The 144,179-nt window shown below is 40.1% G+C and overlaps 1 protein-coding gene across 4 annotated transcripts; it reads left to right on the forward strand.

Moving 5' to 3' along the window:
• Positions 1 to 11,338: 11,338 nt before the first annotated feature.
• LOC115260964 (pupal cuticle protein 27) lies at positions 11,339 to 70,881 on the forward strand. 4 transcript variants are annotated; one of them, XM_062845604.1, is made up of 4 exons: positions 11,339 to 11,611; positions 33,792 to 33,986; positions 69,936 to 70,191; positions 70,267 to 70,881. In XM_062845604.1, the coding sequence occupies exons 2-4, from the start codon at positions 33,975 to 33,977 to the stop codon at positions 70,647 to 70,649; spliced, it is 651 nt and encodes a 216-aa protein (XP_062701588.1). In that variant the 5' UTR covers positions 11,339 to 11,611; positions 33,792 to 33,974; the 3' UTR covers positions 70,650 to 70,881. The 4 variants fall into 4 exon arrangements, with proteins under 4 accessions (XP_062701588.1, XP_062701589.1, XP_062701590.1 ...); XM_062845605.1 differs by lacking the exon at positions 11,339 to 11,611 and adding an exon at positions 11,622 to 11,772; XM_062845606.1 differs by lacking the exon at positions 11,339 to 11,611 and adding an exon at positions 33,250 to 33,436.
• The last annotated feature ends 73,298 nt before the right edge of the window (positions 70,882 to 144,179 follow it).

Consider the following 144,179-nt stretch of genomic DNA (forward strand, 5'->3'; position numbering starts at 1 on the left):
TAGACACAGAGCAAAATATTACACGAGTAAATAAAAATCCTTAATCTTTCATAAATTGGCCATCGCTACCAGCACCACGTTGATTTGTGTAGATCAGGCGAGTTTTTGTTAACGTATTGTACAAAATACAAGCCCCGTAACGTGGGTAGATCACCTTAGAATGGTGCGTTGTGGCGTAAGATCTACCACCACATCAAATTTCGATCTTGTTAATGTTTTCAAGCCTAAAGTGGCCGATCAGTGGTGAGCAGACATTCCAGGATCGAGATTTGATGTGCATTTTTTAACGTTTTGTTGCTAATCTACATTTTATTTCAGGAGTAATCAGGTAAATGTTTTGTATAAATGCTAATTAATCATGATTATGATTGTTTTTCAAACAAATGTATAACAAAACATACACAACACACAGAGCCGTAGCATGGGGTTGGCCAGGTTGGCCCCCGCCAAGGGCGCCAGCCTCTAAGGGGTGCCGAAAAGGTCTAAGGCTGGAAGGAACAGTATGATGCTTTTGTTTTCTTGTATGTTACCAAGACTTCAAAATTTCTAAGATTGATCGAGTGTTTTTACATTACGTTACTTATTCTCAAAAATTCGTTCTCTAGATTATTTATCATGATGTTACCTGTGAATTTAGCTGTTTTTTTTATTTTGAGAAGCTATTTTGGTTTTTTTAACGAGCAAAGCAAAATCAATAAGTTTTTGAAATTCTAGTGAGTTTTTCTCTGAAAATTACTGGAAACTTATTTTTTGATATGTTTAAGAGTGTTTACCACAAGTATTTTAAATGAAAAATATTCGGACGATGCTTTTTCTGACTGTTATTGTTATCACCAATAGATGTTTCTTTGGGCTTAATTTTTTGTAAATCTAACAGAAATCATTCAAGTAGTATTCACCCACAAGACAATCTTTATTTATTTATTTATTTATTTATTACTTACTAAAAATTCTCAGAGAATCCCCTCAAATGTCTTGAGGAAGGTTTTCAGGAAGTTATCTAGGAATTTATTCAGAAATTAGTCAAAGAATTCCTCTCAATATTTCTACATGGATATTCAATAATTTCCTTCAATAGATTCCTGCAAAAAATGTCTATAAGGACTACAAAGTAACCCTTCAATAGATTTCTTTAGTAATTCCTCCATAGATTCCAATGAAAAATCCTCTGGGAATGAATTCTTTCAGAAATTCTTCTAGGGATTTTTGATAGAAAATCTTCTATGAAACTGTACCATTCTCACTAGGGATTGATCCATAAATTTCTGCTAGAATTTCACTAGGAAACTTTTCATGAATGTCTTCATCAATTCCTCCATAAAATAATAAATTTGGAAGTATTTCAGAAATTTCTACAGGTTTTCTGTTAGAAAATCTGTCATTAACTTAATCCAAAATTTATCCAATGCTTGTTTTCAAAAGCCATTCATAGATTCTCTAGATTTTCTAGAAATTCATTAAAAAACTTTTTCAGAGATTCCTTCGAAAATTCTGCCAAGTTTTTTTTTTAACTCTTCCAATGGTCCTCTACAAACTATTACGGGCATTTCATCAGGCATTGCGTCACGAATTGATCCATGAATTCCTGCAAAAAATACTCCATGATTTTCATTTAGAATGCTTACCTAAATTTCTTGAAGATAAATGCAGGGATTCCTCCACAATCTCTTCTTTAATTTCGTTCAATGAATGCAGCAAAAATTCTTCCAGAGATTTCAACAAAAACTCATATAGAGATTCCTTCAGGAATTTCTCCTGGTATTCCTCCATTTCCATGGTATGTCTAATGATTTCTGAAAATTTTCTTACAGATCTTCTAAGAAATATTTTTATTGAACTTAAGAAGAAACGTTTGGTGAAGTTATTAGAAAATTCTGGTAAAACCAATTGAAGCTATAGTCGAAAATAAGTAAAAACGTTTGAGGATTTCTGAAAGCTCAATTCAGTATTTTTGAAAACAAAATTCAAAAATTCAGAAAAAAAAACTAAGATTTCCTTAAAAAATGTATGCATCATTCATGTTACGAATTAGAAAAGTCACTTCTTACTATTGTGCTGGTCAAAGTATGATTCTTGAAATGCAAAATGTGTTCGTACTTATACTCTTTGAAAACTTCGAAAACGTACTTATAACTTTGAATAAACAAATTTAGCAAAATAATAATGTCTAATTGTCGTGGGGCGCCAATCTGGATGCTTGCCAATGGCGCCGTGGGACCACGCTACGGCTCTGACAACACACACTGACATACATTACATAAGTTACGAGCAACCCGTTTCCACTGACCACAATTAAACCGTTACCACCGATCATGCCGATATTCGTCAATAAGCCACTTTCGCTATCCAAGCCTGAGACGCAATCATCATGAGTCAACATAAACATTCATTCGCCGGAGCACCAATGCAGCCGAATCGCACCAAACATAAACATCCACCCTCACGCGCATCATACGACGTAGAATCATCGTCATAGCTGTGGCGCAACATATTTTTCAAGTTCAAGTTCAGTTAGGTTAGATCAGGAATAATCATGATCGATCGGGAAGTGTTAGTTTATAAAAACTGATTCGCACAATACAGAAGAGAGAGTCTTCAGCTGAAACTGAAGTGGCGCAGTCGTAGTTTTTTAAAAACGCCGAAACCCCCTCGGGTATCATAATTGTCGCAGTGTCGGTAGGATACCGCTTGCAGTGATCAGTGATTAGTGAGTTTTTTCGGGACAATTCCCATCAGCGAGTGCATATCGTCGATTAGAAGAAAACTTCATTTCACCTGGACACGGCGGGAACCGAAGACCACGGCAAAACACCGGACACACAACGGACGCATACCGAAGTGCAACGGGAACCCACAGCCAGGACGGAAACGCGACGGACGAACACCGAAGTGAGGACCGAAAAGGATTGTGGTAAGTTAAGTGTAATTTTAAGAGAAAAAGAAGAATTATTATTGAAAAGTTATTATCAAAAATTATTATCAAAGAAAAATTACCAAAGAATCATTATCAAAGAATTTTAAAAGTGAAATAAATAATAAAAGTGAAACCAAATAAAAAGTGAATCAAAAATTTTTAAAAGTGCAAAAGTTAATAACCAAAATTAATCTTTTAATCCATAAGTGTATTTTTAAGTGTGTTTAGATATTTTTAGTGAGTGACAACGATGGCCAGGTACGATGAAAACCGTGATTTATTGGCCGCAGAAAATGAGGCGCTACAAGCACAACTGGAACAAGCCGCTGCAGACATGGTTGAACAAAATCGTCAGGTAATTGAACTACAACATCAATTAGCCGCTGGACAAGATGTGCAGAATCAACTTGATAATGCTTTATTGCAAATTAATCAGAAAGATCAACAAATTGCAAATTTGAGAGCCGCTACTTTGAATAATTTCAGTGATGTGGAATCTATTTTGAAAAGCTTGCAGACTCCACAAATTTTGAGGGATTTTCCATGTTTCACTGGGGATCCTGTTAAATTGCATTCATTTATAAAATCTATTGACAAGTTAATGCCAACATTGGAGCGTGCAAAAGGAACACCTGCATTTGATGTTTGGATGCATGCTATTCGATCTAAAATTACGCATGATGCGGATGCCGCGCTTGAATTATATGGTACTGAAACTAACTGGGATGATATTAAAAACACCCTGATTACTCATTTCAGTGATAAAAGGGATGAAATTTCTCTTACTAGAGACTTGTTTAAATTGAAGCAAGGGGATTCAGTTCAAGATTTTTATAGAGACGTATCACATTCTATTTCATTACTAATCAATTTGTTACAGGTAAACGAAAAGGTAAGTGTTATCATAGCTGCGAAGAAACAGTTTTACCAAGATCTAGGTTTAAAAGTTTTCTTGTCGGGACTTAAAGAGCCTCTTGGACCAATTATTAGAGCTCAAGCACCCAAAACACTTAAGGAAGCTCTCAGACTTTGTCTTGAAGAGGATAATTACAATTATGTGAAAAATCCATTCCAATCAATATCAAAAACTTCGAATCCAATTTCTTTACCACCAAAACCGATGCAAAAATCTTTCCAATTTCCACCACCAAGACCATTCAATTTTCAGAAACCTCCACAATATCAAAGACCTTTCCAATTTCAATCAACACCTCGACCTCAATTTAATAATGGACCACGTCCATTCCAATTTAATACGCCTCAAAGACCTTTTCAATTTAGACCATTCCAACAAAATCAATTCCAAAAACCATTCCAATACCAAAGAAATCCGTTTATGCCAAACACATTCCAAAGAAATTTCCCAAAACCACAACCAAAGCCGATACCAATGGAAGTAGACCCTTCTCTCAGCAAACAGGTAAATTACATGAATCGTCCACATTATCAGGTAGAAGAGTTTGATGAATGTTTTGATTATCCCGATTACAGTGAACCGTATTATTATCCTGAATACTCAGAATATTCACCATATCCACAATACTCGGAATATCCAGAATACTTAGATTATTCTGAATATTTTGATGAAGACCCAAATCAATCTCAGGTTCAAAACAATAATATAAATTTACCAAAAGTTACTCTACCAGCAATCAAAGAATGTGAACAAAATAATGTTCAAGTTGATGACATAAATTTTCGCGAGCGAACGGAAGACGGGCACCCAACATGAATAATTTTATTCCCTATATTGAAGTTGACACTACTAAAGGTCCACTAAAATTTTTAATAGACACAGGAGCCAATAAAAATTACATTAGCCCCAAACATGTAAATCAAGCTAAATTTACAGATCCATTAACAGTTCATAATATAAATGGAGTTCACACAATTAATCAGTCTGTACATTTCAACCCATTTTACAAAATTCCAAATACCCAAGAGTTGCAATTTTATGTTTTTGATTTTCATCCATTTTTTGACGGACTAATCGGTTATGAAGCTTTGCAAGACTTGAAAGCAAATATCATAACAAGTACAAATGAACTACAACTTCCTTCTGGAAATATTAAAATGCTACGTAAATATCCATGTTCTACACAGGTACAACTCAATGCAAATGAGACAAAATTTATCCATTTCCCTGTTAATTTTGAAAAAGGTGATTTCTTTGTTTCTCATGATACTCAAATTCATGATTCTATTTTTGTACACGCAGGATTATACAAAGCAGAAAACAATCATGCTTTTCTAGCAATTACAAATCATCGGAATAACCCAATTCAAATTGAAATTTTTAAACCATTCGTTTCTGAGTTGAATAATTTCGAATCACAATCTTACCCACATCCAGTTAGACCAATCAATCGACAGTTATTTAATCAGTTAAGATTGGATCACCTAAACTCTGAAGAGAAGCCAAAACTTTTAAAATTAATTGCAGACAACCAAGATGTATTTTACTTACCCGGAGAAAGTTTAACATTTACAAATGCTATCAAACACAGCATTAAAACAAAGGATGAAATGCCAATTTATTGCAAATCGTATCGGTACCCCTTCTGTCATAAAGATGAGGTACAGAAGCAAATTAATGAAATGTTAGAACAAGGAATTATTAGACATTCTATAAGTCCTTGGACATCACCAGTTTGGATCGTTGCTAAGAAAATGGACGCATCTGGACTTAAAAAATGGAGACTAGTAATTGATTATCGTAAATTGAACGATAAGACTATTGATGATAGATATCCTATCCCAAATATTACCGATATTTTGGATAAGCTTGGAAGATGTAATTATTTTACCACATTAGACTTGGCGTCTGGATTTCATCAAATTGAAGTTGAAGAATCAGACATTCCTAAAACAGCTTTTAACGTTGAAAATGGACATTACGAATTTTTGAGAATGCCTTTTGGACTCAAAAATGCACCGTCTACATTTCAAAGAGTAATGGATAATATTTTACGTGAACATATTGGCGTAAGATGTTTTATTTATATGGATGACATTATTGTGTTTTCCACAAGCCTACAAGAACACCTTGATAACTTACGGAAAATATTTAATACATTGTCTAAATACAACATGAAGGTACAATTAGACAAATGTGAGTTTTTACGTAAAGAAGTTGCTTTCTTAGGACACATTGTATCTACAGATGGTGTAAAACCTAACCCTGAAAAGATTTCAATCATTAAGAATTGGCCTTTACCTAAAAATGAACGGGAACTTAGAGGTTTCCTAGGAATTTTAGGGTACTATAGAAAATTTATAAAAGATTTTGCAAAAATTGCAAAACCTTTGACAAATTCACTTCGAAAAGGTGAAACTATAATTCATTCAGAAGATTTCGTGAAAGCATTTCAAAAGTGTAAATCAATTTTGACAAGCAGTGATATTTTGCAATATCCAGATTTTGATAAATCATTCATTCTCACTACTGATGCATCAAATTTTGCCATAGGCGCAGTACTCTCACAAGGACCATTGGGAAAAGATAAGCCAATAGCCTTTGCGTCACGTACTTTAAATAAAACCGAAGAAAATTATTCTACAATAGAAAAGGAACTCTTAGCTATTGTATGGGCTTGCAAACATTTTCGTCCATATTTGTACGGAAGAAAATTCATTTTATACACAGATCACAAACCTTTAACATACAGTTTAAATTTGAAAGAACCAAACCAAAGATTAATTCACTGGCGCTTAACTTTGTCAGAATTTGACTATGAAATTCGGTATAAACCAGGCAAACAAAATGTTGTAGCCGACAGTTTATCAAGAATATTCCAAGAAGTGAACATTAATGAAGATGAAACATCGTCTAGTAATGACACTATGCATTCAGCAGACACAGATGATTCAGAACTTATACCATGCACTGAAATTCCGATTAATTATTTCAGTAATCAAATTATTTTGAAAATTGGAAATGAAGAAAGCAATATTTATGAAGAAGTTTTTCCACGAGTTTATAGACGAACTATCACCAAATTTATTTTCGGAGTACCTTTCATAATTAAAATATTCAAGGAATACATGGATACAAGACGTACTAACTGTATTCTTTGTCCTGAAAATGTTATCAATATCATTCAATTTGTTTACAAAAACTATTTTAGCAGATGTCGCACTTTCAAAGTAAAGATATCTCAAACGATGCGTATCGACGTTCGAACCGAAGTTGAACAAGATACTCTTATTGAAAACACTCACGAGACTTCACATCGTGGCATTTTAGAAAATCTCTGTGAAATACGGAATAGATTTTTCTTCCCCAAAATGAAAAATAAAATACGAAAATACATTATCCTTTGTGAAATTTGCAATAAGATGAAATACGAACGAAAACCATATAAAATCAAACTAGGTGAAACCCCAATACCAAAACAACCTCTTGACATTATTCACATAGACATTTTCATATCACAACCAAACTTATTTCTCTCAATTGTAGACAAATTGTCTAGATTCGGATTTTTAATTCCCATCAAATCAAGAACTACAATAGACATTCGAAAAGGCTTGATAAAATTCATTTCACAATTTGGATCACCAAAGTTAATTGTCTCAGACAATGAACCAGCGTTTAAATCAATTGAAATCCGTGATTTGTTAAATAACCTCAACATACAACAATATTTTACACCAACTAATTACAGTGAAGTGAACGGAATTGTTGAGCGGTTCCATTCTACCTTAAGTGAAATTTACCGATGCAACAAACATAAATACGAAAACCTCTCCAGTAAAGAAATGTTTCTAATTGCATGTAGTTTATACAATAACGCAATTCACACCTCAACAAAATTAAAACCACGTGAAGTATTTTACGGAATAAAAGATGGTGAAGAAAGACCACTCGATCGCGCACAACTCATAGAATACCGAGATAAAATTTATGATGAAACCATTACTAAAATAACTTCTACTCAACAGGAACAACATAAAAACCGGAACGCTTCTAGAGAAGATCCACCAGCTTTAGAACCAGATCAACAAGCATTTAATAGACGACAAGGAATTAAAGCTAAAACCAAAGAATGGTTTGAAAAAGTCAAAGTAACCTCGGATAGAAATCAAACTTACAAGGACGATAAAAACAGAAAACTCCATAAAACTAAAATGCGTCGTATCAGAAAGTAAATTTCAAATTATTTTTTCTTTCTCGTTTTAGATTTCATCATGGAAACAACACTTCTCTTGTTTTTAATATCTATTAATTGTATGTTACAACCCATTCATTGTACTATTCAAATCATGGACCTTAATCAAAACCCTGGATTATTGGCTTTAACAGCAGGAGAAAGCTTTATGAAAGTCGGTGAACATAGAATTTACCATACTATTGATTTTGATTTATACGAACCCACTTTCACAAAGTTGAAATTAATAACCAAGGAATTAAGAAATTATGGAAATTTTACAGAATTGAACGATGTTTTATCTACAAAGCTCTTCAATCTCAAAAACCTCTATTTTGGACTACAAATGAAAACTAGACAAAAACGAGGATTGATGGATTTTGTAGGTACAGGAATCAAATTTTTAACTGGAAATATGGACCATCAAGACTATATCGACATTTCACGAGATTTAGATGATCTTACTACTAAAAGTAATCAGCTTATTACAGAGAATAACGAACAAAGAAAAATTAATTTTGATATGCAAGATAGAGTCAATAGATTGATTAAGCAAATAAATAATCAACAATCACTTATAATGAACGCTATTAATAATAACGAGTCAGGAAGCTTACAGAAACAAATCAAAATATTGGAAAATATTATAAAAGTTAACATTCAATTGGATCATCTTATCTCTCATTTTAAAGATATCTCTGAATCTATTCATTTAGCAAAGGTAAACATTATTTCGAAACATATCTTGCATCCCGATGAATTATCATTCTCGATCGATAGATTAGAAGAAAAAGGAATTGTAATTCATAATTTTGAACAGGTATATGATTTCTTAGAAATATCAGCTTTTTACAATATGACAAAACTTGTTTTTGTAGTTAAAATTCCATCTTTAAAGAATCACACTTACAGTCGTTTGATTTTAGAAGCTTTGCCAATCGAAAATAAGATTTTAAATTTGCCCGCCAGCACAGCTATGATCAGCAACAACGAGACATATTTTATTACGAAGGAATGCCGAAACATAGAAGAATATCGCATATGCAATCAGAAGGATTTATTGGATTTTAGCAATGACACCTGTTTTACACACTTACTTCGAGGTATGACCGGTAAATGCACTTTTAAAATGTACAATCAACAAAAAGAATTTAAGAAAATCACTAATAATCATATTATTGTCAAATCGAAATCTCCCGTGAATATTAAGTCAAATTGCGAAATAACAAACAGAAACCTAACTGGCTCGTATTTAATAGAATTTCGCAATTGCAGTATTATTTTAGACAGTACAAAATTTGAAAATACCGAAATATTCAAAACAGAGATGCCGTTGATAGTACCATTAGATGGTTTACATATCGAAAAGCAGATTATAGAAAGTTCAATTGAAGATCTGCAAATACAAAACCGAAACCATTTGGAAACCCTATCGACAAGTCATAAAATTCACCATTATTCCTCAATAAGTTTGTCGGTATTCAGCATTCTGGGAATTATAACCCTTATCATTTTGTACAAGGTCAAAACCAAAAACGTCAACATCAATTTCCGCAGAAAACCATTTTTAGAAGAAGTATCAAACAACCAAGCCAAAGATGAGTCATCAGAATTGCGAGAGATTTCATCATCCCCAAGAAAACAATCAACACTTTTGTCGACCCGGGACGTCTCGACTTCACGGAGGGGAGTAGTTACGAGCAACCCGTTTCCACTGACCACAATTAAACCGTTACCACCGATCATGCCGATATTCGTCAATAAGCCACTTTCGCTATCCAAGCCTGAGACGCAATCATCATGAGTCAACATAAACATTCATTCGCCGGAGCACCAATGCAGCCGAATCGCACCAAACATAAACATCCACCCTCACGCGCATCATACGACGTAGAATCATCGTCATAGCTGTGGCGCAACATATTTTTCAAGTTCAAGTTCAGTTAGGTTAGATCAGGAATAATCATGATCGATCGGGAAGTGTTAGTTTATAAAAACTGATTCGCACAATACAGAAGAGAGAGTCTTCAGCTGAAACTGAAGTGGCGCAGTCGTAGTTTTTTAAAAACGCCGAAACCCCCTCGGGTATCATAATTCATATACATATCTCATCATATATTGGGAAAGGGAGGGACCATCAGGGCACCCGATTGAAACGATTTGGACAGGAACTTGGAACTGCCTCCTCCTTGTTGTTAACATTTCGTGGATAGAGGGCGGGCTCTTCGACCCCATCTATTGGGAGTATTCTGTCAATCGAGGGCTCGATTTTGCAGTTGTTCGTGAGAACTTTCTTCTGGAAGGAGATTCTTTTTCCCTGTGGCGCAAGTGTCTCTGCTTGCGGGTCCGCACAACCCTTTTTGGCCCTTCATACAGGAGAATGACTGACCACTAACAACAGCACAATCTTGATCAAATCGCTTTTAAGATTATTCCAGTGCTGCCTTGCTACAGTAGATGGTAGAACAATATCATCACAATATCATCACGTATTGTACAAAATACAACAGGGTTAAGGGTTAAATAAAGCTTTTAGAATATAATGTTATTATATTCAATTTCATCGTGTTGCGTTTAGTTATAAAAGCTAGTAGGCACATTTTTACTAAAGGTGCTTGCTGCCCCCCCTGACCGAAAAGCTGGCTACGCCCTTGGCTTTACACTACCACAAGTTTGCATGATTGAAAAGCGTAAGATAGAATCTCTTTCACGCTCCGCCCGCGGTAGATCAGCAATCCCTACGTTGTAGATCAAATAGTTATGCTCTCTGTGTCGTTAGATTTACATCTGTTGAAGTACAGACTTCTTTGCCAATCCAATGGAAATGGTTCTACAAACTGGTCAACTGGTGTAAGCCAACTCGAAGATTCAGAAGTCAAACCATTATGTTCTGTACCATAACACTCGCAAACAAACTTTGTCAAGCGATTATGAAAGTCAAACTGCAGTGATTTTCCCAACCTTTCCCGTTGCTGACAGGCAGTTGGCACTGCTGTTGACCACTGTGGTCATGACATCGCGTTGTACTTTGCGGTTGCGAAAACTGATCCAAATACCGCGCCGCACCCCCGCTAGAGCAGGCTCCATTTCTACCCATTAGAGGAAAACTTGAACACGAATGCTGCGGCTGCTGTCCGGTCCTTTCTACAAGTGGCCGCAAACTATTTTCCTCCTACTTGTCCGCCACCTCAAGAGACGGAGGGTTTTCCGTCCACATTCGGGGCTAAAACTGTGCAAATAGCTATATAAGCTGACGATGGTGCAAAAATTTGAGCTCATTTCACCCAACAAACCAACCGTCAGTAAAGTGAAAAAGTGCTCCAAATCGCACGCCACAGCGAGTCAGCCAAGCCAAGCCAAACAGTTGCACCGCAGTGCAGCAAGATTATACGGAAAAAGTCAAACCGAATAGCCAATGGTGCTTTGCCGGTTCGACCGTTCGATCCCGTCGTCGTCGCAATCGTTCTTCTGCGGTGAGAGCTGGTGCTTTGAGTGCTCCGCGGTGGCGTGCGCGGGTGGACGGCGCGTAACGATTGGATTATTCTAGGTATACCTAGCCCGTGCACATGTGCGCTGCTGCACGACCTACGCGAAAAAAGTGAACTGAATTTGGAATTAGTTTGGTGCGGTGTGGCTCGTCTAAATAGTTGCCGTAGTTTTATCGAAAAGTTAATCGGTTCGGTTTCGGATTGGTTTGACTGGTGCAACGTACGTGGTGCACACTTGACTGGTTCATCTAATTTAAATACATTATAATTGCTAGGCTATTACTCTACGACCGAACAAAGTGCTAGAGTTGGTGAAAGAATGTGAAGGAAACAAAAAACTGGATTGGTTTCAGTTGCAACATATGCACCACTACTCAATGGGGGGAACAATCAGTGCAGAAAAGCTCGAATGTCGTGCGCATTGCGATCATGGACGAGGTGACGATGTTCTTTCGCGAACGATTCCCAGCAGTAGTGGAGTGTGGTGAACCATCGAGGAAGAAGATGTAGCTGAAATTAATGAAGCTTGTTTAGATGTGGAGGATAAATGAGGAGTGATTGACATCTCTAAAGACTATGCGAAGGATACGGTTGAAGTCATACAGTCAGATGTGAAGGAGCGGGAGCCGGAGGAGGACATGGACCCGAGCCCTCACAAAATTCCGCTTCACTACTAAAAAATATGAAACAAGTAAAATGTTGTCTTCTGACAAAATGTTTGTTATGTGTTATGGTCCCTATTGGAAGGACAACAGCTATCTGTTCAGCTTTTAACTTCTAGCTAGAGCAACATACTTACCGAAGATTCGTAATAAATTATAAATATTCATTTTCCTACCCGAGTAGTAGAAAATAGCTGAAGAATACCAAACTCATGTATGGAAAACCGAATACCTACATACAACCTGGATAAGGTATTAAGAAGCCCTGAATAAGAGGTAAAATACCTAAAATAATAACTGGTGTACAGGGGGTGGCCAAAATGTTTGGGATAGGCAACTTTTTTTCTCCCACAAAAAAAATCATCATGCTGTAACTTTTCATAGAGTGCATCAAAAAATTTCAAATTTTGACTGTTTATCCACCTGTTGTATGTGCATCATTGGTACAAATTTGGGCTTGATTGAATAATTTTCCGCGAAGTTAGAGCCCTTCGGGTAAGACACTAATTTTTAGACAACTCATTTTTGAGCTGTCATATCTCGGAAACCAGTGAACCGAATTGAATCAAATTTTCAACGTTTATCAACAATATATTGATATTTAATACAACGTTATAAAATGTAATATTTTCTCACGGTGAATTAAGTTATTCCAGGTTGAAATTTTTACCCATATAGAGGAAAATAAGTCAAATTTACAATACCACACAAAAATTACTAAATGTGATCTTCCTTTAATCTAAATAGGCTCTTATATATCTGATTAAAGATAACTTGAGAACAGAAGTGGAAAACCTTAGGACATCAACATTAAAATTTATTGACATTGACGTAAAAAAATTACATTTTTTTCGTGAAAAATCCAAAAAGTGTCAATCCATGATAACTTTTTTCAACGTCCAAAAAGTATCTATGTTTTAATAGTTTACGAAGCATTTGTATATTGTTAGTGTACGTTCAAAATTTCATTCGATTCGGTTCACAGGTTTCCGAGATATGACAGCTAAAAAATGAGTTGTCTAAAGAATAGTGTTCTACCCGAACGGTTCTAACTTTGCGAAAGGTTAATCAATCGAGCCCAAATTTGTACTAATGATGCACGTATAATAGGTTGACAAACCAAGGTTGCAACCATTCATTTGCAAAAATTTACATTCATTTGCTATTATCTCAGTTCAGAAGCATGCTATCGAAAAACAATGTATGGATGAATTTAACCTTGTAGTTTTATCTGAAAGTTTGCCGAATAACATTGGGGTCGCAAACGTATACCAAAGTCGTGAGCGAGCTGTGAAGGCAACTCTCCAAGCGGTGAATATAAATTTCATTCACGCTGTGGAAAGTTGCCTTCACAGCTCGCTCACGACTTTGGAATGCGTGTGCGACCCCAATGTTATTCGGCAAACTTTCAGATAAAACTACAAGGTTAAATTCATTCATACATTGTTTTTCGATAGCATGCTTCTGAACTGAGATAATAGCAAATGAATGTAAATTTTTGCAAATGAATGGTTGCAACCTTGTGACAAACTGTCAAAATTTGAGATTTTTTGATGCACTCTATGAAAAGTTATAGCATGTTGAACTTTTTGGTGAGAGAAAAAAAAGTTGCCTATCCCAAACATTTTGGCCATCCCCTGTATATTTTGACCATAACTAGTGAATAATGTCATCAGGTATGGCAATACCTAAATAATAATCGGCGATTTTTCCATAACTGAGTAATACCTGAAGCAGTCCTCAACACCAAACCAATAACTCGTTGAGGTATTTTAGCAATACGTACAAAATACCAAAGTAAGTTATTTTCAATACCACAATACCTTGTCTTGGAATGATACCTGGCTTTGGCTGTAGTTATGTGTCAGTTTTTTGTTCCTGCTCGAGTATACCAGCAATGATCTTCTTCTTATCCTTGGCATAATGTCCCAACTGGCATAAAGCCTGCTTCTCAGCTGTTCTATGCGCACTTTCTTAGTTGTTAATTGAGAGCTTCCAGCTCGTGGCAGATACGAACATACTCTTTACCCAAGGAATTCAAGGAAATTTCGTTTAAGAAAAGTTCCTCGACCGACCGAGTATCGTACCCATCACCTTCAGAATGTTCATGCTGAATACCCGTGCGCTTATCGCATCGGCTATATACCAGCAGTGATGCCGGCACCTAAAATCAAAGATATGGTTAGTCGAATAATGGCGTTTTAAATAAGACGTAATGACATTGTATGCTTCACTGACCATTCGAATGTGTTGACATTTCATGTATTCGACATATTTAGCCCAATTCGGATCAACTTGAGTGACTACTAACAGCGTTGCTTTTATCAATATAGTAAGCCTTTTGGGACAGCCGTTCTTGACCATGATTCTTCATAGCAGTGTGCTATGAAGATGGTTTTGCAATCCATAACACTAGTTTACAGCATTTTTGAACTCGGTAAGCTGATGATCATTTTTGGTGTAGAATCATGCCCTGAGTTCGAAAACGCGAAGGAAAAAAATTACAGTAGAGCGGAAATTTTTTCGACTTTCCATACAAGGTTGGTGATTTGAAATCGATTTTTGTTCTATTTTTAAGCAAAGTCGCTCACTTCAAACATCTCATTCTCCGTAATCAATGCTCCGATTGAGCTGAAATTTTTACTGTAACTCGCCTACATATGATATGTCAAGTAAACGTCGAGAAAGAATTTTTAGGTTGTTTTTTTCTTATTGAAAAAAATACATTTCTTCAAAAAATATTGAGAATTTTGCTAAAATTTAAGAAGATCGTCCCTAAAACTCGCCAATATCTTGAATTTCATCAATCTGACGCAAAACCTGTATTCAGATGATCGAATGGTATTGTATTCAGCTTTCAATTTATGGTAAAAGATTTAAAATTGGTTGATCAAAACGCAATATATTTGAATTTTAGTAAATTACATATTTTGAAAAGTTACAAAACTCGATATTGAGCTAAAACTCAAAAACTGTTCTACTTTAAATTTTTTGAAGGTCAGTTTCGAAATCAGCACTAAATTGTGCTTCAAAAATTTTGGTCGTTGACAGAAGTTCACGACTTTCGTTTTATTTTGTAAACTTGTGTAATCAATCAATCCATAAATTACATTCACGCTGTGGAAACTTGCCTTCACAGCTCGCTCACGACTTTGGTATGCGTGTGCGACCCCAGTGTTATTCGGCAAACTTTCAGATAAAACTACAAGGTTAAATTCATCCATACATTGTTTTTCGATAGCAGGCTTCTGAACTGAGATAACAGGAAATGAATGTAAATCTTTGTAAATGAATGACACAGTTAAAAATTTCATGTAATTTTACATTTGTTTCGATGCACATATTTGGAGCATCGAAATAAACGCAAAATTAGGTGATGTTTTAAAAATACACGACCTGTAAATGGAGTCGTGTAAAATTAAATTCGTTTAAATTTAAACGATGTGTTCATAAATCACGTAGCTGTATTTTTACAGCTTTGGAATGCATCTCACCAGTACCCATGATTTCCTAATGATGCCTTTTTGTCTAGAATTCGGTCCCTTCACAAATGGATCAAACATCAGATGTTTTGTTTTGTTCTGTTTTACCATAAGCTGCACGTTGTTCTCGATGCGAAGCGCATCGCAAAACGGAGCACCGGAAGATTACGCTGGGACTGCTGTTAGAGGTGCCACACTCTTAGAAAAAATCATGTAAATTTAAGTTCTCTTGGATGCACATAAAAGGAGCGGCCCATTTGACACAAATTTACATCTTCTATCACAAATAAAGTCGAGCTAGCAATTGCTAGAGCCGAATCGACAGATGAAACATATGAAAGTAAAATAATGATCGGGATTCGAACACTGGTCCGCTGATTGAGAAGCACGGTCTATACCACTCGGACATATATCCAAGTTGTAGGGCAAGTGATTAATGTAAAACAGTTTCTACCTACCTGGTTAGATAGGTTTGTTGACATCTTGTGCAATCAACTCGAGCTTACATGATGGATGGAAAATTCAATCAAATTTGCCATTCAGTCATGAAATGTTTACGTACGTTGATGGTTTACGTCACGTGTAAATTCCTAATTTTTTAAGAGTGCATTGCCGATTATGTTCGCTATGTTTGCCTATACCGTGATCCACACTCCACGCACTCGTTTGGCTTATGGTTTTCTTGTATCCACGTACTTAACGTTGAACTTTTCGTCATTGAAATCATCGTCATCATCAAACATTTGAAAGCAGTTTTTTCGTTCAAAACAAAAGTTCTTGCTATGAAAATATATTCACTGTACTCCACATAAGGAATATAATGCAGTGAATATATTTTCATGTTCCTTGTTTTGATTTGCAGCGAGAAAACTGCTTTTTATTTTCCGAAAAATGATGACGAATGCTTGAGCCTTAATCACTCAAAAACACGACACAAAACGTATAAACAGCGCATCCTCCGGTGCTTTCCGTAAGAACAACTCTTGCAATCGCCAGCAAAACAAAACTAAACCCAGGGACGCCATTTGTATTTTGAGTTTTAAACGAGTGATCGTGTAAATTTACACGATAGTTGATATTTCTAGCTTTGTCAACAGGAAATCGTATGCTTTTCAATTTATTTATAAACGCAAACATGAAAATGCAATGCAGTGCAATATTAACCCTCTTCGTGCATTAGGGTCATAATGACCCCTAAACGTGCACTAGGTCAGCGAGGTGCGCGCAAGCCAATGCACGAAGAAGGTTAAGATAACAAAAATGTAAAACTGAGTGTTTTTTAATGCTCAAAATATGTGCATCTATTTCAACTCAATTTTCAATCATTTATTTGTTTAAACTCGTGTATATTCACAGTGTGGAGCCTCGTAGCCGTGCGGTTAGGGTCACCAAGCTTCTAATCGCACCATGCTATGGGGTGAGGGTTCGATTCCCGCTCCGGGCGATGAAACTTTTCGTGAGAATAGTTTCTTCTCCGTATCCACTGGTGCATGCTCCGTGTGTCCCTTGTCTAGTGTTTAAGTTTCATTCAGTCTGTGCAGCCTCTGGCTGAAGACGGTGTCCGCGTCTTTTGTAACTACGATGTACATGTCGTTTAAATTTAATTATTTTTTCCTGTGTTCGCATCCCCACCGATCCTAAAGACCTGGCTAGGTGTCCAACAAAAAAGTCGTTCAATGAATAGTCTGTCAAGTCCAAGGCAGCTGTTTTGGCGCATTAAACGTCTCTATCGACAACCACCTCGGAATGTGTACGGTCGACTAAGCTATGCTAGGTTCGCAATCCGTTTCTTTCACGCGGCGTTTTTTTTTCTGGTGCTTCCACATTAGTTTGTAACGTTTCACGTTCAGCCTGGTCCCATGCTGCAACATGAACGCCCTTACTTACCTTACCAATCAGGCTAAGGCCGGGGTGGCCTCTGCTGTACATAGTAGCCGTCTCCATTCTACTCGGTCCATGGCTGTTTGTCTCCTGTTCCGCACTCTGCGTAGGGTCCGCAGATCTTCCTCCACTTGGTCGACCCACCTAGCTCGCTGCGCTCCATGTCTTCTTGTACCGGTCGGATGACTCTCGAGAACCATTTTAGTCGGGTTGCTATCCGACATTCTGATGACGTGACCCGCCCACCGTAGCCTCCCGATTTTCGCGGTATAAACGATGGTTGGTTCTCTCGGCAGCTGAAGCAGCTTGGGGTTCATTCGCCTTCTCCAAACTCCAAGCCCCGTCTTTCGTTCGAAAACTCCAAGGGCGCGTTGGTCCTCTGCAAGTAGGGTCCATGTTTCGTGCCCATAGAGGACGGCCGGTCTAATCAGCGTTTTGTAGATAGTTAACTTCGTGTTACGGCGAACATTATTCGATTGAAAAGTTTTGCGGAGTCCAAAGTAAGCACGATTTCCTGCCACAATGCGCCTCTGAATTTCTCTGCTGGTGTCGTTGTCGGCGGTCACCAGTGAGCCCAAGTACACGAATTCTTCAACCGCCTCGATTTCATCACCGTCGATATAAATTCGGGGTTGCGGGCGCGGTGATTCCTCCCTGGAGCCCTTTGCTATCATGTACTTTGTCTTCGACACATTAATGACTAATCAGATTCACCTAGCTACACTCTTTAGTCGGATGTACGTTTCAGCCATCGTCTCAAATTTACGAGCAATAATATCAATATCATCAGCGAAACCAAGCAGCTGAACGGACTTCGTGAAAATCGTACCACTCGTGTTAATCCCCGCTCTCCTTATTACACCTTCTAACGCAATGTTGAACAGCAAGCACGAAAGACCATCACCTTATCGTAACCCTCTGCAAGATTCGAAGGGACTCGAGAGTGTCCCTGATACTCGAACTAGGCACATCACTCGATCCAGCGTCGCCTTGATCAATCGTATCAGTTTATCCGGGAATCCGTATTCGTGCATAATCTGCCATAGCTGTTCTCGATCGATTGTATCATACGCCGATTTGAAATCGATGAACAAGTGATGTGTGGGCACGTTGTATTAAAAAAAAAAACGGCAATTCTGCAACACCTGGCGGATGGCGTAGCGCGTTCACCCATGAATCCAGCCTGGTATTGCCCCGCGAACTCTCTTACAATCGGTGATAGACGGCGGCATAAAATTTGGGAGAGTACCTTGTAGGCAGCGCTCAGTAGTGTGATCGCGCGATAGTTCCCGCAATCCAACTTGTCGCCCTTTTTGTAGATGGGACACACGATACCTTCCATCCATTCCTCCGGTAATACTTCCTCCTCCCAAATCTAGGTAATGACCCAATAATGTAGTGCTCTCACCAGTGCTTCTTCACCGTATTTTAGAAGCTCGCTTGGTAGTTGATCTGCCCCAGCGGTTTTGTTGTTTTTCAACCGGCCAACCTCCTCCTCAATCTCTTGGACGTCAGGGGCCGGAAGTCTTTCGTCCTGTGCACATACTCCCAAATCTGTTATCACGCCACCTTCGGTACCCACAACGTCGCCATTGAGGTGCTCATCGTAATGCTGCCGCCACCTGTCGACCACCCCCGATCGTGAGAATATTCCCGTGATTATCTCGGCACATGTCGGCTTGTGGCACAAAGCCTCTGCGCGAGCGGTTCAGCTTCTCGTAGAACTTTCGTGTGTCCTTAGCGCGGTACAGCTCTTCCATCGCTTCGCGATCTCGTTCTTCCTGCTGGCGCTTCTTCATCCGGGAGACTGAGTTCTGCCTGTTCCGCGCCTGTCTGTAACGTGCCTCATTCGCTCTCGTACGGTATTACAGCATTCTTGCCCATGCTGCATTCTTCTCGTTTTTCAACTGTTTACATTCGCCGTCGTACCAGTCGTTTCTGTGATTCGGAGTCGCGAAGCCTAGTGCTGTAGCCGAGGTACTACCTATGGCAGATTGGATGTCCCTCCAGCCATCTTCAAGTGTAGCTGCGCCAAGCTGCTCTTCCGTTGGTAGGGCCACTGCTAACTGCTGCGCGTAGTCTTGAGCCACTTCTACGTTACGCAGCTGCTCGATGTTGAGTCGCGGCGTTCGACTTCGACGCGTGGTGATAACTGTCGAAAGTTTTGAGCGCATGCATACAGCTACTAAGTAGTGATCCGAATCTATATTTGCACTGCGGTATGTGCGGACATTGGTTATATCCGAGAAGAATTTACCGTCGATTAGAACGTGGTCGATTTGGTTTTCTGTTTGATGGTCGGGTGATCTCCAGGTGGCTTTGTGGATATCTTTGCGGGGGAAGAAGGGGCTTCGGACTACCATACCACGGGTGGCTGCAAAGTTTACGCATCGCTGGCCGTTATCATTCGATACGGCGTGCAGGCTGTTTCGCCCGATTACCGGTCGGTACATTTCCTTCCTTTCTACCTGCGCGTTCATGTCGCCGTCAACGATTTTCACGTCACGCGGCGAGCAACCATGGTATCCGTATGTTTGCTCTAACTGCACGTAGAACGCTTCTTTCTCGTCATCGGGTCTCCCTTCGTGTGGGCAGTGGACGTTGATGATGCTGTAGTCAGGGCGCAAAATTTTCGAGCAGACGAGGTTATGTTCACCGTACGGCAATTTTCATTCACTTGCCTGCATATTCATACTCAGCTGCTCCATACTCATTTGTCAACTGAATGAAAGTTAATGAATATTTGTAAACATCTTACAAAGTGTTGAATTACTGATAAAATATTAACGTTTCGATTACATTTAACGGTGCTTTACACAGATCTTTTCCTATTTGATTCTTGTGGAGTGTTTTTGGAAGGAATCGTAGTCAAAAACGTAGGTAATTATGAAGATGTTTCTCGATCGGCTTCATATTCAACGACTACGAATTGACTGACTGTGTGAGGAGGGAAATGAGAGAGCGAAAATGATTTTGTTTGGTTTGAATGTTCAGTGCAGAATCATTCAAATTCGTGCTGTTTTCAGTCAATGACTATGAACATTTTGCACCCTGGCTGTAGTTGAAGAAACGGCCATTAACTCTTAACATGCACATCCTTGCGTTGATCTGCTGCCACCCGATCACACGTTGTCGCATCTTGCCAACACTATAAATCCTGTTCCCAGTTCATTGGTTGTGCCACACTGCCACAGCTTTTGTAGAAGGTAGCCGCTCGATGCCCGCTTTTCCACACTTTCTGTCCAGTCCAACAAAGTTCCTGCAACGCCACGATGTCGAAGTTGCGGGGATGTAGTTCGTCGTAAATTATCCTGTCACATCCTGCGAAACCTAGTGACTTCCATGTTCCAAGTTTCCAATCGTAGTCCTTATTTCGTCGCGTGGGTCTTTGCCGATTGTATCGAGTCGTATTTTCTTCTATGTTATTCGCAATGGGGATTTTTACGGGTGGCTTATTGGGCCTACGCCAACAATCCTGTCTCGCCGGAGGGCCATCGTGCCAGTTCTGTTTAACGTCCCAACCAACACTGGGACTACCACGCTGATGGGGTTACCACCTTGGATCTAGCTGGGCGTGGTGCAGCGTTTCTTAATCAGCCGCTGGATGCCAGAACAGACGCTGTTTGAGCCACACCTCCTTGGTGAACAGACGCTCGGGTCGTACCTCCTCAATCTAGCCGAAGTCAGAAGGATAAGAGTGCCCAGGCTGCATTACCAGCTAAGCACACAACTCTTAGCTGGCGGTCTTTGTCATCGTTTGACCCGTGGAAGCATGAGGTAGGAACTTGTGAGGACCAGAGCTATGTTGGATGCTCTCCTTATCGACTCACCGTTTTGCAGCCCACACACACATGAACGCCCAAGCTTCGTTATTTTCCTCTAAAATCGCTCCGGTCCATGTACCCGACAGCGCTCTCGTCTTCAACTGTACTCCAGCAGTTTTCTAGAGGGACCTCATTGGGTTGCTTCAGTCACGCTAGGTTTTACCGTCGCGGCCGCCGGTACCGTATATTATTGATGACTGAGAGTTTTGGGCGCAGCTTAACCATTACCAGCTCGTGGTTAGAGTCGGTATAAATGCCAAGATAGGTGCTGACAGCGATAATGTCGAATGAAATGCCATTCATCATAAGAACGTGATCGATTTACGATTAAGTTTTCTGCGGTGATCCCAATGAGTAACGCTAACGTGTTGAACATAACAAGAACCAATATTAGACAAGGCCACAACAGATTTTCGTAACCAATACATTTCTGTCGTTCTGAAGTCTGTCTGGGCTCTGTCACAAATCAATGTCTCAAAAAACTAAACATTCATCAAGTTATCTGTTTGTGATGTTGATGTGCGTGAAAGCACGTGGGCTTTGTGGCCGAGCGGTTAGCGGCGTCAGTCGTTTAGGCGTCTCGTAAGCCTCGGAGTGTTGGTTCCATTCCCGCTCCAGTCGGGGAAAACTTTTCGTCAAACGGAAAATTCTCCACTGGGCCCACTGGGTGTTTATATGTGTTGTCCGTTGTCAAATGTAAGTAATGTTCAGTCTGTAGAGGCCGCAAGGTCGAAGACGGTGTAATTGTCTTTTTTTAAAGGCCCTAAATGGACTGAAACGTGTTTGTCTACTAGAAGCTAATTTACATTATACATTAGTACAGGAACATAAGTCATGTGCCTTTTTCGATGTACCATTGTATTTTATAACTGTTTTGTTGTGGCTTGTTAGTCTTAGCAAAATCAAAACGCTGTTACGTTGTTTTATTTTGATTTTGTCAAGACTGAGAAACCACAACAAAACAAAACCTAATAATATATTAGTCTTGTATTTATATAACAATGATTACTTCAGTGCCCGTGGTTACTTGGACACATTCAAAACTGTACCGTTTTCACATCACTGAAAGAAAAACATCTTGACGGTGTGGTAAAATTAAAACAATGGCGCACTGATTGATACTAACCTTCCTTTGGTGAGGTAAAGCGTAAAAGCACTTGCTGCTGGTAGCACGCGTCTCTTTAGCATATGTGGCCGTGAATCGTGATAAGTACCAAAGCCATACTAGTTAAGGTCAGAGGTGGTTGATCTACGGAACCTACGGAACAAATTCAGATGACGTAAAAAGTTTAAGATCATTACGACGCTTTAGAGTTCCTAGTATGGAATTACAATGTAGTACCCGAGTGATCAATTTCACCCGCTGATCAATTTGACCCCGGTTTACGGTACTCACTAAACAGAAAAAATTGCTGCGTAAGCCATGATTTTCAGCTTATTTGAAATGTATCATGATTTTGCGAATGAAATAATCATGGATGCCTTGGTGATCGTGACGTTTAATCAGTTTAATCAGTTTAAGCTGTTAAGTGTATCCCCCTATTGTAATTATTATTAGTTTATTAAACACTTTACCACTCGGTGACGTAAATAATTAACGTCATACTTTCGAGTGGAAGGTGTTGGTTCAGCAAAGTGTGACAATCCTTGCCAAAAATCGTAGGTTTTATACAAAAAGTATGACATAGGGGGAAATGGGGTTAGAAATGGACAATTTCACGTGATGTTATTTATGGACGCTCCCCCAGAGTGGCATTAGTATCGAAACAAGTATTTAGAATATTACTTATAATTTTGAAGGACTTCCTCAAAGATATTCTGGTTGATTTGAACGCTTGAGCTACGGATAAACTTTTTTTTGGAGAAAAGATTTGGTATGTGCAGTTCCAGAATAATCTGAAAGTGTTTCTAGTGCAGTTCGTGGTCAAATTTCAAGAATATGTTTCTCCAGGACAAATAGTAACACTGTTAGGAGAAGTAGAAAGTTACTACATACAAGTATTCATCGGAAAGTGCTTCCAGATGTTTCTTGTAAAAGTCCGCCAGAAGTAAGTTGGAAAATTTATTCAGAGTTTACTCGAGAAATTTCTCCAAGAGTATCTCGGAAAGCTTCTTCAGGAATTCATTAGGAAATTTCTGGAGAAATTCATCCAGGAGTTCATTTGAAAATTCCTTTTGTGTTCTCGGAGTTTCTTGGCAGATTTTCTAAAGTCTCTCTCTCTTCTTGGCGTAACGTCCTCAATGGGACAAAGCCTGCTTCTCAGCTTAGTGTTCTATGAGCACTTCCACAGTTATTAACTGAGAGCTTCCTCTGCCAATGACCATTTTGCATGTGTATATCGTGTGGCAGGCACGAAGATACTCTATGCCCAAGGAAGTCAAGGAAATTTCCTTTACGAAAAGATCCTGGACCGACCGGGATTCGAACCCGTCACCCTCAGCATGGTCATGCTGAATACCCGTGCGTTTACCGCCTCGGCTATATGGGCCCTAAGTATGCTTTGGAAAAATTCTCAATGAGTTGCTCAGGAAGCACTGTAATAGTTCCTCAGGTATTTCCATCAGAAATTCTCCGAGAAACCTCTTGGAAATTTTTCTCGAAGAATTTCTGAGTCTCCAGGAGTACCTCGGAAAATTCTCCCAGAAGATTCTCAATAGGTCCTATGGAAAGTCCCCAAGAGTTGTTTAGGAAGCTCCCTTAGAAATTCTTCAAGGAATTCACTCACAAGTTTCTCGAAATGTTCCTCCAGGAATTAGAAATCCCCTCGGGGGTTTCTCAGAAATTTTTTCTACGATTCCTTCGGCAAACACTTCAAATAATTCTACGGAAAGTTATTCCAAAAGTTCATCGAGAAATCCCTTCAAGATTTCCTCACGAAATTCTTCTTTAATATTTTTGAGCATTTTTTCCAGTTTAGTTCATCAGGAAATTTCTCTTAAACTCATTCAGGAGTTTTCAGAAAATTACTCCGACTGTTCCGGAGTTTTTCAGGAAATTCCTCTAAGGGTTACTCGGAAGATTATTTAAGAAGTTTCTTGGGAAATTTCTCCGGGAGTTTGTTGGATTTTTTTTTCAGACGGTTCATCGTGAAACACCTTTGGTAAAGATCAGGAGTTCTTTGGAAAATTCCGATAGAATATCCGTGAGTTCAGCGTAAACTTTCGCTGGAATCGGTTGAAGATAATCACCGTGGACCTTTTCTATTATTTGGTTTGATTGGCTTTTATCGATAAAAGCCAATCAAACCAAATAATAGTTTCGCTGGAATGTTCAGGAGAATTTCCTTCAACAGTTCCGTAGAAAAATCCCCAGGGGTCATTTTTTTAGGAGCACCACAAAAAATCTCCGAAGTATTTCTGGTGCTGTCCATAAACTACGTAGACTCATTTTTGGTCACCTCAGACCTCCCTCCTTTCTCCCTCCTCCTCTCCTCTTCTTGGCGTAACGTCCTCACTGGGACAAAGCCTGCTTCTCAGCTTAGTGTTCTATGAGCACTTTCACAGTTATTAACTGAGAGCTTCCTCTGCCAATGACCATTTTGCATGTGTATAATCGTGTGGCAGGCACGAAGATACTCTATGCCCAAGGAAGTCAAGGAAATTTCCTTTACGAAAAGATCCTGGACCGACCGGGAATCGAACCCGTCACCCTCAGCATGGTCATGCTGAATACCCGTGCGTTTACCGCCTCGGCTATATGGGCCTCCTTTCTCCCTCTCCCTCGTAGATTTTTGCCCATATGAAACTTCCGAAATTCGCATGGAGCATAAACTTTGGTCAGACAAACCCACCTCCACGCCCTAAGTAATTGATGGACAGGCCCTCATGGAGATGCCTTCAAGAGTTGCTTGGAAAACTCAATAAGAAGCTTCTTATCCGATTTTTTTTCAAGAAGTTTTTCTTGAAATTCATCCAGAAGCTCATCAGGATTTTTTTTAGCTTCTCATAAAATTTATCTTGGATATTGACAAGTATCTTGAGAAATTAATAAATTTCTTCTAGAATCTCCAAAAAGTGCATCGAAAAAAAAATCCTCAGGTGGGGCATGGGAAATAACTTTAACAAAGTCTTGCAAAATTCCCCCAAAAAATGCTCAGAAAGTTCCTCACGTAGTTCGTTAGCAAGTTTTCCAATGAGTAGAGTATCCGCACACATTTCTTGATCATCCCGTAAAATTTCTCCAGCAGCTTCTCTGGAAATTAATAAAAAAGTTACATATCCCAAACATTTTGACCACCCCCTGAACTCGCAAAATTCTTCCAAGAGTACATCGGAATATTCAGGGGTTCCTCAGGAAGTTCATTAATGCTTTGTTTTGTGAAAGTGCACTAGGGTTTCTTCGGGCAGTTCTTTAAGAAATGACTCACGTTCCTGCAAAAGTTCTTTAGAATATTCCTACAGAAATTCCACGAGAAATTTCTTCAGAAGTTCTTTGGGGATTTCCTTCTCAATTTTGACGTTCCCCGGTAGAGTCCTCAAGGTTTTCTTGGGAAAATTTTGTTAGAAGTTCCTCGGCAAGTTATTCCAGAAGCTGATCGGAATATTCTTCCAAGATTTCCTCGGAGATTTCCTCCAGTAGATCATCGAGATTTTTTTTCAGAAGTTCTCCTGAAAAATTCAAGGATTTCTATAGAAAATTTCTCAAGGAACTACAATTTCTTATGGCATTTTTCAAAGATTTTTCCACAAGCTTCTTCAGGCTTCTTCTTCTTCTACTTTTTGGTCCCCAATGGGACTTGGCCTGCCTCGCTTCAACTTAGTGTTCTTTGAGCACTTCCACAGTTATTAATTGAAGGGCTTTTTTTTGCCTGCCATTGCATGAATTTGTATATTGTGAGGCAAGTACAATGATACAATATGCCCAGGGAGTCGAGAAAATTTTCCCGACCGGAACGGGAATCGGAATCTGGAGCTCCTCAGGCAGTTCTCCCGAAAGTACCTTAGTAAATTCCTCAACAATTCTTCCAGGAGTTCCTCGGGAAAAAAAGCTACAGAAGATCCTCGGAATATTTTTCCAGAAGTTTCTTCGAAGAAGAGAAGGATTTCTTCGGAAAATTTCTCCAGGAATTTAAAATCATGCCTTGAAATCAATTTTCAAATAATTGGTCTGCAAGCTGTACTCGATAATCTGCCGCTGGGTGAACGATGAACATCTGATGCGTCGTTGATCGGTCCTCACGGAAAAAACATGAAATTTCAACACGGATTCTCAAATTCTAAATGTAAACCTCAACCAAACCGCGGTCTCTGGTAAACAAATTCTCATTGTGTAACGGTCTTGCTCTCTGGTATCGTATTTCAGGATGAACCTGTGACACCAAAATAATTCCTATAGATAGGGAATATTTTTGATACCGTTATTGGGTGTGAAAATGGGCCAAAATAGATACTCGAAGATTGGCGTAGGAATAACTTTTTATTCGGTATGTATATACTCTTCTATGTGGTAACGATAGAAACATTATATGAATGACCCTATCTCACCCCTTAGAGGGTAACTTAGACGAACGGGCGTATTCATATTTTAGTATACTGCATAAGAAATGTTTAACCAAACCCTCCGTTATAAACTCTTATGTAAATGGTTTTTGGCCTCTATATTGCCAAAATAAATCACTCAAGATAGAGGGTAGTTCAAATATTGTGTAACACATTATTTCACAATTTTAGACCCTCCCGCGCTAACATTAAAGCGGATTTTTGTTTTAAATGTTTTCTATGAGCCCTGGACCTCTCCTTCTTCCTTTAGTATTTTTATGCAATTCAGTATCGTAATTTCAATTTTATAAAACTCGGCAAGCCTCGTTGGATAAATGTACGACTCGTGCTGAAAAAATCAACTTTTTGCAACCCGTTACATAAATAACTATTATGCAATTCAGTATCGTAATTTCAATTTTATAAAACTCATTTTGGTATCATAATGTTCAACTTTTCCGAACTGGTTCATTATGCAACCGAAATGAGTTGCATAATGAAAAATAGTTGCATAATGTTCATAATGCAACTCATTTGAGTTGCATTATGAATATTATGCAACCCAAATGGGTTGTATAATGAAAAAATCATTGCATAAAATTTTGTATGTTACTCGTTGCAAAACCCGATTTTTCAGCACTTTTCGTATTTATCCAACTCGGCAAGCCTCGTTGGATAAATGTACGACTCGTGCTGAAAAAATCAACTTTTTGCAACCCGTTACATAAATAACTATTATGTATTTTATAAATAATCCCTATTAGCGTTAGGCAATTTTGACTTGATGTTCGCAACATCGATGTTTTTGTTCCGATTAACCGATTTTTTGAATCGATGTTGAAGGCCCACGTAATAGACCGAATAGATTTTTTACATTCGGTTTTTCTTTCGATTCAAACATATTAAATTTTTTTTCTCAGAATGCACTTTAGAATTTTAGGTACCATTAAAACATAAACATAAAATCAAGGTTAAATGTACATAAAATGGAAGTACATTAAACCGAGGGTCTATATAATCTAGGGTCCACTAAAAAAAGGTATACCTGTGCATATCTCAGGGCAATCCCTCCCAGAAGTCTAAGTGAATATTTCTCAGGATTATGGAGGAATCCTTCTTATGGTCCAGAGAGTCCCTTTTTGGGGATTTCAGCACATCCTTTTAAGGATTCTAGGTCAGTCAATCTCTGGATTCCGAATATTTTTTTTTTGAGAATCCTTCTCAATTTCTCTCAACGATGTGGAAGATCCCTTTTTATAATCCCTCTCAGGTTTCTTGGGTAATCTCTTTCAGGATTCTAATGGGATGTCTTTCAAGAAGAGAGAATTTCTCTCAGGATTCTAGGAGAATCTCTCTCAGGATTCTGGAAGAATCTGCCAGGGAGTTCTGGGGATATCCATCTAAGCATTCTGGGAGAATCCCAAGGAAAAACTTCTGTCAGGATTTTGAGGCAGTCCATCACAGGATTTACAGGAGAACCCATCTCGGGAATCTGAGGAAATCTCTTAGAATTCCTATTGGAAGAGTTTTTCTCTCTTTTCCAGCATCTTAGTGTGATAATTTTCAACATTTTGAGGGAATCTCTCTCAGAATTTTAGAGGAATCCTCAGAATTATGGAACAGTCCTCTTAGCAATTCTGAATGATTTTTTCTAAGCAGCATTATATGGAAATACCTATCAGAATTCTAGAGAATCTCTGGTTTCTAAGGAAATTCATTTCAGGATTTTGGGGTATTCTTTACCTAGGGTTAAGTCCTTTTCAGGATTGTAAGAAATTTCTGGATGATCTGGGTTCTGGAAGACCCTCACTTAGGATCCCACTCATAATTCTAAGGAAATCTTTCTTAGCATTCTCAAGAACTCCTCTCAGACTTCTTGGAGAATCATACTCAGAATTCTCAGAATTGTGGCGAAATCCGGTCAGAATTGTGGGGGAATTCTGGATTCTGTGGGAATCTCACACAGGATTCTAGTGGTATCTCAGGATTCAGCGTAAGATGCTTTAAAAATTCTAGGGGAATATCAATAAGTATTCTGCGGGTACTCTTCTCAAGATTCTCTAAAAGTTTGCGGGGTAATCCCCGTCAGGACGGTGGGGCGATTTCTCTCAAGATTCCGGGAAATTTGTCTGATGATTCTGAAAAAAAAAATCCTTGGGATTCTAAGGCAATATTTTTCAAGATGTTGGGGCATTTTTTTTCACGAGATTCTAGGCAGAATTCTCTAGAGAAATTTGGATTTTGGAGTATCCCTCTCATAGATTTTGTGATTATTTTTAGGGTTCGGTAGAAATCCTACACAGCATTCTACGAGAATCCCAGTAGAGTTCAATTTTTTTTATATTCTGGAGCAGTTGCATCCCTTTCAGGATTAGTAAACAGGGAAAATCCCTGACAAGATTATGGGAAGATTCTCTTGACATTCTGGTGTAATAATTTAACGTATTCTAGAGTTCGGGGACAATCCCTTTCAGGAGCTTAGGAGAGCCCTTTCAAAGATTCTGGGGGAACGTCTTTCAGGAATCTGCTGTAATTTTTCTGTTTTATGTGGGAATGCCTCACACAATTCCAGAGAATCCTTCTCAGAATGCTGGGTATTGCAGAAGTTTTCGTAATCCCTTCCAGGGAGAATCCTTACCAGGTTTTCTAAAAAATCCCTCTTGTGTTTCTAGATATATTTTTTTCAAGAATTTGGAAGAACTCCTCTTATGATCTCTCTCAGGTTTCTGGGGGAATAACTCGTAGAATTCTGGGGAGATTCTGGAAGACTTATTCTCAGCATTCCAAAGGATTCCACCCAGGATTTCAGGAAATTTCAAGGAGAATTCTTAAATGGATCCTGGAGGAATTCTTCTTAGGATTCTACCCAGCGAACACGAAGTTGTATATGATGTAGAATAGGATGCTAAAGTGGAGGCCATATGCGTACATGCTTCCATTTAACCGCGTGTAAAGTGTACGTATATCGCCTCCACTTCTGTATCCTATTCAACGGCATATACGATCGTGTGTTTGCTGGGTAGGGAATCATATCTCCCAGAATTCTGTGAGAATATATTTCATGTTTCTTTGGCAATCCCGCCCAGTATTTTGAGAGAACTTTTCTCAGGATTCTGAAGTAATCCTTCTTAGGGTTCTAAGCTACTCTTTTCAGGATTATGGGTCATTTCTTTTAATTTTCTTTAGAATTTCAAAAATAAATATTTTTTTGGAGAATCTCTCTCAGTATATTTTAGATGAATTTATCTCATGAATGTGGAAGAACCGCTCTTAGAATTCCTCTCAGGATTCTGGGAGAATTCATCTTAGGATTCTCGGAAAATCCTTTTTAGGATTCTGGGATTATTCCTCTTTGGGATTACTCCTCATCTTGCGAAACCTTCTCTTAGGATTCTAAAATAATCTATCACAGGATTCTGGGATAATTCCTCTCGAGACTCTGAGAAAATCCGTCTTATAGACATGGAGTAATCTCTCTCAGGTGTCTAGGAAAATCCTCAAAAGAATTCAGAGAGAATTCCTACCAAGATACCAGCAGAGTCTTGCTTTCTTTTCTAGACAATGTCGGTCAGGATTCTGGTGTATTCATTTTCAGCATTCTGAAGAAATCTCTCTCAAAATTCTTGAGGAAATTCTTTCAGAATTCTGGAGGAGTCTCTTTTATGATTTTGAGGGAATTTCTCTCAGTAGTCTGCGGGAATTTATCTCAGTACTATGTGGGAATACTTTTCAGAGTTCTGGGGAATCTCAGAATCTCAGGATTTTTCTTTCGATTCAAAAATATTAAATATATATTTTTTTCAGAATGCAATGACTTAACTTCCTCTCTCTCTCTTCTTGGCGTAACGTCCTCACTGGGACAAAGCCTGCTTCTCAGCTTAGTGTTCAATGAGCACTTCCACAGTTTTTAACTGAGAGCTTCCTCTGCCAATGACCATTTTGCATGTGTATATCGTGTGGCAGGCACGAAGATACTCTATGCCCAAGGAAGTCAAGGAAATTTCCTTTACGAAAAGATCCTGGACCGACCGGGAATCGAACCCGTCACCCTCAGCATGGTCATGCTGAATACCCGTGCGTTTACCGCCTCGGCTATATGGGCCCTGACTTAACGTTATATCTATTTTTGCATCAGAGTCGTGGAATGTTCGATGTGAAATCTCAAATTTTGATATTGAATTTATTTAGACAAATAAAACGTATCATGAACTTGAACTACATGCAGCTAACGAATCATTCTATAGTTTTGTAATATTTTATAATATAGAAATGATGTGAAAACATCGATTCAAAGCATTTGAATAAATCGGTGAATCGATTCTGCTAATCCGATTCAAATCGATTCACAAAAATTAATGTCTCAGCCAGATTTGCCCAATGCTAATCCCTATATGGCACTCTTAATTCATAAAATTGAAGTTAAATAATCAATAAGAAATCTAGTATGCTGCAATTCGGCTTTCGTTCGCTTTCCGACATTGTGCTATGTAAGCGGTTTTATAGCCCCGGTATTTCCAGGATCCTACTACCGTCTTGTAGTTTCACGATATTTCCTTAAAATTTCAAAAATAAGTGGAGAAAAAGAACGCTTTTCAGTCATTTTCGTGGGCTTACAATATTGCAATGCACTAAACTTTAGCTGATGATTAGAGGAGCTGTCCACACGCATGGGTTTATTGTTATAAACAATTTTAGGCACTAAACGTATGAACACACTCGCTTGACTATTCTCGGACATATTTTTGAAAATAAAAAGACCACTTTTATGAAGATTTGGTAAACATGGTATCACTCTAAAGTCAAATGGGGATTGGATAACAAGTTGAATTTTTAGTTTTGGTTCTGTGCACTCGATTTCTTGCTTGACCCAATCTCACTCTTATTCTTAATATTTAGACAAAGGGCCGAAAATATTGGATTTTTAAATAAAAAGTGAACTGACAGCCAGCTTTTTTCGTTGCATCAACCAGGTAATATCTGTACCTGACCACTCACAGGAAAGTTTATGGTAAGGCACTAGTGTAAAATATTACGAAGGAGATATTTTTTCAGAGTTATTTACAAGTAGTTTCATCATATAAGTTAAGCCACAAATTAAAAAAAAACGATTATTGTTAAAAATCTTATTCTGTACCAACACGTGTAAAAATACCTCCTCTTTGAAATAATATAAAGTTTTCAATATAGATTAACGACGGTATGCGAAAGTTGTCTGAAGCCCAAAAACGGTGATCTGAAAATTCCAATTCATGGCATTTCAGCCTCTAAAACAGTATATAGTTTTAGAGGCTTAAATCTCATCAAACAGCTGCCATCTTTAACTTTGGTTCACCATCTTGGATTTTGTTCCGCCATATTGGATTTTAAGATCACCGTTTTGGGCTTCAGAATAGTAGTTTACGCAATAAGGTGCAGAATGAAGATTTTTACAGCATGAGTCGTACATTTATCCAACAAGGCTTGCCGAGTTAGATAATTACGACGAGTGCTGTAAAAATCGAGTTCTGCGATCGAAGAAAAACGGTTTCTTGGACGATTTAGGCAAGGAATTTCCCATGCATCAAGATAGACAGAGAAATTCCTTCTGAACTGCAAACAGCGCTTAAACTTTCATTCCGCGATTTTCCTATACTGTACCGGGAGTCGTACCCGGACACCTTCAGTATGGTATCTCAGACTGGCTGCGCATGTGAAATACAAATGTTCTGATTTGGATTCGTTGATGTCGCTGATTGACAAGCATAACATTCATCATAAGCATCCGATTTGAATCCAGACTCAGGACCGGTAACTCCGGTTCCAAAAATGTCGAGTGTCGCTTCAAACATCCTTTTAAGGAATTCGTTGGTATATACGCCGGCAGTTGAGCGAAATGATCATGTATGTACCGTAACACGCCATTAGAAGAAACTACTGGCCTCCGTTACGAGTAGGGAAGTAAGTCGTTCGAACAGAAACACGCAATTCTGTCGAGTTTTACTTTTACGTGCATGTAAAACCAGCTGATATGTATGGTTCTAATTGCAAGACTTGTTTATATCTTGTAGCAGGTTCAAATTGTGGAACCGCTGTGCATGGATCAATGATTTCATAAATTTCCTGCAGTTTGATGTAAGATTTAGAATGATCGATTCAATCCTATTTATGGAATGGAAATGTCCACTTTAATTTCGGTTAAATTTTAGCCAACGGCATAAGTCCATAACCTTTAAGGACAATGAATAGTAAAGTAATAAAATAATTTGTGAACCAGTTTTATGAACCGTCGTCGTCGTTGCTTGTAGATGCCATAGAACTTCTCTTATAACATTGATCATGGTTTCCTTGTGCAGCATAGCGATCCACTCAGTGAGTGGTAGTGACTTGCTGCGTTTATGGTGGACCACACCAATCCACTTAGGAACCAACTCGTCCCAACACCTGTTGATCGCTTTTTGGCGCGCATTTTAATTTCCAGCGATCTGTGCCAGCCCAGACTGCAGCGCGATCGCACTGAGAGGCACACTTCGTCGCCCGCGCTCCATCGCAGCCGACAAGAATTGGAGAGACCATATCGAGTGAGAGAGTAACTAAACCATAGAGTTAGTCGGTGTCCCTGTGTATTAGTTCCCTGTATAAAAGCAACTGTCCGTTCTCTGCGTGCGAGCTGTTAGTAAACAAACCTTTATCGTTGTCGACCGCGCACCATTCACCACTGTTGGGGTTCTTCGGATTCGAGTCAGTTCACTGGCGGGCGAACTCGAGCCGGATCCACTTGTTGCCTATAGGTAGAGCGAAGGAACACACATCTCGTCCAAAGTTTTTCCTTTTTCGAACGCGCGCGCGACGACATTCGACAGACGAACCGCAAGTTCTGCGTTGGCAAGTGTGTGATCTAACCAGTGATATTCTGTTTAACGTTCCATCCATCAGGAAGAAAAACTCATCGGAGAAAAGTGCCCTCAATAGCTTCGTCATTGCCGTTTCGCGGAACAGGCGCAGGAAGGAAAACTCGAATCTCATCAAGCACTCATCATTAGTCATCTCGGCGGAAGCCCGCTGCTAATCGTTTGTTGATTATTTTCCTTTGATTTAATTAAATCAGCAGATCGAAAAATGAACACTTTGGTAAGTACCATTCGTGGTGGAGAAATGTTATACTAAGTGGTGAGTGGATGGAATGTTACGACGATTTGTGGTGCCTGTGAAGAAAATCCTCGAGAAAAAGAACGCTCGGTGTCCCGTAGGGTGGCTCAAACTTATATAGAATGAGTGAACAGTGTGGAAGCTTAAATGAATTAGATGTCATGTTGTAGTGATACACAAGTGAATATTTGAACATTCTAGCTCATTTGGTGCAAGAAAATATCTGCCATAAGGATCTCAAAAAATTTGTGAGAAAAATCGAAGCAAACCTCTTAATAGTTTCATTTCTATGGACTTAACAAGCTTTTTTTTAAAGTTATGAAAATGTATGTGTGATCACGAAGTGACCAGTGAGTGAGGATCTTTTTGGATTCATGATTGTCATAATAATTATCTATGACAAAACACTGTCCATAAGTGATAACATCATGATGGCTTCAAGGGTAATTTCTAAAAATCTCCCTAACAATACATGCATACATTTCAGTCAACCTTGTCCTTTCGATTTTACTAATGGTTTCTAACCCTTTATTACCCAATTTCGTTTTAAATTTTCATGTAATCATCATTTTTCGTCATCTAATATCGATTTGAACGCGTTCAGGACGACGATTCATTTTTATTCGCAATTTGGTGAATTTAGGTTGTTCATTTTTAACATTTAAATTTTTGAACATCCCTACACTTCTATATTTTTCTTTAAAGCTTTTCGTGGGTTTGTTGAAACGAAACATTTTGAAATTTTGTGGTTTTTGTTGCAATATGTATTTTGATTTTATTTTTTTTTTAATTTCAATAAATAATTTGAGAGTGTACTCAATTTCCCTTAACGATGATAGAATGGTTGAGGGAAAATTTGAAATATGTTAATTGTCACGATTTTATACAAAAGAAACAATGACATCTGAAAGGTTATCAAAACGTTGCTTCCAGGATGTATTTTAAATGCAAATAGACTTCAGAAGGCATCAAAAATCATTTTCAAGAATGTAAAGCAGTTCTAAATATCGAAGGAAAATTGAAAAGTTTTGATTGCCCAGAAAAGGCAAAAATACATATGCAGAAACTATACTCTGGCTTGAGGTGGGATTGGGTATTGGAGGGTTATACTCTGCGGTTATACCTTCAGAGTTAAAGCGATGATAAGCCATGAAAAGTATGAAGTCCAGTATTGAGGAGATTACTACACATACTAAATTATGTCTTGTTTTCATAGAATTCTCTGTTATGCAGTATAGCTGGCACATTTTTGTATTTTATTTGCTTCTCATTCAAGTATAACAATCATCAACGTAAATTGGGGTGCTTTGTATATATAAAAAAAAGACACGGACGCCATCTTCAGCCAGAGGCTGTACAGACTGAACGAAACTTAACACTCGACAACGGACGCGACACACATTACGAGCACCAGTGGATACGAGAAAGAAACATTTCCTGCGAAAAGTTTCATCACTCGGAGCGGAAATCGAACCCTCACTCCATAGCATGGTACGGTTATACGCTTGGTGACGCTAATCGTACGGCAGGATGTCTACTCGTTTACAAAAATAAATCCATGATTTTTTCAAGATTTTTTCCAGGTTCTTAGAAATACATAATTCCAGGAACCAATTTTCAAAATTGATGGTATCAGATTTAACCTTCCTATTGCATCACGTTGAGAACAGCTCGCTGACGTAGTGTACGGTTTGGGTAAAAAAATACCCTAATGGAAAAGGAGGGTTATTTCAGTTCTTGTACGATAATTTTCTTGGAACTTATGAAGCCTTAGAAAGAATTTCCTTTGCAAAAGTTTCTAGAAATTTAAATAAGAAATTTCTGGAGTTTTTTAAAACTTTGTTGAACTGATCCTGGGATGAATCTAAAAGTTCACTGTATTCCAGTTAGCCTAGTGGTTAAGGCTATGGATCATTAATCCGGAGACGGCGGGTTCGATTCCCGTTCCGGTCGGGAAAATTTTCTCGATTCCCTGAGCATAGTGTATCCTTGTACTTGCCTCACAATATATCCTCCGGATATTCCTTTGAAAGTTCCTCCGGGAATTCCGGGAGTATCCTCGGGAATTACTGTAAATTCATTTAGGAAATTCACTGGGAGCTGCATTCGGAATTCCATTGTGAAATAACCCAGGAGTTCTGTAGGAGATCTGATGTTTCATCTTAAATAATTGAGTAGTTTCGTTGGAAACTTCTTTCAGGAATTCCGTTAGAAATTCATCTAGGAGTTCCACTGAGAATTTTAAGAGAAGTTTCATTGGGTATTCTTCTTCACTGAGAATTTCTCCTCTGTTTTCCTCCGGTAATACTTATAGGGAGTTTTATTGGGAATTTCCAAGAGATTCCAGAGGACATTTTGCCGAAATTTGTTTCCTGCGGGGATTCATCTAGAACGTCTTCAAAAGGAAACTTGTGTGGAAGTTCATTTGTGATATCTTCCAGAGACTTTTTTTTCAGTTGTTCTTTCGGGTGTTTTTTGAGATTTGTTCTGGAAAATCGTCTGCATGTACCTCTAGGAAATTTTCTTCCAGCAGTTCTCCTAGAAGATCCTAGTTTTTTTTCCAGAATGTCATTTGGAAACTTTCATAGAAATGTCTACACGAGTTCTTCCGGTTTTCCAGCAAATTCTTCCGCAATTTTTTTCGAAACTTTTCCGGGATTTCTTGCACAAGATCCTCACAAAATTCTTCTGGAAGTTCCCAGAAGGTTACTTCCGGAAGATCCTTCGGGACATCTACAGGAAATTTCTCCGATAATTTCATCTGGAAACTTCTGTTTTCAAAATTTGCATAAAAAATCTGTCGTAGTTTTCTTCAAAATTTGCTAAGGAATTTGTTTTCACGGAAGAATTCTTGAAGGATCTTTTCAAGAATTCTTCCGTGATTTTTTTTTTCGAAAATTCGTTTAAGACTTCTTGAGGAAAATCCTTTCAAAATTTTTCTGAAAGATTTTGTTTTCCGGAACTGCTCCAGTTCATTAATGAGTATTTCTAGAAGTTCTTACAGGAATTACTCTGCGAACCGAAGTTTTTGTTTCACTGATTCCAACAGGAGTTTCTCCAGTACCACTTCCGAAATGTCTTGTAGGAGCTTCTCGAAAATTCTTCAATCCACCTGCACTTCATCCATGACTTTCGGCTAGGAGTCTTCCTGGATTAACCTTTTCTTGATCAGTCTGAGAACGAATATTCTTTAAAAAACATTGTTCCTGAGCTCCCGGAAGAAACTTCTGTATGCATTGTACTTGTACACCTTGAGGTACCTTGAGCTCTCAGGAGCCTTCTAGGGGAGTTCTAGGAGCTTTCAGGGGCGATTCAAGGGACTTCTGGGACAATTCAGGGGGCCCCAGGGGAGTTTTGGGAGATCTTAGATCTTAGATCAGGGGATCCAAAGGGGTTACAGGGATACAGGGAAGTCAAGTCGGGGACATCGATTTTCGGAGCATGTTTTAGAGGCATTATTGGGGGCATTTTAGGAAATTTCAGGCGTGCAGAGTGCAGAGTGCATCTGGACAAAGTCTACGCTTCATACGCATTTTTAAATTTTCGTATGGATGAAAGTCTACGAAGGTCCCCCCCCCCCCCCCCCCCCCCGTCTGAGATGGACAAAATTTGGCCTACGTGGTTTATGAACAGTCCCTAACGTCTTCCACGCAATTCAAACGGAACTGTCACTTTTTCCCGCGGAACATTGTCAAAAGTAATTGAGAAAAAGGAGGAATTTTACTTGGTAACAGGAAACTTTTATTTTACTTTTGTAATTTCGAATATATTTTCAATAACTCAGAATCATTATTATCCTAAAATGCGAAATAATCAATAATGGTATCATTAATTACCGAAATTCGAATTTTAATGAACGCTCTGCAGACAACGGACAACGGACGTTCTGCGACAATCAGTGGACCAATGAAGAGTTTTTCACCAACTGGAGTGGGAATGGGGTTCCATGCCCCGCGGCTTACAATACGTCTGAACGGCTGACACCGCGAACCGAACGGCTAAGAAGCCCACATTTTCTCATGGACACTTGCTTTGTAACAAACAACGTAGAATACAGATTACTGAAGAATAACTTTGAAAGTCCTGAGACAATTTATTATAATTTCTTGAAGGGATTCCTGCTTTGGGTATGTTTGGCAGTTTTGTTTCCTTCATCATGAGGGATTTTGGAACATCGCCGTATAATTTAGTCTAGTTAAATGAGTTTTAAGACCAACTTTGAGTTAAACATCAGAAACACCCCACATTGAAGAGAACGAAGGTGACAAAATAGTATAGGTCCCCAGAGGTAAAATCTGAATATACTTCCGAAGGTATATCTTATAATAACTTTAGGACTCTTTCAAATAGCTTTGAATGTTACTATTAGCGAATCTCAAATTTTCCTTAGTAATCCAAAAAGTATTTAGACTGAAGTATTTTCTAAATGATCCCTATGAGACGCTTCTGCAAGAATTTTGAAAAAAGCTGTGAGGGAATTTTCAAACGAATCCCTGAGGGAATTCCTGGAGGAACTCATTAAAGAATTTGCGGAGAATCTTCTGGGGAGAATTTTGGAAAACTCGTTCAAAAATACTTAAATAAAGCTCATGAAAAAATTATAGAATGGAATTCCGAAGAAATTCTGAGAAATTTGGGAGAAGTTCTTGTTGAAAGTCTTGAAGATATTGCTAGAGAGCCTTATAAATAAAGTTCTTGCAGGAGTTCATGAAATAGCTCTCAAAAGAACTACTGGAAGAATTCTTGAAATATTATCCAGAGAAATTCTAGAAGAAGAGCGTCCATAAATTACGTCACGCAATAAATGTCCATTTTAACCAAACCCCCCTCCCCGCTTAAATTTTCAAATTATTATTTGGTGAAGCTCCCTCTCCCTTCAAAGCGTGACATAGTTTCAGATCGTTCATAGAGTAAATTTCATTAGAAACTCTTGAAGGCATTACTGTAGAAACTTCTGAAGAAATTCCCAGTGAATGTTATGATAGAATATACTGATCAATTTCTGAAACTCCCAAAGTGTCTCTGAAAGTGATTTCCGGCCTATTTGAGGACTATAGAAAAAAAAACACCCGAAAGAAATCCCCAAGAAACTTGTGAAATAAAGTGTGGATGAAACCAAGAAGGAATTCTCGGAGGAAGTCCGAAAGGAACTATCGGAGGTGCTTTAGAAAGAATCCCAGGAAAAAGTCCTTCTCAGGAATTTTCAGGAAAACTCTGGAGCAACTTCTGAAGTATTTCCTGACAGGCAACTCTGAGGAAGTCTTAAAAGAATTTTGAAAAAAAGTACAAGCGGAAATTGCCGAAGAAATTTCCAAAGAATTCACAAACGAATAATTTAATCAATTCTCAAAGGAATTGCTGAAGAAATTGGTGGACTTGGGAATAAGAGAAGCAATTTCCATTGATGAATGAATTTCGAAAGAAGTTTCCAAATGAATGGCTGGTAGTTATTTTCAAGGATAACACCAAATGAATTTATTTAACAATTTTCAAAGCAGTTGGCGAAGAAATACCCAAATAAGTTGTCGAAATAATTGTCTGTGAAATTCTCGAAATAATTATGGAAGGAATTTCAAAAGGTTTTTGTTTTTTCAGATTACGAAACAGTTTTTAATGAAATTTTCATCAGAATAGCCGATAGAATACCCAAGGATATTTGAGAAGTAATTTCCATTGATCAGTGGAATTTCCATAGTAAATGCCGAAAGAATTTTCAAGTTAACAGAAAATGCGGAAGGATTTTTTCCGAAATAACTTTATGAAGGAATTGTTTAATCAAAGAAACTACAAAAGGAAATTCCAAACGTATTTTTGGAAGAACTTCGCCGAGGAACTCCTGTGTAATTTTTCAGTGAAATTCGATGGTACATTTGGAGCCGTCAAACTGCCTGTTGGTCAAACTGCCTAAACTTTGGGCGTTATTCAACGTGAAATTGTTGAAAAAATAAATCCACACTGAAATTGTCGATGGAATTCCCAATGGATTTTCAAAGGAGTTTATAAAAGAATAACCGAATCAAGGCATTATTGAAGAAACTATAGGAACAATTTCCATGGATTTTTTAAAGAATTTTCCAATGGAATTGGCGAATCAATTCTAAACGGAATGTGTTACTGATGATACATTTCTTCAAAAAAATTTGGAAATTTTGATAAAATTTAAGAAGATCGTGCCTAAAACTCGCCAATATCTTGAATTTTCATCAATCTGACGCCACGGTGTGCCAAAAACCGTTATTATCAAATAAAAATGTCCACCAATTTGGCACCCGTCATTCGAAAGATATACTATCCTAGTATCTTCTCTGAAAATTTGAAAATCTTTCATCGAGAGAAATTGAAGTTTTTGTCATTTGAGCATATTGCGGTATTTCTATAGAATTTTCATGTATGAGTAAATATGTACATATCGTGGTTCTACGGCCATTTATGATTTCTACAAATATATGTACATTAGTTTTTCAAATACTTATCAACCTGTATGATATCCAAGCAAAGTTTCTGCAAATTTGACAACATTTTGTTAGAGGAATCACAAGTTACAGTTATTTGAACAGCTTACTCTGATATCCCAACATATTTCCCTAATATGTTACCTATAATACAAGTTTCAAACCCGTATACGTCATCAAAACATTTTTTTAGCAATTTGTATTGAATATTAGTGATTGTTGGGCATATATGCGATAAATTTGAAAACTTTATATTGATGGGTTTGATAGTCACGCTGGCTTAAGAGTTTAAGACATTTATAAAATAATTTGAAAAAGTATTGGCAAGAAAATCTACCACATCTTTAAAATATTTTCTAGTCTATTATAAAAGAGTAAAAATGTGTCTCTAACATAGATAACCGATTTTTTTTTTGAAAATAAAAAAAATATTCCATCAGATAATTGGAGTTACAGCTTACAGTATTGGGTATCTACGCCAATTTATCAAAAATTAAGTGATAATCTCATATTCACACCCTTAAACAGCTGTCATGAAGTGTTTGAAATTGTAACAACAACAATATATATTAGCATGGGTAGCAATAGACAATTCGCTCCTGCACACTTTTTGAGTGCCATTTTGGCCCCATATCAACAGTGCAAAATTTCAGCACGATCGGAGAAACTATATTTTAGCGCCAGCCGTTTTAAGTTTCCATACAATTTACTATGGGAAAAATCACCTTTTCAAAGAAAAATCGCCACAGGTTGCCCCTTAATCCCTAAAAATTAGATTGGTGAATGATTTCTGTAGAAAATTTGACAAGGAACCAACCCTCCGAACACCGCAAATCGATCTAAGGCATGTGAAAAAAGATAACCGAAAGAAAACCGAATAGAATGGCAAAGATTAACAATAAATAATAATATATCGTCATTTTATTGATCGGGTAAGGCTTTATATTTTTTTAACGAACATTACATCGCTTTGCGGTCTTCGGAGGTCGGAATTCTCGTGTAGTTTTTTTCAGAGATCTCATCATTCATTTTTAGGGATCAAATGGAAACCCCTAGCGATTTTTCTTTGAAGAAGTAAATTCTCATACTAAACAGTATGAACATTTAAAAAAGGAGGGAATCAAAATATAGTTTCTTTGATTGAGCTGAAATTTTGCACAGTTAATATGAGGGCAAAATGGCATTCAAAAAGTATACAGGAACGAGAGTTTTCCCATTTTTTCCCATATAACCGCGTCCCAGACTAATACATATGGAACAATACATAAAATCCTGTGTTTGACATTAAGGTTGAAAATTGCATGAACAATCTATATATATAAAAATGTAGTGGCATACGTGGGACCGCGCATAACTTCCGAACGGAGGGCCCGATTTGGGTCGTCTTTGTTTTGTTCCGTTAGTTTTCTCCCAAGGAAGGTTTATGAGGCATAAAACATGGGAAAATTGAGAGTTTTTGAAAATCGGGTTTTCATGCATTTTGAACGGGGACTTGGGCGCTTGGCTAGGTACTTGAAACGCCAAAAAAACGCAGTAGGCAAGACAAAGTTTGCCGGGTACATCTAGTTTATATTAATTTTCCTATACTTCAAAATGATTAGTTATTGTGCTTCTTGTCGTATGTAATTCAAAGTTATCTTTTTGTTTAGAAAACGGAATATAATACTTCTTTTAAACTTCCGAGCATTAGAAACCGTGCATTTACATAGCATTTCAAGTACAATTTAATAACACATAATAAATCTATTAGACTTTATAAAAATCACTTATTTATACATAAAATCGTACGTATATAAACGTACGCAAGGATTTCTTATCATTGATGAAATTTCAGTCGTTAAATAGCTCAGATTCAACTCGTAAGAATATACTCGAAAGATATACTTTTTAAATTTATTTTACAGACATCTTAAGCTCCCAAACCATTGTGATTATCAAACCCATCAATAGAATGGTTCCAATTTATCGCAAATTAGATCAAAAATCATGCATATTAAATACTAATTTCTGGAAAGGTTAACATTTTTGTTCTGATGACATATACGGGTTTGATAGTCGCATGGAAATAATTGTCTTATAGCGATTATAAGTAAAATTTAGGGAAATAGAGTAAATTATTCAAATAACTGTAACTTGAGAGGAATTTCAAAGGAAGGAATTTAACAAAATGTTGTCAAATTTGCAGAAACTTTGCCTAAACATCATACACGTTGGTTAGTATTTGAAAAACTAATGTTTATTTGGGTTGACATTATAAATGGCCGTAGAACCACGATATGTGCATATTTACTCATAAATGAAAATTCTATAGAAATACCGCAATATGCTCAAATGACAAAATCTTCAATTTCCCTCGATGAAAGATTTTCAAATTTTCAGAGAAGATACTAGGATAGTATATCTTTCGAATGACGGGTGCCAAATTGGTGGACATTTTTATTTGATAATAACGGTTTTTGGCACACCGTGGACGCAAAACCTGAATTCAGATGACCGAATTGTATTGTATTCAGCTTTTAATTTATGGAAAAAGATTTAAAATTGGTTAAACAAAACACAATATATTTGAATTTTAGTAAATTACATATTTTGAAAAGTTGCAAAACTCAATATTGAGCTAAAACTCAAAAACTGTTCTACTTAAAATTTTTTGAAGGTCGGTTTCGAAATCAGCACTAAATTGTGCTTCAAAAATGTTTGTCGTTGTCAAAAGTTCACGACTTTCGTTTTAACTTATGTTTTCAGAGGAGCTCTAGGAGAAATTTACGAAGGAGCTACCATTAAAATCAATTAGAAACTTTTGGAGAAACTTCTGTGCATCTATTTATTGAATGAATTCCCGAAAGAACTTCTGCAGTTATTCTTGAAGGCAGCATACCGAGGAACTCCTGTGTGAATTTTCAGGTTGTTATTGCTCTTATTTCTGCTTCTTTCCATGGTTATCTGAGGTTATCAGACGGAAAAGATTCAAATTCCAGATTTACTCTTATTTGGGCCACTCTAGTATCCAGGAAGGACTGGATCACAATGCACTGTAGAGCCACCAAGCGTCGTTAAAAATTACGCTCGCTTGAGTTTATACTGTGTATCTCATGACTTTTCCTTCTGTGTGTGGCTCATCACAAATCCAACACACGACGACGAAGAGGTCCTCTGGGTGTGCTCGCTGCTGTGTGAAGAGGAAAAGTTTACTTGAGCACAAGAAAAACGTCAAAAGAAGACCGGAAGCTGAACTGAGTAGTGGTTCTTCTATTGCTGCGGTGAAATGCTGGCTGCCAAGAGTGCGAAGAAAAGCGCAAAATAATGAGAAAATATTATGGTGATTTTTGCTTTTGTTTCTGAGACGAGGGCCAATGCTTTCGGGCCTTCGAATTGTGGTGGGTAGGATTGTGCAATGCAATTGAGGTTGGTGGGTACGTGGGTGGTATTTTGAGTGCGCAATTGAGAGAGTTATGAAGGAGTTTATTATGCAAGTCGGTCACTTGGCAAACTTTGTATAGATATGGTCGGCGTTATGTTAGAGGTCCCCCGAAAAATAAAATTGGTGAAAATGAGGTTTTATCAGGTATTTGATAAAAAACTACACAAAGTACATCTACCTGATATGTTTAATGTAGATAGAAATCTGCAATGGCAATGGACTCATCTATGTAACTCCATCTACGATTTGAGCAAGTTTTAATGCTATGTTCTGGAGCTCATTAAAATAACTCCTATTTCAATCCTCTGGCGTGTTAAAATTATTTTCTGTGACAACTTATTAATTAATACAGTTAAACAATTTTTCTGCCAACTGGAGCTCTTTAATCCCAGCCATTTCTCGCTCCAACTGGATGACAATAACATCAACCATTCCTCTTGTTCCGAAGAAACAATGCAATGTCGACTTTCAAGTGCCCCTCTCGCTTCTCGTTGCACCGACCGCGAAGTTTGCAGCAGCGTAGTGACGATACATAGTTTGACGCCAGCAATCTGCTGGGTTCAGGACCGTTTAGGAGAAACGCTAGTCCTGGAGAGCCTGTCAAGCAGCAATGGTTCTGTCGTCTTTCTTGAGTTTTTCATCTTTGTCGTTTGAAACAATTGCTCTGAAAGGCTTTAATTTCAATTTTGGTAAGATTTTTGATGGAATACCATGACATTGGGTGTTTACACAGTTTTGCTCTCATCGTTAGGAGGTGGTTTGCCGTGCAAATTTCCTGGAACTTGATTTTAAACCCTTTTAGGATAAACTCTTGTGAACAAAATGTCCATCCAATGAATCCAATAGTAAAATCCTGTGAAAAGAATTGTAGTTAAAGAGCAAGCCACACTTACCAGAAGGTGGATTATCTCGACTCCGTCCGTTTCGCCGGTTCTAGCATCCGGCAGTCAGACAATGATGATGAAATTCAAAGCTGAAAATAATATTTTTACGAGCATAATTGTGGCCTTTGTCTGTGACCTCGCGCAATGTTGACTTTCTCTAATAAGCGACAGGGCAGGGCAAGGTTTACCCTCGGCGCGGTGGGGTAAGGTGGTCAGCGGCCGGAGTGGGAACGCTTTTAATCAAGGAAAAGTGGGTGAGACTGTTGCTTGCAGCGCGTGATTTTCACCTTGCTTTAATTTACGTGCTTTCCACGCGGTTGAACGAAATCGCGGCTTGAATTGGAAAATTAAATTTAATTTATTGGAGTGGGGGAAGCAGCATCCTGGCGGAATACTCTTGTTCATGTTTGTCGATTTATTGCTCCCAGGCGATAAAGTGTGAGTATTTTAATTAACAAAATGAAATTTACGGCATGAATTTTCAAAAGGGGAGTACAAAAAACTGATAACTTCATTCAGTACGATATTTTATATCTAGGGAACAATGTATGAACTGCGTACTGTTTCGTCAGCGCAGCACACCATTTTTATATCCACCATGGAAGCTGGTATTGAACAAGCTATGTTAAAGTGATGGGTTATGAATCTATAGTACCTATCCGTCGTAATTATAAAAAAAGCCTGAATAAAATTAACCTGAAACACCACCAAGAACATTGGCTTTTGATCTTCTAAGTTTAGCTGGAACAGCTTTTTTAGATTGCCAAGATTAATTGATTACATAGTGGAACAGGATTATGAAATTCCACCTAACAGCACAATATGAACAGTATTACACGCTAACGCCGCTCAGCACTAAAGTGCATAATTTCCAGACTACACCAAAAATGTGTAACCCTTGCACATTCACAAAATCAGCTCCTGTGTCCGCAAAATCGTTAAATTCGCAAAAAAATTTGTACAGCAATCTAGCTAGGTTTACTAGTGACCTTGGAAAACAAAAAAAATATCGACATTTCGCATCTAGACGAGTGTACGAGCTGTTTTTGAGAATGTGTAACTGTAACACATTTTTGTGTGGTCTGAAAATTATGCACTTATCAGTAGGGCTTACACATTTTAGTGCTGAGCGGTTTTACTGTGTAGTAACTGCATTCTTGTTTTAATATTTTTCTATTCAGTTTCTTTAAGATTCATTCAATTCATTTTAATTTATTTAGCCTAATATCTTTATAAAGATAAGAATGAGGCATGAAACTTGATTCGCATCTGTAACGCCACTGCTGTTCTCAAAAGGCTTTTCCTCCCGAAAGAAGCCGGTCTACACTTGTCTATGTTACACTTAAGACACTTAAGACAGGCGCTAAACTTGCTCATTCGTAGATTTTAGCTCCCGCTTTGTAGAATGAAACAAAATAAACAAATACGTAAAAAGAAAATTTCGCTTCGTAGAATGCAACAAAGCTTTGCAGTCATCACTGACGATTGATTGGATCGCAGAGAAAACAAAGCAACATGTTTTAATGAGCATATGACGGTGCGTGTGCGAGAAGAGGAAAGGAAATATGCTCTCGGTTGAAAAGTAAAAATTATTCATAAACAGAACCAAACGGCTTCAACAAGCGTCCACAGATGGGTGGCTAGCACTGGTAGGTATAAATCAGAAGATACGTGATTCGAAGCCTGTGATATCTGAGTGGATGCACGGTGTGTTTATAGAGCAACTTTAAAACAAAAAAATAAGTAAGTCTGAAATTTTGCCCAGTGATACTTTGGGCCATTCCCTTCAATTTGCTGGGTCGATGGAAAACATACATCGGGGGGTCTAGAACAAAAAATTATTTTGAAGGTTTTTCATGCAAAAACAGTTAAAAGCGCATATTGTAAATTATTGCATCTCCTACAAATAGTCACAACTTTTTTGTCTTTGAGGATAGAACCATAAAATTTTCAGGCATATTGAAGTAGTATGCGTAGATGACTGTGTGAAAATTTCATTAAAATATGTTGAATGGTTTTCAAGTAATAGCAAACTATCAAACGCATTCTAAAATACTAAGCTTAGTAGCAAACGATCAACAAAATATCTATATTTTTTATACAATAATACATGAAAAATATTTTATTCTAAACACCTTGAGTCATTATGATGACGGTACTGTGAAAACTTGTTTTTCAAATGATGAACAGATACATAGTCAAATATATGAAAGGAAAACACACACTGTCATTATGTAGCTTTTCACTAAAGTATTAATTATTTATTTCAAGAACGTGGTTTTGCGTATACATGTTCACAAGTTCAAGTGTGCCTCTATTACGAATCCTATAATAAACACAATTATCATGATTGCTGAGCATGTCGGCCTTCCCTAAAAAAAATATTTGAATGTTATTTGGTAAGCCAAGAAAAGCACTCGAGAATTGGGAAACATCTCTGTTTCGAAAAAAAAGTATAGAAACTAAATTATTTTGGAATTAATGTTTATAAGCTCAAAATTAAACAGTATTTCACCTTAGTCAATGAATAAAAACAAGTTAACTCTGTTAAAGACCTCATAATAACATTAAAGTTGTGGGTATGAGTCCACATTAAACCAAGACAGGACACAATAACGAGAACTGAAATCAAAACAGAATTCAGTTGGGCAATATTCGATCAAGGGCAATTTTACGGTACTAAACATAGTTTCCGGATTATTCCATGATATTTGACATAGCTGTTGGACCTAAACTTAGGTTTGTCTTTAAATTTAATAGCAATATGATGCTTATTAGTTATACCACCATTTATTAACAAATAACTGATAATAAGTTCTGAAAGAAGAGTTAAGAGAACGGAGTACTTATTGACATGTTTCTATATTAGGCATGAAAATTAGGCTGTTCAGCATAAAGCCAAGAAAAAACAATTTGATAACAATGGTTTAAATAGTCTTATCGATTTGCATATGATGTCTCAAAAATATTTTCGGTGGTTTCCTCCAAGCATGAGGAAGAGTGATTGATCATTGTTAGGGCGTCGTTTACTAGTAGAATATTTTCAACATAAATCTATATCTTTCGAAAAAATAACTAACATTTTTTTTGTAATCCAAATTATTGCGCCACGCTCTCCTAAAGCCTTTCGCTTGCAATCTGATACTTAGATAAGACCTTAATCATTTAAAAAAAAATGGAATGGAATCATTTAAAAAAAAATTAACATGTATACGCAAAACCGCGTTCTTGAGATAAAAAATTAATACTTTAGTCAAAAGCTACATAATGGCAATGTGTTTTCCTTTCATGTATTTGACTATGTAATTGTTCATTATTTGAAAAACAAGTTTTCACAGTACATACCGCCATCATAATGACTCAAGGTCCTTAGAATTAAAAATGTTTCATGTATTTTTATATAAAAAATATAGATATTTTGTTGGACTTTTGCTACTAAGTTTAGTATTTTAGAATGCGTTTGATAGTTTTGCTATTATTTGAAAACCATTCAACATATTTTAATGAAATTTTCACACAGTCATCTACGCATACTACTTCGATACGCCTGAAAATTTTATGGTTCTATCCTCAAAGACAAAAAAGTTGTGAATATTTGTAGGAGATGCAATAATTTACAATATGCGCTTTTAACTGTTTTTGCATGAAAAACCTTCAAAAAAAATTTTTGTTCTAGACCCCCCGATGGATGTTTTCAACCGACCCAGCAAATTGAAGGGAATGGCCCAAAGTATCACTGGGCAAAATTTCAGACTTACTTATTTTTTTATTATAAAGTTGTTCTACGCAACACACCGTGGATGAACGTGTGGTATTTTTTAAAGCATGTTTTATGTTATTCCGACAAAAAAGAGACAGAAAACCTTGTCGGAGCGATTTTATACGAAACGAACTCATGCATATTATGAAGCTTTTCGTTGCAGAAAACAACGAATGGCATTTGTAAACATGACGACCGATTTCGTACAATGAAACAAAATTTATTTTCAGTGAAGAGGCATATATTAGATTTGCTGGTATGTTTGAACTGTGAAATTTATAATGAAAAGACAAAGAATGGCGATACATTGCGGGAGTCGAATATAAGAAAAAAAAAAAGTTCTAGTGGGATTTGAACTGAAAATTCCGTTTTCATTAGATTGGTGCTTTAACCAACTAAGTTACAGAACAGGATAAAATTCTGTGTAATAGATAGCCGGGTTCTTTGCTGTGGCATGACTGTCCGTGCTGCGTTTTTCTCCACCAAAACCTCTCTGCACTCCTCTTTATACTAATTGTACCATAAGCTTCCTATGTACCTGATTTTTAGTCCGCCATCGTCTTTAATTTGCGAGCTGCTATAATATCAATATCATCAACGAAATCAAGCTACTGAACTAACTTCTGAAATCGCATCACTTGTGTTTATCCCCACTCTCCTGATTACACTAGTTTACAAAAGAAAATGAAAGTCGTGAGCTTCTGACAACGACACAAATTTTTGAAGCACAATTTAGCGCTGATTTCGAAACCGTGGTTCAAATATTTTTAAGTAGAACAGTTTTTGAGTTTTAGCTCAATATCGAGTTTTACAACTTTTTAAAATATGAAAATTTCATTTTTCAATTTAATTTACCAAAATTCAAATACCTTGCGTTTTGATCAACTAATTTTAAATCTTTTTCCATAAATTAAAAGCTGAATATACATAAGTGACCCGATTTTGTCAGCCCCTTTCCGGAACACATTTTTTGCTCCTCTAAAAAATCTAAACAGATATTCACACTTTTTATCCCTCTATGATCTGCCTTTCAACAGTAGTTTGATGATAATCTTAAATGAATTGGTCAAAGTTTGAGCTTTAGATAATGAGAACAAAAAGTTCGTCGCAAAATGGGGCTGCCAAAATCGGGTCCGCACTGTAAATCATTCGATCATCTGAATGCAGGTTTTGTGTCAGATTGATGAAATTCAAGATATTGGCAAGTTTTAGGGACAACCTCCTTAAATTTTAGAAAAATTTCCAAAAATATATGAAGAAATGTATTTTTTTTTCAATAAGAAAAAAACCATTTAAAAATTCTTTCTCAACGTTAATTTGACATTTCATATGTAAGCGAGTTACAGTAAAAAATTCAGCTCAATCGGAGCATTGATTACGAAGCATGAGATCTGTGAAGTGAGCGTCTTTGCTTAAAAATAGAACAAAAATCGATTTCAAATCATCAACCTTGTATGGAAAGTCGAAAAAATTTCCGCTCTACTGTAATTTTTTTCCTTCACGTTTTCGAACTCAGAGCATTCTACACCAAAACTGATCATCAGCTTAATGAGTTTAAAAATGTTGTAAACTAGTGTTACACCCTCTAAAGCAGGGGTTCCCAACCTTTTTGAGGTGGCGACCCCCTTAAAGAATTGTCAAAACTTCTGCGGCCCAATGAAATTTTTTAGAAAAAAATATGAATAAAATGAACGAAACTGAGTTTTTTTGGGTACAGTGACGTAGCCAGAAATTTACTGTAGAAGGAATTTTCAACGATCAATGATACTTTTTTTTATTCGACACGCACATTTCGTAAAAATGATGTCATGAACATTCAATTTGAGTCGTAGCTGAAAAATAGTAGCGCAGCCGAAATTTTTTTTCTTCTGAAGGCGTTTTATACTGAAAATTTGTTCGTCAAATTGTGGCTTTTGGGGATGGCGGTATACAAAATTAAAAATTGGTATAATTTGTACAAAATAGAATAAAAATTTCCATTTTTTTTGGTAACATCGCGGACCCCCTAGGCTGGCTCCACGGCTCCCCAGGGGCCCGCGGACCACCGGTTGGGAACCCGTGCTCTAAAGCACTGTTAAACAGCACCGAAGCATAAAAACCATCACCTTGCCGTTACCCTTTGCGAGATTCAAAGGAACTTTAGAGTGTCCCTGATACTCGAACAACGCACATCACTCGATCCATCATCACCTTGATCGATCGTGTCATGATGGGAAGGTCTGCTTTGATGGTTGAGTTGGATGTGCCAACCAGGGACGGCTATCGAGAGTTGTTAACGTCTTGGGTTATACCGAAGGAACGACCGAGCCCGGACTTAAGCTGCCTCGTAGTGGCCTACAAGAAGACCTGTCTCGCATGCCACGTGGTTGCCGGCAAGGTACATTGGACACTTCAGGCTCTCGGATATGGACGAGGGACCTCATGTAGTCTCCAGTAGGGAGGCTTGGCACTGCAGGGCCCCTGGACACAACGGTGGAACGCCGCGCGCGACGGGGATGAGTACCCTCGAACGCTCCGGGACAGCCGTATAACGGGACTAAATCTGCGGATTCGCACTCTGGCCTCGTGGGCGCGGTCATCGGGTACCGCGAGGACACCAGCCGGAACAGTTACACTCGCTGGACGTTGCGACACGATTGCGGATAGCCCGTGGTGGCCGACGCAGCTTTTGACCCGTGGGGCTCTTGAGGTGCGATCGCGTGACCCCAGCAAGAAGGGATGAGCACGCCGGACGTTCTGGCAAGGGCGTGCAGCCGCACGTGACTGCTAAACCGGATGGCGAATACGTTGGACTCGCGGCGCGGTTGCAAAATTCCAGATGGGAAGGGCCGTGCTCGTCGGACGTTCTGGTGCATTCGTTTAAACGCCCGGGGTGGCAAAACCTGCTAATTGACTCACCGGCCATTTGGCCGTGCAGATGTTAGGTGGCCGGATAGGAAAAGTTTGGCTCGCTGAACGTGGTGGTTGACTTTTGTAGCCTCTGATTCGCAGGGCACTTGGGCGCCAACGGGGAACGCCGCGGGGACGTCAGGAGGCCTTGGGCTCCGTTTTAACTTGATGCCGAATGTGAAGGTGCTTATCCGCTGCGGTTTGGCCGCCCAGCAAACCACATATCGTAAAACACTATACAAATCAAATCGTATATACTTAGGTTTTCAATCGGAATCGTATATGAACATCTATTTATGTTGCCAATGTTTATAATCTATCGTATTGTATGGTATGTCAATTTCCAATACGATTACATTTTCCACATTCTTTTCAAATCGAATAAGGGATTAAATGCAATCGGATAAAATGGAGAAGAATCGTAAAATATGCATTAGTTACGATTGTTATAAGCACGTCCGTAAGCATCGTATGTATGATAACAAAGAATAAACCAAATCGTAGATTTTTATCGCATGAAATACTACTCTATCGTACAAGACCAACCAATTAAAAAAAATCTACAAATCACAAAAATCAATATTCTTGGTAAATTAATGTATGCAAAGTATTACTTCAAAGTTTCCTACTTCTTTTATCTATATGTTACTTACGTTTGGTCTATATGTTACGCCAGTTTTGGTCGCCTCGATGCCAATTTTAGCTCTGCTCGCAGCTTTCAACTTTCATGATTCTCCTGATTTTATTTGCATCCGAATTCAAGGATGGTAGCTTCCGAAAAGCGTTGAACATTTCCTGGTGTAAACACTAGGATCTAAGATAACGTGAATCTCAAACTGTGCCAGATAGCCACTACACTGCAGAAACCGACTGACGAGCACTGAGTACCACATGAAAGCTTCCCGGTTTCGGACGGATTTAAAAACTTGCTTTCGCTTTTGCCGCAGAAAAACACAAAGATTCTGTGCCAGTGGTCTGAATTTTATTTGCCGTGCTTTAATCTTTGAAAAGCATCACTTACAATCACCTTCGACGACATCACATAAATCACAACAGAACAGCCAAGTATTCACGGCCACCCCCACACTTCCTCCACCTTCCACTAATAACCACGGTATCACCAGCTTTCTCCGGACATGCGATGGCCGCTTCCGGGAACTAGAATTCCATCGATATTCACCCGCGATGACTTTACCGGTACCGATAGAATGAATAAAACTGTCCGTACTGTTCGAACCACTGACCACCGTGCAAAAGAAAACAAAAACATTGACGTCTTGTTTATTTTTGACGGCGCCGCCCGCCGCAACCACCAACGACTTTCGTGCTTGCGTTGCTCCAGCTCCAGTGCTGCTAGATATACCCAAGGTACCGCTCTTATTTCATCATTCAACTTCGCACAAAATTAAAATTCGATTACGGGATTTGAGACCGTAATTTGTTACATATAAACTAATCTGAAGCAAGAAAATGTATATAACTTGCATTTAATTTTGATTCTCCGAATATGTTTGTTTCGATAAGTAATAAAAAATGTCGATAACAGATTTAAATCTAATCGGATATTTCTTGGTTTTTGCTCAAAAGCCATGATGCTTACCACACTGCCATAAAGTTTATTCCTGAAGGTGGGTTTAAAATCGTTACAATCGTATATGACGATAAGTATGATGCATATTAATCTATGGCATCGCACTTGAGTTGCACACAACACAAATATAATCGACATCTTCGTATATTGATTCAATGAATCAAACATGTTTGCTTTTGTAGTTTTCACTTTGTCGTAACTGAAGTTTGTAGTCGGAAATGATCTTGGAACAAAAGGTTATATATATTTATCTCATTTCAATTTGGTGGTGTTGACGAGAATTCTATCTACAAAGCATGAAATATATTTCTTAACTTTTTCATATCATGTTTTCTGCTTTAATCTCTGTGTTCTCAACTCGATGAAATGGCTCAGATGGGTACGCATGCATTCTCAATCGAAAGACCTAGGTTCGATTCCCGATGTATAAGATTTTTTTAAGTTTCATGAGCTAGAGTTGTATATGGTTCTGCTAAATCGTAATTGGAATGATATTGCAGTGTCGTATATTTTCATTTTGAAACTCAGTTAAATCGTTTATATATTTTTACTCAAATCGTACATAATGTTGGAAAACATCATAGTAATCGGAAAAAAGCTTCTATATGGCCTCCACTTTAGTACGTATATGGCTTAATCCTGAATTGAATACGATTTTTTCAATGCTATATATGCGTGAATAACACAGTTGCAACTTCGATATAGCAACCAAATTGTTGGCTGGGCGGATGCTCTGCCACGATTTCCCGCGTGGACACCACCGAACTGATCTTTTACTCTTGTCAAGCCCTTGCAAAAGGGGGGAGGGGGGGGGGGTTGGGGACTTAAACCCTCCCCATTACCGACGCTTCATACACTAGGCGCCCCTCCGCCTTTTGCCGAAATTGGAAAAACCCCCCCTTGGCGCCACTTCTGTGCCCGGGCCTGACTCTTGTCGTTTTCCATCGTCGAGGATGCACAGGGTGTCCCAAAATTGCACATGGTCAAAAAGCTCGGGGGCTTAACCTGCAAATGATAGCTAAGGGTGTTAGGGTTTGGCGACCATAGGAATGGTTTAGTGGGTACGAGGAGAGAGTAGTCCTGGATTTTACTTTTGTTGTAGAAGACGGCCTGCCAGACCCACACTACCCTAATCTTCTGTTAGGGTGTCTGTTGAGCAGATTATCCCCCTATGGTTTAGAAGAAAAAAAAGGGTGTTAGAAACAATCTTTTGTATGACGGCAACTCTTAAAAATGACGCCTAGAGGTCGCCCCGGCGAGATTTTTGACAATATGGCCATTTTTTCTTAAAAAGACACTACACCGTCTTCAACCAGAGGTTGTACAGACTGAACAAGCACTAACATATGACAACGGACAACACACATAACACCCAGTGGCCCAGTGTAGAATTTTCCGTTTGACGAAAAGTTTTCCCCGACTGGAGCGGGAATCGAACCCACACTCCGAGGCTTACGAAACGTCCAGATGACTGACGCCTCTAGCCGCACGGCCACGAAGCCCACCTTGTAAGATTTTTTGTATGAGAACTCAAATATTTTTATATGGCGCGTAAGATTTCTCAAACCCTCCCTCCCCCCATAAACCCATACGTAATTAATGGACAACCCCTTGATATAAGTCCAAACTACTTGGGAAAAATAATAAACGACATGCTTTGCAGGTAACTTTTTGATACTGAATTTTTGAATTTACTGTATTTGTCATATTTGATATACTTTGCATTTTACCCGTCATAAAAAGTATCTCATCCTAATGCTAATTCAAAACAATTTCCATAAACAGATAGGAAATTTTATGAGGAAAAACTTTGCCGAAGGGGTTTTTTCTATCCGTTTTAGAGTTATTTACGATACACTATTTAGTGAAATTTGATTATTAAGGTACTTTTCAGAAAATGTCACATAAGAACTTCTAAAATAACATTCAAACATAGTGAAAAATCACGTATGCTCAACAAGTTTTTGTCTTGATTGTGTTAAGGAATCATGGTGATATCATCAATTGATTTTTTTTAGGTTTTGTTGTTCAATTCCTTCATACAGAAATTAACTAAAAAATCTAGAAAAGCTAGCTCTCTCGACAAGCTTTGTACTGTATATTGATTTTTTAAAGAATACTCCATACAATGTTGAGCCATATTTTGCGTTTATCTTACTTTCATGTTGATTATCTCAATTATTTCTCCACGCTAAGACTTATAAGGGTAATTCTCGTTGAGACCGGCCCACTATTTACATCTTGTCTTCAAAAATGTGCAAGGTGGCGATTTTCTGAAAGTCCTCGCTAATAAAGTAAGGTACCTAACACCAATCTTTGCAGACCCCTCGATTTTGGTCAAATGGTGGCTCATTTTAATCGTTATAACTCAAAAGTTTCTCCGAAAACCACCTCGAAACGAATTGTTGTTGAAAAGAGAATAGATAGAGCTACAATATACAATAATAAAAAGTTGGGTCGCCAGTTGGGCCGATTTTGGCCGCCATCTTGGATTTTTATACCAAAACATTTGTTTCATCATGATGGCAACCACCGATTTTCAAAATTTTTGCATCAGTTGAAAGTTGATACATTCATACACAACCTACACAGATAAAAATATTGATATTTACGCGTCATGTAAACTTCATTTTAGTCATGTAAACTTAGTGCTATGATGGTTTACATTATATATCATGTAAATTTGTGTTATATGTCATGTAAACACTCAGAGTCATGCTGAATTACATGACATATAATGGAAATTTACATGATCTTTTGTGACTTTTAGATGATATGTCATGTAAACTTCTATGATATCCCACGCTCCAATTATGTGCACCATATGCCACAGAATTTTACATTCTTTTTTCGATCTGTGTATGAAAAAATTAGAGTTGAGGGGGTTAGAAGCAAAGGGGTGTAAGTGACAAAACCCCACTTTCGAGTAAATGAGGTTTAAAGTTTTTCACCAATTTTTCATCCCATACAAAATGTATGGAGTTTAAAAATCGACCCAATTTTCTAAGATTTATTGTTATTTTTCTAATCATCTTAAAAATAATCTTAAAGAAGTTCCTGAAAGCTTGAAATATGAAGAATTTTTTGATATGCTCAGTTCAAAATTGACAAAATGGTCACTTACACCCCTTTGATTCTGGGCCCCTCAGTTGTCTTTTTTCCTTTCAAAAATTATCTCCGCTGCACGTGGCGAAATTCCAGCAAATCTCTTCATCAGCCTATTAAGCAGCCATAAAGTTCTATTAGAAACTTTATCTGAACTTCGTGGAACTTGAAAGTACAATATGCCATGGGAAGCAGAACTTTTGGCTACTTGGGTGGCCTTTAATGAGAATTGGTCGACCACGCGCTTTCGTTCTGATAGGAATTCGAGCTCTGTATTTCTAATCAGGTTTTTTAGGAGTGGCGTTCTGAGTACTAATTGAATCTGAATATCTGCTAGCACGTTCGGTCTGTTGATCTACAAAATGAACTCGCCCTAAGGCTTGAGTTTTGTCGGGGACATAGACGATGTGTGGTTCTCTTAGGAGGTGGCGCTTAAGCTACTTGTTCAATACAATTCCGAACATACTGGTAGATCGTAGGCTTAGCCACCCGAGCCGGCTACAATAGTTGCTCTTTATATACGCGCTGAGGTCTCTTGTCCGCCGAAACCCTGACGCTATCTATCGTTAAATGTCTCTTAAAAGATCATGATAATCTTGATCCCCTTGACACTCTCGCCAGTACTCCCAAATGTGTAGCATGAGGATCAATGCGTTTTCTCCTGCATCGTTCATACTAAACCGCTCGTATTTGCCTTTGCCTGAAATCTTCAGGTGACTTCGTTGGAACTTTGGTTCTTGCATTTCTAGTCCACGTTAAGCAAAGAGGGAGTGATTCGCCATCAGGGATGTGTTATCGATCCACAATCGTCATATCAAACCCGTCGTCCAAAAAACGCAAACGTTTCCACTTGTTTTCGCATCCAAAAAAGCTAGACGGAAGGATGCGAAACAATGTACACTCCTTAGTACAGAAATGCATGTTCGACGACGCTCCAGAATTATTGCTGATCTTCGTTGTCCTCTGACCTCCCTTGGCCACAAGCGGATGATTTTGAGCGCCGGAGGGTAATAACTAAAAAACGTAAACAACTTTGTCCTTGCAGGGACGTCGCTACAGGTGGTGAACGATGGTTTTCCAGTTTTTCAGTGGCTGTCTTTAGCCCATCTTGAAACGTTGAGCAATCTTTCAATTTGTGGATACGCCCGGTATATGCCAAACACAGCACCTCCTTGACTCCTAACGTTTCCGGTACTTCTTCTGGTTCATTCTGCTTCGCGGTTGACTCACTAGCAGCGTGAGTGTTAAGGAAGCTTTTGTCCCTACTACGCTCTCCTCGTCCCGATCGCATCTGCTTACAATCCGTAGTGATAGTGCATCTGAGGCTGCTGATCCTTCCTCTCTTCTTGGCGTAACGTCATCACTGGGAAAAAAAACTGCTTCTCATCTTCCACAGTTATTAACTTGGAGCTTCAGACAGATTCTCCACCTCACTGAGTATTTTTTCCAGCCAGGCTCAGACATTGGCGACGGACTGTTCGTTGAAGGTATTCTATATTGCCTCTATGGTCCACCTTCTATTCTCTAGTTCCTTCCCGTGGCTCTCTTCCAACTGCTGTTCGAGGAATACTCCATGTTCCAGCATCCATTGAAGACTCGTTCGTGCCTGCTCCGTCAACAAAGAAGTCTGCCACTCAGTTAACTCCCACAGCGATTACTCAGATATCTTGCAACTACTGATTCTTTCGTGCAAGGCAGCTGAGAAATGAGGGTTGGTAAAAGTGGGGGCAGCATCTTATAAAAGACCCGACTGTACAGGATTTTGTTATTTACAGAGGGGTTATCTTTCTTGTTTACTGCTCAACAGACTGAGGATACTAATGGATTACTTAGTCGGTGAATACAATGCTGGTAGGTTGCGAATGATCCCCTCCTCCAGGAGAACAACTTCCAAACTCTGATGTTCATTGATTTTGACATCTTACGAGTCAAAACATAGCTTTGAATGAAGCTTTTCTTTTTTTTTTTTAAATCTGTATTAACGAGATTTTTAGCCCTAGGCTACTTCCTTTCCAAAGGAAGAACTCTCATTTTGAGAGTTTGTCGGGAGTGGCATTCGATCTAAGGTATTCAGTGTGATAGTCATTCAGATTCTTCCAAGTCATTGCGAACCCAACTGTCGGGAATTATCCATTCCACGCATTTCGGCCCTATCGCGCGTGAAATAATGCGTGACGTTAACCTTAGCCGGGTCCTTTTTTCCCTGCACCTGTGTGCTGGGTGGGATTCCTTTCATCTCAGCATAGCATGAAAAGCCCAAAAACCTAACTAATTATAAAACGGTGTGCGTGCTGAAAACATAATGGTTCTTTTCTTTCGAGGCTGTTTATTGTGCTTAATTAGAAGGAAAGCGAAAAATGCGTTGTCGTTTTGGATTTGTAGCATTTGAATTGAATTGAAATTCTTAAAGCTGGATCAGCTAAGAGTTTGTGGAAAATTGTCATGTGGATAAATTTGATTATAAAAATGAACAACATGACGTCATCAATATTGAGCATATTTTCACTAATAAGCACTTCTAAATTCACTAATTGCATCCCGATTGTGGAAATTCAAGAAAGAGCATTTAAATGGATACCTTCTAATTATTCTCTGCTTAGGCAGCATTAGCGATCCTATATATCAATAATCTATTTACAATCATAGTCTGGCTTCGGGTTGAAATGAAACATTCGTAGCGTTTCGTATTTATCCTCTTCTCAATAATATCACACGAAGGGTGGAACAGTGGAAATCATATTTGCAATTATATTTGATTTAAAACGGTGTTCGCCTCGGGTAAATACAATTCGCCTATAAATGTGTACGTCATCCTGATGAGTTCTCCGGAAGTTGAGTGTTTCCCGTGTGCAGAAATCTTGACGGGAAAATAATTTGCCAGCTCAGCTCAGCGTAGGTAGAGCCGCAATCGTGTTCTGTGCGGTAAAAGGCAGAATACTCCCTTCCTAAATGAAATACGGATCACGTTTGGAGAAATGAACGATGATTGATGTTGACACATTTCCTGCCTACCGAGTCGTGAAGGCGCGGTGGCGGCGAAAAAAGTGATGAAAAAGTTCATATTACGAAGCAAATTTAATCGGATTGCTTCGGCTTTGTTTTATCGACGGTTTTTGTTGTTGCACCTCTTTTTTTGTTTCTTGTGTAAACCAATTTGGGATTACAAGCGCTTTATCTGTGGAGGAAGTGCTAAATTGTGGTTGTAATCCAAAAGTTATTCAAACAATGATGCTTCGTTTTAGGCAAAAGTTGAATAAAAGTTGCATAAGTGTTTCAAACCCAAACACAGTGCTCAAAAAATTAGTAGCAACTGTGTGTAACTTGCCTGGTCCTTCGAGAAACCCGTTCAATGAACTTATCATCCTATGAACAGAAATTCTTCCACCGCCGGGATTGTTCCACCAGGGTTGGCAATCGGCTTCACAGCTCCCCTAAGGTCTCCGAGTTACCAAACTGTCTCCATTACAAATTTTCACGTGGCCAAGTTTTCACGACCAGCCAAACGTTAGATACACGGTAGCGTTGACGAAATTTGAGCTACATTTGGTTTTCTTTGAGGGTGCATTTTCACTGGGCCCATAACCTTTAAGGAAGCGCCCTAGAAAGAAACTGCACTTTCGGTTGACGGTTAAACCACAGAGATACAGACGTCTCATTCTGATCATCCCATCGATCACCTATTTAACGGATGATTCAAATATTCAGTAGGTGGTCGATTAACCATTCGCAGCGCTGGCATCGTTTTCGCTCCTATTTGACGTTTGCCCCCTACCGCCACCTAGTTGTGGCCCGGCCAATCACAGTACGTTTAGCATGTTCTAAGTGTTACGTATCTTGCTGTGTGGTTAAGCTAGGAATGAATATTTCATTTAAAATCTATACAATACTACGCCCACTGTGATGGGTTTAAGCATGGCTGTGAGTTACACTAGTCGACAAAATTGAAACTTTTTTCACGCACTTTGACCATTTGTTCCATTTCTAATGGAATTTGGCCCGCTGATTTCGAATCTGACTTCAGAATTCCTGTAACACGTACAGTTTTCGAGAAAAATAGGATTTTATTCATAAAATTTCATATTTTCATACAAAACAAAATCTTGTCTTTATAATTTTAAATTTTTCATCTGCTCATCATAACCAATAATTATATTCAATAGATTTTGATCCACTGATATAGAATCTGACCTAAAAATTTCAGTAACACGTAAAATTTTTGAGAAAATATGGTTTTATTCATCATATTTCATATTTTCCATGGAAAATAAAATAGTGTCTTTTAAATTTTATTTCATTTTATCTGCTGATCGTAACCAATATTTATTGTCAATATATTTTATTCCTCTGATTCAGAATCTGAACAAAAAATTTCAGTAACACGTGAAATTTTTGAAAAAAAAATGGAGCTTTATTTATGAAATTCAAATTTTCGTAGGAAATAAACTATTGTCTTGATAATTTTAATTTTTTTATCTGCTCATCTCAATCCATATTTATATTTAATAGATTGTCATCCACCGATTCGGAAACTAACCTTAGAACTTCTGTAACACGTGAAATTTTGTGAAATAAAATATTGATTTTATAATTTTAATTTTTTTTATCTGCTAGCTAATATCTATATTCAAAAGATTTTGATCCACTGCAGTGGATCTGTGCCCTGATACAAAATCTGACCTAAGAATTTCAGTAACACGTAGAGGTTTTGAGAACAATGGGGTTTTATTTACAAAATTTCTTATTTTTAAAGAAAATAAAATATGGTCTCCATAATTTTATTTTTTTTATCTACTCATCTTAACCAATATTTATACTTAATAGATTTTGGTCCACTGATTCGGAAACTGACCTAAAAATTTCTGTAACATTTAAAATGTTTGAGAAAAATAGGATTTTATTCATAAAATTAAGTATTTTCATAGAAAAAAATATTACTTTTGTTTTAATTTATTCCTTATTCTTACCTTAGAATTGCTGTAACAGATTCATTTTTTTTTTCAAGTTGGGTTTACTCAACCAAATTTCACATTCTCATGAAAAAAAAAAATCGGGGATACGTACCGTGCTAATTCGTGAACTCAGTTAAAAAACTGTACGTGTTACACAAAATCTTAGGTCAGATTCCGAATCAGTGAATCAAAATCGTTTGATCGTTTGGTTATAGTTAGTAGATAAAAAAAATGATATTAACAACATAGTATTTTATTTTTATGAAAATATAAAAATTTGCGAATTAAACCCCATTTTTCTCAAAAATTGAACGTGTTACAAAAATTCTTAGGTTAGTTTCCGAATCAGTAAATAAAAATGTAAATATAATAATGTAAATATTGTTTAAGATTAGCAGATAAAAATTATAAAGACAATAGTTAATTTTCTATGAAATTTTTTAAATGAAATTCCATTTTTCTCAAAAATTGTACGTGTTACACAAATTCTTAAGTCACATTCTGAATCAGTTATTTAAAATGATAAAGACAAGATTTTATTTTCTTTGAAAATATGAAATTTTGTGAATAAAACCCTATTTTTCTTAGAAAGTTTACGTGTACACAAATTCTTATGTCAGATTACGAATCAGTGACTCAAAAACCATTAAATATAAATATTGTTCATGATAAGCGGACAATAAGAAAAAATATAAAAACAATATTTCACTTTATATGAAAATATGAAAATTTGTGAATTATACCCAATTTTTCTAAAAAAAATACATTTTACTCAAATTCTTATGTCAGATTACGAATCAATGGATCAAAATCCATTAAAAGTAATTATTGTATATGATGAGCAGAGAAACATTTAAATTATGAAGACAATATTTCATTTTTTTAGGAAAAAATAAAATTTTGTGAACAAAACCCTATTTTGCTCAAAAACTGTATGCGTTTCAGAATTCTGAAGTCAGATTCCGAATCAGTATACGAGAAACTATTGCATATGAATATTGGTTAAGATGAGCAGATAAAAAAAATAAAACTATAAAGACAACATTTACGTGTTACAGAAACTCTTAGGTCAGATTACGAATTAGTGGATCAATATCTATTTAATAAAAAATATTGGTTAAGATGAGTAGATAAAAACTTCAAATTTAAGAAGACAGTAATTTTATTTTCTCTGAAAATATGAAATTTTATGAATAAAACCCCATTTTTCTCAAAAACTGTACGTGTTACTGAAATTCTAAGGTCAGATTCTAAATCAGTGGATTAAAATCTATCGAATATTAATAATGGTTGAGATGAACAAATAAAAACAAATAATATAATGACAAAAGTTTATTTTTTATGAAAATATGAAATTTTGTGAAAAAAAACCCTATTTTTCTCAAAAACTGTACGTGTTACAGCAATTCCGAAGTCAGATTCGGAATCAGCGGGCCAAAATCCATCAGAAATGGAACAAGTGGTCAAAGTGCGTGATCCACTGTTGACCAGTGTTACACACAAATTCTACACGCCTACTGCTACTAAAAATTACTAAGAGAATCGCAATACAAATATTTTGAGGGATACTGAAAAAAAAAACTACAAACATCACAGGAGATATCCGTGGAAGAATCACTTAAAAGATCGCGGAATGATTCCCGGGAAAAATCGGTGGAATAATCACAAAAGAAACCATTATTGGAATCCCAAAAAAAAAAACATTTAGAAATCTCAGAAGGAGCTCTTTAAGGGATCTTTAGAGAAGAGGTCTCTGTTGGAATCTCGGGAGAAATCTCTAGAGGAGTTCTGAAATCTGTTGAATCTCCAGGAGAATCTCTAGTGGAATTTGTAGAATATTCTCTAAAGAAATTGCATAATGAATCCGTGGGAATGGGAGACATGAATTTCGAAAGAAATCTCTGCTGAAGTCACAGGAAGAATGCTAGGAAAATCCTTAGAATCTTGGGAGGAATTCCTGTGGGAGTCACCAGACGAATTCTCGGAGTAAACTAGAGAAGAAATCATGGAGGAATTTTGCTCGGAATTTTAGGAGATATCTTGGAAAGAGTTTCTGGAGTGCTCTCCAGAGAAATTGTTCGTGGTTATTCCTTAAATCCTACCCAAGTAACAATTCCATTGCTGATTGGTTTTGTTTGAATTTTATTAGGGTTTAATTAAATACAACAATAATTAAAACTCGCAGATTTATGACTTCTTTTATGGACCATTGATGAAATGTGTAATAGTATACTTGAAGATGGATAGTATACTTGAAGATAATTATAAGACTAGAGACTAAACAAAACTCTTCGATATATTTAATCCTTCTAGAATTGATTATTACCACAGAAACTGTTCAAACTCTCCACGGATTGATCCGATCGATAAGTAACGACATCTGTTGGTGGAAAAACAGATACTATGACACTGGCACTGCTAGGTTTATTGTGGTCGTCATGAAAGTAAACTTGCTTTCGTTGTATTTCCGCTAATTATGGTCGTCACCATATTGAAGAATTAGATAACGTGAAAGGAAAATAGTCAATGAATCCTTAGTGGAATTCTGGGAATAATCTGAGCATGAGCATGAGCATTGGTGACCGTACACTTCGTAGTTGCTACTCCGTGATTGACTAGTTCTAGCGGAATTGCACAGAGAACCAATAGATGGGGCTTGGGATTAGCACACCTTCTTCAATGTACACGTTCCGAGAACTCAAATATTAATAGGTCAATGACGGCACCGGCCACGTCGTTACGGTCAACCGTGGAAGGGAAGAAATGTGAGTTGGACAACCATTGCTACTAGAGGTTGTATACACTCCCGTTCAAAAGTTTGGGGTCACCCCCTCAAAAACATGTCATTTTTTTAGGCCCATATCTCCGCCAATTTGCGTCCGATTTCAAAACCCTAGGTTTCATTCAAAAGATAATAAGTCAAAGAAACTTTGAACATGATTTAAAAGAAACTTTTTCAAAAAAATTTGTATGTAAACTTAACCCAAAGTTGCCAAATTTTCTAAAAAATGAATATAAACTTAAGGCAGTGTCGCTGGAAATTGGGTCGACCAAATTTTAAGATGAGAGCGGTAATATGACCCATTTTCTATTAGCTTTCAACTGCTTTTTACAGAACTTAGCTAAAAAATCTAGAAAAAAAGTTATAAAGTAAATTAATCCTTGATGTCATCGACCAAAAGTTTGGGGTCACCCCTCAATATGATGTATCGGCCAAAAGTTTGGGGTCACTTTCGTAAAACATGGAAAAGTAGTTTGGTGATATCTTCGTCATCTATAGTTCAATTTTAATTATTTTTGGCTCATTTCAAAGATAATTAACTATATGTACGTTTGATGTCTTCAACTTAACGTATTTAACGATTTTTGTATATAAAAATGTTATGTAAAGTTAGCACATTTTACCACGCTTCAAAAAATGAGGCAACTTTACGTTAAGTTTTAGTATGTAAATTTCAACAAATATGTGTGGTTCAATGTCTATGCAGTAAGTATCATTCATTTTGTTTCAAATAAGCCAAGAAGAATTAAAATTGAATGAAAGATGACAAAGATATCAACAAATCACTTCTCCATGTTTTACGATAGTGACCCCAAACTTTTGGCCGATACATCATATTGAGGGGTGACCCCAAACTTTTGGTCGATGACATCAAGGATTAATTTACTTAATAACTTTTTTTCTAGATTTTTTAGCTAAGTTCTGTAAAAAGCAGTTGAAAGCTAATAGAAAATGGGTCATAAGACCGCTCTCATCTTAAAATTTGGTCGACCCAATTTCCAGTGACACTGCCGTAAGTTTATACTCATTTTTTAGAAAATTTGGCAACTTTGGGTTAAGTTTCCATACAAAATTTTTTGAAAAAGTTTCTTTTAAATCATGTTCAAAGTTTCTTTGACTTATTATCTTTTGAATGAAACCTAGGGTTTTGAAATCGGACGCAAATTGACGGAGATATGGGCCTAAAAAAATGACATGTTTTTGAGGGGGTGACCCCAAACTTTTGAACGGGAGTGTATAATACTGTGCCCTCCACAGCTGTCACGGGAAGGAGTTTTTGCTAGTTGGGAGGGATTGGTCGTTACATAAATCAGGATTCACTTTGTGGAACTCTGGAAATAATCTGTAGATAAAATCCAATGAAAATCACAGGAAGAATAATGAAAAAATCTCAGATGAATCCCTTATAAAACCCAAAAAGTATCCCACTAAGAATCCCCATCGAAATGCAAAGAAAACATTTGTATTTGGGACTTCATTGATAACCTAGAACATCCTGAACAGCATGGAACTTGGAAAAATGAAATAATTGACATACCAGGTGTTTTAAACTCTGAATTTGGATATGGGTTACGTTTATATGTATTCATAAACACTTCGTCAAGAATATCAAAAGGTGTTTGATATTCTGGGATTTTCTAGGTGTTCCAAACTGTCCTATAGTGAAGTCATTCAAATCTACAAGAACCTACTGGGAACCGTGAAGCTCTTGACACCTACAATGTCATTTGTAGACACTGTAGGGATATTCCAGGTCAGCCAGACTACCTTGAAGTTTAGAACAGTAGCCATATCTTTTATACTGAGTAACGTTGCATAATCAGCCGCAATTACTGGAGCCATCTGAAGTCTACTAGCTTATTGTAAACCTTTGGGACATTCAATGGACGACCCTATTCTATGATGAAGTTCTTAAAATCTACAAGAATAACTTTAAGAGTTTTCACCATATAAAATAGTATTGCATAATCTGTTGGGATCCGCGAAGCTCTTGAAATCTCAAAATGTCGTTTAGAGACACTACAGGGATATTCTAGGTCAGCCAAACTACCTTGGAGTTCAGGGCTTCAGATCTACACTCGTAACAGCAGCCATATCTGCTATACTGAGCAACGTTGCATATTTATCCGTGGTTACTGGACCAATTTTAAATCTATTTTTTAACTATATACCTTTGGTACATTCAGGGTTGGCCAAACTGTTCTACAATTAAGTACTTCAAATCTACAAGCAAAACTCTATGTGTTTTCACCATAAATAAAACCATAGCATCATCTGCTTAAATCCGTGAAGCTCTTGAAATCTCAAATGTCATTTAGAGATACTACGGAAATGTTCCCGGTCAGCCAAACTATCTTTGAGTTCAGAACTTCCGGTCTACTTTCATAACATCAACTACCTCTGACATACTGAGTACCGTTTCATAATTAGTTGCGGTGACTGGACCAACCTAATGTCTGCTATATATTTTTATAAACCTATGGGACATTGAGGGTCGTGCAAACTATCCTGAAGTATATTCTCAAAATGAACTTTAGACTGTAATCTGTAATCCCACTGGCATATCATGAGTCATTTCAAGATAGTTTTGGGATATTCCAGATCAACAACACTACTTCGAAGACCATAGTTTCAGGTCTACACTTGTGATAATAGCTTTTGCCGCTACGTTAAGTAGTGTTACATAATGCACTGTACTTACCAAAGCAGTTAGAGAAACAATAAGCGTTGTTATATATTTTTGGGATATGGGCTTCCTTACTGATATAAAGCTTAGTTCCTAAAAACAACCACTGTTACTTTCAGAAGACCAAGGGGGAGGACAGCCTGATCTGGTATCAATATTATGATAAATATCAAAAATATTAAACCTTTTATCAAAAATATCATCAGGTGGGCATTGATTTTCGCATCCTTTGTAATTGACACTTTCACCACAGACAAACAGACGTAACACTTCGAACATTTTTCGATTCAAATTATAGTCACAGAAACATATTCGCCCAATGCTAAAAGGACTGAGTTTGGCCGACTATCAACTAGGTGACGGTAGTGGGCAAACGTCAAACTCGAACAAAAACGATGCAAGCGCTACGGGTGGTCAGTTGGCCAACTATCAGATTTTCAAATAGACCGTTAAATCGGTGTACGATGGGAATTATCAGAGTGTTACGTCTGTTTGTCTGTGCTTTCACGTTAGCTAGATTAGGAATTCAGTGTTTTGGAAACATAAAAAAGTTGGGGATAATTATTATTACATTGTTTCGAATTGTAATTCGTTTAAATATTGAGTAGCTGTAGATCGGTACAATGGCATACGATTTCTATAATTTTGGAAGGGATATGCTAATAGTAAATTTATAATCCATTTTAATGAGAATATTATCTATTTTATGAAAATTAATGGAGGCATATCAAGAGGCATATCGATTATTGCGCTCGATGTGTTATCTGTACCTATATTGTTTACTATATTGTTCGATGGGTAAACGAACTACCTAATGAGATATAATATGATCGCCCTCGGAAAACTGAACATATGGAGCTAATTATCTTGACCACATGTACGAATTTAACGTTCTTCGGTCATTAGCTTCCGCGCACCTCGCTGACCTAGTGTACGTTTAGGGGTCATAATTACCCCAATGCGCGACTAGGGCTTAGTCTAAACTACCATGTTGTAAGCAAGGTATATTCCTATTTTCAATCAGAGCTACGCCATGCGCACAAGAAGAACTCAACTCTGGCCTTTTCAATAAAGTGAAGCGAATGACCACCACTGAAACAGGACTTCAGTGAAAAAAAAAACATCACCAGATAACTATGTATTGCTGGAAGTGGCATTCCGAGTTTCTTCTACAAATACAAGCCAGCCTCGAGTTGCATTTAACTGGTGATAATTAGAATAGTAATCCTTTAGTTTATTCGCTCGGTTCCGAAGTAAATCAATTTTAAGCCAAACGATTATTTCGAATAAGACACATGTTTTTAATTAAACAAATCAATGATTTTTATTAAAATTCAATGGCTCCGTTCTCGCTGAGCAAATCTTCTAATTCTATCGGAAGATAAACGATATTGCCCTTCCGTCATCATCCAAATAAGTGTTGACTTTTTGATGATTTTTATTGCTCCAGATGAATCGGCTATTTTGAAGGTATGTTTGTTCCCAACTGTGGTGGGGAAAATAGTATCGGCATCAAAAACTTCTTCATTTATTTCTGTACGGTTTGTGACAGTTTCCACTACCTCCTCCATCTCATTCCGTACGTCGATTTCGTTGACTTCGTTTATATCCTAAAATAAAGAAAAAAAATGACAATGTTACGTGCTACTTGAAAAAAAAAAGAAAAGAAGACTTACTTTATCTGATTCCATGACCGTTGTTTACCATGAAACTTCAAATTTGTTCGTACATCAAAAGCCACGGCTTGCTTGATGACTACAACTAATATTAACAAATTAATACTTTATCATTTCATATCAACCCGTATTAATCCCAATATTACTGATGTGACCTCCCCCTTGCAGAAGACTCACTGTACATGATAGATTACAAATCACAGCTTTTAATGAAAGATATTACCCTCACACCCGTAGACTTTAGGATCTAAACTCAAAAACAGTTTGGACGGCTTAGGATATCTCGGCTGATCTGATATTGTCTATTAACCTTCCAGAAGACTTACTGTACATGATAGATTACAAATCATCGCTTTGTATAATAAAAGAAATTACCGTTACACCCGTAGACTTTAGGATTTAAGCTCAAGAATAGTTTATAGAATAGTGGATAATTTAGGATATCCCGACTGATCTGATACTGTCTATTGAGTTATCAGAAGACTTACTGGGCATGATAAATTACAAATCGTAGCTTTGTATAATGGAAGAAGTTACCGTTACACACGTAGACTTTAGGATCTTACCTCATGAACAATTTGGATGACCTAGGATATCCCGATTGATCTGATATTGTCTATTGAATTTTCAGAAGACTTACTGGACATGGTAGATTACAAACCGTAGCTTTTTATAATGAAAGAAGTTATGTTACACCCGTAGACTTTAGGATCTTAACTCAAGAATAGTTTGGATGACCTAAGATATCCAGAAAAAATATTCTGCATAATATTGTACCGTTTTTAATTCTATTGACCACCAAAACTACAGAAAAACGTAGAAAAAAATCCATAATAACGCTTGGAAAAATTCCGGCTTCAAAGGGTTAAAAGAATCGCTAGTGAATGTGTCCTTTAGTCTAACCAAACATGACTTCACTGATAGATACGATACGTAATCACAAACTAGTACGTATAGCCACTCTATCGTATTGCTTGGTTGTATCAATTTGTTAAGCCTCTTCATAATGCATTTTTTAATGAATATGTTGAGCGAACATGATTTCAAGGAAACAATGTACTAGATCCCGGTCTATTAACGTGCTGAAAAAATAACCTCTCACCGAGAAATCTCCCCGTCGAGTCCGTTTTCATTAGGGATATCGCTTTTCACACGTGTCGAAAATCGGAAGTGCTTGTTGCGAATGAATCGCAAATATGTTAATTTCGTTCATTAAAATGCAAATTCATGGTGTATGTACATGGACTTCAGATTTTACCAATCCTAGAGGGGCGCTTGGGATTTCCTGTTGAAAAAAAAAAACACCGTGTATTCGCTTAAACAGCATCCCATTTCAAATTCCAATAACACCCGCACCTGTGTGCACTCATTTAGATCGAAGGCAAATGATTTTCGTTTCCCTAGGCTGCTGTGAACGTGACCACCATCACAATTTCGAGGGCAACAATGCGCAAATTGTAACGAAAAGGATTGGTGTTTGGGTACCCGAACGAAATGCTTAATTTATTCCTGGAGGTACTTAACTTTGCCAACAGTTAGTCCCACTTACCTGTCATCTGGAGGGATACTTTGCCGGGACACTAAATTAAAAGCAAACACTTCTCTCGAAACCGAGAGTCGGCGTCGCGGAGGAAGAATATCACGGCACCCCAAGTCAAATAGTTGTCGACTTAATTGAAAGCTTTCCTAATCCTGGTTGTTTTTCTCGTTCTCCCTGCTCTTCAACAATCCAACAGCTCATATTGTCCGCACTTGTGACAGTCATCGCAGCACAGAGGGATTACACCACGCCGGTGCCCATCCTGAAGCAGATCAACCGACACAATGAGGACGGCAGCTACAGCTATGGCTACGAGGCGGCGGACGGGTCGTTCAAAATCGAAACCAAATATCCAACCGGCGAGGTGCAGGGTAAATACGGTTATGTAGATGACAGCGGAAAGCTACGTGAGATTGAATATGGTGCCAGTAAACGAGGATTTGAACCTGCTGGTAGGTGGACTGGACATGATGATAAATATGTTATCCTGACAATCTTTCTTCTAACTATTTCTTTTCGTTTTTTAGGTACCGACATCAACGTTCCACCACCAACTCTGACCAACACCAACTACCCACCTCTGGGACCGAACGAAGAAGACGATGGTCAGTACCGTGAAGACCCCAGCGTCTACTACAAGGATGCACGGTACAACTCCAAACCACCATCCCCAGCTTACCAGCCCCGTCCAGCACCGGTTCAGTATAATCCTGCACCACAGCAGTACTACCAGAACAACGTGACTCCCGCGCCAGCTCCAGCTGCTCCAGTCTATCAGCAGCCACAGCACCGATTCCAGCCACAGCCACAGTACTACCAAGCGCCACAGCAGCAGCGTTCCGAATACTGGCATCCGAACGCCAGGGTGGACATCAACACCGGGTCGTATTCGCTCAGCTACACCGGTTAGATAACAACCGAGCCATCATCATTTGTTCGTGAGTGAATGAGCGTGTGTCCCTAAGTCATTTTACCGTGTATGCCAAGCGCTTTACTTGTATAGCTTATCAATTGTGGCAGTCACAAGAGTATCGTTTACTTTTTATAATTTCGCGGTACACATAAGTTTCTCTACAAGCCGAGATGAGTTTTCAGGGTACGTCCTTATCAGGATAGAATAAAACGACTTTTACTATTTAAAATGTGTTTTAGTATATTTTAAATGCAAGTTTAGTTTACCTTCTTGTTTTACGCTTTACATTTATTTGATTCATACATATCTTAACCTTCCAGGACGCGCGCCATCAACCAGCCGAAACTTCACCGCGCTCGCGCTGTATAAGAAAAGCGAGGTTTTTTGGCAGTATTGTACTTTTTACAACAGCGCGCGCGCTGAAGGGTTAAGCATTTTCATTACTTCTACACTTCTAAACTCAATATGGTGTCGTCACTATATCAAGAGTTTGGTGGTCACAATACCAAAAACCCGGCAGCCAAACGCACGAGCCATTCGGGTTTCGGTTCATCTCCCTCACATGTTGCTTTTCGAAGGTAGCGAAACGGATGGTCAACAGGCGGTTAACACATTGTCTGCAAGAACCTTGGTTCCCGATCATCGTTATCATGCTGACCGACCTGGCCAAAGAAACAAAACGTATTTAGCTGCTCTTGAAGAAGCTCCACAACAAGTCAAGAACTTGAACCACCGTCAAAATTAACGTAAGCACTGATATGACATAGTCATTGTCATGTATAGCTTATATAGCTTGTATAGCTTATCAATTGTGGCAGTCACAAGAGTATCGTTTACTTTTTATAATTTTGCGGTACACATAAGTTTCTCTACAAGCCAAGATGAGTTTTCAGGGTACGTCCTTTTTAGGATAGAATAAAACGACTTTTACTATTTAAAATGTGTTTTAGTATATTTTAATTGCAAGTTTAGTTTACCTTCTTGTTTAACGCTTTACATTTATTTGATTCATACATATTTTACGCATTTTTATTACTTCTACACTTCTAAACTCAATATGGTGTCGTCACTATTACTCCCCTGAGTGGCGAAGGAGTTTGGTGGTCTCAATACCAAAAACCCGACAGCCAAACGCATGAGCGATTCGGGTTTTGGCTCATCTCCCTCACATGTTGCTTTTCGAAGGTAGCCAAAGGGATGGTCAACAGGCGGTTAACCCGGGAGTGATCGCGTCGTGTACTGAGTACACGCACCATGAAAAATGTACGCATGTGGCACACAGCGTGAGCGCGGCGTCGCTGCAGGTAGTCAAAGACGCGACTGCTCGAGGGTTAACACATTGTCTGCAAGAACCTATCAGTAGGTCGGCTCTAGAGGCACGTTCTCCTCCAAAAGAACCTGCAAGAACCTAGGTTCCCGATCATCGTTATCACGCCGACCGACCTGGGTACGGATCAACACTTATTTAGTTGCTCTAGAAGAAGCTCTACAACAATTCAGGAATTTGAACCACTACAGCAAGATCATTTCCTTGGATATCTTGAAGGCGATCAACAAATGCCTTTATTTCTCCATAAACTAGTCAGTTGGGGCCTCGCTGGTAATGCTGGTAACAAACCGGAGTCCTTCAGGAAGTAAACTGGTATCCCAAAGGGCCTCAGTTACCCCATTTCTCATCTTGATGAATGGTGTCTTCAAGGACGTTACAAAAGGCGTCTAAATTAACGTGAACGCTGATGACATAGTCATTGTCGTGTCTAGCCTCATCATCCGATCGCGATCGCCACTTACAGGAAGGCACAGGCAACCGTGACCAGGTAGCCAAATGGGCTGTATGTGTAGAGTTTGCCATGTTAGCTCCACGCTCCACTGAGTGCTCGCTGCCAAACCGTTAAAACCCTAGGGGTTATTATCGATCGCAGTCCAAGGTCAACACTATAACCACAGAGAACAGACATCCAAGTCCAGTTCCGAAGCTGTGTAAGGAATTTAACGGCCATTTGAAATCGGCAACACAAGTGGCAATAGCGTGGCGCTGCAATCGGTAAATTTCCCATACTAATTTAATCCACCACTTGAAATGTTTCAATTCACCACTGACTGTGGTAATATGGTGTTTGGCGGCGTTAGTGTTGTCATCGTGTATTGGTTTGCAACCTTACTCAAGTGAAGATTCAAATCCTTACACAACTTTTTGAATGAAATTTGTTCTAGCCTGGATCACAGAGAACAGACGTCCAAGCTCATGCAGTGCGGTTGTGTAAAGCATTGCAACGGTTGTTTTGAAATAACTGGGAATGTGGCCATTACGCGGCGCTGTCACATTTCTAAAACAGGTAGAAATTTGCCGTTGTTTTACCTTTTGGCGCTAGTGTTGCCAAGTGTGCACCCTAATATAGTTCCACCGAGAGGTTGTGTTGGATTTACTTGGAAAACAATAATTGTATTGTTGTTTAACTCATTTCTAATTGAAAGCGATGATACAAATTATCAATGGGTTGCCCAAATTTTGTTGTTGAATTAGTGAAATAATCATAAACATCTTGTTATTTGACCAAATACAGCACAGTCTCTGAGTAGGAAAATTTAAAGGTGCGCTGGTGAAATATTTCTTTAGTAAGCGCCATCATGATGTCGAAACGAGTTTTTATGTGGGAAAGTCACCGTTGATGCCGCTACTGAGCTTGTCTTTTTCTTTACACAAGATTTTCAAGCAATTTTGTTCGAGCATGTTCATCTGTTCTCTGTGCCTGGATGTATGTTCTCTGTGCTATAACCAATTGCCTAGTCCCTCTGGTCTTGATAGTGCGTTTGGCGTTTGCCAAAGCTCAAATTTGAATGAAAGATTCAAAACAATACCAAAGCCAGAGACAACTGTGTCCAGCTACGACAATCCGTCGCCGGACTATTCCGTACTAAATATCTAGGAGCCTTCTTAATCAATGCACGGTTTTTTTTTTCTGCCGCGGCAATTCTCGTTACCACACACCAGAATATCGGACAGTCTATTATTACAGACTCGGCAAACTGTATCTCAAACTTACATACCGAAAGGCCTCCATGGATGTAGCGGACAATTAAGTGCGCCCCACTCGGCGTACTATTTCTGTGGGTCCCCTGCGATATCCCTGGTAACGAAACTGCGGATCACCTAGCAGGAGCAGGTGCTTCCGAATGTCACTACACTCGTACTGTTCCATCGATCAAACGCTACATTCACTCAGTAGCCCGGGCAGAGGTGAATAACAAACCAATAACTAAAGAATAACAAATTTTACCATCAAATCTAAATTTGCAATTATTTAGTTGTTTATGAATAGCTCAGGATGACACATAAATAACAAAACATACGATTATTGTAAAACTTGCAATTGGCGAGTTATTATTGAATAGTATTATAACATAATAATAACAAATATTACTATTATTAATAACATAATTTGCCATCATATTAACATATGTTATTATTTTGACATTCTTTTTGCTATTATTTTGTTAAAACAATGGCAAAATCAGTTATTCTTTAGCTGTTAAGCCATAGAAATTTAGTTATTACTTTCGTTATTTTAACTCTTATTTCAAACAAACTAATATCAAATTTTGCCATTCAAACATTCTATTCTAATGGTAAAATTTGCGCTTCATTTGCCATTTCGTTCTACCCGGGATTACACGATGCTTGGTAGAGGGAATAGATACATCCTGAAGAAAACAAAAAGGAGCATGCCACAGCTGTAAACGCGTGGGTATTCAGCATGACCATGCTCAGGGGGGCAGTTTCGATTTCCGGTCGATCGAGGAACATTTGTAATGGAAATTTCCTTGAATTCTCTGGGCATAGAGTATCTTCGTGCTTGTCACACGATATTCGCCTTGACGGTGCCTCTCTGAGAGAATTGCGCTGTGTGTGAAAACATTTTTTTAACATGGGAAAGGATAGGTATACACAGTATACACAAATGGTGGAGCGGACCTGTGTTATGGTTAGAACACTTGACTATCACGCCGAGGACCTGGGATCGAATCCCACTCCCGACAAACTCACAAAATATGAGTTCTTCCTTCGGAAGGGAAGTAAAGTGTGGGTCCCGAGATGAACTAGCCTAGGGCTAAAAATCTCGTTAATACAAATAAAAAAAGTATACACACATGCAAAATAGTCATTGGTAGAGGAAGCTCTCAGTTATTAACTGAGGTAGTGCTAATAGAACACTAAGCTGAGAAGCAGGCTTTGCCCAAGTTCGGACGTCACGCCAAGAGGAGGAGAGGAAAAAGAAGTGTGGATCCTTAAACTAACCATGAAGAATAAGATATATGATGGACTGGGAACGGTCCTTAAAAGTAGCTACATATTGTAGAGGCTCCCGAGATGTTCAGGTCTGCTATGCAGAGATGCCTGGGATGAGGGAGTTTTCCCATAAGTTTGGAAGTGGCAGAGCCTGGTTCTGTTGCCAAAGGCGGGGAAACCACCCGCAGACCAGTCGGCATATAGACCAATATGCTTGATCGACACGGCGGGGAAGGTAAATACTCAAGAAGATCATCCTCAACAGAATTTTGAGGTACACTGAAAATGTAACAATGATATTGTAATAAACACGCCTCATAATATGCCTATAACGATATTTTCTAAGTAAGTTAGGCCCCAATACAATACATTGTGCTTGGTTAAGGCCTGCAGCACGTTTTAAATTGCCAGGATTCGCGGATTTTGTTTATATTTCAAAATGTTTGATCCGTTTCAACTTACCCCACTGTATGGGGCAAGATGAAATAAACAGGGCAGCTATATTATCGCTCAATTAAAAATTAGAAATTAGCAATAAACTTGATCAAAATTGCCTAACACTTTGTATGGGTGAAGCAATAAAAATTTCGGTTTTTGTTGAATAACTGTCAACCCTATGGATATTTTTCAATAGTTTTTTGTGCAGATGATAAAAAGAAGGAACATCTCTCTGTTATCAAAGACTTTGATAGTTTTTAATATTATTTCTGGGAGATATTGGCTATTGCTATTTTCTGCCATTTCAGTGCGCGTTAATATTTTAGTCGCCTACTTTCACCCATTATGCTGTTTTACTCATTCCAACATTTTAATAACTTTTTGTATGTAACGTTACTCAATGGGAGTGAGGCGATGGTATCCCAGCGAAATAATCATTAAAATCATAACAAGTGCCGTAAAATAACAAAAATTCACTAATTTTAGGGGGAACTGGGGTAAAACGGGCTGTATAACTCGATTCAGAGAAGTTGCCCGTACATGAATCATCCACTAACCAGTTCTTGAGAAAATTTGCTTTCGAATAAGCTATTGATGGTCACATAGTGTCTTGTATTAAGAAAGTTATTAATTTTTTCCACCTTTGGGCTTGATTTTGCCCAATGTGCGCTGTAATGAATTTCTTAAGAATTTTTTGCCTCAGTGCATGAATACAAACACACCAACAGAGTTGTGAATCTGAAAAACACATTTTTGTTTCTGCATGAATTTTGTCAAAGTTCTGTCAGAAGCTGCTTAGAAGGCTATCCAGCGTGCTTATGTGAACTTTCAAGTTCCAAAATTACCTAAAAAATGAAACTGCTTAGAAGGCTAATGAGCAACCACGAACAAGCTGCTTAGCTGATAAAGTACCCTTTTATCTGAACTTTTGGTTACTTGGAAAGCAACCATGGCCTGGAAGGACCTGTGTCAGGTGGAATGTAACTTCCCCTTGGCGCCTATTAATCCAACTAGCTACCCTCGGTATCAACCAATGGATCCACCTTCCTTGAGTGGAACTGTCCCACGCACGCTGCCATTTGGACCATGGAGGCCATCCTGGCAGTTCTGCATATGCCTCTTGTGCCACGCATTTCGAAGCACTCCATGTCCTCACTGATAAGGATGCCGATAGGCACCATACCAGTGATGACGCAGAGAGCGTCGTGTGACACGATACGGTACGCGCTCGCAACCCTCATACCCATAAGCCTGTAAGTACTTTCCACCTTACCACGGTAGTATTCAGGGCCCCCAAACCTTAGTATGGACGTAGCGACAATAGCCAGAAGTTTGCGCTTACTGGCGTACACCCCAGAACTATTGGACATCATCCAGAACAGTGCAGCAATAGCTGTAGAGCCTCTTTTGCAGACATAATCAACGTGGCAAAAAGGTGAGCTTATCGTCGATCATCACACCGAAGGGTTTGACGGAGCCCTTTGATGGGATAGTGCACTCGCCTACACTGATCACCGCCTGCAGCTCCGACTTCCGGTTGTTCACAACCATCACCTCAGTCTTGTCATGAGCCAATTCCAGTTTCCTGGACCTCATCCACGCTTCCACATCCTTGATCGAGTAGTCGGTAGTAAACTTCACCTCCTCGATCGTTTCACCGTAGACTTCGAGCGTAATGTCATCGGCAAATCCGACAATCTTCACTCCCACTGGGTACTCTAACCTCAAAACCTCGTCGTACATGTACGTCATGTATGACATTCCATAGCACCGGACCTTGCGGGGCTCCTGAGGTTATGTGAAAACACATACTTCCGAGAATCTTGCACAGGTGCCCGGGTATCCCCAGACGCAGCAGCGCATCGGCAATAGCAGACCAGCTGGCGTTATTTATCGCATTCCTTATATCCAGTCCAGAGTCACTACTGCACAGTATCGAATCCTCCTTCTTTTAGGCTCGAGTGCTTTCTCGGCGGTGTTTGTAACCGACAAGATAGCGTCTACGGTCGACCTCCCCTTCCGAAAGCCTTACTGGTTACTCGAAAGACCATTTTCGCCCCTGGTGAACCTCAACATTCTATTGAGGATGATCTTTTCGAGCGCCGTGTCTATCAAGCATATTGGTCTATATGCCGACTGGTCTCCGGGGAGTTTCCCCGCTTTTAGCAATAGAACCAGGCTCTGTCTCTTCCATGCTTCTGGGAAAACTCCCTCGTCCAGGCATTTTTGCATAGCAGACCTGAACATCTCGGGAGCCTCTGCAATAGCTACTTTTAAGGCCAAGCATAGGTCTACTAGGATAAATCCGAGCCCGCGGTTGGAAAAGGGTCCCCGGTAAGGGCCGCGGCAGGTGGAGACCATGCTGTCAGCAACTTTCTGGTGTAGCTGATAGGGCCTGAAGCAAGGGAAGGGTTTTCCCAATTTCGGCAAAAGGCGGAGAGGCGCCTAGTGTACGAAGTACCAGTAATGAGGGGGGGGGGGCGGTGTCAAAATCGCATTTTTTTTCCAGCTCTAGTTCCTCAACGCTGAATTTACTGTCTGTGGCGCCTTGCGATGTTGATCTATCTTGGCTTACCAACGGGGACCTTGGAATCTGGACTTTCATAGCTCACTAATCATCAGCTCTTCGACGGCAATACCACGAGAGATCATATTGGCTGGATTCTCTCTTCCAGCGACATTTTGCTATTTAAATCCAGCCAGTGGTAGTAGGTTACTTGAATTTCTGTAATCCTTTCCGTTGGGACGTCGGACTAGAAAAAACGTCTAGTAAAATCCGCATCAGGCTATCCAACAAGTTGACAGGCGGAGGCAAGAAAAGCGGTGCACATCTGCAGGCATGGAGGGCCCATATAGCCGAGGCGGTAAACGCACGGGTATTCAGCATGACCATGCTGAGGGTGACGGGTTCGATTCCCGGTCGGTCCAGGATCTTTTCGTAAAGGAAATTTCCTTGACTTCCTTGGGCATAGAGTATCTTCGTGCCTGCCACACGATATACACATGCAAAATGGTCATTGGCAGAGGGAGCTCTCAGTTAAAAACTGTGGAAGTGCTCATAGAACACTAAGCTGAGAAGCAGGCTTTGTCCCAGTGAGGACGTTACGCCAAGAAGAAGAAGAAGATCTGCAGGCATGGAATGCTCTGTTGGACAACCGTCCACGGTCCGTTCATCCATCGGCCGAGAGGATAGTCCAGCTCTTCCAGAACTTGCGAAAAAAAAACAATGATATTGGCTTCCACAAAGTGCGGAAAGTACCATCGAAACTGACTTCCATTTTGCTGCAACTCTATTGTGCTGCGCTGTTGGACAACCGTCCAAGGTCCGCTCATCCGTCGGCCGAGAGGATAGTCCAGTTCTTCCAGACCACACGCGCGTCCGAAAGGGGTCCATCTGCCAGCCGAAGAGATTGCAAAACCTGCCAGCCGTATTTTTTCACCACCGTTCCCACCAGTCATCGTGACCTCACAAATGAGTTTTATATATTTTCCAATAATTGAATTGTAGTAACTTGTGCACTTCCTTCAAAGAGATATCATTCTCACTGGAAGTGCCATTGTAATGTATTTTTGAAAAGAAGAGGAGATTTTATGCCTCTGGGAGAAGGGATTTAAATCGACATTCCACTCCCAGGGGATTTTCCCTGCTCCTAAAAAAAAATAAAAAAAACATGCTCAGAGGTTTTAGTCCCAAGCGGATGTACAGCTTTGCCACCATTCCAAATGTTCTGGAGTTAGTGTCCATAGGGAAACAATCGAATTTTGGATCCCTAGAGAACATTAGCTTGAATTTAAGTCTAAATCAAAAAGATTCAGAAGGTGTTACACATAATGGTAATGCTAGTATGATCATAATAGCCTCCTGTTTGATAAATCCCTATCTTCTACCTTGGACGTTTTGAAGTAAAATGAAATTTTCCTGCAAACCAGCACCACGGTTGCTGCGATGTTTTTTTTCTTGTCACCGAGTCGCTGCCAACTGTGATGAACACAACGGAAGCGCGCCAGCACCATCAATGCGAGAAGAAGATTTTTTTGGTTTTTCTGTATCTTATTCCACTCCATGTCATTCTTTCAAGAGCAGTGAAGTGAAACACATGTATCATAAAAGGTTCTCTATTAAATCGTCAATATTGTTCTAAAACCTTGTGTTGATTATTGCCAAACCAATATTACAGTCCATTAGTCTGCTGATAAAGTGAATTGGCCCCAACATTGGTCCATTCGATCCGAATCTGATCCGGATTTTGAGCGTTCCACGAGGCTCCGACATCGTGGATTCCGACGATTCGTACCGGGCGTAGTGCAGTATCCGCAGCGCGAGTGCAAGAGGCATCGCAATCCGTGGAGTACCGCCATTTTGTCCGAACGGAGAGCGTTCCACGAGGCTCCAACATCGTGGATTCCGTCGGTTCGTACCGGGAGTAGTGCACTATCTGCAGCGCGAGTGCAAGAAGCAACGCGATCCGCTGAGTGCCGCCATTTGTCCGAGCAGAGAGCGTTCCACGAGGCTCCGACATTGTGGATTCCGTCGGTTCGTACCGGGCGTAGTGCAGTACCCGCTGCGCGAGTGCAAGAAGCATCGCAATCCGTGGAGTGCCGCCATTTGTCCGAGCGGAGTCCGTTCCACGAGGCTCCAACATCGTGGATTCCGTCGGTTCGTACCGGGCGTAGTGCACTATCCGCAGCGCGAGTGCAAGAAGCAACGCGATCCGCTGAGTGCCGCCATTTGTCCGAGCAAAGAGCGTTCCACGAGGCTCCAACATCGTGGATTCCGTCGGTTCGTACCGAGCGTAGTACAGTTCCCGTAGCGCGAGTGAAAAAAGCATCGCGATCCGCAGAGTGCCGCCATTTTGTCCGAGCGGAGAGCGTTCCACGAGGCTCCGACATCGTGGATTCCGTCGGTTCGTACCGAGCGTAGCGCAGTGCCCGCAGCGCGAGTGCAAGAAGCATCGCAAACCGTGAAGTGCCATCAGTTTGTCCGAGCGGAGAGCGTTCCACGAGGCTCCGACATCGTGGATTCCGTCGGTTCGTACCGGGCGTAGTGCAGTGCCCGCAGCGCGAGTGCAAGAAGCATCGCAAACCGTGAAGTGCCATCAGTTTGTCCGAGCGGAGAGCGTTCCACGAGGCTCCGACATCGTGGATTCCGTCGGTTCGTACCGAGCGTAGTACAGTACCCGTAGCGCGAGTGAAAAAAGCATCGCGATCCGCAGAGTGCCGCCATTTTGTCCGAGCGGAGAGCGTTCCACGAGGCTCCGACATCGTGGATTCCGTCGGTTCGTACCGAGCGTAGCGCAGTACCCATAGCGCGAGTGCAAGAAGCATCGCGATCCGCGGAGTGCCGCCATTTTGTCCGAGCGGAGAGCGTTCCACGAGGCTCCGACATCGTGGATTCCGTCGGTTCGTACCGGGCGTAGTGCAGTGCCCGCAGCGCGAGTGCAAGAAGCATCGCAAACCGTGAAGTGTCGCCAGTTTGTTCAAGCAGAGAGCGTTCCACGAGGCTCCGACATCGTGGATTGCGTCGGTTCGTACCGGGCGTAGTGCAGTCTGCAGCGCGAGTGCAAGAAGCGTCGTAACTCCAACCCACCGTGAAACCTATGTGGCGTAAGTTTCTGGGCCAAGAAGACAATGAACAGCTGGAGTCGTCTCAACTAGAGGAAGCAACTGAGAGCGCCGGGAAAGATACCCCCAATACCAACCAAAGAGAGAAATTGATAATGGCAGAGCAGGAGCTGAAATCGATGATCCACAAGCGCGGTCTGGTGAAGGGTAAAGTGACCCGAATCTGGACAGCTCTTCAGACCCAACCAGGACAAGAGCTGACAATATCCCAACAACAGTTACGTGTTCATGCAAGAAATATCGAGAAGTATTACAACGAATACAACGATGTTAACGACAAGATCATTTCGTTAATTCCTGACAATCAGGTAGAAGCGCACGAGGCAAAAATTATTGAATTCGAAGACGTTTACAACAACACACTAGTGCTCATCGAAACGCTTCAAGATGCTCAAGTCCAGCAAGAAAACCAGCACATTGGAGCGGTCCCGATAAACCAACCACAGTATGTAATTCATCAGCAATCGCTGAAAGCTCCTTTGCCCACGTTTAATGGAACATATGAAAACTGGCCAAAGTTCAAATCAATGTTCGTGGATTTGATGAGGAACTCGCCAGATTCTGATGCTGTGAAATTGTTCCATTTGGAAAAGGCCTTGGTTGGAGAAGCTGAGGGTATCCTGGACGCCAAGACTATCCAGGACAATAACTACCAGCAAGCCTGGAGGATCCTGGAAGAGCGGTACGAAAATAAGCGTCGGATCATCGATATCCATATCGAAGGAATTTTGCAAATGAGGAAGATTGCGAAGAAATCATCGAGAGACTTACGTGAACTGCTTAATGAGCGTACAAGGCATATCGAAAATTTGCGGTTCCATGGTCAGGATCTAACCGGCGTGTCTGAGTTGATAGTGGTGCATATCCTATCTTCGTGTTTGGACAACGAAACTCGCGAGCTATGGGAAGGAACCATCGAACACGGTGAACTTCCGGAATATGAAGAGACAGTAGAGTTCCTGAAGAAGCGATGTCTTGTGCTTGAGCGCTGTGAAATGAACAACCCAGCAATGTCAAATTCCAAGCCGGCCGTGTCCAAGGCCTCAACGCTGGGAAAAGGTTCCGTGAAAGTGTCAGCTGCTGCATCAACGAGCAATGAAATTGTGTGTGAACTGTGTGGGGGAGCTCATTTGAACTTCAAGTGTAGTGTATTCCGAAATATGAATGTTGCTCAAAGATATGAAAAAGCGAAACAAGCAAATGTCTGCTTTAACTGTTTGCGAAAAGGACATCGCAGTGCGGCGTGTACATCGGAGCGCAGCTGTTCCAAATGTAGTGCTAGGCATCATGGGATGTTGCATCCAGAAGAGCAACTATCTCAATCGTTGTCTTCTAAGCAGGAAGATAAGGCGAATGTCAGTACTGTTCAGACTACTGCGTCTGATGAACCTACAATTTCCTCTCCGGTGGAATCGGACATCAGGAATACTGCGTCGGTGACAACATCGTGCTACGGCGGAGGAGCGCTGCAGCCAACCAAACAAGTGCTATTGCAAACTGCAATCATCGACGTTGTGGATCAGCATGGTCAGTTGCATCCATGCCGAGCATTGTTAGATTCCGGTTCACAAGCGCACATTCTGTCGGAATCAATGGCGCGAATTCTCGGATTGCCAGTCACCAAATGCAACATTACGATTGTTGGAGCGAACGCCGTGAAGACACAGTCAAGGAAAGGAATGAATGTTGAGTTCTTGTCAAGATATTCCAACTACCGGGACCGCATTGAGTGCTTGGTATCGGAGCGTCCAACCGGGACAGTACCCGCAGCAACAATCAGCGTGAAGGAACTGAACATTCCCCGTGAAATAAAACTTGCTGATCCACGTTTCTTTGAGCCAAACGAAGTGGATCTCATCTTGGCTTCAAACTACGTCTGGGACCTGCTCCGATCAAGTACAGTCAAACTGTCCAACGGCACGACTTCGCTGCGTGAAACTGATTTGGGATGGATCGTGACTGGTACGTTTGATCCTTATAATCAGGTGAGTCAATCCATGTTGCTATCTAATGTTACGTTACAAGACCCATTGGAACGTGCTATCGAGAAGTTTTGGATAGTTGAAGAGATTGTCAACTCCTCACCGCATACCAACGAAGAAGCTGAAGTTGAAACTCACTTCCTCGAAACATATCGTCGAGACGCCACAGGAAGGTTTGTCGTTCAAATGCCTTTCAAGGATACAGTCAGTGAGCTGGACGACAATCGAGAACTTGCTTTGATAAGGTTTCATCAGCTCGAGAAGAGACTGTTACGCAATCCAGAATTGAAGCGACAATACACAGCGTTCATTGACGAGTATGAGGCTCTTGGGCACTGTAAAGAGATTGACGAGAATAAGGACGTAGCAGGTAAAGGAAGTTATTACTTACCGCACCATGCGGTTCTGAAACCATCCAGTTCTTCGACAAAGCTGAGGGTGGTTTTCAATGCCAGTTCAAAATCTGGTAAATATTCGCTAAACGAAGTCTTGAAAGTTGGACCAACTATCCAGAACGACTTGTTCTCTATCTTGCTGCGCACAGTGGTACCACCATAGGCCAAAAATCGAAAAATTGATTCTCTAATTAATGACTTTGTATATTTTTTATATATCAATGATGCTCCCAAGAATGCAGAAAAATAATTTTTATGCAAGTTTCTGTTGCATATTTTGCTTGAGAGCGTGAGTAGTGTTATGCAATTTGATATTCTCAAAATTTGTCAAAAAATATATGACTTTTGAGTTGTACACCGCGTCCTCGTATAACAAAACCAAATGGATTTTCAAATGGTTTTCAACGCAGAGTATCAGAATAGATGTTTATTTTTCAAATTCAAAGCACCAAGAAGTGTAACTGGGTGTTTTTGAGCCAATGGGGATGCGAGTAATAGACACATAATTTTACCAATAGAATATATACATAATAAAACTTCATGTAACATTTCAAACATGTTCTTAATCACATTTAATCAATCGTCAGCCATCAAATGATCAGATTTGAGTAGGAGAATCAATCTGTGAAGGTTGTAGCTGCAAATATTTGCATACAAGTTTGCAGGATGTATTGAAAGTTACCTGTTATTTTTATAAAAATATTTATTGAAATTACTACAAAATTATATATACATGCTAGTCCTTCTGTAACTTTCTGAAATGCGTACCAAAATGACTGATTTTTTTACAGGAGATAATCCAATGCTTTTTGCAATAATTGAGGGATATTTTGTTTGAAAACATACTTCGTAAATGTTTTTATTTTTTTAATTATTAAAAAATACAGTTCTGGAGGTATAGCTCGAGGTATGAGTAATTTCATAACAACCATCCTCATCTGGCCTCGTCAAAACTTACCTTTGTAATGGTTAAATTTGATAAGATATTTCGCATTTATTGCTAACATTTCCTCAAAATCCATCCAGTACCTAAAACTGTAGTGCTGGAAGACGAAGGAGTAAATACGTTCTTTGAGTAATATTTACTGGACCTAATTCTTCATATTCCCATCCCAAATCTTCTATCAATTCTATCAAACTATTTACGTATTTTTTTTGTATTCAAGTTGATTTCTTTGATACTATTGCAGGCCTATTGTCGAATATATAGCAATAAAGAGCGATTTTTGTAAAAATTTCTTCAATTGGGCTAGAGCTGTCATTGTTTAAAATTCCAAGTACTTCTTTACTGGATAGCATTTCCATTGCAATTGCTAGAAGCAAAAACGACTGGAAATACTTGAATACTTTAAAACGCAGGCCCATGAACCGTTTGACACACAGTTAGCATTATATTTACAGTTTCAAATTTCCTTTCACGTACGTATCGTGAAATAATCCTGAATAATTGTTTAAAATTTTGAAATTGAAGAAGTAATTGATACTGTACATGAACTATTCTACTATTGATCCAAAATTATTACTATTGGTTATTAGATACTGTAGTTATACATACTAATCCGATTTGTGATGATTTTTCTGTGTTTCGACAATGATAACTACCTTATTTCTGAGGAAATTCTTTACTTTATATAATTTTTATTACAGCAGTTATAAAACCTACTAATAAAATGATAAAATAAAATCGCAATTATAATGCTGATACTTACACTATTCACAAGTATCTATTATGATGCTGTCGTGTGATAGATGTTTTAACCTGTTATACTCAGCAGAAACTGATATAATTCGACCCTTTCTTCATAATAATTGAAAATATTTTATTTCGGATTTCTGTGCAAAATATAGCTTTTGTTATAATGGTATTTTCATTATTGTTAATAAAAATGTCCAAAGTTAATATTTTTCAAGTGATGTTCAAGAAAATGTACTTATATATCCTTTTTTAGTCATAACATGCTATTTTTGATCATTAATAATGATTCTGCCCTTCGAAAAACGAAGAAAATGATTTATGACCGCTTCCCTGAACAAATGGAACCACTGTGCTGCGGTTTCGCTGCTACCTGTACGCCTTTTCTGGTGATGTTGCCAAAATGTATAGGCAGATCGATATAGATGCCAACCAGACTGCCTTTCTGAGAATCTTCTGGAGGGCAAATCCAACGGAGGCCCTTCGGGTGCTGGAACTGACCACGGTCACGTACGGAACATCGTCGGCACCCTACCTGGCCACTAGATGTTTGGTTCAGCTGGCGGAGGAGGAAAAAGAGCGATTCCCGGTGGCTTCAGAAATGGTGAAGAATGATGTTTACGTGGACGATCTGCTGTCAGGAGGAGATACGGAAGAAGAAGCCGTCGATCGTCAGCGAGAAGTAACGGAACTGCTGGCTGAAGGCGGGTTCCCGATAAGGAAGTGGAGCTCGAATTCGCCGGAAGTGTTGAAAAATGTGCCTGAGGAAGATCAAGAAAAGCTGATTAGAATTGGAGAGTGCAGTGATGTAACAAAAACATTGGGTGTGATGTGGGAACCTCGGGAAGACAATTTGCTTTTGGTCGTTGAACACAAACAAGAAGTTAGTGATAAAATTACGAAGAGAAATGTACTTTCGACAATTGCAAAATTGTTTGACCCATTGGGCTTAGTGGCACCAGTGGTAGTGTTGGCAAAAATGTTGCTTCAAAAACTGTGGGCGTGTGGACTGAACTGGGACGATGAACTGGAAGGGGATACTCTTCATGAATGGCAAGACTTTCAACGTGCACTGCCTACACTTACCCAGATTCGTGTTCCGCGGTGTGTGGTGATCAGTGGAGCCATGCGACTGGAGCTTCATGGGTTCGCAGACGCTTCACTTTTGGCATACGGAGCTTGTGTTTATTTGCGGTGTATTGAAGAAGATGGCTCGGTTACCGTGAACTTGCTGTGCGCCAAATCGAGAGTTGCGCCGGTAAAGGGCGTTACTATTCCGAGGATGGAACTCCTCGCTGCACTTCTGTTGGCCCGTCTGATCGCAAAGGTAACTAGCGTCGTTCAGCTGAATTTATCTGGTTCAGTACTATGGTCAGACAGCCAAATTGTTCTGGCATGGTTAAATCGAGCACCCGGAACTTTGGAGGTGTTTGTTCGTAATCGTGTCGTGCAGATAAAGGATCTCACCGCAAGTTGTACGTGGAGGTATGTAAGAACTACTGAAAACCCGGCCGACACTGCATCACGTGGGCAATTGCCATTGCCTTTGAGTAAGAATAGTCTATGGTGGCAGGGACCTGCGTTTTTGAAACAACCGGACGACATCGTACTGGAAGCCCCACCGGTTACAGAAGGAGAGATCCCAGAGTTGAAGGAAGCCGTTGTAGTAGACTCCATTTGTATTGCAGAAATGTTGCCTGTCTACACCAGGGTTAGTGATTTTCGCAAGATACAGCGAATAGTAGCGTACGTGAATAGATTCATACACAATTGTCGAAGTCGGGTCATCAACCAACCGAAGATCGTTTCGAAATTCATCACAATACCTGAAATGAAGAAGGCTTTAAGGTCTGTGGTTAGGACAATTCAAATTATGGAGTTGCCTGAAGAAGTCCGAGCTGTTGAGAACGGTGAGGTAACGAAGCGGCTCGCTGCTTTAAATCCCTTCATTGACTGCGACGGTCTATTACGAGTCGGTGGGCGCTTGGAGAATGCTGACATTCCATTCGAATCAAAGCATCAGTTGATATTACCACCGCATCCTTTGACTGACGCACTCATCCGAACTCTTCACGTAGAGAACATGCACATTGGTCCTACTGGGTTGCTTGCAATTGTTCGTCGTCATTTCTGGCTGTTGCGTGGTCGATCTGCTGTACGGAAAATAACTCGACGATGTTTGAACTGCTTCCGAGTAAAACCATCAGGTATCCAACAATTGATGGGTGACCTTCCTGGTGAACGAGTTACCGTTGCCGCACCATTCGAGTATACTGGGGTTGACTACGCAGGCCCTGTAACAGTAAAGCAAGGTAAATATCGTCCAAAACTGGTTAAGGGGTACATTGCTGTCTTTGTGTGTATGGCGACAAAAAATGTACATCTGGAGCTGGTATCTGAACTGACTACAGAGGCGTTTTTAGCTGCGTTGGAGCGTTTTGTGAATCGCCGAGGATTAGTACGGAAACTATTTTCTGATAACGGGACAAATTTCGTGGGGGCGTCACACGAACTCCATCACTTGTATCAGCAGCTCCATGATGATATGCACTGCCGGGGTATAAATGATTTTCTACTACCAAAAGAAATTGAATGGCAATTCATCCCTCCCAAAGCACCAAATTTTGGTGGCTTGTGGGAGGCTGGGGTGAAAAGCACAAAAACTCACCTCAAAAGAACCTTCCAAAACGCAACCCTTACGTTTGAAGAATTTGCCACTGCCTTGACCCACGTTGAGGCCATTTTGAATTCACGCCCTCTCTTCAGTTTGACTGATGATCCAAACGATCCTATGCCGATTACACCAGCACATCTGCAGATTGGCAGACCCCTGCAGAGTATTCCGAAACCGTCTTGCCAAGATGTACCAGCAAATCGGCTGTCTCGGTGGAGATATTTGGATAAACTGAAGGAACATTTCTGGAGCCGATGGTCGCGGGAGTACTTAACATCGCTTCAGACTCGTGGAAAATGGACATCTAAGGAATGCAACGTACAGCCGGGAATGGTCGTTCTTATTATTGAGGATGGTCTGCCTCCGCAAACTTGGAGATTAGGTGTAGTAACGAAGATTTACCCAGGGAAGGATTCCTGTGTGCGAGTTGTAGACGTAAGGACTTCTTCCGGTATCTTCAAGCGATCAATTTCCAAACTGGCTCCGCTACCAATTGAGGACAACGAGAATCTTCTCAATGATTCAGCTTCGCAGCCGCGGGGCAGGATGTTTGATAAATCCCTATCTTCTACCTTGGACGTTTTGAAGTAAAATGAAATTTTCCTGCAAACCAGCACCACGGTTGCTGCGATGTTTTTTTTCTTGTCACCGAGTCGCTGCCAACTGTGATGAACACAACGGAAGCGCGCCAGCACCATCAATGCGAGAAGAAGATTTTTTTGGTTTTTCTGTATCTTATTCCACTCCATGTCATTCTTTCAAGAGCAGTGAAGTGAAACACATGTATCATAAAAGGTTCTCTATTAAATCGTCAATATTGTTCTAAAACCTTGTGTTGATTATTGCCAAACCAATATTACAGTCCATTAGTCTGCCGATAAAGTGAATTGGCCCCAACACCTCCACTGTCCGTTAAAGATGCCCACAAGATTATTTCTGGTGGAAATTACGATAATAAATGGGCAATTCTCGTTGAAACCAGGCCGCCATTCACATTCGTGCATACCTACCTAGCAAAAGTCGGTAACAAATTAATGAGGAACGGAATTTGAGTGCAGTCTTCGGCAAAGCTCTAGCTGATGGAGTGGTCAAAGAGTAGCAGTGCAAAGCTAACCAAACACTAGACAATGTTAATTATACCGTTTATCTGTAATAACACCAACATAAACTTTGGAATAGTGCTCCAATTCCAATTTTGATTTAATTGAACTCAATTTTCAAGAGGAGGTATGCATTCTGATTTCAAATGGAATGAACGGTGTGGAGTCAACACGATTTCTTGAGCCATCCTAGTGCCCATTACACCTCTAACCCCCTATGACTTTTTCCATAACGATACCGTCACATCAACCGTCCATCTTGATTCATATGATGTTATTTATGTTCCGTTTGTCCCAGTTTAAGAAAGGCATTTGAAATTCTTTGAAAACCATAACAATGTGAACTTCATGGACCAAAATGTTCATGACAACCCCGAGTGTAGCTATTTATTATATCCTTCCTGATGGTACGGATACTTAATTGATACCACATGTTTGCGGATATTGAAAAACTTCCTAAACGACTTGCAAGACAAACATGCACCGAGGGTAACCGTTTGCCGCAAAGTTCAGCCCCAGAGCACTTGTGTAGGAGGAAGAACGGGTGTGGCTGGCGACTGGACATAGAACGTAACTGAATGACACAGCATGGCTGCAACTAAACACTAGGGTGTCCCAAAATAGAAAAAGTGTCAAAAAGTTAACTTGCTCACCCTTAGAATGATAGATTAGGGTCCTAGCAACAATAGTTCCATACATGGAAACTCAATCAAAAAATATTTAGAGGTTGCACGCATCGATTTTATGAAAAATGGACGATTTTTGGTATTTTTTCCAAAAAAATGATAATTTGAGTTGAAAAATAAAACAAATAGAAGTCATCAATCAAAGTAAATCATAGTTCTGGGTCCCGCAAACAAAGTTTGGAGGGAGTTTAGGTCATCAAAGCTGATTTTATATATTTTGCAAAGGTTAAAATATCGAAAAATCGCGATTTTTTTCACCAAATTTTTCAAAAATGCTCAATTTATAAGGATTTTAAAATTTTTCCTGCGATTCACAATGCCCTTATTTTATAGCAAATTTTGTGTAGATTATTTCGGCTGAAGACAGTTTTGAGCTATCTCCTTCATGAGCTGAGATATCGGTATAATAATGATAACACAATCAATGAAAAAATCATGTTTTCTTACGTTAGTCGATTTTGTTCACTAGTTTCCATGACTACCATGCAATTGAAGCAACACGCGACAAATTTTAGACATTACAGTACGTGCAAATGTACATTTTTGAAGAATTTCAGGAATTATTGGGTTGCTTTGATCATTACTGATTCATACTGCATGACAGTAACAATATGTAAATGTTTTGAGAGTTAATCATCGTTTCATATCTACATATGCTGAACATAACTTTTCACACCCGCTTTGTGAATGCGAAAAGATTTTTTTCTTAGATTTCATCTGTTGATCAGATAACAGTAGCAAGCCACCGATTCAAAACTTGTAATTTTGGTTGAAAATTATGTTTTAACAAGTAAGCAGCGCAGCAGAAAGATTTCAACATTGACATTTCTTAGGTTAACACCTCTTGTAACATATTAGGCCAGTCACTAAGTTTCATTTTTTTTAATAAAAGTGGAATCTAAACATCCTGATGCTTTCTGAAATCCAACTCTAGCTGCAAACATGAGCGCTAATGATTTGCTTTTAAAATCAAATTATATGATAGAAATATTGTGTAAAGAATTAGCTTTAGTTAAAATTCGCGAATAAAAAGAAGAAAAAATATCCTTATATTCGTGAAAATACCTGCATTTTCATGCACATATTTATTTTTTATGTCGATTGGCTGAAACTATAAAACTTAATTTTTCTGTCTTACAGTTTTTTTAGCTATTTTATTTTCATTTTAGTTGTTTTCAATGTTAGAGCATTAGTTCTGGTATAACTAGAAAGAACCTATATGTTTGCTTAACAAGAGCACCAAAATCTACTTGAAAAAGGTAAACTTTGTTGAGCGATCTACAGATCACTCAAAATATATCATAGAACTTCACACATGGAATTTGATTGTCTGACTTGCGATCACTTATATTATTAAAATATCGCAGCGAGCCACTTTTTGAGTCTTTCTTTGAACCGGTAAGCACAATCAATGTAAAATTATCAAAGTAACCCAATTATTTCTGGAAATCTTCAAAAATGTATACTTGCCTAACATAACATGTCAAAAACTTGTTATTTGCTTTTTTTTTGCATGGTAGTCATAGAAACTAATCAACAAAAACAAATAACATAAGAAAATCCGATTTTTTTCATTGATTGTGTTATCATTATCATGCCAATATCTCAGCTCATGAAGGAGATAGTTCAAAACTGTCTTCAGCCGAAATAATCTACACAAAATTTGCTATAAAATAAGGGCATTGTGAATCGCAGGAAAAATTTTATAATTCTTATAAATTGAGCATTTTTGAAAAATTTGGTGAAAAAATCGCGTTTTTTTGATATTTTAACCTATGCCAAATATATAAAATCAGCTTTGATGACCTAAATTCCCTCTAAACTTTATTTGCGGGACCCAGAACTATGATTTACTTTGATTGATGACTTCTATTTCTTTTATTTTTCAACTCATATTAGCATTTTTTTGGTAAAAATACCAAAAATCGTCCATTTTTCATAAAATCGATGCGTGCAACCTCTAAATATTTTTTGATTGAGTTTTCATGTATGGAACTATTGTTGCTAGGACCCTAATCTATCATTCTAAGGGTGAGCAAGTTAACTTTTTGACACTTTTTCTATTTTGGGACACCCTACTAAACACACATTGCACATATAGGCACCGGCCGTTAAATGTATGTTGTTACGCCATTAGGGGCCCTGGTAAAGATATGGGGATAATATTACTATGCGCCGACCGCCCTTGCCGATGCCGATCTTCGTCGTCACACCGCACGTAGGTATCCGTATCTCGCTGGTGATGAAGATGCTGGAGAGCGGCAATATGTCTGTCAAATATCCCAATGTGTCGACCCCACTAACGAGAGCAACCGCATGGGAGAGGGACGCAGGGGTATCGTTAGTAAGGCCAAGATTAATAATGACACATATTAGGCAATTTGCGGTTCAGGCTGTGCTCTGATGTACCACATGTTGGAATGTAATTAGAGTCGCTGTGGGAGGATAAGGTTACGTTCCACGACCCAGATTTAGGTATACGTTCGGTTCTAAGTAGAGCATGGCGGGTTAAATGATGCGGCTGTTATCGTATTATTATCGACCTTTAACGTTCAATTAGAGGCATATGCCATCTTCTATCAAAGTTAGTAGCAAAGTTAGTTTTAAATATTCAATCCTTCGGGACGCGCGCCGTTGTAAAATGTACAACACTATTAAAAACCCTCAATCTTCGAATACGAGCGCGGTACAGTTTCAGTTGCATAATGGCGCGCGTTCTGAAAGGTTAATATGTAAGTGCCACCCGCAGTTCTCCATTGAGAAATTAGCCTTTAATTTAACTTGGATGCAACCCTGGTCGTATACATGTGTTCAAGCATTGCACTTTCAGCAGTGCTCCATTCATTGTTTCAGCTTCTCGGGTGTTGTTTTTTGTTCTTAAATTCCAAATTATGTATCAGGTAAGACTGGCTCCAGAGGCACGATATCCTCCTCTTGGGATAGGAAGGAGTGCCCTAGAAGAGGGAATGAACGCATAAGCGCAACGAGAGCTCATAGCCCAAACCACAACGGGTTTAATCGGTGCCCTTAAAAGGACACTGTAAATCGCATAAGCATAGAGAGCTTATAGTTCAGTGGAGGTGAACCTTCATGCGACCTTCAATATGACATTAAAAGGCACGTCATCAAAAGCATCCTCTATATTCAAGAAAACACCCAAGCAAAAACTACGTTTAAGCGAGTGCTTTCTTGAAAACGTATACAACTTTGAGTCAAAAGAGTCACTGTGATAATCAACAATGCGTTGCAAGCATTTCAGAAGAAACGAGGAGACCTGATAATTCTGGAAGTCATTCCATCTTTAAACAACGCACGCACCCTTTCGGGATAAAATATAGAGTAATCACGCCATTAAAATACGCAATAGAAAACTACAACAGTTCAAAACATGTTTGAAATACTCAAATCCCTCTGGAAAAAAATAGGACAAACCCCCATTTGCTCCTGGAGATTTGAAGAAAGCAGAGCTTGTTAGTGCGCACTAAATCGTTCTGTAGCTACAATACTCGGGGTGGAAGCTACTCAGGATAAGCAGTTCGGCTTCTGGAAGGGTCGATCGACGGCGAACACTATTAGAGCTGTTACCGAAATGATCGAGAAGGCGCTCCAAAAGAAATAACATGTAAGTAGGCCTCTTGCGTGCGATGCTTTCTCTTTTTTCTCACTTACTCTCGTAAATAAACACGAAAAAGAGAAAGATGAAAGAGGGGGCATTTTGCCCCCATTTCATCTCACTCTTGCTTTTGATTATCAAATGGAATGGGCGAGAAGATAGAAAGGGCTGCTCACGCTAGTGATGTATGGTTTTGGATTGAGGGATTGGCCGAGTTGCTGTTCGATAGAAAAGAAATGAGAACAGAATTCTGCTACTTTAAAGATATTTTTTTGTTTTGTAGCATGAGCGTAGATGACATTGCACAGAGAACCAATGAACGGGTCATAGGACTGGCTAACTCCTTCTCAATGTACATAGTTCGAGAACTCACAACTATATTAAGGTGCCGCCGAACCCCCGACAATAGAATCCTTCTTCGCAGACTTGAGGCGGAGTACGACGATTGCGTTTCTTCCACATTCCGTGAGTACATTCTCCGAATCGAAGACGAGGTTAAGGCGAATCCCTCTTCGTTTTGGCATTATTTCAAAACTAGAAAAGATGCACAGGCTATACCGTCCGAAATGTCACTTGGTGACAAAACATCTCATAGTGTCCAGGATTCCGCTGAACTTTTTGCTGATTTCTTCAAATCAGTATATAGTCCGGGCTCCCCCGCAGATTCTGTCGAAGTTTTGAATTCCCTGCCGTCGTACAACATTAATTTCCCGCGCCCTACATTTACCGTAGCAAATGTAACCTTGGCACTTAAAGATGTAGATCCTTCCAAAGGTCCTGGATCGGATAAGCTTCCCCCCGTTTTTATCAACCGCTGTGCAGACGTCCTTGCTCAACCTGTTTGCCGATTGTTTAATCTGTCGCTGTCGGAAGCCGTGTTTCCAGATTTGTGGAAGGAGTCCGCCGTTACGCCAATTCACAAAGCAGGCTATATCCACAATGTTGAAAACTACCGGCCAATTTCGATTCTTTGCTGTCTTGCTAAGACACTAGAACTATTGGTTCATGAAAAACTGTACCTCGCGGTCATGCCCATAGTATCGCAATACCAGCATGGTTTCGTGAAACACCGCTCCACTACAACCAACCTGATGGCGTACACTAGTTTACTTAACTCTAGCTTGGAAAAGCGCTTGCAAGTAGATAGTGTATATGTGGACTTTTCCAAAGCGTTCGATAAAGTCCCGCATGGCCTAACTCTAAGGAAGCTCGATAGATTAGGATTTCCTGATTGGCTTATAACCTGGTTACGTTCCTACCTACGTGATAGATCTGCATATGTTAAACTGAAATCCGTAGCGTCATCTCGTTTTCCGACACCTTCAGGCGTCCCCCAAGGAAGCCATCTAGGACCACTGATATTGGCTAAAATATAAACGACTCATAAGAAAGTGATCATTCGTAATAAATAATTCCAAAAGTCCCAGTGAAGAAACAGGGGTGTAAGCAGTAATAAATAACAAAAGTTCCATAAACAAATATAAAAATGCATAAATAAATCAAAAGTTTCCATAAATAATTGATTTTTGAGCAATTAAAAAAGTCAAACATGCAATGAATAATTCAACTGTTGCAATAAAAAAAGCCAATTTTCCCACCAAAAAACTTCGAATTTTCCATAAATAAATTCGATTTTTCCATAATAAATTAAAAAAATCACTATAAAAAACTATCAAAAAAGCAATAAATAATTCAAAAAGTGCAATAACAAAAAAATAAATTATCAATAAATGTCAAAAAACGAGCAATAAACGTAAATGCATTTTGAGCCAAAAAAATATGTAGACCATGCGGCGAAGCCGCATAGAGGATTGAGGAACTGAGGCGGCAGAAGGCCGCCGAAGTTTCCGATATCCGATGCACCGCAACTGCATCGATTCGGTTCTAGGCAAACCACAAATCCAAGAATTTGCCCGGTTTAATGCAAACATAGATGTTATCCCTTTTTTAGGTCCGACGAGCGATAGCGAGTTCGGACAGCAAGCAATTGCTCGGTAAATTGCAATCATAGTTACGCAAGCTTTTCAGTCGTTTCAGTCATATAAGTGCGATTCAGCATTTCACTGTCTCATCATTTCCTGCATTTGTTTTTTATGGGTAATTTAGTCATTTTTTATTGCATTTTTGCCTTTCTCGTACACCAAGGTGTACCGAAAGGCTATATGTTCACTCCAAAAACGAAAATTTGATAGAGCCCCCGGAGGGGTCAAGTGTTATATACCAATCGACTCAGCTCGACGAGTTGAGATGATGTCTGTTTTTTTTTTTTTTTTTTTTTTTTTCCTCCCAACCTCCCGAGCAGAGAAAACCGATTGGAAAAACTCTGCTACACCTTGTCGCCTCGATCCCCCTGGTACCACTGATGCGACTGCTTCAGGGGGGGCAATGCGCTCATGCGCTCTTCTTTTTCTGTGCTCATGCACATTTTGTCGCTTCTAAATTTGTTATTCTAATCTTTTTAGTGTTCGTACCTAACCTATCGCCATTCAGCGACACAGTTGGTACAAACATACACCAAATTTGTTATTCTAATGCCGTCCGTGTGCCATTCAGCACTCCGGCTTTTCGCGCACGACTCGGATAGTCCCCGACGGTGGATCTACCCTATCCGACGAAGAGTTCCCCGACACTGAAACTTCTTCCGTTACCGATACTTCCCAGGCTGGTGCCAAGGTCGGTTCTGAGATTCCGGTTGGAGACTGGCTTCCGGTTCACAGGCGCCCTGACGACCAAGCACCGGTGCTTTTTCGCGGTCTACTCGGTCTAGTCCCCGGCGGTGGACGGACCTAGCCTACTCCGACAGAGAAAGACCCCGACGGTGGAAGTTCTCTCGACACCGATGTTTTCAACCCGACCAGTAAGGTGCCGAAGTCGGCCCGGCGATTCCGGTTGGTGGTAGACTTCCGGTTCACCGGCGCCCCGACGACCTATAACCGGTACTACGCAACGAACGACTCGGTCAAGTCCCCGGCGGTGGATCAAGCCTGCTCCGATCGCGACCCAATACTCTTTGATCTTCGCGCCATCTCCGCTGGAGAGCTGACATGATCCGCGTGACCGCTCTGTTCACCGCATTCCATACGGTTTCGTCCTGACACATTCTCTCTACTACGTTGTTGGGACTCAGATTTCCAGCAGCGCTCGCTAGCATATCACCACGTACTTCTTCAAATCGCGGACAGTCGAATATCACGTGCTCCGGTGTCTCCTCGTTGTTTGGGCATGTCGGACAGAATGGGGACTCTGCATGGCCGAATCGATACAAATACTGTCTGAAGCATCCATGACCTGACAAGAACTGTGTTAGGTAGAAGTTCACATCTCCGTGTTTTCTGGACATCCATACCGACACATCTGGGATAAGCCGGTAGGTCCATCTACCCTTCTCCGCGTCATTCCACTCTTGCTGCCACTTAGCCAACGAGTCCGCTCTGGTTGTCTTCCTCACGTTTGCTGTGCCTCTTCTCCGGTAACACTCTACATTCTCTGCCAGGGTGATGTGTATGGGAACCATCCCGGCGATAATGCAGACTGCTTCCGACGATATCGTCCTGTACGCGCTCGCCACACGAATAGCCATGAGCCGGAACGTGCTCGAAAGTTTTGTTCGATTCCGCTTCAGTTTCAGCGCTGTAGCCCAGGCCGGAACTCCGTATCTAAGTATCGAAGAGGATACTCCCGCCAGAAGACGTCTGCTGCTGCTGCTCGGTCCACCGATGTTCGGCATAATCCTGGATACAGCATTAACAACTTTCGCTGCCTTCTCACAGGCATAGTCGACGTGGCAATTGAAATTCAATCGGTCGTCCACCATCACGCCCAGGTGTTTTAACGCACGCTTTGACGGGATAACCTGTCCGCCGACGTTGATTTCGGCCCGTTGAACTGCTTTACAGTTGCTGACTAGCACTACCTCTGTCTTATGGTGAGCCAACCGCAGCTTTACTTCACTCATCCAGGCCTCGATGGAACCGATCGTCTCCGCCGTCAGCATCTCTACTTCTTCCAGGGTCTCACCGGTTATCGAAAGGACGACGTCATCCGCGAAACCGACGATCTCGACTCCTCCGGGTAGTTCAAGTCTTAACACTCCGTCATACATAATATTCCACAACGTTGGGCCGAGTATGGAGCCCTGTGGCACACCCGCCGTGACTCTAACCGATCTCTGACCCTGGTTTGTCTCGTAGACCAAGACTCGATTCTGGAAGTAGCTTTTCAGAACCTTGCACAGATAGTCAGGGACCCTCATGTTGTGTAGTGCAGTGGCGATGGCTTCCCAGCTGGCGCTATTGAATGCGTTCTTCACGTCTATAGCTACCACGGCGCAGTAACGATTACCTCTCCTCTTCTGCTTTGAGGCTTTCTCCGCATTCGCAATGACTGTCCGGATTGCATCCACAGTCGACTTCCCTTTCCGAAACCCGAACTGCCTATTAGACAGTCCGCTCTCGCTTTCCGTACACTTTATCAGCCTGTTCAGGATGATTTTCTCCAGGAGTTTGCCAAGCGTATCCAGCAGGCATATCGGTCGATACGATGCTGGGTCTCCTGGCGGCTTGCCAGGCTTTGGCAGCAACACCAGCTTCTGGATCTTCCAAATGTCTGGGAAGTAGCTATCCACCAGACATTTCTGTATCGTTATCCTGAACATGTCCGGAAACGCTTCGATCGCCGCTTTCAATGCCATGTTGGGGATACCATCTGGACCAGGGGCTTTCTTCACTTTTAGTCCTTTGGCTATTGTAAGGAGTTCCTCGTTAGACACCCGGTTTGCGCCGGCAGCTACTTCCACCCCGTCGACGTACGGCGTAGGTGGCCATGTGGTTAAACCGTGATTCGGAAAGAGGCCGTTCACAATTACCTCCAGCTTTTCAGGGCACATTTCAGCTGGTGTAGCTGGGCCCTTGATCTTCGCCATCACGACGCGATAAGCTTGTCCCCAGGGATTGGCGTCTGCTTCTCTGCACAGCTCCTTGAAGCAATCGGCCTTGCTCAGAGCAATCTCCCGCTTGAAAGCGGTCCTGGCCTCGCGGAAAATCACCTTGCGTTCCTCTCTGCTCGCTTCGGATCTTGCTCTTTGAAATCGTCTTCTAGCTTTAAGGCAGGCAGCACGTAGGGTGCTGAGCGTTTCATTCCACCAGTAAGCTGGACGCCGGCGGTTATTCGGTTCGAGTTTCCTGGGCATAGTAATATCACATGCCCTCGCTACTGCTTCCGTTAGTTCCACAGCGGTCATAGCGGGAGTGTCGCTGTCTGTCCGAAGTGCCTCGACAAAAAGCTCCTTGTCGAACTGCTTCGTTTTCCACTTCCTTTCGCAGGTCCTCCGGGTGCTCGGCAGAGCGGAGATCCGCCGACCGACGCTGTAGTGGATGGACTGATGGTCACTGTGCGTGTATTCTTCGCTTACTCTCCAGTTCATGTTGTTCATCAGCGACGGGCTGCAGAACGTCACATCAATAGTGGATTCTCGTCCGTCCTTACGGAATGTACTCACAGAGCCTTCATTGCACACTTTAACATTCAGCTTCGCTAAGGCTTCCAGCAGACAGTAACCCCTTGCGTTGGTCAGCCTACTTCCCCACTCCACCGCCCAGGCGTTGAAGTCCCCGCCGATAACAACCGGCGCACGTCCTATCAACTTATCAGTTAGTAGATCCAACATCCGATTGTATTGCTCAGGGGTCCACCTTGGGGGCGCATAGCAGCTGCACACAAAGACACCGTTAATCTTGGCGATAACAAAACCTTCATGATCGTTATCCACTACTTCTTGAATGGGAAACCCGCCTGTAACTTGGATTGCCGCTATCCTTGCTTTATCCGCCACCCAGTTACCGTTATTGATAGGAACTCGGTACGGCTCTGCAATTATTGCGACGTCGCACTTGGTTTCCGTTGTCGACTGCCACAACAGTTGCTGTGCTGCATCGCAATGATTGAGATTCACTTGCGTTATCTCCATCATTGTCATTGTTGACCTGCCTTCGCCTTCTTGTACATCGGGCATTTGAAGCCACCCGTCGAATGATCGTTTCCGTCCTCCGGTTTGCAGAACATACACCTCGGTTGCTTCGTGCAGTCTCGAGCAACGTGACCACTTCCACCGCATCTCCAGCACAATGTGGACCTGTCAGGGCCCTTGCAGCTTCGCGCCTGGTGACCGAACTCTATACACCGGAAGCATCTCTCCATCTGCTTAGCAACTCGAGGAGTGGCTCTCAGAGTGCCCACCGCCCAACCAACTTTTATCTTGCCGATCTCCACCAGCTTGTTTGCAGCGTCAACCGATAAGCGAATCGCCGCCGTCTGGGTGCCTCCAAACGCTTTCCTTAATCGAATTTGCACCGGAACATCCAGCTTACACTGCTCGGTTAGGGCAAATCTCAGTTCCTCTTCTGTCGTGACCGCATCCAGATCCCTGCATTCGATCACCACCTCCTGTGAAAGAGCCCTGACATTTGCATCGCTGCCCAGGGATTTCGCGACGAGTTCCCGGTAATCCAGGCTCTTAACAGCTGGATCTTTCTTTAGCTCGAAGATCATCTCGCCTTTCTGCGTGCGCCGTGTCTTAACCACGTTCTCGCCCAACTCCTTAAGGTCCGGATCCTCCCTCACCTTCCTGAGAAGCGCAGCGTACGTTGTCTTGTCACTCGCTTCGACTATGAGGGCATCACCTCTGCTTTTCCTCCTAGATGGCCGAAGTTTATCTTTCTTTTCCGGTTCCGTCTTCCTTTCTATTTTTTCCTTTCGCTTTTTCTTCTTAACTCGCTGGCTTTCAACGGTGTGCCATCCACTGTCTCTGCCATCGTTTCTCTGATTGTCGACACGCGACTGATCGTTCTTCTGCTTCTTCGGGACTTCCTCGTCTCCAGGCGTGTCCCTACCTCTTTTCTCCGAGCGGTGACTCTTAGGCGTCTCCCGAGTTTCCGCCGTAGCTCTTCCTGCAGCTTCCGTTACAGCCTTTTCAGCTGTTTCAGCTCTCAATCTAAGTGCCTTTTGCTCTCGTTCGGCAGCTATAACAGCAGATTTGATGTTCGTCACCATCTGCTTAATTTTCAGGTGCACGTTGTGTCTGTCCTTCACAAACTCGTACAGTTCGTTCACCTTCTTCCTCACCTCACCCAAACCCGACTCTTGAGCAGCACTGCTCTTCGGCGTCGGTGTGAACACTCGCTGGTTCGAAGACCCTAGCTCCTGTTGGTTTCCTTGGAGCTCGCTTCGAATTGTGCTACTGGTAGCGATCGCTGCGGTTTCCAGCGGTGTCACTGGTGATCTCTGCATCCTCTCGCTTCTTCGGAACACGTTCGCGTCCTCCTCGACTTCGGTATTCGTTAGATTCTCCATTTTGTTGGGTCCCCACTCCGGGCCGCTATCTCCACTCGTTGTAGTAGTCGCTTATGATCCCTTGGTTATCTTTGCAAAGCAGGGAGGCCAAGCGAGGGTTGAACGCGTACCTTCATGGGGTACGTGTCCAGAGCCGGATCAGCGTAGGTCAGGAATGTTCCATCTGAGCCTACTACCCACCTTTGTTGGTGCGAGTATTGAACGTACCTGGAGGCCTGCCAAGGTTTTAACGGGACGGAGGCAAACGTACTGTTAGCCCGCTCGCCGTTTCAAGTAGGTGTCACCCTTCCTTACTCAGGGAACAGAACAGCACGAATGTCAGCCCATCATCGCCATCCGATCCATAGTCCGTAGTCCGTTGTCGTTTGCGTTGACCAGTATGCCATAATCAGGATGTTACTGGCATCGATCCTGATGTGCCGGTTGGCACTCCGAGTATTTGGGCTAAGGCACTTTGGAAGCGGTACCAGGTCGCTTGTACAGAGTTGCTTGCGGATGTGTGGCTTTTTATGGAGATCCAACAGAGCCCACTGTTGAAACCCCGCCACATCCTAGGCATCCTCTGCTTGAGCTATCTGGAAACCTGAAGCTCGGTCACTCCCCGAAGGAAGAGCCAAAGGTGGTAATCCACACGGATGTGTGAACGATTTTCGCTTAGGATGAATTCCCAAGCTGCCACCCGACTCGCAGAAGAGGGGTTCGTCAAGCCCCTGGACTCCTGTCCCTGCTGCCCCTTGAGATGATGTCTGTGTGTGTTTGGGCTCGGCCGTGAGCCCAACGAATCATAGGTGGACGATGGACTGGCGGAACGGGTACAGGAACCAATTCCGGGGAAGGGAAACCAGGAACAACACACTTCTGCTACTAAATAACTAAACGTTTATTCTAACGATTCATTAATTGGTGGCTTCGGTCTTGATGGGTTGGTGTCCAAGATGGTAATGACTCCAATGGATTGCGAGGGCTCCTTATATACACCACGGAGCCCATCTGTCGAGTGTCGGTTACTAACAACGTTGTTTATCCGGGTTGTCGTTGTTCCATTGGTAACTGCGATGAATTCTTTGGGAAGCGCTAGGCGCGAACAGTGTGTATGTATGTGTGTGTGTATGTATGTGTGTGCGTGTGTATGTGTGTATGTGTACAAAAAGGTCACCTCATTTTTAGATAGTAAATATGAACCGATTTCAACGACCGATGGTTCATTCGACGGGGTACATTGTCCCATTGTTTCCTATTGAAAATGGTTCAGATCGGTCCAGCTGTTCCGGAGTTATGGCCGTTTAGGTGTTCCGGACCGGTACCCCAAGAAGGGGCCAGACATGAAAATGCAACAAACCCATGCATGCGACCCATCAAACCACGGCATTTTCGATTATCTGATGAACGTGATGAAGAGAAATAGTCTCTGACTATATCTGAACCGGTAGTGTTCCGGAACCGGTTCCGGGTGTCCCGCCGGAAGTGGCCAAATAAGAAAGTGAACATAATCCATGCATGCGACACGTCAAATAGCGGATTTTTCGATAACCAGTTGAATGGTAAGCAGAAAAATAGTTTCAGACCATGTTTGAACCGGTAGTATTCCGGAACCGGTTCCGGATGTCCTGCCGGAAGTGGCCAATTTAAAATGTGTACCAAACCCAGGCATGCGACACATCAAAGAGCGGCTTTTTCGATAACCAGATGAACGGTAAGCAGGAAAATAGTTTCAAACCTCGTTTGAACCGGTAGTGTTCCGGAACCGGTTCCGTATGTCCTGCCGGAATTGGCCAATTAAAAAAGTGAATAAAAAGAAAATCGGGTTAAGTACGGTTCCTTTGAATTCCACTAAGAATTTGCATCCTTTGACAGATACGTATTTCGACCTCAACTGTAAGACGACCTTACAGTTGAGGTCGAAATACGTATCTGTCAAAGGATGCAAATTCTTAGTGGAATTCAAAGGAACCGTACTTAATCCGATTTTCTTTTTATTTACAGATATTCCCCTAACAAGCCCAGGTTAATCATCATAAAAAAGTGAACCAAACCCTGGCATGTGACACATCAAACAGCGGCTTTTTCGATAATCAAATGAACGGTAAGCAGGGAAATAGTTTCAGACCATGTTTGAACCGGTAGTATTCCGGAACCGGTTCCGGATGTCCTGCCGGAATTGGCCAATTAAAAAAGTGATCCAAACCCAGGCATGCGACACATCAAAGAGCGACTTTTTCGATAACCAGATGAACGGTAAGCAGAAACATAGTTTCAAACCTAGTTTGAACCGGTAGTGTTCCGGAATCGGTTCCGGATGTCCTGCCGGAATTGGCCAGTTAAAAAAGTGAACCAAACCCAGGCATGCGACGCATCAAACAGCGGCTTTTTCGATAACCAGATGAACGGTAAGCAGGAAAATAGTTTCAGACCATGTTTGAACCAGTAGTATTCCGGAACCGGTTCCGGATGTCCTGCCGGAATTGGCCAATTTAAAAAGTGAACCAAACCCAGGCATGCGACACATCAAAGAGCGGCTTTTTCGATAACCAGATAAACGGTAAGCAGGAAAATAGTGTCAGACTATATCTGAACCAGTTGTGTTCCGGAACCGGATCCAGCTGTCCCGCTGGAAGTGGTCAATTAAAAAAGTAAACCAAGCACATGCATGTGACACATGGAAGAGCGGGGTTTTTCGATAACCAGATGAACGGTAAGCAAGAAAACAGTTTCATACCGTATCTAAACCGGTTGTGTTCCGGAACCGGTTCCAGGTGTCCCGTCGGAAGTGACCAATTAAAAAACAAAACCAAACCCATGCATGCGAAACATCAAATCATCAAAAATGTTCGTTAACCAGTTACACGGGCAGCAAGAAAATAGTCTCTGACCACACTTAAGATTACCGGCAGTGTTGCAGAATCAGGGTTGGACCCATTGCTGAAATTACGCAGGTGAACAAAATCGATGCAAGCGATTAATATGTGTAAAAGAACAAAATCTTGATAAACATTTAAGCGATCTTGTCAAATTACATCATTTTAGATTCCTGAGGCGTCATTTTACAGTAGGATGGATCAACGTTGTATGGAAAAATTTAAATTTTATAGCACCAATCCCCTTCTGCGTCCAAAATTACTGCGAACAATTTTGATGCAACTGGTTGAGTCCTCGCTCTCTGTAACACGGTAGAAATTTGAATGGGCTTTAATAGGGGAAATTTCGATTGCTTGCACTTTTTTTTTGTCAAATTTTACATGAATCTTATAACTAATGATAATAAAATATAGGCTAAAGTGCGCAGAAAAAAAATTGCCGAAATGTATTGATAATGATCGGCATCCAGTGCTAGTGAAGGTGGTCAAGCAGTCAACTGAGAGATTTGATATTTTTCAACTCGGCCTTTACCTATCAATTTGTGCATTTAGTGCTAACGTAAGAACAATCACGACATTCACGAAACGCGACGCGAGACAAGACACGACACTTATAGTTCTTACAATCGTCAAAATAATTAAAAAATTAAAAAATTACCTTAATGCCGACCGGTTTCGGGCTCGATGCAGCCCATCTACGGGACTGAGTCGGACATTGTCCCGTAGATGGGCTGCATCGAGCCCGAAACCGGTCGGCATTAAGGTAATTTTTTAATTTTTTAATTATTTTGACGATTGTAAGAACTATAAGTGTCGTGTCTTGTCTCGCGTCGCGTTTCGTGAATGTCGGCCTTTACCATACGTTTAACATAGCGTCGGAATACGAGCCATCAATAAGTTTCCAAATTCAATTATGGCTTTGATAAAATTCTTGCTTTTCTGAATAAGGCTGACACAAATTTTGATTTTCTCTTAACCCTCTAATACCCAAATTTTTGATTTTGATCTAAATATCATTTTTCGTCATCTAAAATCGATTTAAACATGTTTTGGAAGATGATTATTTTTAATTCTCGATTTCGTGAATTTCAGGTTTGATTTTTTCAATTTTTATTTTTGAACATACCCACAACTTTATATTTTTCCTGGAACCCCAAATAGGTACGGATTTTTTGAGATGAAAACATTTTGAGATTTTATGATTATTGTTGAAATATTTCTATTTGTATTTTTTTTTTCATAGAAAATTTTATTTTCCGTGTAATTAAAAGGAAAATAATTTTAGAGTGTATTCGATTCCCTTAAACTATTAAACTAGGGTAGAATGATTTGGGAAAAATTTAAAATATGTTAATTGCAGCGATTCAATACAAAATAAACAATGACTTCTAAAAGGTGTCTAAAACATCAATTTTTCAATGATTTTTAAAAAATGTAAATACGCTTTAAAATACACCAAAAACTATTTTAAGATCTACAAAACAGTCTTAAATATCTGCCAAGAATATCAAAATTTTGATTTTCCACTAAACAAAAATTACAAAAATGCTCAAACTATACCCCGTCTAAAGGCGGGGTTAGGTATCAGAGGGTTAAGTCCAGAGGGGTCCCCCCTTGGAAATTTTGGTCGGAATTCAACATCTTGAAGAAGTGCACAAATAAATAAACCAATAGATTTATCAATTTTAAAGTGAAATTAGAGTCTTCCAGAAGTTTTTCTTTATCAAAAGCGATGAGTTAAGGCGAAACTGGAAGCCTTTCCTCATATTTTGGTTTTTATGTACTATTAAATAGCGAAGCAACATTTTCAAAATCGGTTTTCGTGCACATGTAGAGTGTGGATCAGGGTATCTTCTGATTTTTTACGCGGTACAAAATGTTTTTCGTTTTTGCAGAAACCATGTTTGAACAAAATTTCACAAAAAATTGCTTCGTTATTTTATAAAAATTCAAAAACCAAAAAAATTAGGAAATGCTTCCAGTTTCGCCTTAAGCGGTTTTGCTTAATTTTTTTAAGAATTTTTTCATCAAATACATTTATTATTTATCAACTCCACTCCTCATTGACGAGTCAACGAGCACTGCGACAAAAGAAGAAAATGAGATTTATTCCGTTCTAGAGTATTCTCAGGATTCAGGAACACTTCGGCTTATGGCCGGAAAAAATGTTGAGTACATATTCGACGAGAAAGGCACTATCACCACTAGGTGGATTAATCTGGGTTTTTGAATTTTTTATTGCTTTTTCGATATTTTTTATTGTGAATTTTCTTATTTATTATGGAAAAATCGGATTTATTTATGGAAAATTCGAAGTTATTTGGTGGGAAAATTGGCTTTTTTTATTGCAACAGTTGATTTATTCATTGCATTTTTGACGTTTTTAATTGCTCAAAAATCAATTATTTATGGAAACTTTTGATTTATTTATGCATTTTTCTATTTGTTTATGGAACTTTTGTTATTTATTACTGCTTACACCCCTGTTTCTTCACTGGGACTTTTCGAATTATTTATGGGAAATTTTGTATTTATTATGGAACGTTTAATTGTCTGCCCACTGATATTCGTGTTATTCGTTAATGATCTGAGCTACCGAATAAACTCACACCACCTCATGTACGCCGACGATCTTAAGATATACCGGATCATTAGCTCACTGGTAGATTGTGCAGCTTTGCAACAAGATGTCAACGCTGTGGCTGCTTGGTGTGCTTCAAACGGAATGAAACTGAACGCGATCAAGTGTAAGCTAATTAGTTTCAGCAAGTCGCAAACGCTGTTGACTTTTGATTACAAAGCAAATGGGATAGCGCTGGAACGAGTGAACTCCATCAAGGATCTTGGAGTAATTATGGACAGCAAGTTAAGCTATAACAACCACGTGACCTCGACAACCGCCAAGGCTTTTGCTGTGCTTGGGTTCATCCGACGGAATGCGTCTGAGTTCCGTGATGCGTACGCCTTAAAAAGTGTTTACTGTTCACTCGTCCGAAGTATTCTCGAGTATGCGGTTCAAATCTGGGCTCCGTATACGGGAACTCAAATCGGACGTATAGAAAGGGTCCAACGGTGCTTCGTTCGCTATGCTCTACGGAGACTGCCGTGGTCTGACCCACTGCAGCTGCCACGTACAACGACCGATGTCAACTTATAAGACTAGAGTCATTGCGCAAGCGCCGCTTGTATCTACAAAGAATGTTTGCGTACGATGTGCTTAGCAACAGGATTGACTGCCCAGAGCTTCTTCAGCAAGCGCGTTTCTTTGTACCTGCACGCCGAACACGCCAGCGAACTTCATTCATGATTGCTCGGCATCATACAGTTTACGGCCAAAACAATCCGTTAGAGCGATGTTTCAATGCACTTAATGATGTTGATTGTTTTGACTTTAATATAAGTAGAACTCGTTTTAAGAACATTATTAGGAATAGTATATAATTAAGCATTAATTCAGTCTGTGCAGCCCAGCTGAAGACGGTGAAATAAATAAATAAATGAAAAATAACGGTGCCGGCCACGTCCTCATGGTCATCAAGGATGGGAAGGAATGTTAGTAAGACAAACGTTGTTGTAGAGACCGAGAAAAGCTGCATCTCCACGTCTGTCTCAGGAAGAAATTTTTGTTGGTAGGGTAAAGTATATTGTCAGGTCTAGGATTCACCTTTGATTGGTGATGTGATCTGACAATAGATTAATATACAAAACCCAACGCGCGTTTCCACCCCAGTATGAAGTAGAAGTCTTCCACACAGGAATGAACTGACCGCGAGGCTTAGTATAGCTTGTATTTACTGAGGAAAGTATCGTAGGATCATGGCTCACTTTGGTAGTATAACTTTTTGATTTTGAATCATAGCATGAAGACTCGCGCTATTGTTCGCTTCACGCGTAAAGCAAACAATGGATCATCCACGTCAGATGATCGGTCAATGTTTCTTCTCGAAACGTAATATAGTCTTCAAAAAAAAAAGAATCAACGCAGTTACTCGAAATGATGGACTATACAACACGTGCTTTAGAGAATACAAAAAAGTCTACGACTACCTTAGTTATGATATTTTACAACGAACATTCACAATGAAATAATAGAATGAAACGAGCTCACCTACAACCACCGCAGGTTTTCTGTGTGTTCTCACGTCGAACAAAGCACAAATGCAGTCACTGATTTCGTCTCTAACACAAGCTGTTGTATATGTAATGTATCCTCTCATTTGCACCTACGCGAGTGCTTTAAAATTGCGACTTCGATTTGGTATTCCGCGAAGGCATCGCTGGCACAGAATGTAAAAATGCGGGAAAAAGAACAAACACACGCGCGGATTTCTTTACGAAACTCACAAAAAATTTGAACGAGTTCCGAAAAACTCATTACTCCGAGAGGAATCTGGGGAAGGAGTCTGGATATATTTCAAATATTGTTTGGAGTTCACAGTGCAAAGCTTGTCATTTCGAAAGCAAAAACTGTAAGAATGTTTGTGGAAACTTTTCTGGAGATAACGGAGATCCAGAAGATCTTACAGAAGTTCTTTCACAATTCAATCCTTTAATACTTCGCTAGTGAGCCAGAGTTCATTAATCCATTAAGGATCGATTTCTTCACCTCAGCTTAACCGATAAGCCAGGCTTAGCCATGTAGTGACAGGAATGGATTTCTACCTTCTGACTGTTCAGCAGAAACCTTGCGAATTTTGTTTTACTTTGAGAGGCATATTTTCTTTATTTTTATCGCAGACAGCTTTTCGATGTGGTTGGAAATAAAGTTGATAGAAAGTGGAAGTGATTCGGAAAAAATAATAAAAACTCTGTTAGGTTTCTTTGAAGAAACGAAAAATATGCAAAAACAATGTTTAAGGTGAGCAGCTTCCAACAAACCAAAAAAATAACCTGTTGTACTGTGTACGACCTTCCCTCATTATTGGGATATAATGTGTATCAAAATTATTACCAGATAAAATAACAACATAGGAGTAAACACACTTGTCCTTCCCAAAACCCACCAGCCTCGAAACAGTTTCGCCACAGTTTACTTGTTTTTATGGATTATTTTCTTTTACGCCCGGAGTGATTTTCAAGCGGCATTTCACACTCAGTAGCCTATATCTACGTGCTTGAAACCAAAGGCAAACAACAGTCAGCGTGCAGCAAATGCACACGAAAACCTTCCTTCTGTCTGAAACCGAAAGTATGCTCCAGTGACTTTGGTAGCACTTTGCGCCAGTGCATTGGCTTGCCCACATACAATACCAGTTTTAAATTTATATTTCATACATCGGTTGCCCGGTTGGCTCTAGCTTCTAACTCACCGGTCAACAAAGCAACAATCGAGTATGGAGTGGACAACTTGTTTGGCTGCCACCGCGCTCTGTATGTACGTCTACATATGTGGATAGGAAAGGTAAACTGTATCGATGATTAGTATCACTCGGCGGCGGCAAGAATCTGGGTGAGATAATTGGTCTATCTGGTTTAAAGCAAACCGATTGGACAGACGTGTCGTGTGAACGTTCTCAGCGTCAGCGGCAATGTTTCGTTTAATATCAGTATGAGAGTGGCTATTAAAAATGGAAACATTGACATTTTTAGATTCCTGTTTAAACGATAACAAATATATGCTGCAAGAACGTTCTATACTATGCAACGGATAAACCTATCACATAAACTTATGTGAAATTTCATTTCAAATCGTTGTTTTACGTTTACCGAAATAATTTGTTAAAACAGTTGCAATATTAATGCTATCCTTATCACTGGTAGCTTTTCCATTGTGCGCCAAAAGATTACATGAAATCAGCTATACATGTCATCACATTGAACCTTGTTGAACTCAGCCGGGAGTGACGTCGCAAGGGAATAGATAATGTGCTCTTTGCTGGCTGAGGCAGACAGTTATTGCATTCACGTTATCCAGATTTCAATCTATGTATGTCTCATGGTTGTATGACATGTAACTTAAACAGTGCAAATATAGAACATATATGAAAATTAAAAAAAAAGCTTGCATATAACATAAAGCATATAAGTGAGAATGTGAAATTTCAAGCTGATATATGTCTGTTAGTTATATTTCTCTCACAAGTGAACAGTACTTTGCATATTTGTCATATATTCTATGGGAATCCTTATTAATATCGGACGACTATGTTGAACCCGCAAATACATTATTCACTTCAGAGGCAGTCAAACTATATGGACAATTGTGGAGTACCGAACTGGTTCAATTAGATGAGCCCTCCTCAACCCGAACTGGTTGTCCGAAAGTCTGGAGCCGTCTGTGATCCCTGCATAAACCGCAAACTTAGCAGCCCAAGATATGCTCCAAGATTTCATTGAACCTTTCGTTTCGGTCATGTTTACAATGTAGTCCCAGGACCTCTCACGTTTTTATCTTCTGTAAGCGATTGGAGGGTAATCTGCTCAACAGACACCCAACTGGCCCAGTTCCAAATAGTGTGGGGTTGGGGACCATCACCCCACAGGTAAAGTAGAAACCAGGACTATACCCCCGACCCACTAAACATACTCCCAGTGCCGCCAAATTCTACGTCTCTCCAGAAACACCAAGAAGGCAATGATTCGGAGAGGAGCTGAAGCAACTCGCACTATCCATGTTAGCTGCGTAGCCATGCAGCAATTACACGCTTTGAGGAGTTCACCAAGGTGGCATGCTGGCGTTTTGCCAGATTCCCTGATGATTCTTACCACTCCTTTTGTCCTCGGCGGGCAGGGTCAACCACCAAGCCCGCCAACTGTTCTACAGGTGACTTGGAATACAAGTCTTCATCTGTAGCTGCTATGCGCCTCCGCGGTGGATGATCGAGCAGTTCACGCAGATGCAGGACCGCATGACGACCGTGCTATCAGTGTGAAAGCTGGTGGTAATAGCGGGTGACTTTATTGTCTGGGCCGTGGAATGAGGAAGCCGTTTCACGAACCAGCGGGGTGAGATCCTGCTAGAGGCACTGGCCATATTAGATGCGTACTTGGCTAATGTCGGTACCAAGGGTATCTTTAGTTGAAACGGTGCGGAGTCGATTATTGACGTGACCTTTTGTAGTCCTGGCCCAACAAGTAGTTCGAACTGAAGAGTAGACGATAGCTATACTCTCAACGGTCACCTGGCGGTTCGCCACAGTATCGGCTACAACAACAGCAGGCAGCGGGTAGAGGAAAAGGTGGCTAGGCCAAGGCCGAATCCTCGCAGATGGAAGATATCATACTTCAACGAAGGGAGGCGCTCCGTCGTGAGCGAAACTTACTTGATTAACGGCGACGAGCTGGTTGCGGTGCTCTCACGTGCGTGTGAAGCAACCATGTCTAGGCGAGATCACCCTAGAAATGGGAGGCCACCGGCTGACTGGTAGACCAACGTGATTGCACACCTGCGCCACGCCTGCCTACGGGCTAGGCGGCGGATGCAGCGAGCACGATCAGAAGAGCGAAACGAACAGCGGGTGGTGTTAAGATAAGGGAAAGCAAAAAGGCCTGCATCGAAAGTCTCTGTCAGAGTGCCAATGCGATTCCGTTTGGTGATGCCTACAGGATCGTGATGGACGAGAGGCTCCTACAGAGCAATCTCTAGGGGATCATCGAGGGGATTTTTCCGAGTCATGATCCAAGTCCTTGGCCTTCTTTCATAGGACAGCTGGGGACTGAGGCTGGCGATAAGGAGAGAGAACTTGCGGAGATAGCAAAGTCCCTTAGCGTAGATAAGGCTCCAGGTCCGGACGGAGTTCCGAATCTGGCCTTTAAATTAGCTATTGCAGAGGCTCCCGAGATGTTCAGGTCTGCTATGCAGAAATGCCTGGACGAGGAAGTTTTCCCAGAAGTGCTTGGTCGACACGACTGGGAAGGGGCTCGAAAACATTTATTTATTTATTTATTTATTTGTATTAATCCAACTGACTTTACAGTCTTATTGAATATTCTAATCCTAAATGACATTGAAAGCGTACAAAAGCATTTAATTACAGCACATCATACATATTCAATAAACAACAAAGAATAACAACAATAATTACAACATAAATAATCTAAATACATCAATCACATTATTCAATAATCATTAACGCATAGCAACATTCAATACTACATAAAAGATTGTACAATTACGGCCTCCAAGTGACATTGCGACGTGCGAAAAACTCTCTTAATTTTATTTGCTTTGGCCAGATTAGCGGGTTTAAAGCCTGTGCTTTCCATTTTTTATTGAGCGTTATTTTGAATGAAATAAAGTCCGGTGGTTGGCGGTGATTCCAATTTGAAACTAGTTTTAACACATCAATTCGATCGGGATCGGACACGTTCAGCGTTCGGGAAACCATTGTATGTATATCGCGCTCAGACACACTACAGTCAATATTGGTAATGAACAATGAAAAATCACCTTCATCCAAACATTGCGATTGTATCTCATTTCTATCTGTGGCTGGCTCGACGTTGCTTGTATTCACATCATCAAAAGGCATATTTGTTGATACGGGTGTCGAATGTAGTAGAGCACGGCAATCCGGAGCAGCAATTGGAGCAATTTTTGACAGCGTATCCAGTATTCCAGCAACGGTGATTTTAAGGGCCTCAACATCGTCGTTGATTGATTTAGTTTTGGGCGGGTGAGCCGCCGAATCAGTCCCCGCATCGTCACGCATCCTTCGAAACTTGTTCAGGCATTGGTCACACATCCAAATCATATTGGCCTTCAGCGCCATTGTGCACAAGTCGTCTTCGGTTAATCCTACGCAGCTGGTGTGGAACAAACATGCGCACTCGCCTTCACACACGCTATAGGGCTCAGTTTTTGCATCGATACACTGAGAGCACTTCTTGCAGGTTCTCGTATCTGCCATTGTAAACTCACTACACAGTTGATGAGCAATTACAGGCTGACTTTAATAACGAAAATTTTGTACGGATTCCTCAAAATTAGAAACGTATTTAATTACAGACGGTGCAACTAAATTTCGCGTTTGATGTTAATGCATATATTGCACTTTTAGCAACGCTGCAACACTTAGAATTACGGCACTTTAATCCAGATCAACAACGGATACGTACAGTAACAACGAGCACTCACACTCAACATAATCCTCAATAGAATGTTGAGGAACACCGAGGGTGTAAATGGTCTTTCGAGTAGCCGGAATGGCTTCCGGAAGGGGAGGTCGACCGTAGACGCTTTCCTATTGGTTACAAAAACCGCCAAGAAAGCACTTGAGCGTAAGAGGTTTCGCTAAGCTACACATAATATACTATAGGTTTCGCTAAGCTACACATAATATACTATTCATGGTAAAAAATTAGCTTTTTTGGCGAAAACAATCAAAAGTTATACAATATTTTCTGAGTGGCAATTTCATCGTGTTCGCCCTTTACTGTGCAGTAGTGACTCTGGATGTAAGGAATGCGTTAAATAGCGCCAGCTGGTCTGTTATTGACGATGCGCCTTTGCGTCTGGGGATACCGGGGTACCTGTACAAGATTCTCGAAAGATACTTTCAGAATTGAAAACATGGAGGTGGGTCGGAAGTGGTTTCACATAACCTCAGCAGTCCCGCAAGGTTCCATCCTGGGTCCGGTGATATGGAATGTCATGTACGACGAGGTGTTGAGGTTAGAGTACCCAGTGGGAGTGGAGATTGTCGGATTTGCCGACGACATTACGCTCGAAATCTACGGTGAATCGATCGAGGAGGTGAAGTTGACTACCGACCACTCGATCAAGGTTGTGGAGGCGTGGATGCGGTCCAGGAAACTGGAGCTGGCTCACCACAAGACTGAGGTGACGGTTGTTAACGACCGGAAATCAGAGCAGCAAGCGGAGATCAGTATAGGTGAGTGCACTATTCTGTCAAAGCGCTCCGTCAAACGCTTGAGCATGATGATCGACGATAAGCTCAACTTCGGTAGCCACGTTGATTATGCATGTAATAGAGCCTCCACAGCTATTGCGGCACTGTCCCGGATGATGTCTAATAACTCTGCGGTGTACGCCAGTAAGCGCAAGCTTCTGGCTAGTGTTGCTACGACCATACTAAGGTACTTACAGGCGGATGTGGAGACCTAGAGCCTCTACGTGGATACCCGCCTAATCGCAGCTAGATCAAGCGGTCTCCGAACAGAGACCTTCGCATCTGTCCCGTCGAAGGATCAAATGTGGCACAAACTTCAGCGAACCAAACTCCCCCCTCATTCTCCGATCGAAGGAACAGCCTATTGAAACACATGAAGAAACTTAAACAACTTAGTTTTCTAGTGTCGTTAGCGTAGTTTTTGAGTAGACTCTTTGCTTGTATACCGTAGGTTCTCTCTATGTGGTCATAGAAGTGGACGCCGGTTCGAATGGCCATATTGATTCATTAAGAAAGATCTTTACGGCTGTAGCACTAAGCAATTTTAGAGATTTTCGGCTTTTTCAGTCGGTAAACTCAGCGAAAACTATTTTACCTCTACATCCGACGGTTTCGGTTGTTTAAGAAGTTGTTTTAGAATTTTAAAAGGAGAGGGGGGGGGGGGGGAGGTACTTTAAGAATAGTTTCTCATCGGTTTTTAACTCTACCCTACACCCTACTACTATCAACTTAAAGAGGTCTGTTCCGTTGTTAAGAGGGGTGAGGGGAGGTGTTCTATACACGGTTCTTCACATCTAGGAATGGCGGCCCACTTCGGCTAGCGGGGGGGTAGGTAGTTCTCCTACTTCTACTCACTGTGCTCGTAGCAATATTTCTTGGCGACACTGTTACCGGTTTTTGGAGCTTTATCTTTATCTGTGAGCTTAGCTAACTTTTTCACGATCGGATAATCGTGATAATCGGTCTCCTACGCTAAGGGGCTGTCCATAAACCACGTGGTCATTTTTTGGAACTTTTCAAACCCAATCACAATCATCAAAGCGGCCAGGCCTACTACGTTGTGCTTACCGCGAAGATGATTCTCTGAATTGTATCGAGTTCAAGTATACGACATATTCGAAAAAAGTTGAAATTGGAACATCGAAACAATTCTCGAATCTACAGGGAAGGAAGGATGCGTGGACATACCGTACCAAACGCTCCGATTTGTTCATATGAAATACATATACCTAATGTTATTTAAATGGGTTTAGAATAATATTTCATAAATTTACCTGTGTTTTTCCTGAAACAAAGAGTAGGTTAAATGTGAAACAAAAAACATTTGGATATCCTTTTTTTTTTCTTCGATTTGTCGGTCATTCTGAAGAAAAGCGCCTTTTTCAGCTCTGTCAAATAGGCGATTCCCAATTGAGCCATAATCTGGTTGAACTGCTGATTTTCTCCTCCGGGTCGGGCTTCATGGAGTACGGGGCAGCAGCAACAGCGCTGTGCACACAGCCAGGACCAGTGCATGCATATGAAGTGTGCGCACCAGTGCCCATTCGGTTTTTCGCTAATTTGGCTGTGTAGTGCTTGAGGAGTAGTGTGCGGTAGTTCGGCAGCAGCAAAGCTTCGCGCGCTGGCTTTGCTAGATTTTTTTTTTTTCTCTCGGCGGGGCTCCGACGACGACGACGGGACGCCAAGCAGTCAGTAGGGCGCAGTATCATAACGTCCGAGGCCATAAAGTCCCAGGACTTTATGGCGCATGTTTTCGGGGCATAACGTCCGAACTTGCAGATACGCCACGAAGTCCAAGGAAAGAAGGCACATAGGATATTTTGACGCATCCAAACTTTTGGACGCTATTTCGCAAATAAAAGCGACCTAATGTCCGGGACTGTATGGCCTCGGACGTTGTGATCCGGCCCCGTCAGTAGTGTGCGGTAGTTCGGCAGCAGCAAAGCTTCGCGCGCTGGCTTTGCTAGATTTTTGCGATTTTTTTCTCTTCTCTCGGCGGGGCTCCGACGACGGGACGAAGTGTGCGGTGGACGCGTCGTGGCTCGAGTCGGTTCCGCTCGCTTCCCGTTGGCGCTAGTTCCCAATACACTTTTAGTTGATAATAAATATTTTTTTGCATTAACACAAAAGAGTGAAAAATGTTAGTTCGGGTTCGCCAATCGAGAAAAAAATCCGGGCGCCGACAAGTGAGTCGCGTTCAGTGTATTTCCGTGTGGAATAGACTAAAGGTTTCTGCTCCCTAGTGGAGTGGAGACGCGCGATATAATTTTCTTTTTGGCTAGTTTTTGCGTCGAAAAGTGGTCGGTTGTTAACGGCGGTTTGTGTATATTGATCCATTGTCAAATCATATCACCAACCATAGGTGACTCCCGGACCGACAATGTACCTTACCCTACTAATAAAAAAATCCTTCCTGAGACAAACGTGGAGATGTAGCGATTCGTGGTCTTTTTAACAACGTTACTAACATTCCCTCCCATCCTCGATGACCGTAAGGACATGGCCGGCGCCGTTATTGACCTTATTAAAGTTGAGAACTCTCGAACTGTGTACATTGAGAAAAGTAAGCTAGTCCCAAGCCCTATTCATTGGTTCCTTGTGCAATTTCGATTGCTCTGGTCAATCACGGAGTAGCAACTACGAATTGTGCGGTCATCTATGCTCATGCTCATGCTCATGCAATTTGGCTGTGTAGTGCTTGAGTTTGGAAGCAGTCATCAGAAAACCGCAGATTAATGGACTTCTGTAAAGAAACATTAGACACCATAGAAACGCGCTCATAACTCCAATATTTCACAACATACAGGAACCAACTCGTCAAATCCAACTAATAACACCATTCTTAATACGAAATTATCAGGGGACTGTTATGGTCTTCTTGTTTTCTTACCCCGCATTAAAATTATGCTGCTGTGTTGAAAGATAGGTTGTCAGCTTGAGCCCTACGCTTGAGCCGCTGTTATGCTGGCTACGAAAACATTGCATTGGAGGGATAGGGATGCCAATTCCTTGGAAATTATTGGCTCTTCCGGATTACGGCATCACCCACACACACGATGAACACGGGAAATGAAGACAAATTACATCTCGTATTTACGAAAGAACACAAAACAATCGCGGAATATTCTTTTTAAAACTACGGTAAAACCGACTGTTGAAGCAAATGTCACGCGCACTTCGCATACGAAAACCTTCCGGATGGCGTAGCGCTAGCAGTCGTACGTTGTTTCGGCTGTGTCAAAACAAGCAACGCGGAACCGAGAAAAACACGACAGACGATTTGAAAACACAACCTTTCGCGCGCACGGCCTGCTGCGATCTCCCGACTCCAAGGCTATCTCATAACTCACTTCAATCTAGCGGAATAAACCCCCAAAATTACAACATAGAATTAAGATAATTTTTAAGCGAAAACATCGATTTTTAAGTCGTCTTATAGTCTATAGGTCTTATAGTCTATAGGTAGGACCCCTCAAATCGTAAAGTTTTTTATTTTCGTAATATTTTTTTTAAATGTTTACTAGTAGCTCCTGTTTACTCAGTATGGATATGGAGCATATATGAATACGGAACAAATTTTATATATTGCCGTTTTTCGTTGAGAAAATGTGAATGCCCCGCACTTTCTCACGGCTCAAAATCGGTCACTTTTTAAAACTGCTTGTTAAATCCATAATTTTCTATTGACAGTTTATTCGACTACGCTCTACTGCAAGATTTTTTCTATATCACCCTTCTTGGAGATTCCTAATGCTAATGAGTGTGAGTGTAACGCAGAGACCTCCCATACCCACTCTGGCGTTACATTTTTGGGTCTAGGGGCTGTCCATAAACCACGTGGTCATTTTTTTGGGACTTTTCGACCCCCCCCCCCCCCCCCCCCCCCCCCGCGTGGTCATTTGCAAGGATGGGAACACTCACTTGCGAAGAGTTACACTCACTTGAAGTTTTCTCAGCTCAGAAGCGTGCAATCAAGAAACGATGTATGGACGACTTTTGCCTTGTGGTTTTGTCTAAAACTTTGCTGAATGGAGTAGGGGTCGCACACGCATACCGAAGTCGTGAGGGAGCTTCGAAGGCAACTCTCCACGAGGTGAATGTAAATTACACTCACCTCGTGGAGAGTTGCTTTCACAGCTCTGTCACGAAGTTGGGATTCGTGTACGACCACTACTCCATTCGGCAAAGTTTTAGACAAAACCACAAGGCAAAAGTCGTCCATACATCATTTCTTGATTGCATGCTTCTGAGCTGAGAAAATAGCAAGTGAGTGTAACTCTTTGCAAGTGAGTGTTCCCATCCCTGGTCATTTGTTCATATAAATTTTTTAATTTGCCCATACAAAATGGTCATTGGCCGAACCCATAGGGGGGTATGACCACGTGGTTTTTGGACAGCCCCCTATGTGAGCTGAACTATGGCTCCTCCTCTCTCTCTCCTCTTCTTGGCGTAACGTCCTCACTGGGACAAAGCCTGCTTCTCAGCTTAGTGTTCTATGAGCACTTCCACAGTTATTAACTGAGAGCTTCCTCTGCCAATGACCATTTTGCATGTGTATATCGTGTGGCAGGCACGAAGATACTCTATGCCCAAGGAAGTCAAGGAAATTTCCTTTACGAAAAGATCCTGGACCGACCGGGAATCGAACCCGTCACCCTCAGCATGGTCATGCTGAATACCCGTGCGTTTACCGCCTCGGCTATATGGGCCCTCTGAACTATGGCATGACTTAGAAAATGGTGATATGCTCACAGCGGACACTCCTTTAGTTCCCAGTAGCACTCACAGCCGATTTCTTCACGTACGCGCCACTCCTGATTTACTGCTACCTTATAGTCCAAGCGGAGGTGAAGAAATTGGCACTTGTGCTGTTGGGTTAAGTCCTCCAATCGCGGCAAGATGGAATAACCATGGGGAGGGCTAAATTGCTGTAAAGTTTTTTTTGTTTAATTAGTTGTTATAAAGCAGGAGGAATAAATAAAAATTGCAGGTGGTAATATCGCTGCCACTGCACTGCCTTATAAAGGGTTAATATTGAAATTCCTGCGATATCACTGTCCGAGTGCCGTTGGTTCAAATTCCCCGCGATCCCTGCTTGTTGGGTTAGGCCATCTCGATCACATTCGTATCGTGATTGCTCAGTGTGATCCTCAACAGGACTAAGATAGGTACTTACCGAAATCCAATTCATTGGAATTGTAGATTTGGCACGGCTGCATGCTTTACATTTAAGTGATCTCCATATCGTTGATCTTCCAAGACGCGGTTGGACGAGAATGGGCCTTGATTGAGACGTTGACAAAGGTCTCACCGATGTTTACTGTCGGTACTGTTCCGGTATAAACTGGAAATTCAGCGGCAAGAATTACCAGATTCAACTTTTCTGTATCGCAAAGTGCTCCGCTCTACAAATGATCTGCTTCCATTATCTTTCACGATGATCAAAGAAATGAACTGCCGCGATACAAACATCAGCTTCCTTCCCTTTTAGACAACGTTTTCACTGGTTTTCACAGGCCTAAGATGACGGATCGATAGTCCAATAGCCATTTTCAGGAATCTTTCCAGAAATATACATACCTAAAAAAAGTTTTCAATGTTTTTCTATTCATTTCTGATATATATTCATCCTTATTATATTTCTAATAACTTTCCAAGGATTTCACACAAGCCATATTGCACTCGAATCCAATCCGTACATAAAATAAACACAGCACGGAAAGCCTATAACTAATTAAATGCTTATGCAATGCGGTTGCTATCGTTGACCAATAAATCATCATCGACAGGAAGTTTGATTTCATCCTCAAAATTGAACATGCAATAACTCGTTGGCGCACAAGTGCAGCCAATTTCCCGTGCTTTGCATTGGTGTGGAAATCAGAGATAGCAACGCGTATAAGTATGCACTTGACAATAGGTATCGTAAACATAAACTGAAATGAAGAGTCTATCTGATTCAGTTAGGTTTTATCAATCAATTACGCAATTTATTGGTCCTGTAACGCATTTGACTGTTCGATTGTTATTCTAACCGATTGCCGTATATTTATGGGCTAGGATAATCCGGCAATTTGCGGTTTGTTTTTCATTTTTAAATGACTGAACACCATGTGATGGTTTAACTTGCGGTGTAAAATATGTGGCCATTGCATTGTGAAAGGCATGTTCAATGTCGTGTTCAAATATGATATACTGACTGACTGATTGTTGGCATACGTGACCAATATGCTGCCCAGAATGGCTTTTGAATAATGTTGTTATTTTTTTACACATTTGTGGCAGGAAAATCAAACACTTTCATCCAGTTGGATTCAGTACTACATCCTTTAACGTATTAATGTACGAACTTGCTGCCATTATATCATTTAGTTGATGTTTCTTTTCTCACTTTTGGCTAAAGTGGCAAAAGTCTCCTCGCATTTACACTGGTGATTTAAAGCACCCCGACTCAAGTGCTGTTTTCGTACATACATCACGGCGTGCATATGGTGAAGGTTTATCACAAAAAATTAGGCATCGCCAAATCCGCCGTTTTTCGAAAATATGGACTTCTAGCTTTCATTTAACGTGTTCCCCAAAAAAATCCACCGAGGGATCCCGAACAACTTTTTCAGAATACTGTTTTTCCCCATACAAAATGCACGGTTCCAAATTAATCCCTATTTCTACTTAACAAACATACCCAATTTTTGTATGAAAAAGTTCCCCCGATGGAATATTTCGATGTTGGGCTTGAATGAAAGCTGGTAGCGTCAACTTTCACGTAGCGTAAAAATTAGCGATGCCCATTTTTTTGTAATAAATTTGTTCTACCAGACACGCCGTGACATATCACTCCAATATATGGTCCAGTTTTCCTCCATCCCATCCCATCCCGACTGTCTTTGGTGAAAACACATCCCTAGACAAGCTTAGCCCGGGATAGCAAAACGACCTTCGTAAAGCACAGTCAGTAAGGCAGTAGTGGTGGCTTTGTTGGCAATGGAACTTTTCCGATGGCTGCTGCTGCTGCTCCTTTCAGCGGATACGGTGGCACCCGGTCAGCAGCACCACACAAACGGCTCACTAAAGCAGAACTAATGAATGTGTAAAGTGTGTGGTAAAGAGCTTTTGAAGCAAGTTTTCCCATTGTGGATAGTTAGAATGGATTATTAAAGTCGAGATGGTATTGCTTCAACACTCTGGTTTGGGTTGATTTGCTATCGGAAGGAGCTTATTGCCCATAAGAATGGTGACTCGGTTCTGTTATTGAATTAAGTGTTTTCGGACATCATTTTGGTCTATTTTCTTGCACTTGAGACTAGTTGTGCACTTAGTAGTTGGATTGCATACATTTTTTGTACTACAATACATTTAGTATAACAAATAATCAAGCGTCACAATTCTCGGTTCGCAGCTGCTTCTCTCCATCCTCGATCAAGGCCAAATTTTCGCCAGATCAGTAAAGAACCCCCGTTTTGCAGTGTTGTTGTCCGGCATTATTGCAACATGCCCTGTCCATAGTATCCTTCTGACTTTGGCTGATTTAAATTGGTACTGATGAACCACTACATCAATCACCAACACCACTTCAACATCCAACAACCCACCATTGTCAATAACACCTACAAGAGTCAAGCTCTGCAAGTGTTAGAAATGTGTCACATAGCGACGACTTCCAACACGATCAATCATGGATATGAATGTCCGGAGAAATAGACGGAGACTAAGCTATGGTCGCTTTTTAGGACGCAAGACCTAAAAATAATTGCAAATATGGTCACGAAATACGCCAGCAGCTTTGCTGCAACCACGCTGTTAAAAGTTGCGGAAAAAAGTTACGAGAGGTATTTTGAAGATACAGGGGTCTATTACGTTAGTCGTGTCAAACAACCAAATCTTAAAAAGGAAATATAACGAGATTCCTACGTAAATACATCCATTTGAAAAGTAACAAAGCATTAATGGTAAATCTTATGGAAGATTTGGACTATTCGACTAGCGTAATATACACCACAGCATCAGAACGAAATAAACGCTCTTTGGTTTATTGATCCTGGAGCTTAAGCGCCAGAAGGATCACAAGGGCGCCGCCTACAAGAGGCTGGCAGAAGAGGTCCTTGGAGATGGAGTGGAGGTGAGGGCTCTTACGCATGAGGCGACTCTGAAGGTTAAAGACCTAGACGAGATCACCGAAGCGGAAGAGCTCGTCACGGCACTGCGGCAACAGTGCGATGTTCAGGTGGCCGCCACAGCCGTCAGGCTGCGGAAGGGGCCAGCAGGGACACAGATAGCTCTGGTTCAGCTACCTGTGGCGGATGTTAAAAAGTCCGTTAAAGTAGGGAGTATTAAGGTGGGCTGGTGTGTTTGTCACCTGACATTCCACGAGCCACCTGAGGTTTGCTTCAGGTGTCTGGAACCAGGACACAAGTCGTGGGACTGCAAAGGCCCCGACAGGCGCAAACTGTGTAGGCGATGCGGCGCTGAAGGTCATAAGGCCCAAAGCTGCACGAGTCCGCCCATCTGCATGATCTGTACCGGGAAAACCTCGAAAAACAGAAAGCCGGCAACGGCAACTGGGCCTCGGATGGGACCAGGAAAATGGCGGCGATATGGACGACGGGTAAATACCCCGTGCAGGAGTTGGTGTCTACTACCTATGAGGGCTTCGTGGTCGCCAAAGTAAACGGGGTCTTCTTCTGTAGCTGTTATGCGCCTCCGCGGTGGCCGATCGAGCGGTTCACGCAAATGCTGGACCGCTTAACGACCGTGCTAACAGGGCGAAGGCCGGTGGTAATAGCGGGTGACTTTAATGCCTGGGCGGTGGAATGGGGAAGCCGTTTCACGAACCAGCGGGGTCAGATCCTGCTAGAAACACTGGCCATCTTAGATGTCGACTTGGCTAACGTCGGTACCAAGAGTACCTATAGTCGAAACGGAGCGGAGTCAATTATTGACGTGACCTTTTGTAGTCCTGGCCTAACAAGTAGTTCGAACTGGAGAGTAGATGATGGCTACACTCACAGCGACCACCTGGCGGTTTGCTACAGTATCGACTACAACAACAGCAGACAGCGGATAGAAGAAGAGGCGGCTAGGCCAAGGCCAAGCCCTCGTAGGTGGAAGACATCATACTTCGACGAAGAGGTATTTAGGGAAGCGCTCCGCCGTGAGCGAAACTTACTCGGTTTAGACGGCGACGAGCTGGTGGCGGTGCTCTCACGTGCGTGTGATGCGACCATGCCTAGGAGAGTCCACCCTAGAAATGGGAGGCCACCGGCTTACTGGTGGACCGACGCGATTGCGGACCTGCGCCGCGCCTGCCTACGGGCTAGGCGGCGGATGCAGCGAGCACGATCAGAGGAACAGCGAAACGAACGGCGGGTGGTGTTCGCCGCTGCAAAAGCCGCGCTCAAGACCGAGATAAGAGCAAGCAAAAAGGCCTGCTTTGAGGGTCTCTGTCAGAGTGCCAATACGAACCCGTGGGGTGATGCCTACAGGATCGTTATGGCCAAGACGAGAGGTGTGATGGCTCCTACAGAGCAATCTCCAGAGATGTTGGAGGGGATCATTGGAGGACTTTTTCCGCGTCATGATCCTAGTCCTTGGCCTCCTTTCGTAGGACAGCCGGGGACTGGGGCTGGCGATGAGGAAATGGTCACCGATGTGGAACTTGCGGGGATAGCTAAGTCCCTTAGCGTAGGTAAGGCCCCAGGTCCGGACGGAGTTCCGAACCTGGCCTTAAAAGTAGCTATTGCAGAAGCTCCCGAGATGTTCAGGTCTGCTATGCAGAAATGCCTGGACGAGGGAGTTTTCCCAGAAGCTTGGAAGAGGCAGAGCCTGGTACTATTGCCAAAGGCGGGGAAACCACCCGGAGACCCGTCGGCATATAGACCAATATGCTTGATTGACACGGCGGGGAAGGTGCTCGAAAAGATCATCCTCAATAGAATGTTGAAGTTCACTGAGGGCGTAAATGGTCTCTCGAGCAACCAGTATGGCTTCCGGAAGGGGAGGTCCACCGTAGACGCTATCTTGTCGGTTACAAAAACCGCCGAGAAAGCACTCGAGCCTAAGAGGAGGGGAATTCGCTTTTGCGGGGTAGTGACTCTGGATGTAAGGAATGCATTTAATAGCGCCAGTTGGGCTGCTATTGCTGATGCGCTCTTGCGTCTGGGGATACCGGAGTACTTGTACAAGATTCTCGGAAGCTACTTCCAGAATCGCGTACTAGTATACGACACGGAGGTGGGTCGGAAGTGCTTTCACATAACCTCAGGAGTCCCGCAAGGTTCCATCCTGGGTCCGGTGTTATGGAATGTCATGTACGACGAGGTGTTGAGGTTAGAGTACCCAGTGGGAGTGGTGATTGTCGGATTTGCCGACGATATTACGCTCGAAGTCTACGGTGAAACGATCGAGGAGGTGAAGTTGACTACCGACCACTCGATCAAGGTTGTGGAGGCGTGGATGCGGTCCAGAAAACTGGAGCTGGCTCACCACAAGACAGAGGTGACGGTTGTTAACAACATGCAGTCGGCGCAGCAGACGGAGATCAGTGTAGGAGAGTGCACTATCCTGTCGAAGCGCTCTGTCAAGCACTTGGGCGTGATGATCGACGATAAGCTTACCTTCGGTAGCCACGTCGATTATGCCTGTAAAAGAGCCTCCACAGCTATTGCGGCACTGTCCCGGATGATGTCCAATAGCTCAGCGGTGTACGCCAGTAAGCGCAAGCTTCTGGCTAGTGTTGCTACGTCCATACTTAGGTATGGCGGCCCGGCGTGGGGTACCGCGCTAAGTACTGAATGCTACCGACGGAAGCTGGAAAGTACTTACAGGCTTATGTGTCTGAGGGTTGCAAGCGCGTACCGTACCGTGTCACACGACGCTCTCTGTGTCATTACTGGTATGGTGCCCATCAGCATTCTTATCAGTGAGGATATGGAGTGCTTCGAAATGCGCGGCACAAGAGGCATACGCAAGACTGTCAGGATGGCCTCTATGGTCAAATGGCAGCGCGCGTGGGACAGTTCCACCAAAGGAAGGTGGACCCATAGGTTGATACCGAGGGTAGATAGTTGGATTAATAGGCGCCATGGGGAAGTTTCATTCCACCTGACACAGGTCCTTACAGGTCATGGTTGCTTCCGACAGTATCTACACCGTTTCGGGCATGCGGATTCTCCCGAATGCCCAGTGTGCAATGGTTTAGAGGAAACGGCGGAACACGTTTTGTTCGTGTGCCCGCGTTTTCGCACAATGCGTGACCGCATGCTTGCCACATGCGGGGAGGACACAACTCCGGACAACTTGGTCCAGAGAATGTGTAGGGATGAGATTAGCTGGAATGCCGTTTCAACGGCTATCACCCATATCGTCTGGGAGCTACAAAGGAGGTGGCGCGTGGACTCGGAGAATGGCTAGTCCAGATGCAGTACAAGAGGTGGTCCAGGGGTTCGAAGTCGGCTTCGTAGGTCATACCGGTGCCCTGCGGTCGAGATCGACCCTTACAGCGATTAAGTGGCCGCGGAGAGGAAGTCCCGGTAGCGGTGCTGTCGTGGCGTCAATCTACTGGGTTGGATCTGAGCCCGCGGTTGGAAAGGGGTCCCCGGCAAGGGTCGGGGTAGGTGAGACCCTGCTGTCTGCAACCTACGGATGCACCTGATAAGGCCTGAAGGGTAGTGATACCCTTGCCTTCAGCAGGTCAGATCGGGTTGCATGTGGGCATCAGTTCTTGATGTCCGCTCAGCAGTAGGGCGCGGGCGGGGTTGACCCTGCCCGCCTTCCGTGGACAAAGGGAGTGGCGAGGACCACTCGGGAAACTGGCTAAGCGCCAGCATGCTATCGTGATGGACTCTCCAGAGCGAGTCATCGATGTTCGTTGCTGCTAGGCTACGGCAGCTAACCTTGAGGGTGCGATATGCACTAGCCCCTCTCTGAAGCAATACCTTCTTGGTGGTTCCGGAGAGACGTAGGGTTTGGCGACCATAGGAATGTGTTTTAGTGGGTCGAGGAGAGAGTAGTCCTGGCTTCTACCGGCATTGTAGAAGACGGCCTCATCCCCACACTACCCTAACCTTCCTGTTAGGGTGTCTGATGAGCAGATTTATCCCCCTATGGTTTAGAAGGAAAAAAAAACGCTCTTTGGGTTTATGATTTTTTGAATCTTTAAAACAGAAACTTAACAACACCTGAATGTTTTCAAAAAGTCAATTGATCGAACAACGAGAGGCATACGTGCCGCAATCAAACATTGCGCCGATGAGACTAATGGCAGCGATGTTGAAGGTTTACGTCACAATATTCGTAACGCTCCATACCTACCATGCCTTTGGAGTTCCTGACGACTGTAGATCATATTTTGTGTTCACAAAACACCAGGGTAAACTACACTCACTATATATACAGTCTGGCGGATAGAGCTATCGGAGCCTATTAAACTTGACATTTCGAGAGAGCTTGAATACGAGGGGAGTATTGTCTACATAAAGATAATAAATGTATGTTCTGAAAACAGCCAATCGAAAGCTGGAACTTTTCCTAGTGTTAGCAGTAAATAATCTAGTTGCCAGTCGGATTTTCCATTCGCCAGACTGTATAGGGTAAAAAAATATAATTTGGACATGCATGTAATTTGGACAGGCACGGTGATGTATGTCTTGTTCCGGTGAGCTAATAAAAGTAGATACTTCTCAATGTCGATTATTGGATCAAACAGACCCTATTCTGATGACTTACGTTGAATATACGCTTAACAATTAAGAATTTACTTCAAAATTATATTCGGATGAAAATTTCGTTGAAATGAGTAATCCTTATGAAACGCTGAACAATTTTTCGGAACAGCAAATTGAGGATGCCTCTAGCCCAGGTACTTCAATTTCTGCTAAAAAACAACGGGTGCCGCCAATCGTGGTCAGCGTCTGTGAATTTGCTGGTTTTAGGCAGGAGATCTTGAACTCCATAAGGGGAATCAAGGTTTCCTTCCAAATTGCCAGGAAAGGAGACTGCCGCGTATTGCCGGAAACCCTGAAAGATCGGGATCTTCTTCTCAAGTACCTTACTGAGAAGAAACATAAATTTTTCACATACGACGACAGGTCTGCACGCTTGTTCAAAGTCGTATTAAAAGGTCTCTCTAGTGATGACAAATCACTTGATGAGATCAAAACTGAACTCAACTTATTACTTGGATTCACTCCAGTCCAAGTAATAAAAATGAAAAAGAGAACCCGCTCTGAGAATCCTCGGCAGGGTATCTCTCAAGAATTTTATTTAGTTCACTTCAACAAAAGTGATCTAAATAACTTGAAATATTTGGAAAAGGCGAAGAAAATGTTCCTTGTCCAAGTGACATGGGAACATTTTCGTAAGCCTGGGGGAAATTTCCAGAACCCAACTCAGTGCCGTCAGTGCCAAGGTTGGGGGCACGGAACGAAACATTGCCACATGGATGCTAAATGCATGATTTGTGGAGGTTCTTCTCACGCCAAGGACAACTGTCCGGTAAGGGAAGATACCAGGAAGTTTAAATGTACGAATTGCGGTGGCAACCATAAGTCAAACTTTTGGGATTGCCCTATCCGCAAAAAAGTTGTCGAATCACGTGCCCGGCAGATGAATGGGAACGCTAGTCGTACCCGAAACTCTGCAGGTAGAATTTCTAACAACACAAATTCTTCCATCAACGATCGGTTGAATAATTTTCATACCGCTCGTACCTATTCACCGGAGGTAGTTAACCACCAAACAAACCTTCGAGCGAATAATCTACCCTCCAGCAGTGGAGTGAGTAATATTTCTAATTTTGTTCAAACGAATCGAGCTACCTATGCCCATGTGGCTGCGGGTAAGCAAAATTCAAATAATTCCTATCACCAAACATCAAATTCGGAAAATGCACGTGATTCAGGCATGTCTGCTTCCGATTTTGACTTTTTATCTGAACAATTGCAACAAATGATTGATGCAATGTTCAAAACTCAAACTATGGCTGAAGCAGTCCAAGTTGGAGTTAAATTTACAAATAAAATAGTAATTGGATTACGTTTTGGTAATGGATCCAAATAAATTTTTGAACATTTTAAATTGGAATGCTCGTTCTCTAAATGGTAAAGAGGATGAGCTATTCCATTTTTTAACAGTTAATAATGTGCATATTGCAGTTATTACTGAAACTTATCTAAAACCTGGGTCTTCAATCAAACGAAACCCAAACTATTTTATTTATAGAAATGATCGCCTAGATGGAGCATGTGGTGGAGTTGCTATCATCGTTGACAGGCGCATCAAGCACCAACTTTTTTCATCATTTGAAACCAAAGTTTTTGAAACTTTGGGTGTTTCTGTTGAAACAAACTTTGGTAAACATACTTTCATTGCGGCCTACTTGCCTTTTCAATGCACTGGCCAGCAAATAGATTTTCTTAAATCTGATTTGCGAAAATTAACTCGCAACAGGTCCAAATTTTTCATAATTGGTGATTTTAATGCGAAACACCGTTCGTGGAATAATCTTCAGTCCAATTCAAACGGCAGGATTTTATTTGATCAGTGCTCTTCAGGATATTTTTCTATTCTATATCCCGATAGCCCCACTTGTTTTTCTTCTGCTAGAAATCCCTCAACAATTGATTTGGTCTTAACTGACTCAAGTCAGTATTGTAGCCAATTGATTACTCATGCTGACTTTGATTCTGACCATCTTCCTGTAACATTTCAAATTTCCCATGAAGTGATTTTTAATCCCATCAGCTCTACTTTCAATTATCACAGAGCTGACTGGGATACATATAAAACATACATCGATAGCCATTTAGATGTTAATGTTTCATTGGAAACACATTTTGATATTGACAATGCCCGTTGTCAGCCGTCGCTCGATCAGTACGGTCGCTTTTTTGCTGAAGAGAAAATTCTGTGTTCTCAAACACTGTTGTTAATTTAATTAACAATGGCCACCGTACGTAGGAATACACTGGTGGTCGACTTCAGTGTGCTTTCCGTAAAACCAAATGCAGCCGATATCGAAAAGTTTCTGAGAAACAATTTGGAGATTGAGATGGCATCCATCAAAAACCTCCAATGCCACACCATTCGGAACTGCACTTTTATCGAAATGCGCGATATAGTAGCAGCTGAACGCGTTGCTTCCATGCATCACCTGAAGCATTCAATGGCAGCCGGAGGGAAAAATTTCAATATCCCTGTCTATGTGGAGGACGCAGCAACAAACGTACGGATACACGATCTTCCGCCAGGTATGTCGAATGAAGTCGTCGCTGAGCATATGAAAGCCTATGGAAAAATTAAATCTGTTGCACGCGAGCTATGGAAGAAGTTCTTCCCCGGCATCCCGAACGGCGTCCGTGTAGTTCGAATTGAACTAGATAAACACATACCGTCGTTCATTCGAATTCAAGGCCAGCTCACTGCTGTATCATACAAGTCGCAGATACCCACTTGCCGCAAGTGCGGTCGAACTGCACACCCCAAACAAAAGTGTTCTGCAGCAGCAGCCCAACAGAAAAAACGTGAAGAAGAAACTATGGAGCTCCCGAACGTCGCATATCAGTACAGCAGAAACAAGAAGCAACCAACAGTATACACAATGTGGCTGATAACCCAGAGCCGGACGTAACCATCGATATAAGCACAGAACAAGTAGCAGAGCGCAGCAACAAACGACAACAACGATCGAACAGTCATCCAGTGAGCTCGTGTGAATTCAATCCACCGCCGCAGAAAAAATCAACCGTAGAAGCAAGGGACCCAGCCGATGATGATGATGAAATGGAAACAACCGTGTGCGTGGATAGCGATTCTGATTCGGGACCCGATCCAGACCGAGGCGATGTCGATGGATGGATACCGTAATCCGGGGTATCATTGATCAGCGGGGTAACATTGATCGGCTTGACCCACCTCATGAAATGTTCAAACAAGCATTTTACATTGAATCAGTTTCTGCTATGGAATGGTATATCGTAATCTGCTATCATTTAGCTATTAAATGACATGCAATTTATGGAAATTGAATTTCATAAACATTGAATTAAATCGGTTTTTCCATAACTGTGTTTCGTAGAGCAATGAGATACATTGTCAAACATTCATGCTTGGCGTGAATACTAGATACAATATGAGGTTCGAAATCACTGTATTACTTCAATATGATATCCTAGAGTAGGATTTAATAAACGAAACTTTTATGAAAATGCTATTTTTCAGTAAAATATACGATTTATTAAAAGTCGGCTATCAATTCCCTAAGCCATTGCCTACCTTTAGGCGTTATTCGTGGTTTAGAGGATTTTAATCCTAAAATTACTTAAAAAGTACATAATTTGCAAGAATTTGAACAACATATTCGAAATCAGCGACCCCGAATTTAGTAAGTAAGGGTATTTTCAAAACAAATGAACATTGATCACTGACATGATCAATGTTACCCCAAATCAACACAATCAAAAATTAGAATAAAAAACTTATTTAAACGTGTTTTAAAATTTTACAATACTTTTTCGAGTAGCTTAACACATACTCAGAGGGCCAGTACTTGTTTTATAAATATAAAACATGTAACGTTTGCTTTAACAAGAGAATTATTCAAGAAAGATAGAAAATTCTGATCAATGTTACCCCGGATTACGGTACTTAAGTTCAAAAAGCGCAGTAAACGTACGGCGAAATTTATTGCAAATGAAATGTATTTGTTTTACACCTGACACGAATGCACTTCGGTGTAAAGTGTCATTAATTGAATAAAAAAAAAAAAATTGACAATGCCCTCGAAACTTTGACTAGTACTATAGTCGAAGCTAGAAGCGCATCAATACCAAAGTGTGAAGTCAAATTCGACTCAGTTATTATTGACGACGATCTGAAACTTCTGATCCGTCTTAAAAACGTGAGAAGAAGACAATTCCAACGAACTCGAGATCCTGCTTTGAAAGTAATCTGGCAGGATCTTCAGAAGGAAATTAAAAAACGTTTCACCGAATTGAGAAACAAAAATTTTGCAAATAAAGTTTCTCAATTAAACCCCGGCTCTAAGCCGTTTTGGAAATTGACAAAAATTTTGAAAAAACCTCAGAAGCCTATTCCTGCGCTGAAAGAGGATAACAAAATATTATTAACTAATTCTGAAAAAGCACAAAAACTTGCCAAACAGTTTGAAAGTGCGCATAATTTCAGTATAGGTCTCACTAGTCCAATAGAACATCAGGTTGCCCGCGAATTCGAAAACATTCTCAATCATGAGAACATTTTCGACAATTCATTGGGCACTGATTTGGACGAAGTGAGATCTATTATAAAGAAGTTTAAGAATATGAAAGCTCCGGGTGATGACGGAATTTTCTATATTCTCATCAAAAAACTTCCAGAAAGTTGCTTATCATTTTTGGTTAATATATTTAACAAATGTTTTCAGTTAGCATATTTTCCTGAAAAATGGAAAAATGCTAAAGTTGTTCCAATTTTGAAGCCTGACAAAAATCCTGCCGAAGCTTCTAGTTATCGTCCAATTAGCTTACTGTCATCTATCAGTAAACTTTTTGAAAAACTTATTTTAAATAGAATGATGATTCATATTGATGAAAATTCTATTTTTGCCAATGAGCAGTTCGGATTCCGCCATGGTCATTCGACTACTCATCAACTTTTACGGGTAACGAATTTCATTCGTTCCAATAAATCTGAAGGTTACTCCACTGGTGTAGCACTTCTTGACATAGAAAAAGCATTCGATAGTGTTTGGCACGAAGGCTTGATCGTAAAATTGAAACATTTTAATTTTCCACTATATGTTATTAAAATTATTCAAAACTATTTATCGGATCGAACACTTCAGGTAAATTATCAAAATTCCAAGTCAGATAGATTACCTGTAAGAGCTGGTGTTCCACAAGGCAGCATACTGGGACCAATCTTATACAATATTTTTACCTCCGACCTACCTGATTTGCCACAGGGATGTCAAAAATCGTTATTTGCAGATGACACAGGTATCTCAGCCAAGGGGCGAAGTTTGCGTGTCATTTGTAGTAGATTGCAAAAAAGTTTAGATATTTTTTCTTCTTATTTGCAAAAATGGAAGATTTCTCCAAAAGCTTCCAAAACTCAACTTATCATATTCCCACATAAGCCAAGAGCTCTTTATTTGAAACCCTCAAGTAGACATGTTGTCACTATGAGGGGAACTCCAATAAAGTGGTCGGAAGAAGTTAAGTATCTAGGGCTCTTACTAGATAAAAACTTAACTTTTAAAAACCACATAGAAAGCATTCAAACTAAGTGCAATAAATACATTAAGTGTTTATACCCACTTATAAATAGAAAATCAAAACTTTGTCGCAAAAACAAATTTTTGATTTATAAACAAATTTTCAGACCGGCCATGTTGTACGCTGTCCCAATATGGTCGAGCTGTTGCAATACCAGAAAGAAGCAACTTCAGAGGATTCAAAATAAAATTTTGAAAATGATTCTGAAGTTGCCTCCCTGGTATAGCACTAATGAGTTGCATCAAATTTCTAATATTGAAACATTGGAACAGATGTCAACTAAAATCATTGCCAACTTTCGTCAAAAATCGTTGCAGTCTTCTATTGCTACGATTAGCTCTTTGTATAATTAGTTTAAGGTGGGTTAGGGTTAGAATAAGTTAAAAAAAAATGTATTTCTGACACGCAGGTGAAAAATAAAGCCTGCAAAAAATCTTAACTGCAAATGAATTGTAATATGTTATTAATTAGTATTGATAATAGCTTAAATTTATTTCACCAAATTAGGATGAAAGTGTGTTATAATACACAGAACACCTAGATTAAGTTGAAGAATGTAAAAATTGATTGAGATACTAATAAAGATTATTATTAAAAAAAAAAAAAAAAAAAAAAAAAAAAAAAAAAAAAAAAAAACTTCAAAATTATCGAAAATGTAAATTGTTTCACTAAAACCCCTCAAATGCACAGGTATGCAAGACGACATACACTTCACAGCAACATACAATATTCACCTCAAAATCGTTGAATTAATAATTGTAAGAAATTTAAAAGCCTTATTACAATGAAAAAATGTTCAATAAAGAAGCATTAGCAGGCCTGGTAGTGAGTCACTTTTTAGTGATTTGGTCACTATTTTCGAGTCAGTCACTAAAAAGTCACTATTTGCATGAAAAAGTCACTAAAGTCACTTTTTTCAGTAAAATTGTCACTAAAGTCACTATTTTCGTAAATGTGACAACATTTAGAAGATCATATAAGAATTTTGGTAAAACAACAATGCCAAAACTGCTGCACAAATTTTCCCTAAAAACATTGTGTTTAAAAAATTTCGGCTGCGCCGCTTATTACATCATTTTTAAGTCGACCTTTAGCTACAATTTTTGGATATTTTTCAACTAAACTGAAATTATGCACGAAAAAACAAACGAAAACCAAAATGTCAGTACTAAGCGTTCAACAATTGGAAAATTACCCTAATTGGAAGAAGTGAAGATGGATTTGCAGCTAAGATTAAAGATGAACTTCTGAATTACTATACTTTTTAATAGTATTTAACACTGCAATATTCCTGTATTTAAAATTTCAGTTTATATCACCCTATATCCACGTATTCAAAAACTGGTTATGATTAAATGTGTGAAATAAGTTTATCGGATCGAAATACAATAACACACAGTGCATTGCATTCCCCTGGTTTGGTTTATCTCGAGTTTTGGTTTTTCGGAAGTTTTCAATAAATTTCAGAGTTTGCAGAACAATTTCTGTTACAAATGCGAGATAAATTTCTGATGAAATTACTGGAGGTAGTTGTGACGTCATTTGTTTAGCAGCTTTTCGCTGAAATCCGAAAGAGTTTATGATGAAGTTCATTTTAGAGCTTCTTATGAAAATCTCCATGCTCGTGATAGTGATTAAAAATTTGGTGGAGTTATTTCAAGAGTATTATGTATTTGAAATGAATCCAGAAGTTTGTTCAAAACATTTATTTAAGAATCTTTTGTTCATCTCTGAGTTCATCGATCAAACTGGCATTTCTTGTTGTGGCGTATGCCAGAGCTTTTATCTAAAATCGTTTTAAAATCTCTTCTAGAAATTCAGCATTTTTAATCGATTAAAACCACCAGTCGAATTTATTGCATAGTGATGGAGTAATTGTAAGATTGCAACTGAAAACTATCATAATAAACTTTTGAACTACTGTTCCAATTGCAACAACTGTTACAACAACTGTTATGTTAAAAAACAACAGCTTTCTAATTGGGTTTTTAAATTATTTTTAGATTTTATATGCAAGAGCACTATGATTTTTTCAGATTTTTAAAACATTAGTTTGATACCTAAATACAATTTCAAAGAGATTTTTGAAATCACCTACTGACAGCTTGGCATCTGTTTGACAGCTCCGCCCAGTACAACATGCGACGAGGGATGATTCGACAAATCGCTTCCATACAAACTTCTAACTGATTTTTAAATAGATTCCCAGGCACCAAAATTCATGAAAATTTGGATTTCTGCTCAGTTTGGCATGCAGATCCAGAATATGGAATTATCTCAACAGCCAATTGAAGGTTATTGAATAGAAAGAATTGATTGCTGCCCGCATCCATATTTAGGGAAAACAAGAATAATTATTCTGAGGCACGAAATTTCTCAAAAAATGAAAAACATGAGTGGGCGAATTTCGGCGCATAATTTCTTCGAAGAAAAGGAAATTTTCTTGCTGATGGACAATATAAAAAAATCAAATAAAGTTTACATTGGAATTCGGCCACAGTAATATAACATTAACAATGGATTCATTCAGTCTCAGCAGTCAAATTTCATGTGTTTAATTTAGTCATTTAGACAAATTTTATAATCACGTGCATAAATCCATCAGTATATGAAGTAACAAACATCAAGCATCGAAGAAAAACTTGTTTTTTACCTGGTAACTAATTTGCTTGAGATTTCTACTTGTCAGAGATTTTCACGGAACTTATTAGGGGGATTAGGGGCATAATGGACACCCTAAGCAAATGAGTATGTTAGGCCTGTATAACAGACAAAAACTTAACATATTATCAGTTGGCTTACAACTTCAACTTGTTTCCTACGTATTTCAATCATTTACAGCAGGTAGAATGTCATTATTGCGAAGAAATAATGAATTGCAAACCGTGTGATTTTTGGGGCTGGCAGGAAAGGTATGGGGCGAAATGGACACCCATCGGGGCATAATGGACACCCCTCCATATTTTATGCTGTATCTTTGATAATATCGACCAGTTAAGTAATTTGCCTACGGAGATCAATAGCACAGATATAATACTCCATCTTAGATGAGTTTAAATATCATCAAAGTTAAATAAATAAACTTTAGGCTAAAATAATCGGATTGATTTTTCCACACTCTCTAAAACGCCTAACAGTATGCAACGCGCATACATCCATTCATAATTGCCAGTGTTCATTTCGCCCCGAATCGACTACAACATTGAAATTGCTATTTTGAGTAAGTTCTGATAAAAAATATAATACTTCAACCATTGCTAAATCTGCGTATATATGTAGATCTGCTAACATTTTATTTGTTTTATGGTGGACACACTCAAACACGTGTAGTACCTTATTTGCTGCTGCTTCGAAATTATAAGAAATCCACCATATGAAAAACATATTTCAATTTCAATGATATTTTCATTATTTTGAAGGAACATTAATGATACTTCTGAGAAATAGAACATTGACTTGTTCCTTTACACTTATGCATTAAAAGTTTTACATAAAAGTCAACGGATTCGACAAAAACAGGGGTGTCCATTTCGCCCCGGGTGTCCATTATGCCCCTAATCCCCCTACCTGCAGTTTTGGTGTAATGATCAAACTGGGTCCTGGTCTTAGTTTATATTTTCCAGGAAGCTTTGATTTTAGACTTGTGGCCGATGTACTATGCAGTAATGATTGGAATAGCTGAATGTATAAGCAATGGCAAACAGTTCTGTAAAAGTCAGGTCTCAAAGTCATCTGATATAGTTATACCACAAACGAATTCATCAAATGTTCAGCATATAAATTTATTTTTTCAATAATTTTGAGGTCACTATTCAGTCACTATTTGGTCACTTTTTTGATTATTTTGGTCACTAAAGTCACTATTATTTTGCCACCTGAACGCTACCAGCCCTGCATTAGGCAGCCCATCGCTTAACATTCATCTAGAACGCTTAAGATAGGTGGTGTCCAAAATACATTACAAGTTTTCTACTGTAAATATATTTTGGTCATCTGACGAACTACGTGAGAATGCTGTGCGATTGCATACTTGGAGGCGTATTCTGTGGGTCTGGCGATATTTCCTCGATTTTAACAAAAACTGTAATAGTTATCAAAATAAATGCCTGTTAAGCGAAGAAATTTGTTTATTTGCAAGAAAATATCTATTAATGTATGCTACTTTCATGATTTAGCAGTATTCATGGCTAAACATAGAGATAATTGCCCAAATTATATATACCTGAGGGTGTCCAAAACATATATTCGGTGTCCGAAATGCAATTCTAACAAGCGATTGGAAATTGTGATTTTCTCAGCTTGAATTGCTTTCGTTAAGGTTTTTGTCACCAGGAACGCAAAGTACAATCATATTATAAGCGTATTAGTAACTTTGCATGATAATCAATTGCTGTCTTAAGGTAACTAGGGGACGATTTTTCCAACGTTGTCCTCAGCCTGTCCAAAATGCATGAATTCAGTAACAAATTTTGAAAACGACGTATAATCAATGGTGTAGCATTGATTATACGTCGTTTCAAAATTTGTTACTGAATTATCCTTGTGACTGTAGGGGAAACAGGATCCAAATTTGAAACGTGTGCCCAAACAAATATCGTAGCTGATCTTCAAAAGCTAGAGATTTGGAACAAAGTCTTGGTAGTTGTTGGGAAAGTGGCAGCAAAGGCTGAATTTCTGTGTGAAAACAAAACTAACAATAATTTATATACAAGCAAATTGAAAAGTAGTTACAAATATTAAACCTCGTCCGCCATTTAGGGATTGGACCTCGTCATCCATTTGGATAAGCGGGCATAATTTATATAATTTGATGTGCGATGCTATGTTTGTGCTTTTGTAGGGTTCTATTTTATTTTCGTAGCAGCGTCCAATGTGTTGACGATACATAAAATAGCACATTTGTAGGGTTTCATTCCAAGTTACTCGTTGCATGTCGCCTCACCTGAGGGCGCAATGTATTTGTGTTCCTTTTTTGTTAAAGTACAAAAGTGCAATGTGCAGTGTGCTATTGGACAGAAACAACTGATATGACAACTTTATGCCCGACCACGCCAATAATAGCCGCATCATGTTGAGGAGATAGTCTTCTGTTGACGTCTTTCTAGCAAGGTGAGTACGAGCATGTTTGTAGCGCTTGTGGCATCTCTCACCAGCTTGTTCATCGATGAAACTTGAAGGAAATTGCTGAAAAGTAATATTAAGGGTTTTGATTTACTTTGCTATTTCAATTACAATAATTACGAGACTTCTGATCAGCGAAGCCATGCGGCTATATTTGCGGAAGCATGGCAGCAACTGTTTGACAAAATCGAATACTTTCCTGATCAGCTTTTCAGTTTTTGTATACAGCTCTTCAACTTTTTCATCGTTCAATTGATTTGACGAACGCGCCAAACTAACACATGTTTGGCTAGCTCAAAATACTGAAAAAGCTCTTAGGGTCTACCAACAGTATTCGAGCCATGTTTCCATTATTGCTGGTACCGCTGCCTCCTATCTTGGGACGGTTTATATTCATGCAGAAGCATTTCTCTAGCTGGTCAGCTATTTCGCGAGCTTTGGTCTTGAAAGCAACATGAGCTTGAGCTGGATGACCATCAACGCGCCTTTTGGGCTAAACACGTATCAACCATTCAACCGTATTCAGCCTCGAATAGAAAAACGAAGGCCCCACTCTCGGATCTGTCCCTGAAACGCATCACACATGTCTTACAACAAAATTTCAAACCGCTGGCAGACTCACACATCAATAACACAGCGTAACAAAAATTAACTATTGGTCTGTCTCAAGAGCAAACTTATGTGTCTCCAGATTTGCTCCAGCACGTCACAATTTTGAGCTATCCCTCAATTTATAGAACAAAATATGCGATTTTGGGCTTTTTCGATTGCAAGCCATTAAGCATAGAAATATTTTTTTGCAATTACGTGCCATAAGATTGTACTTTTCAATTGCTGGAACTGTGCAGAAATGGCCTACTTTTCTTGACTTTCAGCACTTTTAAGAGTGCCGAAAAGTACTACTTTTCGGCACCGTTGCAATGGTACACTTTTCACAAGTTTCCTCAAGCACTAATGTCCTTCCGTCTATTCGATGGCTACTCCTATGTCTGTTCGGCAGATCGAACCTGAATAGAAGCGATTCTAATTCTGATTTGATCAGCCAAACAGACGTAGAGTTAGAAGCAGCAGCACAAAAACGCTCTTTGACGACGCGACTCCGAGTAGTTGTGATCTAGGTTGTGACACTTATTAACATAGCCTACCTGATTGAGAAAGATGGACTTGCGCGCATGGATGCTCACACGTGGTTTGAGCTGAAACCTGTCTGAGCACTTGAGTAGTCAGAAATGATCGTACTTAAGGGTATTTTTCTTAATTGCAAAAAATGTTGTATGCATCGCGTTGCAAAACTCGATTTTTTTTCTCGGCAAGCCTCGTTGGATAAATGTACGACTCGTGCTGAAAAAATCATCATTTTGAAACTTGTTGCATAAATAACTATTTTCAAGCCATCAATTGGTAAATTGACATCTAAATAAACGTCTCATGTTTTATTTTTCATATTAAATTAACTATTCAATTAACTCTCTTTATTGTGAAGAAATAATTAATTGTAAGCCGTGTGTTTTCCAGGGCTGACAGGAAAGGTACGCGGCGAAATGGACACAAATTCAAAAATAATGCAAATTGTTCCATTTATGGTTTATGTAATCCCAATTGGTGCCACAATATGTAATTTTTGAATATTTTTCTTTTTCCAGTGAAATGTTATGAAAAAACAAATTTGATATTTTAGAGTGTATTTATAAATATTTGAATATTTCTTTTAATTTACAAATTCCAGGAGAGTATTAGGAGAACATCGATGTGAAAGTATATGTGAAATTATGAAAATTAAAATAAATAAATTTAAACAAGAACTTCGAGGAACTTTTGAAATAAATAAAACCAAACCAATCATAACTCAACGAGCATTAGTTGATTTTCATGTTATAATTCGACAAGATATTAATTTTGACGCAAAATTTCCGCAAGCTCTAGAACAACAAAGACAAATATATAAGATTCTGTTTATTAACGCCATTGCATCTATCTAAATACTTAAATAAACTTCAATATTCCACAAGCATTTCCATACATGGAATCAACACAGAATTCTTATGGAATGTCAGTGCATATTGAATATATGAAAATTCTGAAAAGTGTTGAAACAAAAGTTTCATGTTTATCTCTTGAATTCTAGCAAAACATATAAATAAAAAAAGTGTATTATCGTCGAATTTTAATTTTTGGCCCTGGTATGGAGTGTCATCTCAGTTGACTCACCTGTGGCCCGCGGATCCAAAAGGTTGAGCAGGCCTGGTTTAGTCTCTATCTGCAGTCGAAGGAATTGGTTTTGGCAGTAGCTGTGAATTCAGCAGTCACCGTTAGAAAATCGCTAGAGGCAATCGTAGCTGACGCTGCAAACAATATCCATGAGATCTTCGTGAAGACCACACATTTATGTGAAAAACTAAATGTCGACGTTTATGACTGCTAACAGAAACGAAAAGCTCACAAAGATCGTGTGGAGAGTGAGTCCCTGGAGGAGTATTTTTTGAAAAGCATATTCGTTCCTTTTGTGGAAAGTACTATCAAAAGAGGTTACTTGCAACAGCGGTGTAACTTGCAACACGATGACATACACTGAATGTGAAGTATTTTCTAATAATAATGAAAACTAGTATGCTCTTCTATTTCGGTTATAGAGATTATGTTTACCAACGATCGTTTTAGTGGGAAAAATAAAGTTGTTTCTTTGTTTATTGTTTAGTTACACTGTTAAAATGGTTTGCTCATTTTATGCCATATAAACAAGTATGAAAATCGTGCTTCACCGCTCCCCTACGGTGAGTGTGATAAGTCTGATGACCTTGCTTGCAGTTAGGGTACCGTAAAATGGGGTAACTTTGATAGTTTTTCAGCGAATTTTCTCAATATTTTTACATGTAAAAGTATTTCCCCGAGTTTTATATTTTTAAAACAAGTACTGGGGTATCAGTTATCAATTGCAATTAAAAGATTCGACAATCTGAAATATTTTGGATAACTTTTAGTTTTTCATAAAACCGAAAATCAGATTTTCATTTTGGGGTAACTTTGATAATGCCCTAAAAACACATCAAATCTAAAAAAATAATCACAGATTTAAATCTTAGGAGTATGAACATGATGAGAGAAGGCTTGTGGAATATATTACATAGAATTTTTATATCAAAACATTGATTTTTTACTAAATTCTACATATAAAAATGAGTTTGTGGAGTATTGAGTGCAAAACACAATAAATTTAGCTGTCAAAAATCATTATCTTTGTAATAATAAATGCTTAACGGTACATTAACATATTATTACATGCTATCCATGGTTAGTTTTCTTCTTTTGGGTAGTTTTTTAATGTTTTATTAACAAATTTTGAACAACCCAGTTTTATCTACATGAAATTACAAGGGCATTGCATACTTTTAGGCGTTTATCAATGTATGGAGATTAATATCCCAATTTACAAAATTGCTTTCAATTCGTAAAAACACACTTCGTTAAGAGATTCAAGGCCAGATTTGGAATCTACTATGATGAATCTATCGAGAATAAGAGTCTATTCATTGAAAAAATAGTTGTAACGAAGTCGTATAGCAGATTGTTTGAAGGGGTTGATAAATGACAAAAATATCAACAATTTTTATTTTTTGTCCAAAAAGTTGTATATAAACTAGATTTTAATGAAAATACGTCTAAGATGAACTTACCTGTGCATAGAATTGATATACATTTACCTTTTTCTTAACTGGCTGAAGGAATCATAGTTATAAGATAAATTACACAATGCCAGCCGAACTATCAAAGTTACCCCCATTATCAAAGATACCCCGTTTTACGGTACCTAATAGTAAGCTTAGCTAATCGATAAAAGTTTACAAAACTTTTCGACTAAGTAATGTAAAAAATCTTTATTATACTGGACAACCACTATGGGGTAACTTGCAACAGTAAAATTTGACAAAACCTTCTATTATTTATCTTCATTTCACGATATTTTTGACAGAAGTAACGGAAATGGATCATTTATTGATTACGCAACTAGCTCATTTTCAAAAGAACAACTCATTTTTTACATATTTTTTGCATGTGACCTTGAAGGTTAGGAAACACCATATTATGAAGTTTTATTCATGTTTCATCTTGTTAAAAGTTTAATTTAGATTATGGACGCTTCAAAACAACCATCAACATCAATTCTGAGCCTAGATGGAGTAAATTATTTCAGCTGAGTGCCCAAATTAACGACTTTGATATTTATAAAGTTGAATAGGTGTGTTTCAACCATGTTATTTTAGCTAAAATTGTCAAACACCACTTCAAACTTAAAATTCCTTATAGATGACTCACTCTACCTTTCCAAAAATGGCAATAATCATTGTTGACATTTTGTAATAAGTACTAAGTCACGAGATCCATATCTATTTTATAATTGAGGGACGTGAGACCTGTTGTTAAAGGATATACTCTCACTTACAATAGCTATCAACCCTTTCATGAAAAATTATATGTCAATTTGTTAGCGTACATCTTTTCAATGCATTTTTCATGTATTACATCAAAAATTTACAATACCTGAGCACTAGAATGTTCGAGCTGTTAAATGATAGGTAACTCAGCTTCATATCCTGTGTTGCAAGTTACCCCACAGATGGGGAAACTTGCAACAAGTATGTATTTCGCACCTCCTGATTAGATGGCAACGTATTTTGGTAAATCAAGTGCTGCATAGTATTCTACTTTGGGTAATTAGCGTACATGATGGTTTACAGAATGTTTCAAATGTTTAGATTTTCAATGATATTGCTTCAAAGTCGAAAAGTGTTGCAAGTTACCCCATTTGACGGTACAGCGCTATCGTTGCAACAAAAATTCGAGCAGCATGTGATAGTCTTAGTCCGATTCCAAGATTTGTTAAAGGAACATTGGAAATGTATCAATCTGTGGAAGAACTTGCCAAATTTTATGGTATTGATGGAGCAGATAGCCTAAAAGGTGAAGTGGTTCTTTTGCATCAAATGATTGCCACGCATAAGCCACAAAACGCCATCGATGGGCAGGGATGGGAACACTCACTTGCAAAGAGTTGCACTCACTTGCTATTTTCTCAGCTTAGAGGCGTGTAATCAAAAAACGATGTATGGACGAATTTTGCTTTGTGGGTTTGTCTAAAACTTTGCCGAATAAAGTGTAGCTCGCACACGAATCCCTAAGTCGTGACAGACCTGTGAATGTGACTCTCCACAAGATGAGTGTAATTTACTTCGGTATGCGCGTGCGACTTGTACTCTATTTGGCAAACTTTTAGACAAAACCACAAGGCAAAAGTCGTCCATACATCGTTTCTTGATTGCACGCTTCTGAGATGAGAAAATTGCAAGTGAGTGCAACTCTTTGCAAGTGAGTGTTCCCATCCTTGTCGATGGGTTGCAAAGCTGTAAGAAAGAGCTTATGCCAACAGTATCAGAAGGCCGGCTGCGTATTTACGCAATTCAATTGGAGAAAAGCGACTCAATGGCATCGCAATGGCGTATGTTCACGAGGACTTTTAATGTGGAGGAAGTACTCGAAACACGCTCAGAAAACCGTTCTGATAAACGTGAACAAACAAACCCAAATATGAGAACAAGCAAATATACACCGTGAACTGGAACTAGTTCCAGCTGTCAATATGGGCGTTCTAGAAAACGTGAAATCTAGTTCACGGTGTACATTTCTTATTGTTGTTATCGTTGCTATGCATAGTTCACGTTTGTTCCCGTTGCCGTGATTAGGAGTTCACGTATATCAGAACGGATTTTTTTGCGTGTATATTTGCCAAAAAGCAACGAAAACTAAATAAATGCTTGTAAAAAGGGATCTGTTAACTTGTACTCTTAAAAATGTGGCTACATATTAAAAAAAACCCAATTGATCCACCTAGCGGTGATGGCGCCTTTCCCGTGCCTTCGAAAACACATATCAGCACAACTCAAGTGAAATGTTGATGAATATCGCACTTTCATACGTTTAACGGATTTCATGGCATCAGAGATCATATCGTGTCATATCGTTTATCTGGCTTTTGATTTTTGAGCCTTAAACTCTTGAAAAACAACAGCAACCTTGAATTTTGAGCCGCCATTTTGGATATAAGTACGGCAGCTTGGAAATTCTGGTCGCCATTTTGGACTCCAGACTTCTTCGCCATACCAGATACACCTATATTGAATGATTATAGAGCCCAAAACTACAATAAACAGCTGCCATTTTAAATTTGGAGACGCCATCTTGTATATTCTGGTCGCTATTTTTTAACTCCGGTTGTCTTCTCCATACCAAATTTACCCATATTGTACGGTTTTAGAGCCTAAACCTCCTTTAAACAGTCACTATCTTGAAGTATATGCCGCCATCTTGAAATCCAAGATGGCGTGGATGTTTTGGTCGCCATGTTGGATATTTTTATCCTGATTTTTGGACTCCAGATATCTTCCCAATACCAGATATACCCATATTGCATGGTTTTAGAGCCTAAACTCCATTAAACAGAAGTCATTTTGATTTTAGAGCTGCCATCTTGGATTTTAGACCGCCATCTTGGATATTCTGTTTTATTTTTAATTTTCGGAGTCCAGCCCTTTTTCCCATATCTTTCCAATACCAAATATATACATATTGCACGGTTTTAGATCCGAAAACTCCATTGAACTGCTGCCATATTGAATGTTGAACCGCCACCTTAGACCATTTTGGACTCAGGACATCTTAATTATACCAAATATACCCATCTTGCTTGGTTTTAGCTCTTAATATTCCATTAAACAGCAGCCATCTTGAATGTGGAATCGCCATCTTGGATTTTAGACCGCCATCTTGGATATTCTGATCATCATTTTTGGAGTCCACACTTCTTCCCCATACCAAATATAGCCATATTGCATGGTTTCAGGTCCTAAAACTCCATTAAACAGTCGCCATCTTGAATTTGGAGCCGCCATCTTGGATTTGAGACCACCATCTTTGATATTCTAGTTGCCATTTTTGAATTCCTGACATCTTTCTCATACCAAACATACTCCTATTGCATGGTTTTAGAGCCTAAAACTCTATTGAACAGCCGCCATCTTGAATTTGAAGCCACCATATTGAATATTATGCTGCCATCTTGAATTTTGGGCCGGCATCGTGGAATTTGTGGTCTCCAATGTTCATTTTCGCATAAAATTCGCCTACCATTCTAAAGGTTACAAAAATCGCCACAGTTTGATGTGTCGCATCAGGGGGGGAAGATGTACACGAGCGTTCGCGTATGAGTGAGATTTTTTTCGTTAGCAACGGAACAAGTTTACCCGAAGAGACCCGAAGTTGAGCCGAAATTTCTTATAGCAAACCGAGTCGGCTGCTGGTGAGTTTTCTTAAAACCTTGAAACATCACAGAAAAGTAGCAAACACCATCGATATTTGCTACCAGATCGCATCAGAGGGATGCTTGCTAGTAATTGCCCTACAAATTCCTAATTTATTTGCACATTTGAAGAAATTTTTTGTTTTATGGTGCAAAAAGTTTCCATAACAAATTCCAATCGTGAACCGAAAGAACAGAAAAAGAATAAGAAGCTCAGAAAATTCACCGAAAGGCGGCAAAAT

This window comes from Aedes albopictus, chromosome 1, assembly GCF_035046485.1.
Source record: "Aedes albopictus strain Foshan chromosome 1, AalbF5, whole genome shotgun sequence".
Lineage (NCBI taxonomy): Eukaryota > Metazoa > Arthropoda > Insecta > Diptera > Culicidae > Aedes > Aedes albopictus.

Coding starts and splice junctions, on each gene's coding strand:
- LOC115260964 (XM_062845604.1), top strand. Junction 70,192..70,266: donor ACGAGGATTTGAACCTGCTG/GTAGGTGGACTG, acceptor TTCGTTTTTTAG/GTACCGACATCAACGTTCCA.